General features: G+C 43.6%; 3 protein-coding genes across 4 annotated transcripts in view; 2 read left to right on the forward strand and 1 right to left on the reverse strand.

Annotated features, from left to right (window-relative positions):
* The window catches only part of CIMIP1 (ciliary microtubule inner protein 1), a 17,679-nt gene extending 6,006 nt beyond the window's left edge, over positions 1-11,673 (forward strand). The window contains exons 2-4 of the mRNA XM_066626050.1: positions 2,849-2,930; positions 5,509-5,607; positions 11,518-11,673. Of these exons, the coding sequence (XP_066482147.1) occupies positions 2,849-2,930; positions 5,509-5,607; positions 11,518-11,673 (337 nt within the window). The remainder of the gene's footprint in view (positions 1-2,848; positions 2,931-5,508; positions 5,608-11,517) is intronic.
* A 31,305-nt stretch (positions 11,674-42,978) lies between these two features.
* On the reverse strand, positions 42,979-98,039 carry ANKRD60 (ankyrin repeat domain 60). Of its 2 annotated transcripts, XM_066623717.1 has the most exons (21): positions 98,000-98,039; positions 87,048-87,180; positions 86,443-86,549; positions 84,965-85,107; positions 82,841-82,987; positions 77,121-77,228; positions 76,397-76,462; positions 74,091-74,249; positions 72,942-73,096; positions 70,825-71,270; positions 69,816-70,033; positions 67,861-67,950; positions 65,925-66,110; positions 61,565-61,726; positions 60,453-60,553; positions 59,271-59,391; positions 58,900-59,034; positions 55,255-55,396; positions 46,634-46,764; positions 45,521-45,686; positions 42,979-43,376 (listed from the first exon to the last, which is right to left on the reverse strand). In XM_066623717.1, exons 2-21 carry the CDS (start codon positions 87,143-87,145, stop codon positions 43,120-43,122), a joined length of 3,138 nt encoding a protein of 1,045 aa, XP_066479814.1. In that variant the 5' UTR covers positions 87,146-87,180; positions 98,000-98,039; the 3' UTR covers positions 42,979-43,119. The 2 variants fall into 2 exon arrangements, with proteins under 2 accessions (XP_066479814.1, XP_066479815.1); XM_066623718.1 differs by lacking the exons at positions 42,979-43,376; positions 45,521-45,686; positions 46,634-46,764 and adding an exon at positions 52,476-53,085.
* A 2,266-nt stretch (positions 98,040-100,305) lies between these two features.
* RAB22A (RAB22A, member RAS oncogene family) lies at positions 100,306-121,605 on the forward strand. The gene is made up of 7 exons (XM_066625801.1): positions 100,306-100,554; positions 106,347-106,426; positions 107,711-107,792; positions 113,692-113,763; positions 113,845-113,951; positions 115,208-115,317; positions 116,354-121,605. Exons 1-7 carry the CDS (start codon positions 100,519-100,521, stop codon positions 116,449-116,451), a joined length of 585 nt encoding a protein of 194 aa, XP_066481898.1. The 5' UTR covers positions 100,306-100,518; the 3' UTR covers positions 116,452-121,605.
* The last annotated feature ends 3,804 nt before the right edge of the window (positions 121,606-125,409 follow it).

The raw sequence follows: 125,409 nt of genomic DNA on the forward strand, positions 1-125,409 counted from the left end.
TTTGCTCTTCTTTATATGAGAGGGGCTGTCTAATAGAGAATGCTTAGGACCCTTACAAAATTATAGTTCCCAGGTAGTTAACTTTGATAGTTAAACTGATTTTCTAGTGCAGAGATACATTTGTGATTCAGTGTGTGTGTATGTACGCACTGTGTGATATATAATGTAGATATACTCTGAATTACTGCAAATGTATATTAGATTGGGTTTCATAGAAGCTTAGTTATGTAGAAACTGGGAACTTTATTCACGTGATGGTGCTGGGTGTCACAAACTAGACCTGGAGCATCATCCAGAATTCTGACACAGAAGAGAAGATTCCAACTAGGACAGTAGAACTAGCACCCAGTGCAAAGGTGCTGACCTTGTACTCCAAGTCTGAGCTTGACAGTCAGGAGCAGGACCCTGAAGCCATAGACTTCTGACAGTACCCCCAAAGCCTTAAAGAGTCCCTGAAGAAACTGGGCCCCTCTATGGCTGGAGTCATGCGCTCCTTGGCACCCGCTTGCCAGTGCAAGCCATGTGTCAACCAGAACATGACAGAGAGGTAACAGAATGTTTGACCCTAGTTTTGAGGAACGTCCCTTTAAAGTTCTTTGTGAGATGGCACCTGAGAGGGTTAGTCAGGTTCAGCAAGGGTTGTAAAGGCTCAGGTGGAACCCCAATTCTTTAAGTTCTCCCAGGAACCTGGAAAACCGGTCTCTAACTAGCCTGCTTTTCCAGATGCTTGAGCAGCAAATTTTGCTTGCTAGTGTGTTTTCTGCGCCATTCACCCACGCTCACACCTTGGGGCTCTCAGCCACAGCTGGGTCTCTATTGAAATGATTCTGGCTCCTTCCATTGGCCAGAGATTAACCTCCTCTTTATCAATGCAAATTTCACACCATGAACACTGAGAATTCTGTTAGAGACCCCTAACCCTCATCAGAGATCTAAACTTCCTAGGGGAAAAAGAATTGCCATCATCACAGTCAATGGCTGTACTGTAGATATATCATAAGTGATGATCATCCCAGCTCCATTAAACAAAATGAATGCATGTGATGTGGGTAGTAATAACCCCTTTCTGGGGTCACTATTTGCTCACAATGAAATGCTACTAAAACTGGATCAAGACCTAATAGGTATCCTATGCAGATTTAAAAGGGACTAACTGACCCGCCTATGACTGAAAAACTATTACTAAGAATATATATGTATTACTTTTCAACAAAAACTAGTTCACAAAGCACTTGTAGAGCAAAATAAATGGCTCACTGTTCCCAAAGTACTCACAATCTAAAAAGATGCAAATGAGGTACCCACAAAAGCCACAGGAAAATATGCCCTGCTGGGGTGATGGGTTATGTGCCAGTCAACCAATCCTATGCGTGTCTACACAGAGGTAAGCCTCATTATGTTCAGTGGGACCAGAGGCTCCCAAAGGAGAGCCCCCACAGAAGAAGGAACAGTGGCTTCAAAGCTCCCAACACCTCCTCCTCCGGGAAGAACCCAGAAGTGACTACCTTGCATGTTGCACCCTCCCCAGTGTAGTGCCTGGGGCAGATGCCCCTCAGGCTCCATCCCAGTTGCATCTCTGAATGGGACTTAATTCTAGGAAAGTGCGTTCAGGATTGCACCCCTTACCTTAACTGATATCTTATCCACCTTCCTGGCCTCTGTTTCCCTTTCTGGGTCCACTAAGACTTGCACCAGCTAAATTGCCGGCACAAGTCCAGTTAGATCCACTAGGGCGGTGGTTCTCAAACTTTTTAGCCCAGGATGCACTTTTTAGAATGACAATCTGTCAGGACCCACCAGAAATGATGTCATTAACCTGGCAGTGATGTTATGGCCGGAAGTGACATCATCAAGCAGGAAAATTTTTTAGCAATCCTAGGCTGCAATCCTATCCACTCTTACCCAGGAGTAAGCCCCATTGACTATCATTGTTAAAAGCATATACACTGTAGCCTGTTAAAAGTACAGATCTCGCCAAATGCAATCACATGCCATGTTGGCATCAAGTCTAATATACTAAAAATAAAACATTAAAATAAATTAGGACCTACCTGAAATGGTCTCGTGACCCATCTAGTGGGTCCTGACCCACAGTTTCAGAAACAGTGTGCTAGGGCATCAAGAGCTTACCTCCGGGCAGGGGAAGAAATGTTCCCTTACCCAGAGGAGACCTACAGTGCAATCCTATCTTGGGCTAGAACAGGCAAGACAGGAGGCTTGTGCTGTATCCAGAGCAAGATAGAACTCCAAAGTGGCTCAGCTGAAGGTAAGGGGAAACTCTTTGCCTTGTCCCCGGGTAAACCACTGCAGCCCCATGGGTCTCCTTGGACTTGCACCACCTCCTGAGGTGGCATAAGTCCAAGGAGAGCAGAGCAATTTGAAGCCGGATCCCAGCCCCGCCTCCTCCTCCCCGCCCTCCCCCTGTCGCCTCCCTCCCAGCTCCTCCCCGCTACCCGCTCACTCCCTATGTCAGTGCAGAGGCTGGATTCAGCCTCCGCGGGCCAGCGGCCCAGCCAACTCTCAAGGAGGTGTCTTAACTGATACCTTAACTAAGGGACTTGCACCAGCCCAAGGGCGAGTTTGGATTGCGCCCTTAGAGAATGCAGTCCCACCCCCACAGGATGCCACTTGCACTCCAGGATCATAGCCACATCAGCACATGGGGGGGGGGGTTCCCAGTGGACTGCCTTTCCAGAGGCAGCAATCCTTAAGGCCCTCTGCTTACACAATCCACACTTGGTGTTCAGAACAGAATTGTACCAGTGACTCCCCTTTCTGCAGAAATCTGAAGAGTTGTCTTTTAGACTACCTCCGAACATCTTGCAAGGCAATGCTTTCTTTGTGCCAGGAAAGATCACTTTCAAAAAGAACAAGAAGCTGCAAGGAGATGGCCTAGACGATGGGGATTTCTAACAACGCCACTTGAAGAGGTAAATATGGAGTAACAGATGTACATGGGGGGGGTGTCAATTTTGTTACAGTGCTCACTTTTGCTTCGTGGCCTGTATTGAAAAGCAATCAACCACAGCATAGCATGTATACTCTAGCAGAAATGTGGGTCTGGAGAGTTTTTGCATTGAAAAATATTGAGAAGAGGGGACTTTGCATTTTATCAGTGTCGGAAGAAGTGCTCTTGAAGCACGCAAGCTTCACTGCTTCTCGAGTTGTCATTTTCAGAGCAAGAGGTGAAGCTCTTAAGAGGCAGAAGCAGTTGCCAGGGTGATGCAAGCTTCCCCCCCCCCCGTCACTCCAGTCTTCAGGCTGATGTAAGAAGCCTGCACAATTAGCAAGGCACAATTAGCAAGGCCTACATTACTTGCTGAACTGTGTTGCTTCAGGCTGCCATGCTTCAGGCTGCCAGGGCAGTCAAATGCTTGCACAGGCCTCCAGCTTAAGACGGATCCAACCTTCCCTACTGGAGTTAACACGAGTCGCAAAAAAGTGTGTTTTCACAACTTGAGTAGAGTCTTTAGGAGTCAAATTCCCGTGCCTGGCAGCAAATGAGGGGAACGATAATTGCAGGTGCCACAACGCACCATGTAAGCGGCCCTTCCTGCTCATCTTTGGAGGCATTCTGGCCACTCCCCAGAATGGTTCCAACGGCAAGTGGGAGGGGCCACTTACACTGCACATTGCGGCACTTGCAGTACTTACTGCGCAGCCCTCCCTGTAGCTATTCTACTGCCAGTCCCCAAACTGAATTGCATGCCTGAACACCATGAGAGCTGGGGAAGTGATCGCTCTTCTTCATGTAAATCCAGCATTTGCACTTCCTATTTAAACAGCTGCTCAGTGGCGTAGCTAGGTCATTTGACATCCGGGGTCCATAAATTTTTGTCACCCCAAGGACATAATTAGCTATTTAATTATTAATTAATTAATAATTGAACAATTAATCATGTCATATGGGGTGACAAAAACTTATGAATTATTAATTCATTCATTCACATTTTTATACCACCCTTCCTCTAAGCAGCTCAGGGTGGTGTACATGGTTCCTGCCCTTATTTTATCCTCACAACAACCCTGTGAGGTAGATGAGACTGAGAGATAGAAAGCCTCCTGGATGTGACTGGAAGGTACTTCAGAAACTGCAATGAGTCAAATCTGTGGGTTCCAAAGTTGCAGATAAAAAGGCCCACCGGTATAGCATGATGACCCCCAGAGTTCACTCCAGTAGTGATACCTTCCACAAAACCTTCCAAGCAGCAGTCAGTAGGATGACCTACTTCAGGGGTGTCAAACATAAGGCCCGGGGGCCAGATGCAGCCCACAGAAGCTTTTTATCTGGCCCTCGGGCTCTCAGCTGCTGAGCAATGCTGAGGTGACACTGCTGAAAGGGTGGCCTACCTGATAATTGGGCTCCCCGGATCTTGAAATATGATCCAGATTTGTGTATTTTCTCTCCTGTCATTAGCAGCTAATGAGTTCCTGCATGAAAACAGAGTGTTTATTTCTGGTTTTGACCTGCTTAATGACATCACTTCCTGTGTAATGACATCACCTCCGGCCCTCAGCAGGCATCAGGAATGCTTTTCGGCCCTCTGTATGACATGAGTTTGACACCCCTGACCTACGTGGTTGGGTATTATTTCTGGTCTGGGTCACTTTTGTAGGCCATGGAAGCTGCTATTTAGGAATGGTTTTCATACACGGTGGTTTTCTTCATCAATCCATTTGTTATCAGCCTCAGTCCCACTACAGAGCATGGAAGGGGCTTCCTCCCAGGAGGGCAGCCTCAGTCTTACTGACCACAATGGGCTTGCTTGTGAGTAAGGCAACCAACACTGTTCTAATACTCCACCTCCAGCCTGGAGCCTGACACTGGGCAGGGTTTGTGCCTCCAATGGGCAGCCCAGCCCTGGGTATGTCTCTCAGCCACAGTCCCACTAGAGTCCATGGAAGGGGCAGGAGGTTGCACATACACATCATGGCTTGTAACCCGTAATGGATTTTTCCTCCAGAAACTTGTCCAATCCCCTTTTAAAGGCATCCAGGCCAGACACCATCACCACATCCTGTGGCAAGGAGTTCCACAGACCAACCACATGCTGAGTAAAGAAATATTTTCTTTTGTCTGTCCTAACTCTCCCAACACCTTGACCATTTTAGTTCCTTGTCAGTGTACTGTGAAATGAAAAAGGTCGAAAATCACTGATCTATTTTGTGGAAACATTCTCAAATATTAGTTTCTTGCTAACTGACCCGGTTTCTCAGCCTTTGTTACACTTCCGTAAGCCGAGGACACTTAAATGTCCTTTAAGTAGCCTTAAAATAATATACTTCTTAGCCTTAAAATTCTCTATATGAAAAGGTGAATTACACAAGCATCCAAAGCTGTACAATAAATAGCCTTGTATCGGATGCCAAGCAAAAGGTCACCAAGTACCGCCTATGGTGGGAGCAGTATAAATATCTAGATAGATAAGAGCTATTACAATGTTATCACAATGCACAGCTCAGCCTGAAGTGCCAATTTATTTTATTACATTGTTCTTCTATTTTTAGTTGTTAAAAGATGAAAAGAAAGAACCTCCTAAGCCTAAGATCCCACTTCCAGAACACTTACAAATCCGACCTGTGACACCCGTGGAAACATATATTAAGGTTAGGCAATAGCAATGTACTTTTAAATTGCAGAAGAATAAAAACATACCTTGGGAGGCCACATGAAGATTCCTAATCAGTAGCTTTGCAGTGGTAGGTCTTTAAATAAAGGTCAAAGGAGATGGCACAGGCATCTTGAGAGCTCAAGACAGGAAGTGTCCTTTGGATGTTCTGCTGAGCGCAGGTTTCATTTTGCAATTTTAGGTCTTGCAATAAAGCAGTCCTTCTGTGTAGGACATAAGGTTATATATCCTTGGGATAGTCACCTCATCTCTGCAGGTGCTGGAAGCAGGGAGAAGAATTACTGCACATTTCAGGAGCACAAATGGGTTGATCTTGAAAGAAACCTTTAATTCTTGAATGTCCCCATTTCTGCACTTAGATGTCGCACGAACCACCACCAGGCCTTAAAAGGCACCGCGTACCACTTTCTTATTGATGAGAAGATCCTGTGTGGGTCCTGTCTAGGGCAGTGTTGGGCCCACCCCCATCTCCTCACTGGAGGAGCCCCACAATGAGAGGCTGGGGAAAAGACATCATGCCAGGAGTGCTAAGCATGCACTCAGGCTTATAGAGGTTTGCCAGTTTATAGGCAGCTATGTGCCCACTGGTCCTGCCCAGCCTAGTAGATGCTCAGGAGGAGGCACACATCCTCCTGTGGGTCCTAGTGATGATGTCATTCCTGGGGCCATTTCTCTTGGGCTCCTGCCTGTGGCCATCACAGCTCACCCTTACTCTGCTACACCAAACACCAGGGTGCTACAGGCACAGATACCCAAGTAGAGGGCCTAAGACCTGATGTGGCCCTTGGAGTAATCTTACCTCAAGCCCTATCAAATTATAATCAAGAAGTGATTTTAAAAATCTTGCAGACTTTCACTTGTACAGCACAGAACTTTTTCAGATGTTATGAAAAAGATATTCTACACTTGTTTGTATAGGGGTCCCATGTTCCAGAAGAAATCTAGAAGAAAAAGGGGTATTCGCAAAGCACATATGAACAGCCCTACTGGATCAGGCCATAGGCCCAACTAGTCCAGCTTCCTGTATCTCACAGCGGCCCACCAAATGCCCCAGGGAGCACACCAGATAACAAGAGACCTCATCCTGGTGCCCTCCCTTGCAACTTAGAACATAAGAACAGCCCCACTGGATCAGGCCATAGGCCCATCTAGTCCAGCTTCCTGTACCTCACAGCAGCCCACCAAATGCCCCAGGGAGCATACCAGATAACAAGAGACCTGCATCCTGGTGCCCTCCCTTGCATGGGCATTCTGACATAGCCCATTTCTAAAATCAGGAGGTTGCACATACACATCATGGCTTGTAACCTGGAATGGATTTTTCCTCCAGAAACTTGTCCAATCCCCTTTAAAAGGCATCCAGGTCAAATGCCGTCACCACAACCTGTGGCAAGGAGTTCCACAGACCAACCACACGCTGAGTAAAGAAATATTTTCTTTTGTCTGTCCTAACCCTCCCAACACTCAATTTTAGTGCATGTCCCCTGGTTCTGGTGTTATGTGAGAGTGTAAAGAGCATCTCTCTAGCCACTCTGTCCATCCCCTGCATAATTTTGTATGTCTCAATCATGTCCCCCCTCAGGCGTCTCTTTTCTAGGCTGAAGAGGCCCAAACGCCATAGCCTTTCCTCATAAGGAAGGTGCCCCAGCCCCGTAATCATCTTAGTCACTCTCTTTTGCACCTTTTCCATTTCCACTATGTCCTTTTTGAGATGTGGTGACCAGAACTGGACACAATACTCCAGGTGTGGCCCTACCATCGATTTGTACAACGGCCTTATAGTGTTAACCGTTTTGTTCTCAATACCTTTTTTAATGATCCCAAGCATAGAATTGGCCTTCTTCACTGCCACCTCACATTGGGTTGACACTTTCATTGAACTGTCCACCACCACCCCATGATCTCTCTCCTGATCTGTCACAGACAGCTCAGAACCCATCAGCCTATATCTAAAGTTTTGATTTTTTGCCCCAATCTGCATGACTTTACACGACTGCACACAACCAGAAAAACCTGCATAGCTGAGTAAATAATATAAGCAGCACTGCAGGAAGTTGCAAAGTCTCCCCTTCCTTCCGTGCTCAAGCGTCCTGCTTTGCATTCCATCTGAAGTGTACAGGGCAGATCTGCAAAGTATGGGACACCTGGGTCTAGGCCTGGCCTGCTTGCTGTCCTTCAAAACTCGCTTGCTCATCAATAGTTTGGGAACTCTGTGGAGGGCCATAAGTATGCATTTTAATGTATGCAGTATGAAGTGAGACTGTTTTTCCTCACCTGTGAGAATGAAGGTCATGCATCTGTTCCTCTGGATCAGGGGTGCCCAAACTCTGGCCTGGGGGCCACTTGCGACCCTCGGGGATTCCCATTCAGGCCCTTGGAGAGCCCCCAGTCTCCAATGGGCCTCTGGCACTCCAGAGACTTGCTGGAGCCCATGCTGACCCTATGCAACTGCCCTCAGAAAGAGGATGACTGTTCAACCTCTCACCTGAGCTGTAGGATGAGGGCTTCTTCCACTACTTGCTATTTCACATATATGATGCAGCAGTGGCAGCAAAGGAAAGGCTGGCCTTGCTTTGTGCATGGCCTTTTATAGGCCTTGAGCTACTGCAAGACCTTCATTCATTCATATAAGTTCCATCTCTAATAAATTCATTTATGTAAATTTATTCAAATTTTAAATAGTAAATTAATTCTTTTTTCCCCGGCCCCCAACACAGAGTGAGGCAGATGATGTGGCCCTCCTGCCAAAATCTTTGGACATCCCTGCTCTGGATGGACTAGGCGAGGAATCCTTAACCTGCTTTCCTCTCCCTCTATGTCACGCCACATGGAAGCAGAAGAGCATAATTGTCTTCATTGTTCCACTCTGTGGGTGGTACATACGGTCCTGAAAAAAAAAGCAGAAGAGGCGATCCTTTCAAAGGAAATACACCGCCTAGATATCACAAATATTTTCCAGTCTTGGCCAAGGAATAAAGCAAAAGTGCTCTGGCAAAAGAACAAACCAGAACTGTTGTTTTTTCACTGCGTATTTCTCCACTGAATAAGTCCCCCAGATATTAAAGTGATATGCAGAGAGCACTTTTGGCATGCCTTGTGGAGAGGGCTTTGCCAAAGTAAGCACAGCAGGGAAAGAAGATGCCTCGGCCTTTGGGTTTCCAGCACCCCCCGCTAACTTAGTTACTCATTAACCGGTTTCCTCTAGAGCAGTGGTTCTCAAACTGGTGGGTCGTGACCCACCGGTTCGTGTAACGGTTCCCCTGTCCCTTTAAGGGAAGGGGAAGGGGGAGGCAGCAACGCGATCCCCCGGATCAAGTCGCTAAGGGGGGGGGTGAGGGGGTGCTTTTACTCACACAGGGCTGCAGGAGGTGCAGGGAGCCCAGCTCTGCCCTCCACAGAGCTCCCCGAGGCTTGGAACGTTCAAAAAAAGCAAGCGCAAAGCACCTCCAGTTTCCAGAAGGTGCTTTGCGATCACTTGTTTTGAATGTTCCAAATCTCGGGGAGCCCTGCAGAGGGCTATGCAGGGCTCCCCACACCTCCTGCAATGTTCTGCAGCCCTGTGTGAGTAAAAGCACCCCCCCCCTTACCTCCCCCCTTAACAATGCAATCCTGGGGATTGTGTCACTGCCCTTGCCCCTCTTCCACAAAAACTTACTTAGGGAGTAAATCTCCCTAAAAGTGTGAGAAACACTGCTCTGGAGGAACTCGAGGCTGAAGGGCCTTAATGATTCTTCACACAAAATCCATCTTGGTCAGTAATCTTTCTTGTCTTTGGAAATCTCGTGTTTGTCCTTAAAATTCTTTTCTCCCCCACCCCATAAAAATTACCATGGTTTATCCAAACACTTCGAACATCCATGTTTACCTAACAGTGTAGGCAGTAGCGTAGCGAGAGGGGCTGCAAAACACTAAGTTTTGCAGGTGCTTACCTTCCTTGGGTTTGTTGCTCCGTATATGTGCGTTTCTGGCTTCAACTGGGCTGAAAGAAGTACAAAAATGTCATGGCCTGTTGGTTTCCCTTCCCAGCACCTTCCTCCACCCTAAATGAAGCTATACCCTGAGGCCCCTGTGTGATCACAGGTGTCTCTAGAGCAGGGTTTCTCAAAGGATGCTTCTAGAAACCCAGGGGCTTAATGAACACTTCATAAGTGGCCACCGTCTGCTCAGCGCAGCACTGAACTACTCCATGCACTTGCTGGGGCTCCCAGAGACCCCATTTAGGAGGGTAAAGGGCTCCTGGAGACTGAAAAGTTTGAGAACCACTGCTCTAGAGGAAAGCTTCCATTTTGCAACTGGAATGGGAGAGACGAGGCAATGGTGAAGCAAGAGTTGCTATGTCACTGCTACGTGAATAGCATTGGGCTCTTCTGAGAGCCCTGGGCCTTCAGCAGCTGTCCAGTTATGCTTACTCCTGCTGAGGAGGAGTTGTTGGCCCCAACAAGGCCAATGAAGAGGACTTCATTGTCTCGCCTTTCCCTGTGAGGAAGACATATGCCTGCGGATTGCTAAATCTCGGGCTGCTGTGAAGTTTAACGCTCTTACAAAATAAACTTTTGTTATCTACATTTATGCTCTTAGAAACAGCTGCAGTCCTCAGCGGGATTTACTCCTAGGCAAGCCTGTGGATTGCGGCCAACATTCCAGGCGCAGCTTTCTCACCAGTGGTGATGAGGAGGCCCTTTTGTTTCTCACATGGGGTTTGTTTGAACTTGCGATTATCCCCTAATGCAACAGATAACATATGAAGCAGCCGTTTTTAATTCTAATGATAGTCCCTAGAAATGTTAGCTATTAAATTTAAATCATCTGTATCCGGTCTTGCCTCTTGCAAAAGAAAATGGTGACAAAAAGCACAACAGCATTTATGCATTTAACATGTGCATAATGTAGACATGGGAAATTCAAGTATTGATTTAAGTGTCTCTTGTGAAAATGGTCTTGCTTTAAATGCTCATCCATTTATTCTGTACTTTATAGAATTAAATCCTATCATTGTCAGAACTGTTCAGTATTTTTTTTCTTTATAAGAAACAGTTTATTCTGAATAGACTTTGTTAACGAAGCAAATGGATCTAGAACAGGGGCAGGTAGAAAGTAAATCCTCTGCTTGTAGATCTCTGGGTGATTTGCTGTAGCCCACCTATAGCAAGTACAATCGGATGTACTACTGGGGCTGACCTTGTGCCAATCACTTGCCTTTCCGCCACAGTGTTTCTCAGCTGAAAACAGGAAGATTAATTGGTTGCCTCTTACCAGGTCTTTGTGCTGCTCTGCTGGCCAATTTCAAAGTTTGGTGTTAGAATCTATGTTGCAACTCAGGTGTAGATTTGTATACAGCTCATGGAATGAGTAGTGTATCTAGGGGCAGCATTGCCTGGAGCAATGATATCACGGTGTCGCGCAATGTCATGACATCATGTGACGTAGTAATGTCACTTCCGGGTTCGGAGGAGGAGGAAGAGGAGGCGGCGGCAGCTTCACAATGTGCCTGGTGCCCCTGTTCTTTCTGCACCAGCTTCCCAGCTGACTCATGTCTTTTACCAAGCCATGGCAGACTTTTGAGCAGTACTACTCTCAGAGGTTTGAAGCAACTTAGCAAAAGACAAAAGTCAGCCAGAAGCTGTGACAGTGGTGCCCCCTTTAAGTGGCACCCAGGGCAGATGTCCCCATCTGCCACACACTAGATACACCTCTGCATCGGATGCCATCACTGGTGGTGCATCTCAGGCTTCTGGTAAAAAATGAAGTAGATCCTGCAAGACTGAGTTCGGCCTCATTCTGATCAAGAAAGTAAAAACAGTATGTTGCAAGACATCATTGGGAAAAGAATCAAGAAATGCAGTTTAAAAATTTACCTAAATATCCTGTGTACTCCTCTAAATTTCAGATCAAACCATCTCCTCCAGTTCCTCAAACAACACAAGGGTTCATCGGCTGGAGATCAACGGTTCCAGGGCTAGAACTTGAGCGTTATTATCAGATCAGAAGCTGCAAGGGTGCCTTTCACAAGGACCTGCAATGGCCAAATGAACCCACTGATTGACTTTACCAAAGAATCTCTAGATCTATTGGTCTGTTTTTTCTTGTTAACCTAAGTGCATTTTTAGTGACTCCTATTTGTTAATGCAAGGCTGGTATTCGGAACATGTTTTCATGTAATTTCAGCAGTGCCTTGGGTTAAGGTTAATTATGATGTTTACCATGCTGTTCATTAAAATTTGCATCATACAATCCACGTGTGCTCTTTTACTATTTTTTAACACAAATTGTCTTATTGCTTTGTTAAGATTTGTTAAAAACTCTGTCATATATTTAGTGGTTGGCTTCATAAAAGAAACCAATTCCAGTCTCAGGTTTTTAACTTTGTAGGGTATTGGGGAAGAAATAAGATGGGGAGAGATGAAGGAACAAAAGAGGAAAGAGAGGAAAAAGAAGAAAAATACTGAAGAAAATGGAGTCTGGATTTCAGACAGTTTAATCACAGCAATCTCACATCATGTCTAATTTGAGAATTCTCTGTTGCAAGATTCCTGGACTCTAATACAGAACTATAGCAGCAATTTTCAACTGGAGTGCCATGGCACACTGGTGTGCCGCAAAAAGCCTGCAGGTGTGCCCCAAGAGTTTGGAGCGTTAAAATTGCTGAAAAACCTGTTTGGGTTCTGTGGTTGACTTTCTAGAGCAGGGGTGTCAAACATAAGGCCCACGGGCCAGATGTGGCCAATTAAAGTTCTTTATCCAGCCTCGAGCTCTCCCAGCACCACTATCATCTGCTCTCAGCTGCGAGCTACGCTGGGTATCATTGGGCTGAACTGCCTGTGTGATAAATGGGCTCTCCCTTGAAAATACAATCAAGACTTCTGTATTTTCCCTTCTTTTGTTTGGAGGTAATTAGTTCCTAAGTGAGAAAAAACCTGCTTTTTTATGGTCATGACTTGCTTAATGACATCACTTCTGGCCCTCGGTATGCATCAAGAATGCTATTCAGCATGCTAAAGGAAATGATTTTGATACCCCTGTTCTAAAGCAACTGCCTATCTATAGTAATGAATTGTCCCTTCCTCCGCTGGACCATAGAGATAATGATAGAGGTCAGTGTGGCATGAGAAGAAAAATGTTGAAAATCGCTGACCCAGGCTGAAATCAAGGTTCCCCTGGGGTAGAAGAATGACTATTAAACCTGCTTGCTGTGTCCCCTTTGAGTCTTATGGTCAGCTATTTTCTGAAGTAAAAGACTGACAATCGGTGGGGGGCACATACAAAGTGATGCTGGAAGTTTATCTTTTAATCTTTAAGATGGGAGCCCCCGATCTGCGTATTTCAATGGGCCAGTTATGAGATAGTTCTGAAGCAGCTCACAAAACTTCCATAGCCCCTTTGTAACTTTGCCTGAATAGATCCCCAGCTTGGTGGTGGACCAGTCAGCTGTTCATAGCTTTCCTCATGGCTTTCCCCACCAGTGGCATTGCTAGAGGGGTGATGCTCATAGGGGGGGGGGGTGACATTTTATTTGTTTTTCACATTTTTATACCGCCCTTCCTCCATAGAGCTCAGGGCGTTGTACAGAGCTGCTCCCCTCCTTTTGTCCTCACAGCAACCCATGAGGTAAGTGAGGCTGAGAGAAAGTGACTGACCCAAGGCGGGATTTGAACCTGGATCTTCCAGGTCTAAGTCCACCTCCCTAACCACTACACCACCCTGGCTTTCTACTACTGGCCCAAATTTTTAAAGTCTTAGTTTCGAAACATCAAATATCTCCATTCTGTCAAAAGTTATAGCCCAAAAATCAGCAGGAGCGTGGTGATGGTAGATCACCTTGCCTAACACCTGGGGCATTGCCCCGCCCACTGCATGGGATGAGGACCATCCTGGGGGTGACACGCTGGCCTCCAGCACTGGGTGATGCGAACCCTAGTGGCGCCCCTGTCCCCCACTCCAACTTCTGAAAAGGTGACTCACCACGAGGCATTTCCAGATTTCTCCCTGCAAGCACTTGGTTTGACCACCTTGCCTTGTGTCCCTGGCCTCTGCACTCATTCCACATGACTGAGAAGTGATTCAGAGCCTTCAGAAAGATCCCTCAGAGAATAACACTCACAGAAGACACCCTATTCCTGATTATTTCAAGGAAAAAAACAGAATATGTTTAATAACCAGATTTCCCTCCTATATGTCTTGGCTGCAGCAAGGATTTGTGTGGTGAAACTTTGGAAAGATATTAGAATTCTTGAGGTTAAATCTTGGTTGAAAAAGCTTGGTGATTAGCAGTAATGGAAGGGAGAGGCAATGCAGCTCTTTGGTTAAGTAGTTCAAAGCAAGCATGAAATGCGACTGAAATTGAGATTCTTCGTGATTTTCAGAGTAATGTGCATAATTATAGTTTTTCAGATCTGGGAGTGGAAATGAACAGAAACTCTGCCTTTGCTTTGACTTGCATATTGGAATGATCATTGGGTCAATATTGTGACTTTGAGTGTGTTTGTCTGCATTACTTCTAAAAATGATAAATATTTAGTTTTTTAACAAACAAAAAAAAACAGACTTCAGGCATTATTCCAGTTATGCTAGCTGCTAAGCAACATATATTAGCAACATATAGTAGTGTACCAAGGGCAGGGTAGAGGAGACAGTCTGCCCCTGGAACACATTATAAGGGGGCAGCAGCATGGCTGTCCAGCAATCAATATCAGACAAACCTCTTGAATTGCATTTATGCAGACGCAAAATTGCTATATGAGCGAAGCTTCTATAAATCAATGTGGTCACAACTGAAAGATTTACCTCTACACAGTAAACATGATTTGGCTATTCATGGCTCCTATTTCTAACACATTCATGATGGCAGTAGATTAAGGGCCCAATCCCATGAAGTGCGTGCCCAGTTCACCACCAGCATACCCTGTAAGGCACATTTGCGGTGGTTAGCGCTGGCGCTAGCCCAGCACAAGCCCTTGCGAAGCGCCTGGCAATGGAGAGATAAGTCAGCACATGGGGGAGGCGAGGAGGTGGCGTTCTGGGGTGGGAAGAGGGTGGAGGGAGGCATGGTGGGGGAGGGAGCAGGGGGAGGGGCGGGACTCTGCCAGATCCGGAGCTCCGTGTCGGCCCAAGCAGTTCCACACAGGACTCCTTGATTCTGCGCCAGCTAAAGAGCCTCTGTAGAATTGAGTAGTCCCATTGTGGGTGTACTTCTATGATCCGGGGAAGGGGATGAAAGTTGCAGACAGGACGCCATGGCAGCCATTTTTAGCGCCATGGCAGTTCCACACACCAGGCAGCTCAGGATTGGGCTGCATGGCTAATCCATACTTACCTGGGAGTCTGTTGTTGGCAACCTTCAGTCTTGAAAGACTCTGGTATCACGCTCTGAAAGGTGGTTCTGGAACAGCGTCTAGTGTGGCTGAAAAGGCCGATTCGGGAGTGACAATCCCTTCCACACTGGGAGCAAGTGCAGTCTGTCCCTGGTCTGTCTCCCTGGCTATGGGCCTTCCTTCTTTGCCTCTTAGCCTCAGACTGTTGGCCAAGTGTCTCTTCAAATGAGAAAGGCCATGCTGCACAGCCTGCCTCCAAGCGGGCCGCTCAGAGGCCAGGGTTTCCCACTTGTTGAGGTCCACTCCTAAGGCCTTCAGATCCCTCTTGCAGATGTCCTTGTATCACAGCTGTGGTCTACCTGTAGGGTGCTTTCCTTGCACGAGTTCTCCATAGAGGAGATCCTTTGGGATCCGGCCATCATCCATTCTCACGACATGACGGAGGCTTACCTGGGAGTAAGCCCCATTAACGATAATGGGACTTTCTTCTGAGCAAATATGTATAGGATTGGGCTCTTAGAGAGCCAACAAAAACAGCTTCTGGTTCAAACAGGAGTGACACAAGAATTCTGTTATCTGGTTTAATATTGTCAGTAACTGGAAATGGCATCTAATGAATGGATCTTCTATCCTTGGAAACACACAGCCATACAATTGTTGGTTTTAATTTTGTAAAGCCAATATGATATTTGATATTAACTTGCACTTTGCTGAATGTATACAAGACCGGCAATTAGGGCTGGCAGTCACTCTGATCCATGGACCTAACCCTTTGCGTATGTGAAGATAATGCCCACTGAAAATAATGGGGCAGCCAACATGCTCATGAGTCCCATATGTGCACAGCACAGAAGGCTCCAGCTCTGGACAAATATTTGTCCAGGCAGCAGAAGATTTATTTTTGTAATTTAGTTTCAGTATCCAACTTTAACTTCAATTAACCCTTTAGGAGCATTACATTCGGGTCAAGTTCATGGGCTTGGTGAATCAGTAACTCACCACAGAATTTTAATTGCCTGGGGCTGCAACCCTAAGCACCCTCACTGTGGAGTAAGTCCCTTGGAATGTGGTTGGTCTTTCCTCTGAGTAAACATGCTTAGGACTGTGATGCACATTGTGATGGGATTTTATGATGTTCAATTTCCTGCTTTTTTGCTATTTTCTTTTGAGTGTTTCTACCCCTCTGCTCCTTATGGCAATAGATCTCTTTCAAGTTCACTTCATCACTAACCACAGCTTCTACCATGACCTTCTTGTAGTTGTTTTTTTTAAAATAAAAAAACAACCTTCCAATGCAATTACGAATTAGTCATAAAAAGGGCCGGCCAGTGTACTGCAAACAGGCAGCAACAGGGTATTAAATCACTCCTCACTGTATGAAACCTGGCATTTAATCTATGGAAATTAACCTCCTTATTGGAATCCAACTGGGTACATAAATGTCATCAGTACTTTAAAATGCCACACAGTTGCCAAGGTCACACCAGTGTAAGTAAATCTGAGGTATACCTTAGGGACAAGCACCAGGCAAGTTCCCATGTGATTTTTTTTTTTTTTGAAGGATTTTATTCAGAATTTAGAACAAAAGCCAATCTTAATTTTGTAGGTAGGCATTTGTACAGGTACTGTATTGTATTTTCACTTTATGACGCTACACAGCAAGGTTCTAAGACAGGTTTACAGTAAAATGCAGCACAAAGATGATCATGTTCTTCTGAGTTCCACAACTAGTCAAATTCCTCACATGCATTGAAAGGTTTTTAATGCCCTTGAATAAGAAACATATTTATTGCTGAAACATGGTCATTTTTTCCCAAAATAAATCCCAAGGTTCATGTGCCTTTTTGGAGTTTTGAGGTCCTGACCTGGAACAACTCTGCCAAAAATGTACTTTTCTTGAGAGAGAGAGAGACAAATGAAGATTTTTGTACTTCTGGAAAACTTAGAACGTCACTTATATGTTTCCAAACCTGTGTGTGCCAAGTAAGGCTAATGAAAAACCAAGGTCATTTCTAAGGCAAAGTCAGCAGGAGGGATATCTGAGAAGAGATGGCCATTCCAATCCTATGCATGTCTACTCAGAAGTAAGTCCCATTACAAGTCAATGGCGCTTACTCCCAGGAAAGCCTGGATGGGATTGTAGCCTAAGTTCTGCTGGAAGCTGCACTGCAGCAAGCACGGGACCCCCTCCCCTTCAGAGCTATTCTGGGTAGGGGGAGCAAAACAGAGGTGAATGTCTTCAAAGGGGAGGGGAGGGGGTGCTTGCATGCTGCAGTGGGCTTCCCTCAGAACCTAGTGCTTTGCTCCCCCTCCTGCTATGCCACTGGGCCATTTTGTGTGTGGAACCTGTGCCTTTTGGCCTTTCAAGTTGCCTTGAATTGCACCCAGAAGCTTATCAACAGCCAAAGCAGAAGTACTGGAGCAATATATGGTCACACAACAGGCCGGATCCTGTACAGAGGCCAGCTGTTCTTCACTCGCTGAAGCTTCCAAATACAGTTTTTGGGAAGCTCCAGACATGTCGCATGGCACAAGTCTTTGTCAAGATTACAAAGGCAGGGGATTATGTGATCTGCTAGGTCCAAACAAGGCAGAAATTGTTGAGGTTTCCTTATTTGATGTAATTGGTAAAATAGACTCCTGCCCAGTGAGGCATCCAACGCAGCAGAGGATTGAGCAGCATTCCTAGGCTTCAAACCAGAGTGGCTGAAACCAAGAAATGACAGGACCCACTTCAGCCACACTCATCAGACCTGCCAGCTATCATTACTGCAGGTTTGTCAGGACTCAGCCTCAACAGATTCAGCTGCAGCTATTAGTTCTCATCCGCGACCAGATGTCAGTCAAGGGCTCATAGGTCATGTGCATCCTCCGTGGCATCAGAGGTACAGCATGTTTGACGGGTCTTTCCTTAGATAAACCCATAAAGGCATGATGGTGGAGACAGGGCTGGATTGACATAGTAGCGAAAGTTGCAAATGCTACAGGCCCCACATTTTTGTGTTCCCCCCCACACCCAGTAGCATCACTAGGGGCCCAGAGGAAGTGAGAAGGGGTGTCACAAGAAACAGGGGCTAATTGGATTAGTTTACTCTGCAAGTAAACAATTTACGTTTCAATAGTTGTGTATTAAAAAAAAAATCAGGTCTTCTTTCTAACATATGCTATTGGCCCCGCACTAGGTTATATGGCCCTGGATGGAGAGGAAAAATGCTTGGATCATACAGGTTAAAACCAAAAACGTGGTGTGACATCACACAGGTCACACCTGGTGTGACTTCTTAGACCTCCTAAGCTTTCCAGTTGAAGTAACATGTGGGCAGTGGCATAGCTAGAGGGGGTGCAAAGCACTAAGTTTTGCAGGGAACCTCACCGCAGCGTGCGCCTCTGTTTCATGCTGCGGTGAGGCTCCCTGCAAAACTTAGTGCTTTGTATCCCTCTAGCTATGCTGCTGCACGTGAGAACTTGATCTGCAATAGCTCTTCTACTGAGTAGCAGGAACTATGCCTTCCTTGAACCTTTAGTAAGAATCCTGTTTATTTCAGAGTCCCTCCACGAAAGGTGTAATCCAAACTGGCAGCTGAACCAGCACAGGCTCCCGACTGTGGCAAGCATGAAGAAAGGTTTGCACTGAATCAGAAGTCAACTGGGTTCTGCCCCTCCCCCCCAGTGCTAAATCAGACCCAGCGCTGGCCAGACAGTGTGCATTTCCACCAGGCAGCACAGAGGATGGCAGGAAGATGTTCCAGGGGTGGAAGGGGGGCATTTTGGGTGGGGGAGCAGAATGGCCCAGGAGGGTTGGGATCAGCGTGCTGATCCGCACTCCTGAACCCTACAGCCTTACCTGGGCTGCTCAGATTTCTGCCAGCTAAATAGCTCACACAGATCCAAGTAGCCCCATACGGCAAGCTGGGGTGTTACAAAGGGTAAGGGAAGAATACCCCTTTATCCCAAGGTGACCCCCAGCCACTCCTAATCTGCACTGGATACAGCATAGGCCACTGTGGCCTGGCTTTTCCAGCACAGGTTAGGACTGGGCTGTCTCTTCAGCTCCCAAAGCTCTATTTGATCCTGTTTTGTCTGTTAAGTCCATTGCCTTTTAAGTGAAAAGCTCACCAGAAATCAGGTGTGAAAAAGACAGGACAACAGATACGGAATGCAAGAGGCTGACATCACCACAAATGGATTCTCCATAAAAAAATGTGAACAAATGATGGCAACTCCAAACTAAACAGCTAATGTGGAAGCAACCTATATTTTATTAAACATTTTTCACATTATATTTTACCACTCTCTTAGAAAGTTATTGCAATGCAGTTGGGAATCAATCTAGCTTACAATATAAATATGTAGAGTACTCAGCAAGACAGTTGTCACTGAAAAATGAAGATAACAAATACCAGTCAAGAAAGAAAAAATAATGTCAACTCACAATGAATAAATAAAACATTTTTTGCCATCATGGAAGATTTTGGCTCCTCTTCTAGGGCTCTTATTAGACCTAATAAAGTACAACTAAGATAGTACTAAATCTATATTAAATAATAAACACAGATGCAACAGTAATGCCTCCAGGTTATTTAATCCCCTCTCTAGGTTACCAGAAGCATATAAGTTAAAAGGGATCCATGTTTTAACGGCTTTGTCTTCCAGCACCCAGCCCTCTTGCAAATTTTAGCTGGCAAGATTTCTGTATTCTGACAAGATGCCAGCTTTGAGAGAGGCAGTTCTCCAGTGCAGGAATTGCTTCAAATTTTCAAAATCTCACAATTACCTGCTTGGCTGAGAATAACAGAAATAATGTGCCTATTTTTTTATATATTGCTCTCCCGCTTTTCAGCCACCAGGTCCTCACATTAAAGCAGCTTACAACATTTCGAAATGCAATGTTAACTACTTCTTCTATCCTCTTTTCCAATCCCTTAGCTCTCATTATGGGGAATGGTTCTGCTGTAGCTGATCCAGCTAGGTTCCTGAGCCAGGTTCCCCACCATCTTATAAATGATTAAGGGCCCAATCCTAAACTCACCTAGCAACAGCGCTTGCACACTGCGGTGAGGCTCCCTGCAAAACTTTGTGCTGTGCACCCCCTCTACCTGTGCCATTGCTTGCAACTGAGAGTTTGCCAGTTAGCTGACAGTCCTTTCCGACAGAGTCACTGGTGTGAGTGGAAGGAAGAAGGGGGGAAAGAAGAAGGTGGGAAGAACAGGTGAGTCGGCTTCCTTTTTCAAAAGGCACCACATCTGCTTTTATAAAAGAAAAAAGAATCAAGTGGTGCATATTCGTCATTCCCTACCCCTGCAGTACTAATGAGGAAGGTGTGTTGGTGATGTCACAGGCAGTGTCCAACAGGTGTTTACCACTAACTCTTCTCCAGTTCAAACTGAATTGCACTGGAAACTTCAGAACCCCGTTGTTTAGAGGTCTCTATACTGCAGAAAAAGTACACATCGCTTTGGAGAGCAACAACAGCACTCTCAGACCACCTCCACTACTGAAAAATGATGCCAGTCTTCACCCTGCATTACTTTTCTCCTGGTGTTTTAAATTCCTGACAGTCCCTGCTTTTAGTCTTCCTCGGCGCCTTACTTTATTAAGTTCTGCTCCACTGTAGTTTTGACACTCCATTGTGCTTGGAAACAGCTCTATAGGTGAACAAAAATATCTGCTTTCAGACTCTTTCTTTAGTTCATTCCACCAAGGAACTGCAGTGTAAGTGGTAGAAAATCGCAATGGGAGGACTGTATTATAAATACGGGTAGAAAGCTTTCTGCAGCAACAAAAGAGACTGCAAGAATCCAATTCTGCTTACAGCAGTAAAATAAAACCCTGTGAAAGGAAAAAAAAATTATTTGGGTCATAAGAAAAAGAGCGAGTTTTGACATTTAGGCTCCAGGCTGGTCACACAGGATGAGAGATTTCCTCTGTAGCAGACAGAATAGATTATGGAGGTTTTCACTTGTGTGTTTGGGGTGCAACTGGCTGACAAATATCGTGCAGGAAGAACTTTTCCCCAGGTCAGACAGTCCGGGGAACCCAGTGGGAGCAAGGAGCATTTGTGCATCCCCACAAATAGGTCCCCATTTGCTGGATTGAGCTATCTGGGTTTGCTAATCAAACAGTCACGCAACACAACCGCAGAGCACCTGCATTGGCATGTAGAAGGTCAGAGGGTCTGCCTCCCCCCCAGCACCCTCAGTCACAGTCTCTTGGGTGGAGGACTGAGAAAGATGTCTCTAGCTCAGGTCCTGGGCTGTTCCTGCCTCTTACCTGTCCAGTTAGCCCAGCATTATGCGTTATCTATCTAATTTATATGGCAGTTTCAGAATGTATGGGTGTGTGCTGATAAATGTTAATGTAGAATTATCTACTTAAAGACTTAGACTTAGAGACTTAGAGATGGCAGAAAAATTGAATGAGTTCTTTGCATCTGTCTTCACGGCAGAAGACCTCGGGCAGATACCACTGCCCGAACGGCCCCTCCTGACCAAGGAATTAAGTCAGATAGAGGTTAAAAGAGAAGATGTTTCAGACCTCATTGACAAATTAAGGATCAATAAGTCACCGGGCCCTGATGGCATCCACCCAAGAGTTATTAAGGAATTGAAGAATGAAGTTGCTGATCTCTTGACTAAGATACGCATCTTGTCCCTCAAAAAGGCCACGGTGCCAGAGGATTGGAGGATAGCAAATGTCACGCCTATCTTTAAAAAGGGAAAGAGGGGGGACCCGGGAAACTATAGGCCGGTCAGCCTAACATATATACTGGGTAAGATGGTGGAATGCCTCATCAAAGATAGAATCTCAAAACACATAGACCAACAGGCCTTGCTGAGGGAGAATCAGCATGGCTTCTGTAAGGGTAAGTCTTGCCTCACGAACCTTTTAGAATTCTTTGAAAAGGTCAACAGGCATGTGGATGTGGGAGAACCCGTGGACATTATATATCTGGACTTTCAGAAGGCGTTTTGACACCGTCCCTCACCAAAGGCTACTAAAAAAACTCCACAGTCAGGAAATTAGAGGACAGATGCTCTCATGGATTGAGAACTGATTGAAGACCAGGAAACAGAGAGTGGGTGTCAATGGGCAATTTTCACAATGGAGAGAAGTGAAAAGCGGTGTGCCCCAAGGATCTGTCCTGGGACCGGTGCTCTTCAACCTGTTCATAAATGACCTGGAGACAGGGTTGAGCAGTGAAGTGGCTAAGTTTGCAGATGACACAAAACTTTTTCGAGTGGTGAAGACCAGAAGTGATTGTGAGGAGCTCCAGAAGGATCTCTCCAGACTGGCAGAATGGGCAGCAAAATGGCAGATGCCTTTCAATGTAAGTAAATGTAAAGTCATGCACATTGGGGCAAAAAATCAAAACTTTAGATATAGGCTAATGGGTTCTGAGCTGTCTGTGACAGATCAGGAGAGAGATCTTGGGGTGGTGGTGGACAGGTCGATGAAAGTGTCGACTCAATGTGCGGCGGCAGTGAAGAAGACCAATCCTATGCTTGGGATCATTAGGAAAGGTATTGAGAACAAAACGGCTAATATCATAATGCCATTGTACAAATCGATGGTAAGGCCACACCTGGAGTATTGTGTCCAGTTCTGGTTGCCGCATCTCAAAAAAGACATAGTGGAAATGGAAAAGGTGCAAAAGAGAGTGACTAAGATGATTACTGGGGTGGGGCACCTTCCTTATGAAGAAAGGCTACGGCCTCTTCAGCCTAGAAAAGAGACGCCTGAGGGGGGACATGATTGAGACATACAAAATTATGCATGGGAAGGATAAAGTGGATAGAGAGATGCTCTTTACACTCTCACATAACACCAGAACCAGGGGACATCCACTAAAATTCAGTGTTGGGAGAGTTAGAACAGACTAAAGAAATATTAATAATAATAAATAATAATAAAACTTTATTTTTATCCCGCCCTTCTCCCTAACGGGACCCAGTAAATATTTCTTTACTCATCGTGTGGTTGGTCTGTGGAACTCCTTGCCACAGGATGTGGTGATGGCATCTGGCCTGGATGCCTTTAAAAGGGGATTGGACAAGTTTCTGGAGGAAAAATCCATTACGGGTCACAAGCCATGATGTGTATGTGCAACCTCCTGATTTTAGCAATGAGCTATGTCAGAATGCCAATGCAAGGGAGGGCACCAGGATGCAGGTCTCTTGTTATCTGGTGTGCTCCCTGGGGCATTTGGTGGGCCGCTGTGAGATACAGGAAGCTGGACTAGATGGGCCTGTGGCCTGATCCAGTGGGGCTGTTCTTATGTTCTTAGAATTTGGCATGGCAAAGTGTCCAATCTGCAACATAGTGCTCCCCGGCACCTTGGGGATGCTGGGTGCACCCATGTTTCACGTGCCTCCCCTGACCTCCTCCTGCAGCCACCAAGTTCCTCAGAGTTGCAGTAATGAAGTGGGTGGTATCACATCCCAAACTCTTGGGATCATTTTTTTTTCCTATAAACTGAAGCTAGAGGACTGGAGGATAAAGAAGTGAGCTTCCCACCATTCCCTTCCCTCAGCAAGTCCTTCATGCTTTGCTGTGCTGTGCATGCAAGCAAGCGAATGAGAAAGGAATGAAGCCTCCAGCCACCCTTCTATTCAAGGTTGCCACAAGCAAACTGGCACTCCCTCCCTCCCCAGAGGTCTGAACTGTCCATCTTACATCCTAACACCAGACTTCAATACCAGCTTTTGGGCATAAATTCACCCAGTGTGATACATTTTATTTGCTGCATTCCAATAGCTTAATTTCAGTACAGTATTTCAGAAAATAGGTCTTGCAGAATTTGCCTTGCTCCAATTATTTTTGTTTCCTTCTGTCCGGGACTGGCATGAATAAGAAGGGGACACTGAAAAAGCAGTAGAGGGTTGCCAACTCCTGGTTTCCAGGACCAGATCTCTAAAAGGAGTAGGGTTTCTCCCAAAAAGGATATTGCATGTGCAGAGTATCAGTCCTGGGTGAAGAAAATGCACTTTTAAAAAAATGGACCTTAGGAAATACTGCCTCTGAGCATGTGCAAACCGACCTCCCACTCTTCAGGTACAATAATTTGTTCTCCTAGAAATGCATCTTAAAGAGAGTAGAGCTATAATACAAACATTGAATGAACCATGTTTTTCTCTGCTCATACATCTTCCTGGATTGGCAAAAGCCCTTGAAGATGCTGCCTATCAAGCACTCCGAGGAAGCAAAAGGTTTTGGTTTCTTTGCTTGCTTTTCATTATGGCCTAACTGTATATAGGCTGTTTGCATGTAGTAGGAAAGGGCCTGCCCCTGACCAAAGTGCTCACTCCCAATGTACTTAACACAGAGCAGGGAGGACACATGCAAGGTAAGCTAGGGGTTTGCAAGAACATCTCAGTTTAGAGAAGTGAGGACTGACACCAATGGGAGTTTTTCTTCCAGGGTCAATAGTGGGGGGGGGGGGGTCTAAGCTGACATAGGCAAATAGCTAAAGCCCCACTGATGTTGCCATTGTTCCAGTTCATGGGGGACCAGATCTGACAGTTCTTTTATCAAGAAATAAAAAGTACACCCAGCACAACCATGCACTTTAGTGTCAGATTTTGTAGGTGGTTCTCCTCGAGAGGAGGGCATTCTCCCACAAGAGTGAGAGTGGAATGCGAATAGGTAGGAGGAGGCACAAAACCACCTGAAGAGTTTTTGGGTCAATATTCAACCATTCTGTTGCAGTGGGGCTTGTTTTGTACTCCGCAATGCTTTATACTTAGAATCTCAATCCAGCAAGGGAGATCCATGTGCACACGTACACTTTTGCACTGCAGGCAGTTAGACATATGTAGTCACAACTGCACCATTGTCTCGATGCTCTCATCTGGACCCCGCTGAATACTGGATGCATCCTGAGAATGCACATCCTCAAACACACTTCCAGGGGGCATTAAAGGCCTAATCCTATGGGCCTCTAGTGCCAGCACTGAGCTCCAGTGCCAGCAATGGCTGCTGCAGACATGCCATAAGGCACGTCCGTAACACCCAGAGAGGAGGAGTGGCGGCCCAGCACCAGACGGATGTTGCCCAGAGCAAGAGAAGAGCTTCAGGTGGCAGTAAGAACCTTTGGGGTGGGGGGGGGGAGACGTTCCAGGAAGAGGGGAGAGCAGGGGAGAGGAGAGAGAGGAGAGACGTTCCAGGAAGAGGGGAGAGCAGGGGAGAGGAGAGAGAGGAGAGACGTTCCAGGAAGAGGGGAGAGAGGGGTGGGGTGGGAGGGGGTGAGACCAGTGGAGTCCTGTTCTGCCGTAGCTTATCCTCCATGTTGGGCTGAAAAGCCTGACATGGAGGTTCTCAAGTCTGCACCAGCAAAATAGCCAATGTGGACTTGAGAAACCCCATTGTCAGGCCTGAGGCTTTCTTCATGGGAAGGGGGTGAAAGTCCCCTTTCCCTGAGGAGACTTCTGGTCACCCCTGCAGTGCCACTAGATACAACTGTAGCCATTTTGGGCCGCTGCGACGGTGGGGCCACAGGATTGGACTGTAACACCCTTGTGCAATTAGAGCTGGAGCGGGTCCTTACTTTTGGTTGCACCAACCTCGTACCATCCCGAGCCTTGGGAATAAGAGAGGGACAGAAAGTAAAACAGAAAAAATAAATGTAGGGTGGCAGCATATACTCAACTGACAGGGCTTAATTGCTGCTGGAGTTGAGAAGAGCCATGCCTCCAATATTATGATTTTACCATCTGAACAGGCGTAAGGACCCAGGATTACTCCATTGCAACGAGTATCAAAATAACTGGTTTGACATGGGCCTAAATGCTTAGGGCTATCATTTGTCAGGATTCTGTTCCCTCCCAAGGGTCATTTGAAGTTAAATCTCAGGGTAGGGAGTTCTTGGATCATTTCTCATGTTAACACATCTGAATGCAGGAGAACATAAGAAACGCCCTGCTGGATAACGCCAAAGACCCATTCAGTGGCATAGCTGGAGGGGGGCAAAATGGTAAGTACTGCAAGGCTCCTAAATGCAACCAACTAACCAGTCTCAGAAAAACCGAACCCAGGTCCAAATGGACCTTTCATCTGATTCGACATTACTCTTCTTGTGCTCTTCCAACAATTTTTTTTGCAGTCCAGATCCTTTGGCGATACGAATCCCTTGGAGTAAAGGGCTTTGAAATCTGCCTCCTTCAAAGGACATTGCCGGAGAATGCCATTTTCCTCCGACTCCCCTCCCTGCCTCTGTTGCTGCCTCCTCCCAAGCTCTGCACCCCCTTCCATATTGTCTTCTCCCCTCACCTGCTCTCCCCCCAGGCTGCTGTCTGGCAGCCAAATCCTCTGGCCTGCTGAGAGAGCTGGGCAGCCTCACACCTCAGCTCAACCCGAAGCTGACAATGCTTTCTACTCCTCGGTGTCTGCAAACACCCCTCCTCCCCTTTGCAAAGTGAGAGACGGTGAATGCTTTCAGCTCCTCGCTGGGGAGCACGATGAACTCGGCTGTGCCAGCCGAATCTCCTTCCCTCGCTTGCTGGCACAAGTCAGACACCACCGACGCATTTGCAGCCTTAAAAGCTGGCTCGGGGAGAGAGGAAATAAATAAATAAATATCAGTGCAGTGAAGTGTAATTTCTTCTGCCGGAAGAAATTAAGCAGTTCTCCTATTGCGCTGAAGTAGCACAGCGAGGCCTATTTTGCTCAATGCAGGTCTCATTCAGGGAAAGGCTGGTCAGAAAGGAAATCTTCCTTCCCATCCTGGACCTTCTCCTTTCCTGCTTCCCTGTAACAGATTTCTAGTAACTTGCAATTGTAACGCAGATCCCATGAGTGGGAGGTGCAAGGGGAAAATTGTACCAGGCCCAGGATCAAAAAGGGGACCAAACAAGGGAGACTGAAAATTTCCCAGGATCTTACATTTCCTATCTCACCAGGGTCCATGGGAAGTGCAGGGTATACATCGTACCTAGGCCTGGGATATAAAAAAAAGGGGGGGAAGCAGGAGCCACAGGAGAGGGGTCAGAAATTTCCTGGGACCTCAGAAAATGAAGAAAACACAGGTCATGGTTCAGGATGTGGACTCACCTCCCTGCATTACAATCTCTGCACGTGAACTGGAGGTTGTCCATGACTTTGTGTACCTTGGCTCAACGATCTCTGACACTCTTTCTCTCGATACCGAACTAAACAAACGCATCAGTAAAGCAGCTACCATGTTTTCCAGACTCACAAAGAGAGTCTGGTCCAACAAGAAGCTGACGGAACATACCAAGATCCAGGTCTACAGAGCCTGCGTCCTGAGTACACTTCTGTACTGCAGCGAGTCATGGACTCTTCGCTCACAACAGGAGAGGAAACTGATTGCTTTCCACATGCGCTGCCTCCGACGCATTCTCGGCATCACCTGGCAGGACAAAGTTCCTAACAACACAGTCCTGGAACGTGCTGGAATCCCTAGCATGTATGCACTGCTGAAACAGAGACACCTGCGTTGGCTCAGTCATGTCGTGAGAATGGATGATGGCCGGATCCCAAAGGATCTCCTCTATGGAGAACTCGTGCAAGGAAAGCACCCTACAGGTAGACCACAGCTGCGATACAAGGACATCTGCAAGAGGGATCTGAAGGCCTTAGGAGTGGACCTCAACAAGTGGGAAACCCTGGCCTCTGAGCGACCCGCTTGGAGGCAGGCTGTGCAGCATGGCCTTTCCCAGTTTGAAGAGACACTTGACCAACAGTCTGAGGCTAAGAGGCAAAGAAGGAAGGCCCATAGCCAGGGAGACAGACCAGGGACAGACTGCACTTACTCCTGTTGTGGAAGGGATTGTCACTCCTGAATTGGCCTTTTCAGCCACACTAGACGATGTTCCAAAACCACCTTTCAGAGCGCGATACCATAGTCTCTCGAGACTGAAGGTTGCCAACATCATCAACATCAGATACTGTGTGAAGACTCGCATTCACATTTTATGTAAGCCTACATAGTTTTATATATTGCAATTTGTAGACATTATGATCTGTTGGAGAAGGGAAAGGGACCAAAAGAAACTTACGTTTGTACCCCAAAAGGGGCCCGAATGATATGTACCCCCTGAAAATTTCGTCTCATAGGCCCTGTCTTACCACATGTGGAGTCCCCACAAGACCTGATTGGTAGGCTATCTCGGGTTTTGGGGAGCCCTGGTCAAAATGCCCTCGCACTGCAGGCACCCCCAGTTGTTTGTCCACCACCAAGCAGATGAATGAAGACAAAAGTAAGCAGCAGCTCCAGCCACCACCAAGTGGAAGAGGGCAACAGCTGGCTTCAGCTCAGATGAGTAGGAGGAGTCACAACAAAGAGGACCCAATTCTCTTGGGGGTCCAATTATGATGTAAAGTGTAAAGTCATGCACATTGGGGCAAAAAATCAAAATTTTAGATATAGGCTGATGGGTTCTGAGCTGTCTGTGACAGATCAGGAGAGAGATCTTGGGGTGGTGGTGGACAGGTCGATGAAAGTGTCGACCCAATGTGCGGCGGCAGTGAAGAAGGCCAATTCTATGCTTGGGATCATTAGGAAGGGTATTGAGAACAAAACGGCTAGTATTATAATGCCATTGTACAAATCGATGGTAAGGCCACACCTGGAGTATTGTGTCCAGTTCTGGTCGCCGCATCTCAAAAAAGACATAGTGGAAATGGAAAAGGTGCAAAAGAGAGCGACTAAGATGATTTCGGGGCTGGGGCACCTTCCTTATGAGGAAAGGCTACGGCGTTTGGGCCTCTTCAGCCTAGAAAAGAGACACCTGAGGGGGGACATGATTGAGACATACAAAATTATGCAGGGGATGGACAGAGTGGATAGAGAGATGCTCTTTACACTCTCACATAATACCAGAACCAGGGGACATCCACTAACATTGAGTGTTGGGCGGGTTAGGACAGACAAAAGAAAATATTTCTTTACTCAGCGTGTGGTCGGTCTGTGGAACTCCTTGCCACAGGATGTGGTGCTGGCGTCTAGCCTAGACGCCTTTAAAAGGGGATTGGACAAGTTTCTGGAGGAAAAATCCATTATGGGGTACAAGCCATGATGTGTATGCGCAACCTCCTGATTTTAGAAATGGGTTATGTCAGAATGCCAGATGCAAGGGAGGGCATCAGGATGAGGTCTCTTGTTATCTGGTGTGCTCCCTGGGGCATTTGGTGGGCCGCTGTGAGATACAGGAAGCTGGACTAGATGGGCCTATGGCCTGATCCAGTGGGGCTGTTCTTATGTTCTTATGATGACTGCAAGAGAGAGAGAGAGAAGCAATAGAAGCTGCCACTGGATCATGGCAATCACAGGTCAGCAGAAGGCCCTGCCAGGGTGCTGGGGGCCTCGGCAGCTGCTTGGCGTTGGCCATGTGAACTGGTGTCAGAAATCTGACCATTTCAAAATATCCGCTGGCTCTTATATTTGGAAAGGGAGGACAGCTTTGCTTCTTCATCCAAGGCATCTAGAATGTACGTGATTTGAACACAGCTCTCCAGAATGCTATCACTTCTCTCCGGAAAAGACAACGGAATCAAGTGAACCAGAAGCCATTTTAATGTGCTAATTATTCCCCATCCGCATTTTTTAAAAGTTCTCATCATCAAGCTAAATGTTCTGTGCCAAACTTGAAACTTCCAGTCGTAAGAAAAAGAGAAATTAAGAAAAGCTCCCTAGATCTGAATTGTTCAAATGAGCTCTTCTAAATCAATATCTCAGAACAAGTCATAAATTGGCAACATGTGTGCAGGAAAACTGAGTTTCACATTTCCCACTGGAAAAATGTGTATAATGCTTCACAGCAAACAAGAGACTAAGGGCCCAATTCCATCCAACTTTCCAGCGCCGGTACAGCCGCAATACAGCCTTAAGGTAAGGGAACAAATGTTTCCATACTTTGAGGAGGCCTCAAATAGGTGGGGTGACTGTCCCACCACTACAGGATGCAGTGCACGCCCCATTGCCACAGCTGCACCGGCACTGGAAAATTGGATAGGATTGGGCCCTAAGTCAGTAAATCAAGTACCAGCCAAAACAGTAAAAAAAATTGCAATCTTTATGAGAACTCAGCCAACAGAGATGAAAACCTCTTTACTTTCATAGGCAGGGCATTACTAAACTTGGGGCCACAGCTGTAAAGGCCCTGCTCCCAGCTGTTAACGTTTGAAATCAGGTACTTTGCAGGACATGCTGACTTGACTATTGGTGGCAATAAGCATCCCAAGCCATGTAGGGCATAAAGATGCAGACCAGTATTTTCAAATGCACCCAGAATTCAGCAGTTAGCCAAGGGCACCTCCATACATAGCACATTACAGCAGTCAAGCTTAGAAATTACCACTGCCAAGCAGTGGCAGACCTCCCCAGCCCTGTGCCCCAGGGCAAAGGTCCGTGATGGTGCCCCCGCATGGGATGCCACTGCCCCTCATGTGCAAATTTCTCCCCCCCCTTACCTGTTGTCTTGTGTGCTCCCTGGGGCATTTGGTGGGCCACTGTGAAATGCAGGAAGCTGGACTAGATGGGCCTTTGGCCTGATCCAGTGGGGTTCTTCTTATGTTCTTATGGAGCTCACTGAGCCTTGCACAACTCCATGACACGTCAGGGAAGCCACCTGAAGTTTCTCCAATGCTTTAAACTGTGCTTTCCGCAAACTGGAAGCCCAGTTTCCGACCCCATCAGGAGCCTCAGAGAGGCTTCTTCAGGGTCCTAAAGGTGCATGTGGCTCCTCACCTGGGGCATTTGCCCATCGAGTGAATGGGAGGTCTGCCACTGATGCCTAGATCATGCTTCGGATCCTGGTTGTTCAAGACTGTAAGCAGAACACAGCACTATGCCATATGCTCAGGTATGACCAGGGGAGCTGTCCTGGACAGAAGAGGAAGAGGAGGGGATAGACCAAAAATGGTGAATTGCTGATTATCTACTGCAGAGAAACCAAGAAATGGGAGGAGGGGGTAATAAGAGGCCTAATCAGTAGGAGAATCTAACGTAGGAATTAAGGCACGAAGAGCTGATACCGAAAACAGGGATCAAGCACAGCAACTTAAACCAGAGGGTAGACATGATTACAGCAACAGGGGAAAAGAGAGGGTTTGTGGTAAAGATGCCTTACATTAACAGAAGAGGAACTGCACCCCAAAGTAGATTATCCAAGATTAGTTCCATCCTCATGGGGGGTTCATGCAATTTAACTTAACAAGGAAAATCTCTTCTTTGTACCATCTCTAAGTGTTATTCCTAGCTAATTTGTCCAGGATTTGGATAGGAAAAAAAACAGAAATGACAACTAATCTTTTGAAACAAAACACTGCATTGGAGTCTTAGGATACTGCCAGGGACTGCATCACCCAAAGGGCTTCTGCAAGGATCTCACTTGCAGTGGTGTAGCTAGAGGGGGTGCAAAGCACTAAGTTTTGCAGGGTGCCTCCCTGTGGCTCCTCCCTCTCCCCTTCAGAGCTATTCTGGGCAGGGGGAGCAAAACAGAGGCATACTCTGAGGAGGGGCAGAGGGGAGAGTCTGCTTGCATGCTGCTGTGAGGCTCCCTGCAAAACTTAGTGCTTTGCACCCCGCTCTTACTACGCCATTGCTCACGTGTTCCACGTATCTGGGATTTCTCTGGGCAAGCACACAACATTGTTGCACAATTCGTTGTTTTAAGAGGGTTTCTCGCTGCTGGGGGGGGAAAGCGGGAAAGTGTTTGTGCCATAATAAGTTTTAAGAACGGGAAGAAGAAATTGGTTCAAGTCAGTGCTGAGTAAGAAACCATCTCAAATGTGGGGGATTCAGAGGAATTGGGGACATGTCAGGGATTTGGGTGAGAAAATCAGGGGGACAGCTTAATACAAGTTGGTGGCAGGAACTGATCTTTTTGACTTTTTTTCTTCTTCCCCACACCTCTGTGAGTGGTTGCAGAAGCAGCTACCTCTGGGGCTCCTTTTTGTTTAGAACAGTGTTTCTCAACCAGTGCTGTGGGTACCGCCAGTGGTAGTTGAGGTGGGTGTCTCACCACTTGTGGGAGCCCTGGTTACCTACCGCCCAGCAGCGAAACTAGGAACATGATACAACAAACAGCAGTAGGAGGCTTCAAAGCGTGAGCATCTGCATCTGGCCTCCCAACCCAGAAGTAACTGGCAAACATGTCATCGCCAGTTTTCCTGTGGTACTTCAAATAGGTGGACCATGTGAAGTGGCACTGTGGAGGACAAACTTTGAGAAACTCTGGCTTAGAAGGAATGTCCCAGGAATGATGCTACTTGATTTCAAGGGAACTTCTGAGAGGAAAAATGGACCAATGGTCCATATAGTCCAGTGTCCTGATTCCCATAATGGCTAATCCAATGCCTCTAATACGAGCTATCAGGCATAAGGTCCAGGGGCCAGACATGGTCCATAGAAGCTCTTTATCTGGCCCTTGGCCTCTCCCAGTGCCAGCATCAGCTACTCTCAGCTGCTGAGCTGTGCTGTTGAAAGGGCAGCCACGTGATAATTTGGCTTTCCCATAGCCTGAAAATTTGATCAAGATTTGCATATTTTCTCTTCTGTCATTTGCTGCTAATGAGTTCCAAAATGAGGGGGGAAAGTGCTCATTTCTGGTTGTGACTGGCTTAATGACATCACTTCTGGCCTTCAGCAGGCATCATGAATCCTATATGACCCGCTGTATGAAATGAGTTTGACACCCCTGCTCTAGGAAGTTCACAAGCAGGAGCTGAAGACATACCACTCCCTTGCCCTGGCTTCCCTGCAACTGGTTTTCAGTGGCATTCAGCCCCTAGCTGGGGAAGTTACATCCAAGCCATCATGGTTAATAACCAGTGACAGATCTCTTTTCCATGAATGGGTTTAATCTGCTTGTAGGGACATCTAAACCGGCAGACATCACCACATTTTGAGGTAGTGAATTCCATACATGAATTCTTGCAAATTAATGCGTTCATGCTTAGAGATGGAGAGAGCAGGGGATTGTGGCATGTATCATTTCATTTTCTCAGATCCGCATGTTTTAAAATCCCAGTAGTAGTGTACAGAGGAGTAAGTTACAAACATATTGCAAGTTTTCTTCGCAGAATTCTAATGGCAGAACTAGAATTTCCTTGGCATGGAATTGGGCGGGGAGACAGACGAAGGTGCAGATATGCTATTCCCCCCCCCATCAAACAGTCACCTCAAGTGCAATGTTAGGGGGCAATTTTCACCCAAGTTTGACAAGGTGCCACCTTTCCTCCTGTGCAAAGGGCAACTGCAGTGGTTATCCAAGTTGGGAAAGATACTCAAACATGTCAATGGACATGCAGTCTTGTGCACTACTTGAACATCTCCGGTGAAGTAATGTAAAGCACTGGACTGAGCCACAAATGAGGGTCTCCAGCATCCAGGTCCAGCTGCTTTACTCCCATGTGGCTCTCAGGCAAAAAGATGATGACCAGAGACCATACTGCTGTTCAGCAGCCCAACCTGACTAGATGATCTGGGAAACCAAAAGAGGTTTGGTACACTCTGTCTAGCCATAGCTTCCATCTTGGCTCCTCAGTCTGAGCAACTCAGAACATGGTCTGAGGACAAGGACATGGCCACAATGCTACAATCAAGCAGTTCAAGGTCTGTTCAGTGCTTGGATGGGGGACTGCCTAGGACCCTTTCCATACTACCTTGAATTCCATAAGGGAAGAAAATCAGGGTATAAATGTAATTAAAATAAAGGAACAAATTCATTCCTAGGAGTACTCACACCAAACTTCTCAGCTCATCTAGTTGAAAACCAACCCTCAGCCTAGCCCTGATGATACCCTCTTGCCCTTGGATTCTGATTAGTTTGCTCAGTGTGCTGTTGACCTTGCCTGTTTGAACCACAGACAGCAACCAAGAACAGAACTCTGTTGAGACCCAGCAAGGCAAGCAGGGGTCAATAGTGAGCATGCAATATATGGATGCCACTCTACCCATTGTTCATGATGTTGGTTAATCCATAAACCAACTCCAAAATGCAACCATCCAAAACTATACCAGCTCTTCCTCCTATTTGCCACTGGACTAGAACCCGGTCTTTCATTTCTCTGACCATCTTGCCCTGCATTGGTGAGCTGTAGCCAATACCTTCCTTTCAGTCTGCCAAGAAGTTTGCTGCTCCTAGCTTTCCCTCCCACAGCCACCAGGGCAGGATAGAGAGCTTTATACACAAATTTTGCTGAACAGTTCCTCTAGTGCAGTGGTTTTCAATCTTTTTTGTCTCCTGGCACACTGGCAAGGTCCAAAAATGGTCAAGGCACACCAGCAGTTTTTTGACCATTGAAAAGGCAAACCATGTTATTGGTGGGGTGCTCACATCTCTCAATGGCTCTACTAAGAAATGACCCTCCCCCAAACTCCCATGGCACACCCACAGACCATTTGTGACACACCAGTGTACCATGGAACAGTGGTTGAAAATGGCTGCTCTAGTGTTCCTTCAGCATGGACTCAACCAGCTGTTTTAGATTTAACACAAGGTTGGTTCTAAATAGATGAATTAAGGAGCAAGGACTTTGCAAAGTAGTGTTTACTGGGAAGGGCAAAAGGAATCTATACTGTACTTGTCAAGTGACAGGGCAACGTCTTCTGCCCCACTGACTGAGCTTGGAATATCTACAAATCTCTGAAGGCACATTTTGATTTCAGCGGATTTTTTTCCCCCAAACATGAGTCAGATAGGAAGTGCTACATCTTCATGACAAATATTAGATGCCGGTCCCTTCGATTAACATAATTTGTTTTGTTTGAACGTCCAGTTCAGTCCCATTCCTTCTTTAAAAAAAAAAAAAAAGTGGAGGAATCAGGAGGGGAGGGGACGGGCCAAATCTGTTTTGACGTGAAACACTAATGCGTCCTTTGCTATGACCTTCTGTCTAGAGCTGTGCATTCTCACCTCGCACTTTGCTCTTCAGAAAATAAAATCTGTTCCAACAGCAGCCATTGGTCAAGATGATTTCCTGCTGGCTTCATGCCAAACCTTCAGGGTTTCTGGAGCAAATAAAAGGTCTTTCCTTATGACACACGTTTAAATTTAGCACTAAGCAAAGTGGAGGGTGGGGGGTGTGGGAGATGGAAGAAAATATGTAAAATGTCAGCATCTGACAAGCAGAAAATTAGAATTCACTCCCCTGGGATTTAAATGGACTTTTCTGCTTCTAGTCACTAACTATGACAAGGTTAACATTTTTCAGCTTAATGACTAAGGACATTAAGTGTGCATGTGAATAAGGAATAAAATGACTAGAGGGCACTTGCTTAAGAGTGTAACACCAGAGATGACAACAGAACTAAGGATATGTTAATTCCAACAAGCCAGGACTGTCCCCATGGAGGATCCATGATTACAGTGAGAATTCCTGGTACCCCGATGACATACTCATCACAACCTCTGGATGCTCACGCAACCACAGAGGTAGGCATACACATCTGATCCATGTAACTTCAAGAGCCAGACTGTGCATTGCATCCATCACCTGAAAAGCAGTCTGGTGATGCCTGTTCAGAACTCTGAGGGTCTTCAGATGGCCTCCTGTCAATCAGCAAGGACAGTGGGAGAAGTGTCTGCTTGCTGGGAAAAGGGGAGGGGTTTATTAGCCCATTACATTCCTGTTCCTACCCCTCTCAACTTCTAGGGAAAGCTGTCAGAGAGGGAGACACACTTCGTTATGAAGGAACATCGGTCATTCTTGACTTTTCCCCAAAACTCAACGAGATGACAGCCTGCAAGGTTGAAGCTGGGGTGCGTGGGTGTGCGAGAAACAAAAAACAGCTTCTTCTCTGTTGGGTAGAGGCAGTCAAGTAGGCCTGTTCTTGTGAGGCTCTCTGCTCTGGTCTAGATTCTGAGAGAAGGAAGTGTGCACCCTTCCATAGATTTTTCCAAACAGGTTATAGGTGGTTTGCAACCAATGCGGTAACTGCAGTGAGCACATATGGTGATAGTCACAGCTGAACTAGTTTTGCCGAAGTCTGCTGAAGTCATAAGATGAAAAGTGAATATAGGTGTACATACTTTTAGCAGTAAGCCCCACTGTGAATGTATACAGGTACCTATGACATTTTGGGCACATACACACTGCCGGTCTTCTGTGGACTGAGCTTCCTGGAAACCTGTTTTCCAGATGTTCACAGTACTGATTGGCAGGACTTTTGCATTATGAAGCCATACCATCCCCATCATGCGCATAGCAGTGATTGGCTAGCCACCATTTCCTTCTCAGAGTGCAGTTGCATACAGGACTCTTTAGCCAATCCTTGCACAAAGCACTCAACGAAATGACTGAGCAGAGAAGAATCAGATGTGTTTGAAAAGAAAAAACAAAGCAGATGGCCCACCAGAAGCATAAAAGGCTGGACGACATTCAGTTCAGGATCTGTATCCTTTCAAGAAGGGGAAAGAAAAATCAGCTGTTGCTCCTTCGCAGGCTATCAGCCTAAGATCACGTCTGACTATCCATTTGAAAGGGCAACTCCAGATGTGTACTAATTGTGTCAAGACATAACCCAGCCCATATAAAATATTCCCTGCATGTAGAAAACTAGAGTGTTAACTTCTCCCTTTTGTGCAAGTTTACTGCTTTCAAGATGTTTTCATACAAATGGAGGCCTCACCTGCAACAGATGCACAAGAATCCCATAAAGCTGAGCCACACGATTCTACTAAGAATGCAGCTCAACTCTGAGGCAGCTGGCTCAACTGAGTTACTTTCGTTAGCTTTGTACAGTAAGTTATTCTTGCCTACTATGGTCTGATCTATATTCTGCTTCCTTCTCCCTCAGACTGCAGCTTCGTATTGCTTTTGGTCCCTAGCCTCATTATCTCATTCTTTTTCTCTGCTACGAGCTGCATAAGCCACTTATCAGACCCTAATCCCAGTGTAGCCAAATCATTTTCAATATGTTTGCTCTGTTCCGCAGCCCCACTCCAACCCAATGCGTGCAGTTCTGTTTTGTAACCTCAGCACATTTAAGTCACTTTTGAAATTACATCTCGCTCAAGGTCATTGTGCTGAATTCAAATGCTCTCCAGCCCCGCACATCATCCCTGCACCTACATTAACTCACATCTGATTTATTTAGCCTGTTTATTATCGCTTACAAAATTCAATCAATAGAAACTGGAATTCAAACAGTCCCAGACTCACTCTCATGCATGAAATGCTAATCAGGAAATTTGTATAGCCCAACATATAAGGCATCAGAATCAGAAGAAGGGTTTCTAACACCCTCACTTCCACAAGCCCGCACATCAGTTTGGTTATGTGAATTAAGCCTGGGTCTTTATCAGCAGCTGGGCCAGTGCTGTTTGGCTATCCCACAACAGAATGGTTGTTTAAAAAGCAGTAAGACAAGACACCGGGCAAACCCAATGAAGATGACACTCCTTGAAAGAACACAGGCACTAAGAAAGCAAATGTACTCCCTGCAATGTATGCGTTGGTTGCATATCTGGGACCCAACCACAGCATCATGCAGATGGAGTCTGCTGTGCAAAGTCCATTGATGTTGAACATCCAGAGAGCAACAGGAACATAAATAAGTTTTTGGGCAATCAATGCTTAAAATAACCTACCAATGGAACTCCTACATCCAAGACCAGCATATTTTGTTCCCACTGCTATCAGAAAAGAAAGCTACTTCAATGTAACCCAATAAGCTACTTTTTATTCCAGCACTCATGTAGGCAGACAATGGCATGATTGCCAAGTTAGCTGACTGCACTGATGCTTTCCATATATTTGGGGGCTATGGCTTGCCAGCTGAAACAGGAAAGGGTCAGCAGTTGATGGCCAGATCCCTCATCTGTTCAATCTAATCTCATGCTGATTAAAAAACCAGGATGCCTAAGAGCTTACAAGCCATGCTCAAGAACATGCACACACACACAGTGGGCTGGTTTGGACTATACCACCCAACCCACCCACCCAAACTCATAATGAGGTGCATGTGTGCATATCACACACATCCTGTGCAGCCATCCTATCACTACACAGCTGGAGGTGAGGGAACATTCCTACTGCACAGTTTCTATACTTCTTAAATCAAGTGGTGAGAGACAGTTCAGAGGTTCTTCCCATATAATGGTGGCGGGACAGAGTGGAGACATGCACCCATAAAAAATCTCTCTACAGATTTCAGTTGGTGGTATCATCCAAACAACTGCCTATTTCCTTTTGATTTCCACATGAAAACTAAGGCCAGCTACATGGATGGCGGTTCAGCATTTTGTTCTAATGCTATCAATATGGCGGAATGCAGAACCAAAAACAGGATAGTCTGTTTTCTGAAAGCAGGTTTTAGTGGCCACCCAGTGTCAAATACTACCAGTTAACAAGTAAGAGAAGCATGTATTATTAAAACTAGGATCAACTGTTTGCTCAAACATCCTGAGCATTAAATTTATGTTGTATGTACTGATCCACATGGTTTCACATAAATGCTAGTTACAAGCACGGGTTTTAAGGTAGCCCCTAATCTGTAAAATAGTTGTATGCCATCTTGAACAGTTTCAGAGAGAAAGGCAATAAAGAAAATGAAGGCATAGATAAGTAAATGTAAGTCACTTTACAGCCTAACTCTATGATTGTCTACTCAGAAGTCAGTTCCACTGAAGTCAAGATTAGTTTCTTATAGGATTGCAGCCTTATCTGCTTACATCGGTCTCCTGTATCTCCCTTGTTTCCCCCTCTCCCCCCATGTGTTGGGTTTTAAACTGCTGGGGATGGGAGCTGATCTTTTGGGTCTCAAGCAGTCATAACCCTAAATCACAGTCTAGTGTTAAAAACATGAGCTGAGCCAAAGAGAGCTGAGTTCCAGGCTTGTGTGCTCCCTCATCCCATCTCCTTTTCCATGCATATGGAGAACTGAAAAAGCTTAATCTTTCTGATTAGAATAAACCACAGTTTCCTGTAATGCCTGAATTTAGGGAAACTGTGGATTTTCCTAACAATGGTTAATTTGCAGATCCGTGTCTGAAACCAGGATCAAACTATGGTTTCAAAGTGATGTGAGTTTGTGAACTGCCCACCCTGCAAAACAACCTACATTTTCATCCTGTTTTTAGATCCTGGTTTATGCTTAGAGAAGAAATTACAGCTGCCTGAATTCAGATGTAATAGGAAAGTGTGGTTTATCCTTAACCTAATGTGGAAGCTTCGACTCCCATCCCGTCACTTGTCTCAGGAACAACAGAGGCCCAACTTCAGCCTTGGTCGTGTCTGGAATGCTAAACCATAGAGTTACGTCTGCATGAAACTTTTGACTTATGCTGCCCAGCTGTGCCGTCCATGTTTACAAGTGGTGCCGTATATATGATCACTACAACTCTAGTCACTGAAAGCATTGTGTCCTTTGGACAATGTTTTCGTCTTGCTGTCAGTTGCCTGGGTTTTTTTTTTCTTTCCTGACACGACAGGTAAATGTGACTGCCAGGAGATAGCCAGACATGCCATGTCTGGAGGGAGTCACAAATCCTCCACCTGCTGCCAGCCTCCCTCCCAAAACAGCTTAAATAACAGTCTAGACAACTGAAAGAAGAAGGCGGCACTTGCCGAAATGCCTCTTGTGAATTTCTCCTTGATGTGCAAAGGTTTGGGAAGCAGCAATAGCAGCATCTTTCAATAACAGCTCTGGCAGGAGACAGGAACACATTGTGCACGACCCTAGTTACACTGCAGTATTTTGGATGTCTAAAAGCAGTAAACAGCAGCGTGTGCACATCAGAGCAGCACCTGGGTACAGGATATACAAGGTCTGCAATGTGACAAAAAGATTTATCCGGTGTTTTGATGTGGGGAAAGAGGAAGATCATTACGTGCAAGGAAGGAAGAGGCTCAGCTTGCAAGCACAGTACAAGTTGTGCGACATCCCATCAGAAGTTTCCCCCCTTTGGGCATGACGAACCCGTGCTGCCAGCCGAACACAGAAGTGACTGCGCATTTGGCTGGCTGTGTGGGAACGTCAGGTCTGCAGCCAAGCCTCGGTTTCATACCTTGGTCTTTGGGGTATTCCTGGTTCCTGTGGAGGAAGACAGAACACCCAGCCAGCTGCAGTTTAGTTTGAAGTCTGATCTTTGAGTGCCCTCTACTGGACATGAAGATACATTTCAGTTGTTGGAAATTTCTCCCCCCAAAAAGTGTTTAAAACTTGGATTAAGATTTAACACCACCTCTACCAAAAAACCACAATGTATTACACATGAAATATACACAGGCTGCATTAATTGCACTGAAATCCACAGATATTTTATCCTCCACTTTTGCAGGATTAAATTCATAGTTGTTCCCAGGCTATTAGGCCTTCACCTTTTGATAAAATTAGCGTCCAAATACAACATGCACTTGTTTGCGCTTGATAGCCCGATTATAACACTTGACCCACATAATCCCTTATTGATGGGAGTTGGAATGTTAGCCCCAAATAGAAGGTGGGGTCAAAATTCCCCAAGGGGATAAAAAGGCAGAAAAGGGAAAGCCCACAGCAAGGAGCTCTTAGTCATTATCAATGGCAATACCTATCTTGGAGGTATCCCATCCAGTGGCATAGCTAATGAATGTGTAGCCCAGTGCAGAGCTCAGAATAATGCCCCGGAAGTGATGTCACAACCAGAAGTGACATCACACCTGGGCTTTTTAAAAAATGCAAAATGGGGGGAAACCAACCTCCTCCATATTAACACCTTATTGGTTCTATGCTTTATCATGATAACATCTCATTGGCTCTCAGAACAATCAGTCTCATAGGTCAGTTTTGAGTTAAAGAAATCTACTTTTTGTTCCTTAAGGCAGTTGTGTTTTTGTTTTCTGGTTAATTGGCCATAACTTTCGATATAATACAGATATTCTGATGTGGTTTGTTTCATTGAATTCTGCATTAAATTACCTTTCCAATGATATATAACATGATGCTATCATTTGTACATACCAAGATTTTCACAATTTTGGCCTCTAATGTCAAGCTCAGCTTGTTGCCCCCCTAAAGCTTGTTGTCCAGTGCGATTATTACCCCCTGCACCCCTTAGTTGCACCACTGATCCCATCTCTGCAGATTTCCTGAAGAGATCTAGAACCAGGGGCAGCAGATTTTTGACAAAATTTATATTTATAAATATAAATAAATATATTTTGACAAAATATAAATTTTGTCAAATTATATATATATATACACACACACACACACACACACACACACACACACAAACAAAATATAAATTTAGGCACGCCTTTATATTGCGTGCCAAGTTTTTAAGCTGAAATTAGACTTTAGGAGCAGGCTGAAGGTGGACAGCTGGTGATTTGCAATAGATCAGCTAAGGTTTGACAGCCAATAGCTTAACAATAGTAAGTACAAAAGAAAATAACTACTACAGCTGATCTTGCACTAATTGTCCTCTTAGTGTTTTTTGCCCTGTAAAATTTGCATTTGTTGGCTTCCTTTGATGGAATCTTTGTGCAGCTGGGAGGGGAAGGCTGTTTTAGAACTGGGTATTAGAATCTTTAAGCCATCAGAACTCAGATATGGATTTGAACTTGTAAATTAAGATCATCCCCCTACACGGATTGTAGGTTGAGGTAAAGGGAAGAAGGGTAGCTCTCCTGATGAGCATCTCCTTTGCATGCAGAAGGGCATGGGTTTAAGCTCTAAGCAGGTCAGAAAAAAAAATTCACTCTGAAACCCTTGGAGAGCCATTGCCAGTCAGTTTTGACACTTCCAAGCTAGATGGACATCAGGAGAAGGCAGCTCTCCGTGTTCCTAGATGCTTGACTCCACCCCCTGAAACAACATATTGCATTTGTCTCTGTCCCACCACTATTTTGCACTCATCTGCGTATGGTGGGCCTTGGGGCATCAGTAAATGAAACTAAGTAGTTTCTGCAAGACTGAAATCTGCCCAACTCTGCATAATTGGAACAGCCTTAAAGGATTACTCAAAAAGCTGCAATCTAGACACTTCCATTGAGGGTGGAGGGGTCTAGATCAGTGTTCTTCAACCTTGGGGTGAGGACCCCAATGAGCTCAGCCTCAGTTGTGGAATCACAGCAGCTTACAGGAATGAAAAAGGTTAAAGACCACTGGACTAGAGTACCAGCAGGCCGGGCCTAGAAGAGGGGGATAAAGGGGGTAATTTGTTCCCAGGCCCAGAGTCAGAAAGGGGGCCCAAGAGCCACAGGAGGAGGCCCAGAAATATCCTTGGATCATCCATTTTCCAATCTCACCCAAACTGCCCATGTGGGGTGCTGACTACACCAGGCAGGGAGGTAGACCTGAGCTATGCATTGAAAGATTGGTAGACCTTGGCTTCAAAGACTATTCTGGTTTTTGCCACTTTCCCCGTTTTGCCCCCATCCTGCCCACCCCATTGCTGCCACCCCCACTCTGTTTCACCCCCTCCCTCTTTGGGAAGGGACCCAAAAGAAACTTTGTACCCCTTGATAACATTCCTGTCAGAAGCCTGCCAGTAGGGAGGTATCTGGGGTGCCCCTTCAGGTACCAGGAAATTGTGTGCCAGCCCTGCTTAGGTTCTTAGCAATTGTGCTAAAAGAGCTTTCACTAGTGCCAGGCTTCCTGGTAACTTTTTCTGCTCTCTCTAATAAGAAGATTTGGTTACAGCAAACAATGCTGGGAGGGCATAACAGGGCATCAGGGGCAGGCAGGATCGACAAGGGGATCCCCAGTCTCATACTTCATGTATTTATTTATATAAGGGGGTCATGGCACCAACGGTATTGGCTTCTGCCTTTCCATTGGACCATTTCAGTGACGTGGAGAGGGGGGATTTGCTGCATGGGTAACAGTCTATCCTCCATACCTACTTTACCCAGGCTTCGCACACTGGAGAGGACACTCTGTTCCAGAACACTATTCAGAGTGCGATACCATAGTCTTCCAAGACTGAAGGATGCCAACAAGAAGGCACAAAAAAAGGCTGAAGATCACGAAATCACACACCTTTCATTGTTCAGCCTGGTATCCGTGCAGGGAGTGACAGGCTCATTTAACACCACCACTGCCTTTGACAAGGACGGTGCCAACTTACTGAATATCACCCAAAACCAACGCTTCATTCTTCAGCATGTTTAAACAACTAACAACAACAGGTCCCCCATTTCAGTAATTCAAAGTCAGAAACATGGGCTGATGCTCAAGCAAGGTGCTTCTTGGCAGCTCTGCGATGGAAGCCTGGAACAAAGATTCCACTTCCCCTTCAGGGCCCAGACCTGGAGGAGGGGCGGAGAGAACTTGCACCAGCTCGCATCTGCCACTGGAAACGATAGAGCCTGCGTTCACTTTCCTTCTGGCCCCAGAGGCGGGCGAGAGTCACAGGCGTATACCCTTCATTGTCCTCCTCGTTGAACTTGGCTCCATATTTCAGAAGAAGTTCTATACAATCCAGCTTGCCGGTGGCAGCAGCAACATGGAGGGCTGTTCTACCCAGAGGGGATTTATATTTCACATCTGCACCTGAAAAGAAAGCAAGGCACACTTGGAATCAAACGGGTCTTGGAGAAGGGTTTTGGTTTGCTTTTAAAAATAAATTTACACCAAAAACTTTTAAATTCACAACCATTTTTCAAAATCAGCAACTATGCCTACAGATCATTCTGTTTCCAGAGCAGTATTTCTCAACCAGTAATACTCTTACCACCGGTGGTACTGGAGGCGGCGCCTGGTGGTACTTCTGGGAAAGTACCCCCAAGTGGTGGAGGTGGTGTCTGGTGGTACTTGTGGGACCCCCTCCACCTGGCAATGAGTCCAGCAGCACAACATGACAAGCAGCAGTAGGAGGCTTGGCTTAGACGGCAGAGCTCCAGTATGTGCTTTTTGCACACTTGAAAAAGCCTTCCCATCTGCCCTGAGCTCTTACTGGTGTTTGTCATGTTTTGTCTGGCCTCCCAATGTGGAAGTAAGTGCTGAAGACATCATCACCAGTTACTTCCGGTGGCACTTCCAATAGGAGGACCAAGCAAAGCGGTACAGCAGGGGACAAACTTTGAGAAGCTGATCTAGAGCAGTGTTTATCAACCAATGGTACGGGTACCACCAGTAGTACTTGAGGTAATGTCTTGCAGTACTTGTGGGAGCCCTGGTCACCTGCCGGCCAACAGCAAGACCAAGAAAGTGACACAATGATCAGTGGTAAGAGGCTCAGCCTGGCAGGCAGAGCTCCAGCAGTACTTCAAACAGGTGGACCGTGTGAAGTGGTACAGCAGAGGACAAACACCGAGAAAGTGTCCCAGAGCTTTATCTAGACATGCAGCAGAGTGAGGCAAGAAGTCTACCAAGGTGGTAAAATGAACTGTACCACTCGACTGCAGGTGGAGAAGTCACCTTTTTAAAACACTTCTATTAAAAAAGCTGCTAGCAAGCAGAAAACTAGAACAAGAAATGAGCTGGACTAGAGCCTCGCTTCCGGATGTGTTGCTTTGGGTCTCTTTTCACCTAGAAGAAATTGCTTTGTTCTTATGTGTGGCAGCACATGGTACCCTCTTCCTGAAACAGTACAGTCCATTCTTACTGCCTTAAGGGTCCATCTTCCACTCAAGGTGACATGTGCTTCTCTTCTACACCATCACATCAGTCCTGTTAGAATTTGGCTGAGAGAGAGTCACTGGTGCACGGTCACTGTACCAGTTTCACGGCGGAGGCTACAATCCTGTCCACGCTAACCTGAAAGTAAGCCCCATTGGATTCAGTAGGGCTTACTTCTGAGTAGACATGCCTAGGACTGTGCTGTGAGTGGGAATTTGTCCAGCTTTGTTCTGCTGCAGGTATAGACCAGATTTGCCAAGGCCCACTGAGATATTTTATTATTAAATACTATTTTCCCAACCTTTTTAGAGTTCACCTCCTCTTTCTTTGGTGTTGGTCTAGGTGTTGCTCTCTTTTTCCCCACACAGAGCTGGGCTAGGGCCACATCTCCTGGTGCTACTTCTCTTAGCTTCAAGGGAAGTTTTGCCATGTGGCATAGGGAGGGGGCCTGCTGTTTGAAGAACAAATACTGGGCACATGGAAACAGTCCTGCGGTGTTTTTTTGGATCATCTCAGTATACATCTCTTGTGATTTACTTAATATTTATGCCCTGCCTTCCAATCTAAAGATCCATAGGAAAGATTACATGTGTCCCTCAATATATGTGGGGGGTTCCATGTGGGGACTCCCCATCCCCACCCCACAGGCTCACCCCAGAATGCATTGCTGCTGGCTGCTTATTAATTTCAGGTTTCATGATACAGATACATTTATATTTTTATTATACGATTATGCTATGTATTTACATTGTTATTTTACTGAACTGCTTTATGTTGCCTCTCTCAAGAAAAACAGCATGAACATCTTTAAAAAAAACAAGCAAGATATACTTAAAATCCTGAACTTGGAAGCAGAATAATTTATGCAAAGAGGTGTCTACAGTGGTGATTGGTTTTCATGCTTTCTTGGTGAATTTGGTGGTGGGAATAGCACATGCCCGACGCATACAGAGCAGAATAGTTATAGGTAGGGATAACTACTTTAGACCAAGGCCAGTTATGACTCCTTCAGTCTCCAGGAGACCTGCAAATTGGAAAATGTCAGCCAAGTGGCCCTTCTGAACTCAGAATATTACCATTATCAAGTAGATATTTCACAGCATTCCCATTGTTCCTGCACACAGTCACAAATAAAGCCACAAATGCTCGGTGTGCTAACCATTCATTCTCCTCTTCTGGTCCCAGCCGTGATGCATGTGCTGTTCTAAATAAGGAGGCCTTTGTTGCTCCTAAAGAACGGAGCTGGCAAGAAAAGATGCAAAATATTACACAATTGTTGACTTTTTTTTTTTTAAACAGACTCACAGGAAAGCTATTGCATGTTGTATGAAGCCCAAGGTGTCGGCAGCACTGAGAAGGATGGCCAGTGATGTTCCTGAGTATATTACAAGGAGGGTTGAATTGCATGCTAGCTGGCTTTCAGACTCCTCTGACAGATCTATGATGACTTGAGGGTCAAGTGACTTGGGGAAGGGCAATGAATAAAATAAGTCAGATTGGTTGAAATATGGTTGCTCCCATGCGCGTGTCAGATAAACCAAGCCTGACTGCCATTTTAGTTGGCTACTGAAATGGTTATTGCCATTCCAGAGAGGGAATGATATTACTAAATCAGTGTTTCCCAAACTGTGGGTTGCAACCCACTGGTGGGTGGGTCGTGAAACTGAAACCGACAAGCTGATAGTCAAGGAAAATTTATTGCGCCCTATAAAAATGAGCCTGACGTGTGTGCCTGTTTGCAAATAGGTGAATGTGCCTCAGTCCACATCGAAGGGCAGGCTGAGAGGAACACAAACACCACCAGAATGGTCCTAATCCAATGAACGTGGCCCCAAAAAGCATGCAAGAAGGAAGCCTCCCCCAAGCTGATAAGGAAAATGTATTGAGCCCTATGGAAAGTGAAACTAGATCGTATGTGTGTGTTTCTCATGAGTACTGGCTCCTATCGAAGGCCAGATGAAGGAGAACACAAGGCCACCAGAATGGGCCCATCAGATTGGGACATGTCAGAAGGCCAGATGCAAGGGAGGCCCCCTTTTTTTCCTACAATAGCAAGCTGCTCCTCCTTAAGGTTCTCTCCCCAACTGCCCTTCTCCCATTGCTGTAATGTTCACTTCTTCAACCCAAGGCACTCTTCCCACAATGTCAGCCATAGGAATCCATGTGGTTACAAAAGGAATCAAGCCAACCTTTTTGGTGTTTCCTTTTGCTGCCGCAATCACCAACCGTGCCCATGCGTCTTCGTGCCAAATCTGCATGGTGATCGTTCCCCCAGGGATAATATCATTATTCTTAAAGGTTGAATTGTCATCCATATCCACTACAAAACAAGAAGAAAAACAAAACATTGGAAGAGGAAAATTACTGTTGAGATGTGGAGATGAAGAAGCTTCAAGAGTTGTGGTCGTGGCTACTTAGGAGTCTGTGGAACTCCTTGCCACAGGAAGTAGTGATGGCATCCTCCCTAGATGCCTTTACGAGGGGCTTGGTCAAATTTCTGGGGGAAAAGTCCATCACGGGTTACAAGTCATGGTAGGTATGTGCAAGTTCCTGGTTTTTGAGGTAGGCTTCTTCAGATTGCCAGATGCAGTGGTGGGCACCAGGATGCAGGTTGTGTCTTGTTGTCTAGTGTGTTCCCTGAAGTATTTGGTGGGCCACTGTGAGGTGCAGGAAGCTGGACTAGATGGGCCTTGGGCCTGATTCAGTGGGGCTCTTCTTATGTTCTTATAAAGGGAGTGAACACAAGTCCATTTGAAGGTCTCAAAGCTACTTCATAGCCACACCTTGGTTTAACAGCAGTATAGCAGGGATGAGCATGTGTGGCCTCCAGCCCTTACCCACAGGTACATGTCCAAACATTTCCAAACAGGTCTGTAACATTTCCCCAAATGCAGTCACATACCATGGTAGCATCAAGTCTAATATATTAAAAGTAAAATACACATTGAAATGAATGGGGACCCACCTGAAATTGGCTTACAACCCACCTAGTGGGTCCCAACCCGGTTTGAGAAACACTGATTTATAGATTCAGCTGTATAAAAACTATTAAAATTTAGCTTTTCTAGGTGTAGTTTGGAATGCAGATCTTAAATTTCTTTTAAGCAGTTTACACTAACCCAGCTATAGCTCTTTCTGTGACTTACACAGTTGAACTCGGGACAGGAAGATCCAGGTTCAAGGCCCTGCTTAGCCATGAGGCTTATTGAGCGACCTTGAGCACTTTCTCTTAGTTTAACCTACCTCAAAACTGACATTTTCCCTTTCATTTATGTTCACACTACCCTGAGCTCCTTGGAAGAAGTTCTAATGCGAAAAATAAAAATATATGTGCCTCATACTATAACCATAAATATCATGGTTCCAAAAACTGACCACGAATGAATAATGATCATTGCATGATCTTCTGGTTTGGAGGGCAAAAATGGGTGACTTCATGAAGGAGCCTCAAGAGTTAGTTGAGTCACTAAGGAGAACTATTTTCCTGTGACATTTTTATAGGTTGGATGCAGCTGTAGTACACAAAGGGAACTTACTTTCATCCAAATATTGAAGGCGCTGGAAATTCACTGGAATCCCAGTCAAGATCTCCAGTCGGCTCTTCAAACTTTTCATGGTTAAATCTTGATAACAGTCAGACACCATAAGCACTTCCTCAAGTGGAGACACAAATAACTTAATACTGAAAAGCCGAAGATTTGCTGCTACACCAAGATCTGTACGTATCGACCATGGATATGCAAAGGCAACAGTACGAGATATTCCCAACTTTGCCTGGGTAAATAGGCTTTGTCTTCGCTTTTTCTTGTTTGCCATCCTTTTGAATAGGACCACTAGATTGTTGCCACCTGATCTTCTACACATCAAAGTAATTATGTCACGACACAAGAACAATGCAAGGCTGCAAAGTGTCAGAGCACAGCCAGTGTGATGTCATGTTGCAGCTAGGACACTCTGAAGTCATGTAAGGGAACAGCACTCCCTGCAGCTTTCATTATGATAAAGTGAATAAGGTCTCCACTAAATTGACAGAGAAACGCCATAGCCTAGCAGCAGAGCACAAGCTTTAAATCCTAAAGGTGTCAAGTTCAATCCCCAGCATCTCCAGTTAAAAAGATCAGGTAGCAGGAATACTCTTACTTATAAGCTTGGAGAGCTTTTGCCACTAGACAACATTGGGCTAATGGGCCACGGTCTCAGCATAGCTTCCTACATTCTTTATAATTTACACTCTAGTAAGTCAATACCAAATAGAATAAAACCTGAGATCAGTAGCCACTCAATCTCCTCTCCATCCAGTATGTTCCTGGCCTACATCAAACATTATGTAGCACTGCTGGCATGCAGTTTAGTATGTTAAAAGAATTTGCTTTAATTTGAACTTGGTGGAGACACCAAGTGTCTTGGTGGAGACATTATTGCGCAAGTAAGTAAACCAAGAAAACAATTTTTGATAAAACAGTCATGAGATTTATTGAGATAAATATGAATAAAAAGTTACATAGATTCTATGTTCTGACAATATCAGTGGCACTTCCAGAGTGTCTCCACCTATTGGGCCCTAAACACCACCCTTTACAGATGTACAACTGCCACTTGGACAGGAATCCAAGAGGCAGCATGTTTACAACAACAAACAGCAGATAACCAGGTTTGATTTCTAGGTAAAATTACTAACGTGCTTTGGATCACAAGTGCCCAATATTTCAGTATTGCACCACTAGTGTTATTCTCCACACCCTTTTCCCAAAAAAAGAGATTTAAAGCAAAATACTTGCAGTTTTTGTGAGACAAGTGTGACTACTTTTGCGTGTGGTGACATTTCAGAATACAATGTTTATAGGATTTAAACAGAGTACACAAATCTGCAACATTAGTCTCCATTGCATATTTTTGTTCCCTAGAGAGTGAGCTATAAGGTGCTATCATCTAGTCATGCATCATTTATACTGGGGAGCAATTCTAGGGAGTCATTTCTAGGGCACTCACGTATAAGCTATAAACAAGTCCCACTGAAATGAATGGAAGTTGCACAGATATGGTTTTTTGTGGTTTATCCCCATCACCAATAATAAATGGAAAAACACAAAAGTGGCAAGGTGGGGAAAAAAACAAGGGATAGGGGAAGTGAGCGAGTTGAACGGCCTAGAATTCTCTCTCTTAGTGCATGCAATTATAGATTTTGAATTACCTTAATTTAAAAAATTAAACCCTCCCCAACCTACATTTTTAAAATGGACAACACTTTTGGATTTTAACAAAGGTGCTAATTTTTAAATGAAAAATTTGATTTGTCATTTTGGTAAACTTAAATTCAGCAATTTATTCATGCACAAGTGAAACTAACTAAACAATACCTTCACGGAAACTATTCCAACTTTCTAAACACATATAGAAGTTAATGGTATTTATTAGGCTAGGGTAGCAAAAAGGTATCTATAAATCTAAACAACAACATGGCAGCCAAAATGAGCTATTTTAATGTCTAAACAGACTATTTACAGTTCTTTTCAAACGTTTCTATGTACACTTAAAAAAACAAATAAATGATCAGTGCTGAGAAATTTAACGACCTGTTATGGTCAACAAAAACAAAAACCTGCTTAGAACAATTTTAGAAAAATCTGAACTGTTAAAAAAATACTTGTATAATGTTAGCATTAGAAAAAGATATTAAAACTACAAAAAAAATTGACTTTTCTTGCTGAGAAACAGCAGTCATAAAAAATTCTTTTGCATTGAAGAGGCATTTTGTTTTAAACTTATTAAAAGTTTTAAGTGTAGAACCACCTTGCAGAATTCAGAGTTTAGATACTTGATACTGAAATAGCAAGGACACATTACTAGTTTGATTCTAAATGCATTTTAGTATCTGGCAAAGCAAATAACCTTATTGCAAATGCTAAACACTGTATTGCAAAAATGGAGCATAATCTTTCAGAAGATTATGTCCAGAATTTGATAGATGATTGTGGAAAATTACTCCACTTCTTAAAATAATCAAGCTGAGAAAATTTGTCAGGAACTGTTGACAATCCAGAGACAGTACAACCACTTAATGGAACAAAAATGTTTAAAAGTGAATATTGTTGTGGTCTATTTAGATGCCAGACACATGCTGAACAAAATATATTTACTTGCCATTAAATAAGAGAATTGCTTCTCTACAATCCATTTAGGTAACTCATTACTTTAGATCCAAGTATGCTCAGTCAGAGATTATGGCAGCCACTGTCCGGTTTTCCCCTTTAAATGTCTAAGAGCTGAATATTCAAGAAAAGAAAACCTGAAGAGAATCCAGTTTCATATCTAAGAAGATTCTTCTACAGCATTATTCTAATTACAGTCAAATCACATTATATTTAATCACCAGATCACCAGCGGTGATCGCTCCCCTAAGCAACATCTCTTATCATACACATAATTCACTTCTGTATAACCCTGAGATCTGGGTTACTGGAGTTTCTAGAAAAGTTGCATGTTGTTTTCACAGGTATCCAGAGATTAGACTATCTTGCAGGTGTATAGTCTTCGAACTGAAAATGTAACATATGAAGCAAAGAAGTACATTTTGCCATTATTCCCAGGCTCTCACATGTAATGTAGTAACTTAACAGTACAATATTACATTGATCTTCCTCCATCTTTTTCCCCCAGTTACATTTAGTCCAATTAATATCCAGTTCAAGGCAATGAGAAAAGTCACATTATGTTAATTTAATCATAGGTGGCATGTATGCCCAAGGCTTATCTGGATCCTCACCATTCAGGTTTATTGTAATAAATCAAATGCAGCCAGGGACATTTATTAGTTTCCCCTTCTGTCAGCAGTCCCTCCCACCAAATAGAATGTCCTTCCAGAAGCAGGGTTGTTGTTTTTTTTGGGGGGGGGGGGAGCTAATACCATAGGAAAGGGGTGGATGAAACGCCCCCGTGAAGGCACAAGTAGCTTTTGGAGCTGGCCAATGACGTTAAGAGGTTGAAAACTATAATCTGTTTCGAAATTCCCACTGATCTTCAGAAAAAGAAACTCATCACCCAAGTACAAAAACTCAGATTCCCATAGTTCTGACTTTCACCATATATAAGATGAGATACATATAAAGAATTCACATCCTACTTTCACTTTATGTCTCTCAAGTGGAATTTCTCAGACCACAGCAAACATGAAAACCTTAAAACAAATTTCAACATATTCCACTGTTCAAGGGCTAACAATCTCTATCTGCAAGACTCAAACCACTTACTATGGAATAGGCCTAACAAATGCACAAGGAATACTTCAGAGTTAGCTGTTTGAGAATTGCAGCTTACATTAATTAATATATCACAACACTAGCAGAAAGGGATTGCGAGCTAACAGCAGGAATTAAGGAAAACTACTACTTCTCTCACTTACAATTCACAAAGTGAAGCCTTCTGTCATTTTAAAGACATCTTGGAGGGGGAAAAAGTGAATTTAAACTTTGGACAACTGTGCTACATTTTTTAAAAATGATTTACTTGTGTTACAGACAGGGATTCAAGTTTTCTGAATTCTTTGCCAAGTTTCAGGAGCGCACTTTGATAGAATATAATAAAACGTGATGCCATAAATCATATGAGTTGTAACAAAAGAGGGCAAAAGTATCCATTGCCTGTGCAATGCTCTCAACTGGTAGACAAGCAATTAACTGCCTTCCCTCATCTCTGAGTTAGCAATCCTCATCTGCCCGGAGCTGCCGGACCCGGCGACTCCACGGAGGGCTATTTGTCCCCTTCCCCTGAGTAAGGGAAGCAGCCCCGCAACGGAGCTACTCACTTTAGTGGCAACTGTTTGGTTGCCACTAAAGTGAAGGTGCTCGTGTAGGGCGAGCAGCCCTGCCCGAGCACCCTGGATCCTGTGGAGCTTGGCTCCACGGAGCCGCCTCTCCCCGCCCCTGACATGCCTCCCCCACGCCCCTGGCCATGCCTCCCCCTCCCCGGAACGCCTCCCCCCACGCCCCCGGACACACCCCATCTCCCGTTCCGCCGAGACCGCCGAGCCGTGGAACTCAGGTGCTCACCGCATGCTGGCTCAGCGCTGGCCAGAGCTGAGCCAGCTCTGGTGGGAGCCCGGCGGTAAGCCCCGCAAACGTGCCTTACATATGGAACCACAGGACTGGGCTCTTAGAAAGACATAATATCCCTGAATGATGCTGAAGCTGAGAATGTATGCAGCTGCACATGACATACAGACGGTACAGGATGTTTTGTAACAAGGACTGTTGCTACCAACATTCATGAAAGGAAAACCCAGGTGGGGAGAAAAAGTCTGAATAGTGAATATTCCATAACAATACTGCCAGTTTCTAGGGAAAAGGTCAATATATTCTTCATGTAAATGACCATACTAAGCCCTTTTCTCTTGGGTTGCATTGGTTGTTTGTTGAAGTCCTCCATCAGGTTAGCTACCAAAGCAGAAACCTGTTAGTTGAATCATCATTTTTGTAGTCCACAGAGACAAAATTCAGTTTTGTTTTTCAAGTGAAGTTATGCACGTTATTGTGTTTTGGTTTGATGGTGGCAAAAAAGGAAACATCTTGATCCCTGTCCGCCTGCAGAACTAGAATAGTCTCTTCAACAGCTTCGAGGTGAGGGTTGCCCACATTTCTAAAATAAGCTAGAATTTGGGAGTGAAGAAGAATATTTTAGTCACATCAAATTACTCTCTAGCTATGAACATTAACCATGCAAGTCCACAAAGAGAGCAAAGAAAGTTGTAACTACAGTGACTGCCCCTTCCTCAGAGACTCAACATAAAGCTGAAGACCACCTCCCTGTCTGCTACTAGAAAAAAAGAGAGTGTGTGCTGCAGGACAAGGTAACCAAAACCATCAAGGAATAAGAACACTGTTCCCTACAAGGAAAAGCTAAAGTGTCTGGGGAGTTTAAGCCTTGGGGGGGGGGGGGGGTTACCAGGTTAAAAAAAAAAAGATCTGGAAAGATATTTTATTCATAAATAATAACCAGAAAGACAGACCCAGAAATATTTATCTCACTATATTTACATATGCTTGCAAAGTGCAGGAGCTCAGCTCCTTGCAGAGCAGTTAGTAGCTAGCATCAGTTAGCTTCAGGGCTTGAGGCAATTAGGTATCTGATCTTTCCATCACCCTTTGGCAACCCACCAAAAATCAGATCATGACCAACCAGTGGGTCCTGACCCATTGTTTGGGAACCACTGGTCTAAGGTTATGCATACTGGTTTGGATGGTTTTATAAAGAGATAAGACCAAATTTATGCAAAATAAAATTTAAGTTTATCTTGCATATGGGAGGGAAAGATAAAGTGGGATAAAGCTGGTTTAAATAAATATGCATATCTGGCTGTTAGCCATGATGGCTGAGTGGCACTCTAGCTGCAGAGTCACATCTTGTTTGGACTACAGTAATGCACTCTACTTGGGGCTGTCCTTGAAGGCTGTTTGGAAAAATGCAACTGATGCAGAATGCAGCAGCTACCTGCATTGGATGCCTGTCAGGTTGAGCAGATTTCATTAGCACTCTATGAATTTCACTAGCTACCGGTGTGTTTCTGGGAACAATTCACTAATTATCTAAAATGTCCTACACAGCTAGGAACCATGTCATATGAAGGATCCCCTTCTCCCAAATTAACCCACTTGCAGTTTGCATTCTCTACCTAGAAGCCCTATTACATGTCTTAACCACCACCTGAGCTATGACTGGTGGGGATGTGGAACAGGTCCTTCGCACTGGTAGCTCCCCCCCTCTATGGATTCCCTCTCCCCAGACAAGTCCAAGACAGCCCATTTTCCAATGGGCACAGAAGCCTTTGTTTTGTGTAGCCTCACCCTGCCTTTTTTTTTTTTTTAGTTCTGTTGCTCTTTGGTTTTGGTTCTGTATTTGCTCTCTGATACGATTTCACTTTTTAATTGCTGTTAAGTTTTAAAATGTGTTGTACTATGGTTTGTTATATTGTTGTAAACCACCCTTAGATGGAACAGATAAGTGACCTGAACTTTGTTCAAATAAATAAATAAATACTGTAGAGGAAGTATGCCACTGAATACCCGTTTCTGGGAAGAGGAAGCAACAGTTGGGAAAGGCCTTTGCCGTCATAACCCTGCCTGTGAACTTTCCAGAGGCATCCGATTGGAAACAGGATGCTGGACTAGATGGTTCCTTGTTTCTGATCCAGTAAGGTTGATCTTATCTCTTATTTTATAAGAAGAATATAAGAATAACCCCTTTGGATCAGGCCAGAAGTCCAGCTTCTTGCATCTCACAGTGGCCCACCAGATGCCTCAGGGAGCACACAAGACAAGAGCAGACCTGCATCCTGGTGCCACTCTCTTGCATCTGGCATTCTGAGGTAGCCTTACTTCTGAAACCAGGAGGTTGCACATAACCATCATGGCTTGTAACCTGTGATGGACTTTTCCTCCAGAAATCTGTCCGATTCCCTTTTAAAGGCATCTAAGCCAGATGTCATCACTGCACCTTGTGGCAAGGAGTTCCACAGACATGCTGGGTAAAGAAATTTTCTTTTCTCTTTCATGCTCAACTTTCAGGAAAGTCAGGCATAGCAAGAAAACTGACCCCGACTTATTCAAGTATTAAATCTGTTCACAATAGAAGATAGTAGTAGTAGTAGTAGTAGTAGTAGTAGTAGTTATATGTGCAATAAGTACAGTTCCATAAAGGAATTTAAAAGGAATGCATAATTATGTTCTGAGTTGAAAGAAAGCAATCTCAGAATTAAAAACTGTACAGGATGGTGCTACTGTGCAACTGCAATGCTCACTAGGAAAGAGTAGACATGTACCTTTTTCCAACAGCGTTTGTCTCAAAGCTTTGGCAAGCAAAACCCGTACGTTTGGTACAGGATCCGATGCCAGACTCAGAAGGCTGGGTAGCAGGTGCTCCACAAAATGGCCAGCAGGCATGCACTCCTCTTCAGCCACTGCCTGCGGGGACGAAAAAGAAAAGCTACTACATCATGGGTAATATTCAGTGGAAATAATCAAGAGCCAGTGTGTTCCAGTGGGAAAAGATGTTGAAGGGAGACCCACTAGCACAGGGTGAACATCTGTGCCCAGTGCAGGCTCAATGGGGAATTACAGGCAAGTCACTTTCAACAAGAGTTCCTAGTCGAAGCAGCAAGGGTAGGATTCCCTTTTCTTAGCACTTCTTTTTCTAGGCAAGCTGCTTTGGAAACTTTTTGCTGTTGTTCTTGAAAGGCCAGTAAAGAGAGATGATAGGGGAAAAAGATGAACAAATGGATCTTGCCTAGAATATTGTACTTTGGGTGAGAAAATCCAGCAGAACATTTTTCAAAATGGCATTACAACTACAGAGCGGATGTAGTGTCATGGCTAAGAAACTGAGCTATAACTCAGAGTCCCTGATTAAGATCTAATTTATGCCACAAGCTCATGATATGGCACCAGTGGCACCAATAGGATTTGTGTCACCTGGTGCCAGAGGCCTGCATGTCACCCCATGCAGTGGGCGGGGCAATGCCCCAGGTGCTGGGCGTGGTATAAGAACATAAGAACAGCCCCACTGGATCAGGCCATAGGCCCATCTAGTCCAGCTTCCTGTATCTCACAGCAGCCCACCAAATGCCCCAGGGAGCACATCAGATAACAAGAGACCTCATTCTGGTGCCCTCCCCTGCATCTGGCTTTCTGACATAGCCCATTTCTAAAATCAGGAGGTTGCACATACACATCACGGCTTGTAACCCGTAATGGATTTTTCCTCCAGAAACTTGTCCAATCCCTTTTAAAGACGTCCAGGCCAGATGCCATCACCACATCCTGTGGCAAGGAGTTCCACAGACCAAGCACACGCTGAGTAAAGAAATACCATCACCCTGCCCCCACTGGTTTTTTGGCTGTACCTTTTCATAGAACAGGTATTTCAATGTGGTTTGTTACATTGCATTCTGCATGAAATTACGCACTGATTGATATTATTCCTCCAAACTCTGATTTTAGTGATTTTGAAAACTTGTAGAGTCTCACACACACCCACATCAACTTACTAACACCTTATTGCAGCAGTTCTCAAACTTTTAGCACTGGGACCCACATTTTAGAATGGGAATCTGTCCAGGACCCATTGGAAGTGATGTCATGGCCAGAAGTGACATCATCAAGCAAATTAAAATAAATAATTATAAATAATTAAATTAAAAGAAAAGAAAATTAAATAATGGGGAGCCAGTCCTGTTCCACCAAGTGAGTCTACTCTAAAGTAAGTCCTATTGTGGTCAATGGGGCTTTCAGGAAAGTGTGCGTAGGATTGCAGCTTGTGAGCCCAATCCTATGCATGTCTACTCAGAAGTAAGTCCCATAGTGCCCATAGGGGCAGGAGGTCTGGTCTAGAGGGTAGAGCCTCCATTTGCCTGAAGATTAACATCCACAAGGTCGCCAGTTCGAGGCCACCGGCACCGTGCGACCTTGAAGCAGCTGGCAAGCTGCAGCTGAGCTGTTCCATCTGCTCGGAGCGTGGGAGGATGGAGGCCAGAATGTGAAGCCAGATCGGAATGAAACACCTTGAATGTAGTCGTTCTTGAAAGAAAGAACCTTCTTTCAATTTGTAAAAATCCCTGCGTGGATTTAATAAGCCTGCCTGTGTAAACCGCCTTGAATAAAGTCTTTTATAAAGATCAAGAAAGGCGGTATATAAATACTGTATATTATTATATTATTATATTAGTGGTCAATGGAGCTTACTTTGTAGCCTGCCTGCAATAACCCCCCCCCCCAAAAAAAAGAATCAGTGAGACTTCCAGCCCTCCCCAGTGCCCAGTTTAAAGTTCTTCTGTTTCAAGCACATCAAGATAAGGACCCACCTGGCTTTGCAAGTGCAGAATAGAAAACTTTCCCCTTACCAGCTGAAGCCTCTGTTCTTTGTCCTTCTTAGTGGGGGGGGGGGGAGCTGCCTTCTGGAGCATTTGTTGCGCTCCAGTTCCATCAGATCAGGACCCTTCTGGTGGCCTCACATTCCCCTTTGCCTAGCCTGACCAAAAGGCGAGGCATGTCTACTTACTCGTGAATAAACACGACCACATAGCTGAGTTTGCTTTCCATAGAGCTCAACAGACTGCAGGAGAGAGGCAGGGACTTCCTTCTCAGGTGTTTTGAGGGCTGCATTCATTGGATCAGGACCATTTTGACATCCTTGGAGTCCTCGCTGCCTGCCCTTTCCTATGGACTAAGGCAACTTCGCCTACTCGCGAGCAAATGGCTTCGTTTCTGGCTCAATAGACACAGCTGGGAGGAATGCAGGGACCTCATTGGGTGTTTTTTGGGGGCTGCACTCATTGGATTGGGACCATTCTGGCCTGCCGTTTCTGAGAGACTATGGCAAGTATGCCTACTCGCACGTAAACGCGCGATACGGCTCACTTTCACTTTCCATAGGAATTCATGCATATTTTTCCTTCCAATTCTTTTGGCCATAACTTTTGCTATTATATATCTGGAGCTATTTCAATTCTGTTTTTTGCAGTGCATTCCACTGGACATTCCGCATCCAACGGTATATGACATGATGGGGTAGCCCCCAAAGCCGCGATTTTAGTGCGTCACCCCCCCGGCGCGTCACCCGGTGTGGCCCGCACCCCCACACCCCCCTAGTGATGCCAGTGCATGGCTCACCAGGCTTCCTTGCAATACAGCAGTAATGCAAGCCAACTGTGACATCAGAGCAATTCAACAAATGGTATCAAAATAGATGAAACAAGCAGAGCAGATAGAGAGGGGGAAAAATCATGAGTGAAGAGGGTGGATGGGATAGCAACAACACACACAGCCTCTAATAGGGGTGTCTTTTGCAGGGTATAACAATACTGATATTTGACTTATAAGCTATGAAGATATGCTGGAAATGAGTTACTAAAAAAATCTCTAGATCACAATAGCCAGTAGTATCTCAATATTAACAAAGTACCTGTAGATTTAAAAGTGAAAGTATTCCCTACCCTGTCTTCACACAATGCTTCCTCTTCATGGTACAGTTTTAAATAGAGCTATAGTCCAATTGTGACATCTGAAAATCTTAGCAAAAAAGATTGGACAAACAGATCACTATTCCCTTCACATATCACTGTGAAGCCTGCTGGTGGTCTTGCCAGTGGTATGTGACTGACCAGTGGAAGAAGCAGAATGTTGCACTATATGGACTTCTGGGCCAGCAAGGCAATTGTTATGTTCTTACTCCCGCTACACTAAAACATTAAAAATGCCTCTCCTGTAAGCTTTTACATCATAGATTTGTTACATCTACATTCTCCTCCGCCTGCACAGACCCTAGAGCAGCTCATACATAGTTGAAGACAGTCTCTCATCCTGGTAACTTAACAACCCTGCTGAGCACAAGCTGAAGTATCCTCTTGGTCTCTTCTGATTTCCTATCCCAGGTAAGTAAGCAAGCAAGCAAGCAGAACAGGAAATCCCACCTTGCAGATGAAGGCAAATGCTTGTCTTCCAACCCACTTGGAACAGTGCCGGAACCTCATGATCAGTTCATTAATGAAATTTAATCCCAGGGAGTTTGCATTGTGTGTGTAAAATTTTTGTAATATTGCCACGACCTACAAAAATATCAGAGGCAACAGTCAAAGGTAACATCTTGGCTTAACAAATACTAAATGCTTTACATATTTGTCCTTTGGTATCTATAGTTTTAGCAAAAACAAAGAAGGTAGCTCAAATACAAACAACTAATAGAAAAATAATGAAAATTAAGTAATTTGCTTCAAATATACTAAAATAGACATAAACATTTAAACATCCATGATGAACATAGCCAGAAAGTACAGTAGCCTACCAGCTTGAAGGAAATCCACCTGACTTCAGAGACTTTATCTGAGCAGAGTGTTAGTGCAATGTGCCTCAAGTAGTCATATACATCATTGGGATTGTAGAGCTCCAGTATCAAAATTAGTTGTCTAGAACAAAAGAGAAATGGTTTAAAACATGGCTGTCATGGTTATTATACCTTGGTGCTAAAGATGGGAGGGTAGCTTTGGTGTGGCGAATAACACCAGTGAGAGCAGGATTAAAGTGCTGCATGTTTTCTGTGCCAGTGTGTGTATGTGAACAGCCAATGTATAGGGCTGACCTGGCTCCCTGCAGGGAGACAGCACCATCCTAGTTCTATGTACCTGCTGAATACCAGATCCCTTGAAAATCCTAAGCCTCTTCCTTAGCAATTCACAAAACACAAGAACAAAAATGAAAATTCTGGCACCTGAAACAAACATCATAAAGGCAAATGCTGCCACCCAAAGATGATATTGGGAAAATTTGGACCAGGTTTCTTCATTTTACATAATTCAGGTTGATATTATCTACATATGCTAAATTGGTGGCCAAGAGAATAACAGCTTGTGTATCCACGGCTGAGTCAAGATTTTAGCTGGTTCTTCTCAACTGACACTTAGCTAGATGCCAATGCAGATACAACACCAGAAGCAAAAGGAATGGGGTATCTTAATAGTGTATTGCTTTGCTTTAGAAATATTGCATTACTCAATAAAGATAAGAACGGTCATCTGATAAGTCATGGCATTTAGAAAGCAAAGTATGGAGCTAGTCCAAGAACTGTCTTACCAGCCACACTGTGCTTCAGAGCACATATTGGGCACATTTCAGCTGCAATAAGAAACCAATGAATGTGTTGATGCTGGTCACAGATGAGAAATTGTTTGAAGTTACAATGTTTTCCCACTAGATGTCAGAATTATTATATCAGAGTCATACGCAGTATAATATTCTCCTGCAACAGAATGTGTATACGGAATTTGCCTAAACTTAACAGATGTATCCCACACACAAGTCTAAATTCTGACTGTCTTTACAACAATGAATAAGGTTTCTTTTGTTTTATGTTACAAATTAGGTCTGCAGAAAATGTAGAGAGAACAAGCAGAGCTTATTGTAGTTTAAGGATAATTACGTACTATTAATCAAATCACAAACACGGACAAAAAACAGAACTTTTACTTACTCTGCAAGTTCATAACGAAACCTCCAATTTCTGCTGTTATCTGTAACTACAAATTCTTGAAGCTGATAAAGGTACTCGCGTCTTTTGTCAACATGAAGCAACTACAAAATGAAAAGGTGGCCCATTATCAAAACAATCTACCAGCAACTGAATGTGAAGACTAGCTGATAGGCTTTGGTCATGTAGTTTACATTTATGAAACACTAAAGCACCTTTCTAAACAGAACACCTCAGTCAGACCAATAGCCCATCTTCTGTAATATCTTCTGTTAAACATAGAAAACAGAGCAAAACTCAAGTATTCCATTGCAACAACATCAAGGTTACAGTAGTCGAATGTTTAGAGGCAACTTGATTAGGAAGTATATCTCAATACTCTTGGCCAGTAATTGTTATTTTGGCAAGATTTTAACTTTACTGTGGAAATATATTAATGCCTAGGGGTCTTCTTAAACACTATGGCCCCCACACAGAGACTGCTGAAACCTCTCTCCCATGTTAGCACATCTGGGCTGTAATATTAGAAGTGTGGCCCCCACATGTGCACAGTCTACAAAACAACAAATCCAACACCAGGGAGATATATGCCACGAGCATGCAGATGCTGAGTGCATCTGGTCTAGCACATAAGCCAAAAGACTTTTAAACATTATGCCCACTAGGAACAAATTAATTTTATGTGGGAATCATAATGTTTAAACTAGCCCTTTTCATTAAAAGAAAATTAAAATCAAGAGAACTCTATTCAGTTATTTTAACCCTTGAAATCACTGTTTCTTAAGTGCTTGAAACAATACACAATACTGTAGCAATAAATATAGACCCCCAAGCCCACACTTTAGTGTTATTCAGACAGTACCAACAGCATACATGGCATTTTACAAAATAACCTTAAAGAAAAGAAAGGCTCAAGTGTGGCTCTTCACAGTCATACCAGAAGATGCTTTTGAAATTTAAGGCAGGCAGGCACAGGTCCAAAAGCAGCTTATGATTTAAAAAAAACCTCACAGCATGAACCAATCTTTCCACATGCTTCTAAAGTTGGGGGCAACACCTTGAAGAAAAAGCAGCTAAAATTAAAAAAATAAGTAACCAACCCAAATTCCTTCTACCTTAAGAAAGTCATACAGATGTTTAAGGACTCCAATGCGCACTTCATCCAGATCCTTTAAGAAGCCATTGAAAATAGGCACTAGGTCTGCCGCTGTTAGCTGATCACCCAGAATAACAGCCAGCTCATGAATAGAGAATGCAAGTGTCCGACGTACCTTCCACTGTAAGCAATAGGATAAAAGAGAAAGCAAGACTAATGTTTCAAATATCCCTGAGCAAATATTGGTTATTCTGCATTTGAAAGCCCTTTTAAAACACAGAACTCTGGTTTAAATAAGCAAATAGAGTACCTTCCCTATCCTACTCTCTAGACTGCCCTATCTGATCAATTCAGATCCTAACTAACTGAATTCTTGCTCCTTGACCTAAGTAGGATCCAGGAGGAGGATGTATATGATGAGCCAGACTGTGGTGCATAAAGGACATTTGCACGTGCAAGAACAAAATTTTCTTTTCTCCTTTAATCTCCAAGGGGCACTCTACTCTTGTGTGTACAGGGACTCCACACAAGGGTAACAGAAGGTAGTGCCGGGGGGGGGGGGGGATGGCGCGACAAAGTCTTATTCCAAGGTATCAGATCCTACTCTTGTAGAACCCTCTGAAAATCCTTCTCCCTGAAAGGGAGGCCACCTAAGGCTCTGACTTCCACCAGCAAGGGGTCGCATAATGAATCTCCCATGAAGGTCACTGCTTGAGTCCACTGCAATGACCTGCACATGCTTACATAAGAACATAAGAACAGTCCCACTGGTTCAGGCCATAGGCCCATCTAGTCCAGCTTCCTGTATCTCACAGCGGCCCACCAAATGCCCCAGGGAGCACACCTGATAACAAGAGACCTCATCCTGGTGCCCTCCCCTGCATCTGGCATTCTGACATAACCCATTTCTAAAATCAGGAAGTTGCGCATACACATCATGGCTTGTACCCCATAATGGATTTTTCCTCCAGAAACTTGTCCAATCCCTTTTAAAGGTGTCTAGGCTAGATGCCAGCACCACATCCTGTGGCAAGGAGTTCCACAGACTGACCACGCGCTGTGTAAAGAAATATTTTTTTTGTCTGTCCTAACCCGCCCAACACTCAATTTTAGTGGATGTTCCCTGGTTCTGGTATTATGTGAGAGTGTAAAGAGCATCTCCCTATCCACTCTGTCCATCCCCTGCATAATTGCGTATGTCTCAATCATGTCCCCCCTCAGGCGTCTCTTTTCTAGGCTGAAGAGGCCCAAACGCCGTAGCCTTCCCTCATAAGGAAGGTGCCCCAGCCCCGTAATCATCTTAGTCGCTCTCTTTTGCACCTTTTCCATTTCCACTATGTCTTTTTTGAGATGCGGCGACCAGAACTGGACACAATACTCCAGGTGTGGCCTTACCATAGATTTATACAACGGCATTATAATATTAGCCGTTTTGTTCTCAATACCCTTCCTAATGATCCCAAGCATAGAATTGGCCTTCTTCACTGCCGCCGCACATTGGGTCGACACTTTCATCGACCTGTCCACACCCACCCCAAGATCTCTCTCCTGATCTGTCACAGACAGCTCAGAACCCATCAGCCTAAATCTAAAGTTTTGATTTTTTGCCCCAATGTGCATGACTTTACACTTACTGACATTGAAGCGCCTCTGCCATTTTGCTGCCCATTCTGCCAGTCTGGAGAGATCCTTCTGGAGCTCCTCACAATCACTTCTGGTCTTCACTACTCGGAAAAGTTTGGTGTTGTCTGCAAACTTAGCCACTTCACTGCTCAACCCTGTCTCCAGATCATTTATGAAGAGGTTGAAAAGCACCAGTCCCAGGACAGATCCTTGGGGGACACCACTTTTCACCTCTCTCCATTCTGAAAAATTGCCCATTGACACCCACTCTCTGCTTCCTGGCCTCCAACCAGTTCTCAATCCATGAGAGGACCTGTCCTCTAATTCCCTGACTGTGGAGTTTTTTCAGTAGCCTTTGGTGAGGGACCGTGTCAAACGCCTTCTGAAAGTCCAGATATATAATGTCCACAGGTTCTCCCAAATCCACATGCCTATTGACCTTTTCAAAGAATTCTATAAGGTTCGTGAGGCAAGACTTACCCTTACAGAAGCCATGCTGACTCTCCCTCAGCAAGGCCTGTTCGTCTATGTGTTTTGAGATCCTATCTTTGATGAGGCATTCCACCATCTTACCCGGTATGGATGTTAGGCTGACCGGCCTATAGTTTCCCAGGTCCCCCCTCTTTCCCTTTTTAAAAATAGGTGTGACATTTGCTATCCTCCAATCTTCTGGCACCGTGGCCGTTTTGAGGGACAAGTTGCATACCTTAGTCAAGAGGTCTGCAACTTCATTCTTCAATTCCTTAATAACCCTTGGGTGGATGCCATCAGGGCCCGGTGACTTATTGATCTTTAATTTATCAATGAGGTCTGAAACATCTTCTCTTTTAACCTCTATCTGACTTAACTCCTCGGTCAGGAGGGGCCGTTCGGGCAGCGGTATCTGCCCGAGGTCTTCTGCCATGAAGACAGATGCAAAGAACTCATTTAATTTCTCTGCCATCTCTAAGTCTCCTTTTATCTCCCCTTTCCCTCCCTCACCATCCAGAGGGCCAACCGCTTCTCTGGCGGGTTTCCTGCTTCTAACATATTTGAAGAAGCTTTTATTATTCCCCTTAATGTTGCTGGCCATGCGTTCCTCATAGTCTCGCTTGGCCTCCCATATCACCTTCTTACATTTCTTTTGCCACAGTTTATGTTCCTTTTTATTCTCCTCATTAGGGCAAGACTTCCATTTACGGAAGGAAGCTTCCTTGCCCTTCACAGCCTCTCTAACTTGGCTGGTTAGCCATGCGGGCACTCTCCTGGATTTAGTGGAACCCTTCTTTCTTTGCAGTATACACCTCTGCTGGGCCTCTATTACTGTTGTTTTAAGCAGCCTCCATGCACTCTGGAGAGATTGGACTCTATTTACCCTCCCTTTCAACCTCCTTCTAACCAGCCTCCTCATTTGAGGGAAGTCTGCCTGTCGGAAGTCAAGGGTTTTTGTTAGAGATTTGCCTGGTATTCTTCCCCCAACGTGCATGTCAAAACGGATCGCAGCATGATCACTGTTCCCCAATGGCTCAGTAACGTTTACATCTCTAACCAGGTCCTGCGTACCGCACAATATTAAATTCAGAGTCACCTGTCCTCTGGTGGGCTCCGTGACTAACTGCTCTAAGCCACAGTCATTTAGCACGTCAAGAAATCCGGTTTCCTTATCGTGACCAGAACACAAATTGACCCAGTCAATATGAGGATAATTGAAGTCCCCCATGATTACAACCCTGTCCCTCCTTGTCACCTCCCTGATCTGTTTCCTCATTTCAAGGTCCCCATCCGATTTCTGGTCTGGAGGACGATAGCACGCCCCCAGTATTACATCGCTGCACAAGCCTGGTAATTTAACCCACAGAGATTCTGCTTCCACCTTGTGGGAGAGGTACGCTGGCCCAGAGATCATGAAATATACTGAAAGTTATGGAAGAGGATTCTCATTCTTGCTGGAGTTTCATGCATCTCACAGCAAAGCCAAATGAAAAAAGGCTCAAACTCTGGTATGCTCTAGTTCATTTTCCTATTTTGTTTCTAAAGTGCTTTCTTCTTTAAACCAAATGTTTCAACAAACCACAAGCACTATTTGAAGCTGCTACATAGTCAGGGGATGACAGGCAACAAACGTCTTTAGAGTCTGACTTTCAGGAGAGATCTATACCTGTGCAAATTGCTCTACTGCCTCCAAGAGGAACATTTGGGCTGGGAAGGGAGGGGGGAAGAACAAGATGAATTGTATATAATTTCTGTCCTGCAGACACTACACACCAACTCCATTATTCTAAAAGCACATAAAACTTAGAAAATGAATGGAATATTTTTTGTAAGCATAGAGTGCATAATTTAGGAAGAAATTAATTTGGCAAACAGTTTAGACTTGAGCACAAATACTAGGCTTGGTTTGGTTGCTGTATTGTATATACTGTATATGCAGTGCTCGATATTGGTTAGGCAAGACAGACTCTTCATCGCACCCTCATGACTAACCGAAGCTTAAATTGTTAAAGTAATTTAAGCTCAGACTATGCGAATATTGACAAAACAAGCACTCTGTGAAATTGTAAGATCACTGCCTTAAGTTTTCAGAACCCTCCCACCTCTTTAATCCTAGTTAGGAGGACTCAAGAGAGACACTTTTCGCCCTTGGGAATCAGGTAGATGAACCAGTGCAGGTGCATGCATGGGTGCTAAATTTCATACTCAGAAATATTCCTTGTGTATCTTATATGCACATCTATAAAATATGATGTAAAGCAGTCCCTTGCCACTATGTACTTTACCTGTACATCAGATGCCAAAGTTTCATATGTGTCTTTCAAACAATGCCAGTTCTGCCTTCCCAGTGTTAAGGCCACACCAGGAAGACTGTAAGCACAGTGCTTTGCTATTTCAGTATCAACAGTCTGTGCACGTGCAGGGTCTGTCATAGATAAATACTGGTCCAATAAAGGCTGAGGTATGATATCCTGAAGACCAAAACAAAAAGGGAAAATTATTGATAAAGAAGAAAATAATTGATCAGCAAAGAAAGCTAACATAGCATACTATCTCCCACCCTACATGGCTACATATTCCCCTGGGGGCTGGGGATAAGAATAGGCCCTCAGTTTGGCTGTACTTGTCGTAAGAGGCGACTAAACAGCCATCGGGTAGATTGGACTCGTCAGCCTGGGAAGGCAGCTCAGCTGAGAGAAGGAAAACTCTGATCCCAAACCTCCACTGCCTTGTGGCTACATCCAGTTATGGAAAAGGCTTCAGGAGTCAACCTCGAGGCAAAATCCGGAGCCAGAGTCCCTGAGGCAGTTCATGGCTGAACACAGTCACATTCTGGCAACTCCTGCGACGCTGCTGGAACCAACCGTATTGGCCTCTGCCTTTCCACTGGACCATTTCAGCGACGTGGAGAGGGGGGATTTGCTGCATGGGTAACAGCCTATCCTCCATACCTACTTTACCCAGGCTTCGCGCACTGGAGAGGACACTGTTCCAGAACCACCATTCAGAGCATGACACCATAGTCTTCTGAGACTGAAGGATGCCAACAACATGGCTACAGTATGATGGAAGAGTCAGTACATAACAGCAGCAGCTATACCACAAATGGCAGGCCAACCCACCCTATCATATGGAATAGCTCATTTCTTCAGAGTCTCAGCCCTGCAGCTTACTATCATAGTACATGACTAAACCCAGAGAACTAGACACAAAAAAATGATCTGCTGATACACAAAAATTTTAATACAGGTGGGTCCGGGTATTCGCTGATCTAATATCTGCCATTAATTGCCCAGGGAACCAAAGGACACTGGGGATGCCCTTTAGAAAGATAAGGAAGATGAAAGAGAATGCTAACAATAGCTGTTCCTACCATAGCGCAGCAAAACGACTGTGTTTTCAGGGCTGCAGGTTGACTTCTAAGCTGCCTGCAACCTCTTCCTGGTTGCTCCAAGGCTGCTCACTTCTCCCAATGTTGTCCCAGAATACATTGTGATGCATTCTCTTCTTGGTCACAATGCATTCTGGGGCGACTCTGGGGAAGGGAGGAGCCTTGAAGCAACCAGGAAGGGGCTGCAGACAACTTGGAAAACTGCCTGCCAAAAAAACAATGCAATTTAGAACTTAGTCAGACATTACTTTCTGAAATTGGAATGAGTCACACACTCCACCTCCCAGGTGGAAAGAGCCAGGATGGTACAGTACTAAAGACTATTGTAATTGGATCAGGAAGGGGCCAAGGTTCAAAACCCTACTTGCTACGCAGATTCAAATACCCGTGTCAGACTCTCAGGCATGGAAGGGGGGGTAGGAGCCAGTGGCCGCCTCTACTGCTGTCTCTGTCATCCTTCTGAAACTGAAACACCCCATGTACAGAAACGCACCTCCCCATCCACCTCTTGCCAAGAAATGCCTTCCTGCCACTCGGTAGGACACTTAATATAGGGCACTTGTGCTGCTCCTACTGCCAGTGCAGAGTCCCAGCACCAAGTGGCATGAACCTCCCTGGCAGCATCTCTTCCTTCTCGGCTGGCGCAACGTGCCTTATGACACGTTTGCAAGAACTGTTACCTGGACAGTGCACAAGTAAGTGGCACTGTCCAGTCAGAGGATCGGGCAGCGCATTACTTACTCTAGCTTCTGAACAATGGGTTTAAATAAAATATTTCAGTTATACCAAGTGAACCCCACTATACCATATTAAGAAACATTTGAAACAACCTGTAATTTTGATTTATCTTCTTCAAGAGGTGGATCATCCTCTTCTTTTTCTAAAACTTTTTTGGTCCCATCATGTTGCTCTTCTGGGTCCTGTCAAAAAAGTATGTAGGTAAAAAGTAAGAAGACCCAAGTTTGCAGATGAAATGGTTCAGGGTGACAGAAAAACAGACTGTGAAGAGCTCCAAAAAGACCTCTTCAAATTGGGTGAATGGGAAAAAAATGATTTAAAGTCAGTAAGTGTAAAGTGATGCATGTTACAGCAACAGAATACAAGGCGGACCCCTCTATCTGTGGATCCGGTATCTGCAGTTTCGCTTATCTGTGGGCACACCTGTTACAAGAACCTTTGTTTACTGTAGTAGCGCTTGCAGCGCGGGTACTTCTTGCTTAACATTTTTTCTTAACTGAAGAACTGAACGTGCAGGCAACCAGCCTGCATGCTGGAAGGTGACAAACAGGAAGGACAACAATTCCTGCTTCCTGTTAGTCTCTCTGCAGCATGTAGGTTTGTTGTCTGCATGTTTGGTTCTTCAGTTAAGAATGTTAAGCAAGAAGCATCTGTGCTGGAAGCGCTACTAGAGTAAACAAAGGAACTTGTAATATGCGCATAAGGGACTGTGTGGCGCCGATATCTATATATTCTATCTATCTATCCCTCTGTATCTGCAGTGCTCCTACTCGCAGAGAGGCAGAACAAAACCCCTGAGGATATGGGGGTCCACCTGTACAATAATGGGGTCTGAGCTGTTGGCAACAAACTAGGAAAGAAATCTTGGGATTGTGCTGGATATCTCAATGGAAATGTTGACTTAGTATGTAGCAGCAGTAAATAAGGCAAAATCCATGGTAGGGGTCATTTAGAAAGAGATCATGAATAAGATTCTCAGTATTATATTACTGCTATAGAAGTCAACGGTATGGTTATGTTTGGAATACTGTGTACTGTTGTGGTCATCACAATGGGCAAACTACAAGCAGCAAGAAAGCAGTAATGGCTGGTACCCTGAATGACTAAACAGTTAGTTCAGGATGCTGAACTACTTTATCACTCCTAGGTGATCATGAGTGAAAATCCAAAAATCATGACTGAGAATGTGTTTTTTAAATCATGCAACCTACTTATGAGAGAATTTACAATTTGAGTAAGGAAGGGTGTGGTGAAAATCTCAGCTTTTTCTCTATTTTTTACCTTTATCACTCTAGGTGATAAAGAAGGTAAAAAATAGAGAAAAAGCAGAGATTTTCACCATATCCTTACTTATTCAAATTGTAAATTCTCTCATAAGTAGGTTGCATGATTTAAAAATACATTCTCACTCATGATTTTCCACCAATATGTTACTTATTAATTCAGCTTTAATCTCAAGTGTTCCAATAGTACTTTAGTTGTCATATTTCTCACCTTTAGTATAATTACTCTAACTTCCAGTTTAACATTGACAGAGTACTCCAATATTTGCTTCAGGAAAAATCAATTCATGATTATATGCTTTATTTACTCTGGAATATGTAGCAAAAAATTCCAAGTTTCATTTATTCTTCTACCCCATCCACCATAATAATATTAAAATTTTTCTAGGCCCCAGTGAAGGTGCCATTCTCAGCGGTCAATCTGTAACTCTCAACTCATTTCTCCTGGGAATTTGCCAGTCCAAGCATCTACTGGAAGCACTACAAAACTTCAGAATTTGGCTGGCTTTCAGGAGTGTGGGTTAAGCCAGTACCAAGTCATGTTTAGATAAAGATGTAAGTATAAATTACAGAAACCTGTTTGTTGCATTTGGCTTCTATTTTACGTTTAGACTCAGTACCCTAAATTTTTAGGGTGGAAGCTACAAGTAAAAACAGACAAAAGCCTGTAGAGATACAAAGTGACTGACAACCAGAGGTCAGTATAAACTTGCCTTGAAAAACACATATTTTTCCTATCAGAATGGATGGGTGTGGATACATACCATATTTTCCATTATAGTTATACTGGATGGGGTAATTGCCTTGCCCTGTCTTCGCAAGGAAGGCAAGGTGCTTTCGCTCATTGTGCTGGGATCAGGATCCAAACTGGATGCCTCTTCCTTGTGGCTACCATTAGCTTCTTCATTCTGCTTTACTTCATAGTCACTGACGGAATCAAGATGAGCAGCTCTGAGCGCAGCAGACAGTACTTGAACCTGAGCTGATTAGATGAAAAAAAAAAGTCTCACTAGGTTTGCACCTCCTAAGAACAAAGTCATGGAAACTGCATGATGAAATACTTTGTGTAGTACAAAACATTTAGCATTCATATTTCACTGGTTTAGATGGCTTTATAATGGGATAAGATATGTTCATGGAACACAGCCAATGACAGAACTACGAGGGTTACTCAGAAAGTAACCTCCATTTGGCTTTTAAAAAAACAAGAATAAAAGGACAACTTTTTAATAATGCTCAAATGTTACATACCACGGCAGCACTACTTCTCCATGTAATCTCCACCTGAACTGAAGCAATTGCTATATCCTGGGACAAGCATTTGTCTTCCCTCCTCAAGACCAGAACGGTTGCTGCCAGGCAGCTCAGCCAGCTTTCAATTGTGTAAACAAAAGGCATGATTCTTCTTCATGACAATGCACGTGCTCACACAGCGGCAACATTCTTGAGGAGGGGAGATGGAAGCTTGCCCCAGGATACAACAATTCTAACTGCACAATCCTAGGTATGCCTGTTCAGAAGTAAGCACCTCTACTCATGGGGTGTTTCTGTTACTGATTTATCGTATTTAACTAGGCTTTTGTATTTTTGAGAAAGCAGCAGGATAAAAACCTTTCCAAATTAATGAATTGTTTGTCAAATTAATTAATTGGCTGTCAAAGAAAACTACATGCAATCCTAAGCAGTCCTGAGAAACACAGTGACTTGGCCGAACTGTCCAAACAAGGGTCAAAAACACAAGCGTAGTGGAACATGAAAAAAGCAGGATCTTACCTTGAACATCTGGATCATCCATGTGCTCCTGCAAACTTTGTAACACTTTTTTTATTTCACTGCTGGCAACACAATTGTTACAAAGAGCCTCAGACACCGAACAGCTCTCTCCATGCATCTCAGTACACTGAAGTAGCTCCAAATCCTGACTTATGTCAGGAAGAGGACGACGCCAATATAAGAAAGTATTAAATACATCCTCTGCAGAGTGGACACTTGAGTTCATTCCCTGGTACCTGTTGACTTGACTATCTTTAATATCCTTCACCACACAAGGACCAAAATCATTGCTCTGTTTCCACTCCGTCTGTTCTACTCCAGAGTTAGCATGTATGGTTGAACTTCCTCCTCGTGCATCTGAATTTGAGTTCTCGGAACAAGGCACACAGCTAGTAGGAGGTTCCTCAGTCAAGGAGTCCGATTTATTTTCCACTGGCTGCTCTGAACTGATAACAAAAGTACTGTTAGCCAAAAAGGAAAAAAAACAGGAGTTTGCCTTACCTGGGTAAGTCCTGTTCCTGGTGGAGGCAGGGAGCATTCCTCACCAATGGGATTGTCCCTTGCAGCTGCTGGAGGCAGGACCAACAAAAAGGCGTGCGGAACTCCACAAGCACAGGGATCCAGTTCCTGGACACTACTTGCCGAGCTGTGACAGGATCCTCATACACACTACTGTGACTGGCTATAAACTTGCATCACAATTGTACTCTGTTTGGAAAACTCCTTTGCTCATAAATAGGTTTAATACCCCAGAAACAGAAGGGTTTGAACAAGAGAAATAGGTCATAGGAAACCCTAAATACCACCATGCATCTATGTTTATGCAGCAGAGGAAGTGATCCCCTGAAGTGTGGTGGGCGGAATGCAGGGGTCTATCCAGGGGTCTGCCACTGACTCCCAAACCTGCCGCCACCTCAGAGAGGCGCAGACCAGGCGCTGCCAGCCCAAGCAGCAGCTTCCCTCACAGCGGGAGAAATGGTGAAAAAAGCGGCAGTTAATGTTTCCGCAGTGAAGAGAGCTGGGCCTCAGCCATCAGGCAAAAACGCTCCTTTCTCTCCGGAACTCAACGGACAACCCTGCTGAGGAAGGGAGCTGAGATAGGCTGAAGAGAACCATTTTCCCTGCGCTTTGAAATCGCTGAGGAGCTCCAAAAGAGATGACCAAACTCCAGCGAGGAAGGGACAGTCAGGGGACTGGATCCCTGTGATTGTGTGGAGCTCTGTCTGCCTTTTCGCTGGCCCTGCCTCTAGCAGCAGCGAGGGATGATCTCATTGGTGAGGAATGCCCCCATCTCCACCAGGGAAAGAACCATCCACAGCAGCTCTTTTCAGTTAAACCTTGTACCTGACATTGTGTCAGATGAGATTTTGCAATAGTTATATCTTTCAAAAATAATTCTGCTTTCAAGTACAGTAATGCACTATAAAAACAGCCAAAGATAGTTTTGGAACACCTAGGTACCCTTATTCTATTCAGGGGTAGGGCATAGGGATTGAGGAGCATTTGTTTGCAGGCCTACTTTATACATAAGGCCACGCCCAAACTCAGGTGCACAGGGTTTGCACCTAGTATCACCTGCCACTTAGATACATGGAGCACATCAGAATTAAACATCAACAGGCTACATCAGGTACAGTGCCTGTAACATTTCTCCTGTGCACAAGACCTGAGGGATTTCTAAGGTTTCAGACCTCAACAACTGTCTTTCATTTTAAGGGTTTTGATGGCTATAGTTTCAAAACATTTTCCATGTTTAAACTTTTACACTGAAGTAAAAGTTTCACGGGTAGGGCATAGGGATTGAGGAGCCAGACGTGTGTTGCTGTCTGCTATGTTGCTGTAAATATCTCCTGTAAATATACCTTGGTGGTGGAACCCAGCCTTCTGTTTGGAGTGGTTATTTGCAACTATCGTACCTCCTGTGGGACAGTCTTGATCATCAGCTTCAAGTTTCTGCTGCGCAGCCGTTTATATTGCTCTGCTGGAAACTCCTACACTCCACAACAACAGTGGAAAAGGGCCTCTTGGCAATTTCTTTGCAGGTTTTTGTTTTGGACCAAAGAATAGAAGTGAAAGTTTAAAATTACCCGGTTATACTTGTGGTCAAATTACTGTACCTGGCTAGAACACTGCTGGCATTGTTGCCCATCAGACAAGGGCTGGATGGCCGGATACTGAGAGTCCCATCCTCCCGGATGTAAAGGCCAGCACTGGAAGGGTTTGCAAAAGTAGATATAAATGGCCCCAGGGATTGAAAAGCAGCCTGACGAACCTAGAATATTAGAAAAGAAAGCACATTGAATTTAGTAACCACTTTTCTCCCAGTTATGCATTCACAAGTTATTCTGATATCTGAAACATTAGACAAACAATCAACAGTGACCAGTGGCATTTAGTACATATGATTTGGCACAAATCAGGGAATTAAAAAGTACTAAGGCAAAGGTATTTACCTCTGAAATAGCAGCAGAACGAATTCCATGCATAATAATAATATTGCACTGACTGCAATAAGGAGCTTGATTTAAGGCGTATTGCAACATCATGAAAATGTAAATACCTATTATTTTTACTATACAAGCCTCACAATTATTGGAAACTGTTTTCTACATATACATGTCTGCAACACAAACAATGACCGATTCTTCTGACCCCGTGGATTGTTCAAACTGATAGCCTAATAGAGTTTATAGCCTTGAGGTCATGGCCCCAATCCAAAAGCCCCATGGGCTAGATGCCAGGATCCAGCAATGGGAAGCACTTATGTGGCATTCTTCTGCATATGCATGACCTAATCCATAAGATGATCTAACTTGTCCTGCACAGCAGCAACACAGACTCTCTCGTCTCACCCAGTCTGGTACCGGATCATCAGTCCATCCTCAACCATACCTTCTGCATCTGGCCCATCTGATTAATCTGGCACCTGACCATCAGCCTGACCTTGGCCACCCCTTTAACCTCTGCCCTTTTTGAGGTTGGCCAAGGACTGACAGATTATCAATTACAACCATCATTTGGAATGAGTGCTTAAATGTGTCCGTTATGTTTTACCTTTAGGAAATTTTAATAACAAGACCTAATTAACACCATTAAATAATTAGCCAAGGAAAAAGTACCTAACATAACCTATCTTACCATTTGAGATTATTTAAACTGGTCGGAGTCCTTTGAGTATGTTTTCCTTTTATTAAAAGACAGAAAATTACTTTCAAAGTATAGCTGCAATGTACACGAAGTCATGAACTAATCTACTCTCTACATACCCATCTGCAGGGGTCACTGATGAGGCTGATAAAAAGGGGAGAGAGCTTGCTTCTCCGAACTTCAGGTGAAATGGTGTAGGAAACAGCCATAAAGCATTCAGCACAAGCTTTCCGCATACCCCAAACGCTATCGGAGCATAGCTCAAAAAATTTTGGAATCTGCCAAAATAAAATGAAGTCTTTTCACAGTTATTGATAACATAATTCTAATAGAGTCTGTTATTGTTTGCACTTCAGCTCTCAACACACGTACATGGAAGAGATTTGCCTCCAAATATTTCTTTGAGGATTGGGGTGAAGACTATCTTTTTTTAAAAGATCTATCTGGCTTGCAGTTTGTAGCAAAGAGCAGCAATGAAACCAAGCAACTTAGTAGCAGAGAAATTAAAACATGCATGTTTATCCAAGGAAAATTTCAGCTACAGATATGATATGCACTTTGCACTCATGTTATAGCAGAGATTTAAAGTTGTCCAAGTCTGTCAATCTGATTTATTGCAATCTATTATAAGAAACTGACAGCAGGATCATATAACTTTAAAAATATTCATGCCTTTTCAGCAGGGCTTAGAGAAGGAATGCTAATGCTGAAGGATTACCCTTGCAAAATGAAGTTATCAATAGTAGCTACTGCTACAGCCAGTGTAAGATCAAGAACATCCACATTTGTAACTTGAGGAAGAAATTCAATAGGACGAATTTATAGGATTTTAAATACGTCTCTGGCAAAGAGGAGGTAAAAACAGATAAATTTGCTAGTATGGGGGCAGAAGAGTCTTCATGTTATAGTGCTCTTAGAAATTATGAAATTTATTTACTGCCATCAGCATATATAGCTCTTTACATAGATCCCAGCCCCAAGAAGCTTAATCTAAATACTGACAAACAAGAGACAACAAAGGAAACAGGTGCTTGTTCTGGCAACACATGCTTGTTCTGCAAGCTGTTTTCGAAGATGGCACATTGTGTGTGCTAACAGCGCATGATGGGAGGTTGTTTCAAGAACCCTTTCCATAGGACCATGACAATTCTCCCTACTTCTTTTAGAGCCTAATCCTAGCCGTGTCTACTCAGAAGTTCCATTATAGTCAATGGGGATTACTCCCAGGAAAGTGTGGACAGGATTGCAGCCTTAGAGACTTAACTTAGTTCTATGCTGCCATACTCTTCTAGCCAAAATATGCACAATACAGGCACTGGGTGTCACGTAGAGGGAACCCAACTTTGTCCCTTTGAGAAATTGCTTAAGTCACAGGTTACGAAGGGGATTCAGTAAACCAGCAGGAGGTTGCTTCCATAGTGGCCAACTGCTTTGTAGGCAAGGGACCCATCCCAGATTGTGCTACAAAAAACTAACAAAGCACATACCAATATAAAATAATTTATGAACCTTTACTTGAAAGCATAACACAATAGAGAAAACCTCAATAGCTGCTTGCTGAATATGCATATTTAAAAATATTCTGAGCCTCCACTCCAGGCTTCCCAAGTCTCCTTCTATCCATTTTCTATGTTTTCTTTCCACTGCCTTCCCCTAGTTATCCAGGTCAGTCTATAACCCAGATAAAGTATCTTTATCTTTCCTTAGCTTCCTTTGCCAGCAGATAACTCTAAATTAATCAAGCAAAGATTTTATCTTTGGTAATTACTAAAACAATTGTTATTTGACTTTATTTTTAAGGAATGGGAAGAGGAAGCTATATTAGTTTCTGAGATCTTCCATTTCCTTTTCTGCTATTGACTCAAACTGAGGCGATACATATTATTAAGAATATTAATATGCATATATGTTATGCTTCATACGCTATGAAAAATTGCTGCCCTAGGAAAACGTTGCCCTATGTTCTCAACAACTACAGTACTGAGCTATAATTCTGTTTGCCTGCCAAAGGGGTTTCATTCTGTACCAACAAAGCTAAGACCCAAGAAAGAAACAATTGTCACCTCTTTTAGCAATTGGTAGATTTTATTACTTAATGAAAGTAGTGGAGAAAATAAGCATTATTAAGATACAACAAGCCAGTTCTGATGGAAAGCTGACACGAATAAACACACACTCTACAGTCACATGCCTTGATCCTTGACACCTTGAAAAGTAATTTCTTTGCAGGGTCAGGATGTTTCAATAGATATGCATATCTCTCTTACCTAAAGGCCCCTCCATTTTTTAGGAGAAAACCACTTTGAAAAATATTTACTGTAGTGCTTCTCTAATAACTCTGTTTTTTGCTTGGTGGGAAATGCCATAAGGCTCAATTCTTTGGAAGAACGTAACTTTAAAACTTGGGAATTTATCATAAACATACCAAATTCTTTTCTGTCGCTTCTTGTCCAACAGCATTGCAGATATCACCAAAGTTTGCTGCACAAACCTGAAGCAAAAAAAGCAAGATATTGTTTGCTTTTATACATCAATTCCCACTTCCTACTCTGCCCGTTTCTCTGTAACACACTAGTTAGAACTTTGTCATCTGCATAAACTAACAGAAAAACATATTTGTATGTGTTCTTCCAATACACAGCCTTTATGAATTGTAACAATATCCTATAGCATCTAAGATCTGTCATTAGAATATTTTAATGATTAGTAACCTCTGCTCAACACAGTTCATGAAGAATGTGCTACAAACAAAATAGGACTGAAAGGAAACAGATTCATCAGGACTTATGGACCTTTCAGCAAAGCACTCAAATATACATATGACCAACTTTTAAGTATGTGTCCAAGAGCTTCATTAAACCTCAGGCTTACTTTTGTGCCACTTGCCATTTAATGCTTCAGGACAGCCACCTTATGAACCCAAGGAGTCAACTCAAGACATAAAGCAAGACATGTTTGTTTTCTCCACTTCACACACACATCGCGTCAACACCCGCCGCGGGCCTTCGCGATGCTTTGTTTTAATTAAACAGTCGGATTCCCCTGGTCCACTTGATATACACAAGATTTCTTTTTAAAAGGATTCAGGATTAAGATAATTTAACAAGCGTGCTTCGGCAGAAAAGCACAAATCAATGTAGAACACTAACCTTCCGAACTTGAAAGAGTTTCCCATCACTGCAGAGCTCACAGAATCGGGGAAGAAGCAAGAGTTCAACAGTCGATCTGTTCACCATAGAAGCCATTTTGCAGATTATCTATTAGGGAGAAAAAAAATCTCTTCTTTATTTCCATTTAAAACCCTTTCCCCTGGACACAGCATTTGTGCCAAAAATTATGTAAAAGGACAGAAACTGCTCAAAACTAGGTGCCACCAGATATGCAGGAGACTTGCATTACTCATGCCATTTTACTAGCAGCAATAAAACTTGGGTAAATTTTTATACAATCAAGCAGGTGTACTGAAGTACAACTTTATAAAGATTTTAATTTTCAAACTATCATACGCAGGTGAAGCATATTATGAGTAATGTATTTAGGTCCTTTTCTGTATAACTTGGAGCCCCATGTTGTAGCCAAAAGGCAAACCAGAAATCTTAATTTTAACTTTGACATCTTCTAATTTCAGTAAACTTCCATAGTTCTTAGATAATCCTTTACTTTTATAGACTCCTTTTATGATCTTCTCAAAAGGTACTAATTCCCAAGTCTCATTATTTCCACTCCAATCAAGCTTGAAGCTAGGCAAGGAGCAGCACGCAAAAACAAGTGATGAGTGTTTTGTTCCTGACTCCATGCAGCATTGGTTGTTCTATAAAGGTAGGCCAAACAGATCATCATCAATAGCTCTATTTGCTCCAAGGAAACTGGGAGCCAAATTTCACTTTAGCAAATGATTGACACTACAGCTGTAAATGGACAACACAAACCTAATGAGAATGTACTATGTCTTCCCATCTCCCCTTCCTGCCTCCTTTGCAGCTGAGGGAAGGAAAATGAAAGTTTCCTTTCATGGTTTGAAAATACACACAAGTTAAATCCACAGTTCACAAATCTGAATTTATTTTAAGTTTGTGGTTCTCAAACTTTTTAGCATCTGGACCCATCTAAAAAAAGTTTCACTTTACTAGTCACTCAAGTCTCTGTGGCTGTAATGGTGATTGGGCAGCAGTGCTCCGCCCAAGCAGCAGGTTGTTTAAACCTGGATGCACATAGCCTAATCTACCCTGTCAGTTTCGCAAACCACCCAAAAATTGGGTTGTGACCCACAGGTGGGACACCGACCTATGGTTTGGGAACCACTATTCTAAGTTGTAAACAAAACACAGTTCCTTATATAATGACATGAGAAACTGCAATTTGTTTAAAATTGTATTTGAATGCTTTAGCTTCCCTCCCTACCAGCACAAAGGATGACAAAAGTCCCTGGATCACGCTGGGCCATTCTTGTTTCAGCAACGGATGCCTGAATGTGGACATTAACTTATTATCTGCCTGGAGTTATTCAGTCTTATACCAGAAACCGCATAAATGGAATCAACTATCACAATATTTTCAACAGTCATGTATCATTACCAACATATCAATGGAAGCCTGTTTCTGCGTTATGAGCCCACATAAGAAGTTCACCTATGGCTTCTTCTGCCCCCATCTCTAGATGCGTACCTCAAATGCCACAGGCAGGAAAAGCGTGCCACACACACCACCTATGTTAAATCTTTGCATTGATCTTAATTGTAGATTGGATTGGGAGCTTATACATAAATAGGCATAAATATAATTTATCAATCAACAAACACTGTTAGCCCTAAACATCTCTGGATATTCCTCAAACACTCTCAACCCCCATCTTTTGAGGTTCTTAACACTTTCACACAGAGTAGCATGAGCTTCTTGCTCATGCCCTAAGAACTGGTAAGCTTTCAAAAAATGGATCATTTGGGCCAGGGACAAAAACAAATCCAGTATCCCAAGAGTCTCTAAAATTATCAAACTGCCAATATCACAAAAGCCTACTCAGTTTTGTAACAATAAGGCTCCAAAAATTGTTTTTCTTCTTTAAAGGATAAATATTTGTGCAGAAGAAATTTTTAAGAAGATAGCCATTAAAAACAACACGTTTCAAACAGCTCCATCTTGGCAACAGAATTTCAGGCAAGAATTTGGAGAACACTATACAATTTCACTTTTAATGGAATTGTCACTCCCTGAAAAAGACATCTGGCATTCAGATGTTACTTTGGAAGCTGGTCCAAGCAACTCCTGAACAAGAAACTGTAGTGTAGCTGGTAAAGTCATTTTATGGGTGAAGTGTCAGACATCCACGATGAAACAGAATGAAACACATTCACGTTCTGAGGAGACACAACTGAACATTTGCAAATGTACTCAAAGACCTAAAGACAGGTGGGAATTAAAGGATTTCATAATTTATGTTTCACAATAAAAAGTTAACAAGAAGCAATGAGGCATTTCAGTAAATTTCTAGAGCTCACTGTAGAATACAAATAGCTTTAGGAAAGTGCCATTAAAGAAAAGTTTCCAAATATTTCAATATCCCACTGAAATCAAATGGGACTGTGTGCACTTATTTCGAGAGATCCGAGTTAATTCTTATTTTCTTTCCATAGTTTAATTCTTTTCACAGCTGAAAAATAAAAATTCTTTCTATATTTTGATCTTTCTCTGAGCAGTTACATTAACTGGACTATTGTTCACTTAACTGAACTGGAATACAACATTGCTTGATATCCAACAGTGTGACGCTAAAAGAGGTAATCTAATATGAAAATGCACATCAACAGCAACGTATAGACAGCCGTTGTAAAATTGCTAAAAGAGATAATCTAATATGAAAATGCACATCAACAGCAACGTATAGACAGCAGTTGTAAAATTCCTGTAGTCCAATATCAGCTTGAAAAACTAAACTCCAGGAAGATCTACAGGTGAACTATTCTGTGGTTTCCAATTTCCACTGGTTCCATTCTGGAGGCTGGAAATAATCTTAAATTGCAACTGTGCTTTGCCTGGCCTTCAATAAGAGCTAAGGCATGGTTGCCTACTCATGAGTAAACCCACATGTGGCTCAGTTTTGCTTTCCACAGAGCTCAATATATTTTCCTTGTCAGCTATCAGCTTGTCAGGTTTACGACCCACTGGTGGGTCCCAACCACCGCTAGCATATCTCTTTTTATTACATGAACCAACCTGTCAGACAGTATTTGGCCTACTGATGACAGTTGCTCACTGCATTAAGAAATGTTCAGGATCTCTCAGTGGCTTCTAACACCACTGATAATGGCATCCTTCTGGATAAGTTGTTTGGGTTGAGGAAGGGGGGAAGCACTGTGCTGCAGCAGTGGTGGACTCATGCCTGGACAGCTGGTTCCAGAAGGTGGTGCTAAAAGACTATGCTGGAAGACTACTACTCAACTCTGTGCCATTTGTACTATGGGGTTTGCAGGCTTGTATTGTATTTGGTCTCCCATGCTTTCCAGTACCTTTGTGAAATCAATGAGTGAGGTCACCCTTGAAATTTAGTGTGAGGTGTCACCTTATGAAACCCAACTCTATTTTCCCATCAAATTCAATAGAAGCAGTGAATTGCCTGGAACCAACACATCAGATATGGAACAATAAAATTAAGCTCAATTCAGATAAAATGGAGGTTCTCTTGGTGGGTGCTTCATGTGACCAGGGGGGACAACGTTCAACTGAATTTGGATGGCATAAAGCATGAGTCGGCAACCTTTTTGGGAAAGGATGAGAGACGTTCAGCAATTACATCATCATGTCATCCAGGTATCGAGCATCTGGAAGGAGCTGCGCTGAGCTTGGCTAAGGAGGAGAGGCCTCCTGCCCAGTTTGTCAGGCGCCAGACAGGAAATGGTGGAGAATCAGCCACCCAGAACCATGGAGTTCCTGTCCCTCTGTGAGCCTCAGCAGACAGCTTCGCCATTCTCCATCCAGCACATGGAAATTGGGGTGGGATCACCTCTCAAGCCAAGCTCTGCACAGACCAGATGGGTGGCAGGCCAGATCCAGCTCACAGGCTGTAGATTGCCAACCCCTGGCGTAAAGCTTCCTCTGGACCATGTTTGTAACTTAGGGGTACGGCTAGATTCAGTATTGTCATTGGAGATCCGAGAGTTCTCTGCAGCACACAGTGCAGTCCATCAGCCTTAGCATCAGCTATGATCCCTCCCAACAGATAGCTTAACTATTGTTATCCATGCACTGGGAACCTCTAGGTTACAGTATTATAATATATTGTACATAAGACTATTTTTGAAGACTTCTTGGAAGCGTCAGTTAATACAACATGCATGTTAACACAAAACAGTAGGCTACTAACTAGAATCACTTACACGCAACATAGCTCTCCAGTTTTAAAATAGTGACAGTGTCTCCTGATCCACAACCAGGCACATTTCAAAGTTCTGGTACTTATCTATAAAGCTCTGAATTGCTTGCAGCTGTTTACCTAAAGGATGTGTCACAACATAAACTTACTCAGACACTGCAATTTTCAGGAATGATTCTCCTCAAAGTCTGCCTACCATCAGAAATTAGGCAGCTGGTGACCATGAAAAGAGCCTTCTTGGTCATGACACTCTGACTGCGGAGTGTCCTCCTCAGGGAGGCTTGCTTGACATTTACCTTGATTTCATTTTGACACCATGCAAAGATGTTTTTATTTGCCCAGGCATTCCAAGACATCCATTTCCATGGAGGAAAATCACTGCTATTTTACAGCTGCTTCATCTTATGATGTGAGTTTTGTTCAACTGCAGTTTTCTATATTGCGTTTTATTGTTTATTTTTATTGCATTGATATAGTTTTATTGAAGGGTAGCCTAGAAATTTCTTTAACACACAAACTATAAATGATATTCGGATCTCTTGGCATTTTATGAAAATATACAAGTCAGCAAGTTTACACAAGAGATCATTCAAGCAAGTTACTATATATAAATGAGAACTCTTTAGCATAGATATGTAAACTATCAAGGTGACAGCTCTGCAAACTAGACAAAAAAGGCCAATAGTTATGAAATGCATATTGGCAGGGATTTCCCAATACTGTTTTAGTAGATTACTTAAGACTGATCAAGGGCAGAAGGAGAACTGCATTTCCCACTCCAGTCATTATCACTTCCTAAGTTACAGTCACAAAGAAGCTTCTCACATGTCCGGCTGGACACTTAGGCATTAAAACTGGAAACCTGAGAAGACATCCCTCATGTTTCCAAGGACAGAAGTTCTTATATGAGCACTACTCTTTCACTTGCATGAGCTGGACTATCCATATTCAACCTGTTATTTTTGTAGTGCAGACAGTCAGGAGGCCACACAGACTGGGGTCTGAATATGTATGTGGCTTCTGCTAACTGGATATATACCTGACCCTTGAAAATTGCTCAGAATATATATCCATTATGCACATTCTGAATCTTTCTCTTAACTGTTTCTGAACTTTGATCTTGCTTTTATAAGACTACTAGGAAAAGAAGCATCTAACAGAGAATGAATGTTTTAATTAAAATGGTTGGATAACAAGCCAGTAAAAAGAACAGAGTTAACCCATTCCTGTCCAGCCCACAAGTGTACACATTTGATCCTTTTTGCGTATATGCAACATTGGGCAGAAATGGCTTAAAACTAGTGAAGCTTTCATTCATTTAACTTTCTAAACTAAGTTAAGATGCTAGAAATGTATCTAAGTTCCAATCCTACGTGCGCTTTTCTGAGAGTAAGCCCCATTGAGCGCAATGCAACTTACTTCTGACTGGCCACACTAGGAATGTATTGTTAGCTTCCTACTCTCAATCTGAAAATAGCCCATAAAAAGTTAGTTGCTACTTACATTTACAGCCTCCACCTTGTACTCATCATCACTATCTGGAGTAGAGAGATCCAAAAGGATTGGACATACTTTATTTTCAATATCACTCTGAGCAATAAGACCTTGTTCCAGCAGTATTAGAAGCGATTCCTGGCTGGCTTTTCTAACCTGACGGTGTGCAAAAAGAATATCACTGAGACCTTTTTGCAATACATAGAAAGCATAAGAGAGGAGATTATGAAAAACCACAACATTGAATTCATGTCCTTTCACTGAATTACGAATAAAAGGCATTTCACTATCTTAAAATTCTATACAGGTGGGGCCTCAGTATCCAAAAGGAATCCGTTCTCAGACCCCTCACTGATACAGAAAATCAAGAATGATCATGGATGATCAAATCCACAATTTTCCACCCCTTTCTCCCACTGAAGGGGACCTGAGCTGTGCTCCAGTCCCCTCCAGAGGGCTTTCTGAAGCCTACAGAGGCAGCACACATCTGCCCACTGCCTCTATGGGCTTCAGAATGGCCCAGAGTTTTTCCCAAGGAAAACCAGAAGTGATGTTTTTCACCATATAAGGCATTCTGAGGCCCAGGAAAGCCCCTGGAACCAATGCATGTTATATATCTCTTACATGTGTGCTTTCTTTGGATGTATAAAACTGTCATTCCTCAAGACTTTCTCAGTTAAAACCAAGAAGACTTCCTAATTCACTTCTGTCCCAGTTTTACATTAGTAAATCAGATGGTGGAAAATATGTGAGACCATATATTAATTATGAACTTTTGATATGCCATTTTAAAATAATGTAAACAGCAGCATTACCATCATCTAGAGTGTGCAATGTTCAGAGTCTGTTGCAAGTACAGGTGTGCATCCCTTAGTGACGTTCTGGACAACGCAGGATCAAATATGAAATGACCATTGATGGTCACACAGCCATCGCAGGGCTCATGCCCCAAGTCTCCAAAGTCACCTCTGAAGCTTCGTCTGAGCTTCCCAGAGCATTTGCTTGCTACCTATGTGAGGCTCAGACTGCTCCAATGGCTCAAAATACATGATTTCCAGTTTCCTCCGTGAAACCAGAAGTCATGTCTCTCGTTCTGGCAGTCTGAGCTTCACAGAGGCAGCAAGCTGGTGTGCGCTGCCTCTGGGAAGCTCAGACAAGCCTCAGGAGGTGAGGGGAGCGGGGGGGGGGCAGTCCTATCCCTGTCATTAAGCAACACATGACTGTACGTGATAACCTGAAAGTGATTCAAATATATTTGCTACTAATATATTACTAAAGCTGAGATTTCCTTGCTCACTCATACATGGCATAATAATTCACAACAAGCCTGAATCAACCCTATTGACATAAGCCAGGTCTGTAATCGTCATCAGCAAAAGCAGTTGCTGAGAATAAATTTAGTATTCTAATACATTTAATATAGTCTTATTACAATAAAATATCAATTATTTTAAGAGATTAAGGGAGCAATCCCAACTGGCCCTTGAGCCAGTGTTAGTTCCTTGAGCCAACAGGACAGGAGGAAACCTTGAGCACACAGGAGTCAGGCTAACGCAGGAGCTTGGGAAGGACAGAACAGGGACATTCCTAAGCAGGTAGTAGGCGGACCCATGGGCAGGCCAGGTCCAGGCAGGGTGGGGGTGGAGCCAAGATCTTACTCTTTTGCCAGATCCTAACCTTACGCTCAGGCAACTTGGCACAGCACCAGGCTGCTGGAATCAGCGCCACCTTTTCAGGTGGCACAGATCCAACTAGATCCTTTGGGGCTGCTGCTATGTTACCCAGGGTAAGAAGAATGACTTCCCCTTGCCCCAGGCCAAGCCACAGGCAGCCCCAACCTCTCGCTGTATACAGGACAGGTCAGCTGGCCTGCCTGCTCCAGTGTGGGTTAGGATTGGGCTGCAAAGCTGCAATCCTAAGTGAGCTTATCAGGAAGTATACCCAACTATGAGGAAGTTATCACGAAGTTTACCCAACTCATAAACAGATTGGACCTTACTTCTGTGTAAGGCATAGGACTGTGCTTCACAACTACTTAATTCTACAAACTACAGAGAATGGCTCTTCCCCACAGCACAAAGGAAAAGTTCATGACTGTAGACTGAACTAGAAAATCAGTCCAGAAATCTCTACCTGATTATTCGGATCTGTGAGGTATCTCACCACAATGGGCATAAGATATTCAGAAAAAGCTGTGGGGAAGTTTGGTCTACTTCCTTGCAGAAAAATGGCAATGGGTGGTATCTGTTCCATTAGTTCCGTGCGTACAGTAGGCTCTGGAGATATAAAGAATTAAATGACAATTTTAGTCAATTTAAGGCAGAAAACACATGCGTTCAACAAACATCTCAAGTTGCAAAAATCAATTTAAAAAGCAACTTCTTTCCCAAATTGTGTAGAATGATACCCCACTGAAAAACACCCCAGAGCAAGTAGTAAGGAAAACTTATTTTTACACAGAACAAATATGTAAAGGAGCAACACAATTTGCAAGTAAGTCATGTATATGACTAAATTATATTGCTTGTCCAGCTTATACGGCCTGTCCAGCTTGGATAATGATATGAATGTGTGCTCCTAAATCATTGTGTATAATGGAGTTACCTGATTCACACATTTCAGTAGTAAGCATGCATACGCATTCCAACACTAACATAATGTGAGCACCTGCCCCTGACAATACCATGTTCATAATATGGCTGCACTATATTCTATGCTTATTTTTTTGTTGTTAATTGAGGAGTCAAGGAAATAAGTGGAACAAAGAAAGAACATAGTGCATGTGTGCAGGAATGCAATGTAGTAAATGCAAGGGGTGAGAATAAGCAAGAGGAAAATTAATAAACTGGAGGTTTTATGGCAGAGTGCCATGTACTCCATATTGTGCCAACCACTTTGACTGAAAGGTTTACAAATAAAAGGCATAGCAGTGCCTTCTTGCAAAAATAAGCTGGAGAAAAGATTTTATTAATGCATTAGAAATATGGCTGAAAATATATGCCTACGGACAAGCAAATACAATAGAGTGATGAACAGCAGAAGATCCAAATTGACATTGGCTGGCTGAGTTCTGATAATCTAATTTGGAGCTAAAAGGAGCTTTGCAAAGAAAACCTCTGGAAATGCCTGGCCCATCAAATCCTACAGGAAGTCTATTACTAACAATATTGCATTTCTGAACTTAGAATTACTTTGCATTGCAATATACAATTCAAATCTTTACAACAGAGTTCTTACTCATTTCATGAGGAAGCAAAACTTTATTGTTTTTAGCACTCCAAAAAGACTTTCACAACAGAAAGCAAACGTATTACTTTCTATACCAATATGGAGGAAAAGTGCTACTGCTTAAGGAACAAGTACAGGTCTGCACCACTTGACGGGTATATATTCTCTTATCCCCGTTGTTAAGCGGTTAGGTTGATAAGGGAACATTCCACCCAATCTCGTGCCTTTGTTTTGTAAACAGACACTCTGCTGCAGGCCATGGGAGACCCAACTGCCTCATTCAGAGCCTCTTTGTTGTACTTTGACCACCGTCATAAATGCGATCTGTTGTTATGCAACCTGTTAAGCAGCGGACGCCTGTATATACAAATCAGAACTCTCACCTGTATCTTCAGAAAGCCGGACTACTATTGCCATTACTGTCAAATAATCTTCTTCGTTATGACTGAAGTCTCGAAAGACATCAAGTAGACCTCTGGCAATGATTTGCCTGGCAAGGCAACAAATCATTAAACTTAATTTTTTTTTAAAAGAAAAAATATGCAACTCAAACTGGGAACAAGATGAAGCACAGAGCAATTTGATTCAGCTAGCATGAGAAGTTTAATTAAACAAGATAGTCACTGAACATGTATCACCTTAAAGTAGAGTAACTTGAGGGTGCAGATATCAGAGATTCTGTTAGATAAATGTTTCATCGGGATATTGTTATTAATTATCTTCTGCGATCTCTATTGATTCAATATTTATTGTTTTACTTATTTTTTGTTTTAAATCAAACACGTCTATTGTGTTTTTAATTTTGTAATTGAACTCTGTAAGCCACCTTGAAATGATTTAATATAAAGGTAGAATATAATAACTAGTAATAAGAAATACCACAGAAAGATATGAAGGCATTTAATGTGACTATATGGTTAAACCTTTTATGCTTAAAACATAATAAAAATTTAAAACATAACATTAACATAGTTAACTGCATTGTTACCTGTTAAATATATTATCACTAAAAGCATATTTTTCCAGACGCGCAAGTGGAGCCAAGTTATCCTGCCCTGGAATGTCCAAGAATGCAGTTATCCTCATGCTATCACAATCTGGTCCATAGTCTTCAAACCCAACTTAAAGGGAAGAAAAAAAGCACATCAGAAAGAAAGAGGAAAAAGAATCATTGGAATACAATATTAGGGAGATTAATAATACTGAACATTTTTACAGTGCTTTCTGAGCATGCAAAGCACATAATTAGCTTGATGGAATCTTCACAACTCTATGATAAATACAGGGCATCTCAAGAAAATGTACACGCACTTTTATCGTGTCAAATTTATTATTCTATAATTCACACACATACTGCACATGATGTACACAGTATCAGCTGCTTGGCCCAGTTAATTAATTAGTAAGTTAAATAGACCAAACAGTCAAAACGTCCTCTACTGGCATCTTTACACCACTATCGTTGACTAAGGGATCTGAAGATATCCACCAGTATGTGAGCTGTGATGGTTCCATACATCTCTTCAGTTGCTTCCTTTAGATGTTGGAGTGTTGCAGGTTTTCTACAATGAAGTATGTATGAATTAGAGTTCATTAAAATGTGCATACATTTTTTTAATATACCCTGTATTTTTAGCCCCACATTGCAACTAGGGAGCCAAGGTTGAGAGGAAGCTAAGGTTGCCTAACTTAGGGCCATTGACAGCTGAATCCTGAGCTGCCCAGTGCACAGGGCTGCAGCAATGCCGAAAACAGTTGCCGGTGCATCCAGCACACCCCAGGCAGCTGCCACCATCTTCTCAGGAGAAGGGGACTCCCTGGATAAAGCAAGTAGCCCTGCAAAGGGACTATTCAGTTCTACAACGACCCGAGTCGGCATAGAATTCAGAGCCTCCGTGTCAGGCAGATGGCCCAACACAGAATCCAGTGGAGCAAAGCTCCACCGGTCCTGCATTCCTCTAGCCCCCTAGCACCTCCCCGCCCTCTCTCCGCCTCCCTCCACCCCAGCATGCCTACTCCCCATCGCCGCCCCCCAAGCCCCCACCTACCTCTTTGCTGCCTGGCAGTCTATGCCCACCAAGCAGCAGAACTCTGATGCTCCAATGGCACTAGTCCAGCCCCTGCCAGCACTGGGCTAGCACCAGTGCTAGGGTCTGCAAATGTGCCTTATGGCACATTTGCAACAGTGAGCACTGGTGGTGAATTGGCGCACACTGGTTAGGATTGGGCCATGAATTGGCCAAGGTTGGTAATTTTCACACACTTTGAGAAAATTCATGTCACTAACCCTCATCGCTGCAGAAGATTGCTTGTAAAACTGAAATGTATTTAGAAACAAGGAAGCCAATAACAAAGCCTTCAATTTGCTTCATTTTAAAAGTGTCGGAAGCGAGGGTTCAACTGCTGCTTATTGGTGCTGGGGTTTTTCAGAAAGTCAAGCGGTTGCAAAAAGATCTGTGACTAGCAGACATACTTAAATGTCTTAAGTATACTTAAGTTCAGGTTTATTAATTTCTCTGATTAGAGAAAGGCAACCTGTTCCATACACCATATACCGGTTACAGAAGAAGGAATCCACTGACAATTTGGCAAAGAGGACAAAATTGCCTACCAGTTGCCAACATCTCCATGGCTAACGTGTGTGAGAGAAAGGCTGAGCAAATCGTTCTTATGTAAGATACTGCAACATGACATCTCCAAAACATTAGGTGTGCATATTAAGAATGCCATTCTACAGGTCAGATCCCAGCTTGACAAGAAAAATTACATGTATTTTCCAAGATGAGGGAGGACAGATTCAAAACAGACTGCAATACAACTTCTGAGCCAAAACTTTTTCAACGCAATTATTTATAAGCATTACATAAGAGCTGCAAAACTAATATGAACATATGAAGCTGCTTTATACCAAGCCAGACTTTTGGTCCACCAAGCTCAGTATGCTAAATGGCAGCAGCTTTCTACAGTTTCAGACAGGGCTCTTTCTCCAGACCTACACGGGATAACCAAGGATTGAACCTGGACCTCCTAAATGCAAAGCATATGCTCTGCCACTAAGCTTTGGTTCCTCCTTCAATGTGCAGCTTATAGATGAAAATCTATATCTGTACGTATGTATTGGTGGTAGTGCAGGAAATCCAGCTATCAGTATTTTATTACTGAAAATATTCTGTAATTTTCAAAAAAGTGAAATTCACATTTCACTATGGAAACAACTCAATTCAATAAATGTTTCCACCACAACAGACAACATAAACGTGAGCACCACAAAGGCATTACAGGTTGTTTACTACAGTTACCATTAATATGGCATGTTTTATTTTTATTTATTTATTTATTTATTTAAAGAATTTATATCCTGCCTTTCTCTCACACATTCCAGGCATTCAAGGCAATAAACCACTGTCATTTAAAATATTTTTAGGAAGGTTCATTTTCTAATATATTGATGCATGGGAAGGATTCTATACTTTGTTATTTCATTCATTTCCCATCTTTATTTAAGCCAAACACATTCAGTGCTTATTTACACATGCTGGTTGTCCAGTCAGAATTACATAAAGGTTATGTAATTCAATAATGGTGCTTATATTGCATGCTTTGACTGTTCAGACTACTTCATGCACATTATCTCAGTAATCCTTACAAAGGACCTGCAATTTACAGCAGTATGTTCACCCTATATTGCAGTAGGGGGCTGAGAGATAATGGTTTGAATAAAGTCACCTGAATGAGTTAAGGGTTGAGGTGAAATCTCAATTCATATTCATAACCGCCACATCAATACCCATTCCTCCATCAACCCCTATAACATGTGCTCCTCCACCCAACCTAAATGTTCCTGTATGAGAACTCTCCCCAAGCAAATGCCTGATTGAAGTATTATGATTTTAAAGCAAGACTAAAGCACACACTGTGAGGAAGACCATACTTTTGTTAATCACCACTACCAGGCTGACTTGGAGAAGACTTCCTTTCCTTGTTTCCTGGAAAATTCCATGAGCAGCCACACCCTGCTTACACAGAACCTGTGAACAAAAGCTACATTCTGGGAATTTCCTGACTTGGAGTGTACAAAGTTGTTAGCAACACAAAAGATGAATCCCCAACCACAGTTGTCTCTCCAACATTTTGACTAGCCAGATTCAATCAAGGAGTTCATGTTAACAAGTAACTGGCCTCCAGAGATTGTCATAAGTTTTGTCACATTCTTGGTAAAATGCAGAACAATAGCAGCAACCATTTAAAGCCAGGCAATCAAGCGCCATCAAATTACAAAACTAGTTCCTTGATTATGTCAACCCCTACAAGGTTCCAGACACTTCCATGGGAAGAAAAAATACAAGAGGTTGGGTTGTATGACCCCATGTGTCTTTGTTCTCTATTCCATGTATTCTCTATTCCACATTTCACAGCCTTGCTGTTGGTTTTGTTGCTCATGCACCCAGCAGTAGTGCATGAAGCACCCCCATTGCAGCTGATATCCAAGATGTACTGCACCAAGATGATATCTAAGACCAACCACTCCTTTTTCTCTCCCATCTTCTTTCCTGCTTCCTCTCCCCAAGTAAAACAAACAGCCACTAGGCCAACATAGACCAGATAGCTGTAAGCACCTTCCATCTGCCTTTGGAACAGGAAGATCACTTGGTCTCAACAGTCTAGCCTTGTGACTCCTGCAACACAGCACATACCAAATAGCAGAAAAAACTGGTAAACTTGATCCTTAGGGCAGCCTTGCCATCAACCCACAAAACCTCCCCTTTGTCTTTCTGGTCTCCTGTGCAGTTAAAACTGACCACATGGTTAGTATCTCTTCCTGTGTGAAAATGCTGCATGTAGATTTATTTTTAGTCTATTTTAAACTGTTTCAGGAGACTCACAACCAGGAGGAGCCTCTACTGCTTGATAGATTCTCCAACTATAAGAGAACTCGCATCTCCCCATGGACCCCCACTAGACCCTTGGGACACTGGTTAAGAGAAAACACATAATAGGGGATTATGCCTGTAATCAGGCATGCATTTGGTCACCTCTGGTGAGTAGAAACAAGATCCAAGTACATTTGCAGCAGCCCCAGTCCTACATTTCCCCAACAAGAGACACATAGCAGCAGACTAAGTTTACTGCATCTGTGCATGTTCTTGCTATCCTGACAGATAGTCAAGAGTGCTCAGAGCCAATGAAAAGGTTGCAGGTATTAAAAGGAAATACGTATATCACCTGAAAAACAGTTTAAAAATGCTGGAATTGGGCAACCGACTTAAAAAGCTTTTGCAGATTAGTTCATACAACATAGCCTTCAAAACATAAACTTGGCACAGGTATGTGAAATAGTTGACAGCTTAATTGACTACACAATAAATGTCTTGCAGCTAACCTAGGAAGCTGGCAACCCATTTTACAAACCGTTTCTTATCTTTATTAAGAGGCAAAAGGGTGGGCAAGCCAGAAGATGAAGAAATCCGAGAACCAGAAACATGTGCTGGATGGGAAGCAAGCCAACAGGATCACAGTGAAGAGTTATAATATCCCCTCTACAACATGATAAGAAATGACAAGATTGTGAGTCACTCTTTTGGCAGCAGGCATGAAGTGGAAAGGCTCCTTACTGGCAAAGTTGTGGAACAAAAGCAGGGGATTTGTCAAAATGCTTAATGGCAAAGGAAAAAAATGCAGAAGTTTAGAGCCTATGCCGTAGTGGTTGGCAAGAGTGCTGACAAAGGCACTCTATGTTGCTTCTCCTTAAATAAGAGAGTAGAAAAAGCAAGGGGGAGAACACCAGCAGTGACATCTGATGCATGTATCTTGCAGACCTGCCTAGCTTTATCATCCAGCCCTTTCCTTCACAAATCCAAGCTGGTCAAAATTGCCTTCCTACAACTAGAGGTACTGCAACGGCAGGCAAAGAACAGGGGAAAGCAACTGCAGCTAGCAGCAGAGTGCTGAAGTTGCGCCTGCATTCTTGGTTTTTTCTTTTACTCGCGCTCTCATCAGGCAGAGAGACAACAGAGTAGTGGGTAATTTGCCGCTGCCTTTCTCAAGTCACAAAAAATGAGACAGACAGCACCGAGATTGCAGCCGTTCAACCCATGCTCAGGATGAATTTTCATGGGCAGGCATCTTAGCACCGCATTGTGCTGTACTTCCCCTGCTGCCTATAGTGCCACCCTCCTATATTTTAGTTCTAGGTCTAAAGAAGAAAGAACAACAGAAAAGACTGAGAGAACACATATAACATAAGGACATAAAAAGAGCCCTGCTGGATCAGGCCAAAGGCCCATCTCGTCCAGCTTCCTGTATCTCACAGTAGTCCACCAAATGCTTTAGGGAGTACAAAAGACAGCAAGACGCAACCTGCATCCTGGTGCCCTCCTCTGCATCTGGTATTCCAAGGTAAAGCAGGTGCAAAACTGCACCCTGAATCATTATTTGCAAGGCAGCATAACTTGCTCCTCAGACTGTTTTTTCACATCTTAAGGGGCACACCAGAAGAGCAAGCCAAAAAAAAAAAAAAAAAAGATTTTACTACTTCCACTGACAAGTAAAACAATAATGTTGATGAGACAAGATGAACCTTGATACAAATTAACCCTGACACATACAGCCCCTCAGTCACACATTTCCATGACCTTTCCTTTTCTCCATACAAGTCAGTGGAATGGATGCACTGGAGTTCTTTCACATGTTAAGGAGAAAGGGGAAGAAACTGCAACCAGTGTGGCAGAACTGCAGCTCCCATCAATGTCATATGGCTGCCTTGGGGCCAGACATAAAGAGCAGCTGCTGAGTTACAAAAACAAACCACAAAAATCATGAGTGTAGCATGTAACTAACAGCGCAATCCTAGCAAAGCTCTGAGTCACAGTCGGAAGCAATTTTGGAAGAAGGCAGAGGTTTTGTGTACGGACTCCACAGCCATGTGATCCTTTCTTCCACCAACCTAGGCAATGCAGTAGTGCCAACAGAGCACATCCTATGGTATGGGGGTCCACCAGACAGCCCAGGAGAGGAAAGTAAACATTTTTACCTACCTTCCTGTAAGATGCCTGGCAGCCAATGGCTATTTAAGCTGGTATGTCCAAGGAGCTGCAAGAAGTGTGACAGGCTGGGAAAAGGGGGATAAGATACCAGCATGCATGACTGTCGCTGACATCCACTCCCTCCCACTCTAGAGCTATCTCCAACCCACCCTGATCCCTGCCTCAATTCTTCCCCCCCAGACCATCCCCACCTCGCTCAGTTGGCCTGGGTGAGCCATTGGTATGTGCCCAGGGCCTCCAGCAGTTCGCAATTCCACAGCACACAACAGTGGCACAGCTTTCTCAGCACTGCACCAGAACTTACAGCTGTAGATCTCAAAATCCACTGCTATAAGCCCCAATAGGATTGGGGACTTAAAAGCAAATATAAGTAAACATTTAGTGCTTCAACTCTGAAGCACGTTGGAGTCATGTTTTTTATTATAACTAGAAGATATAAGTACTTCTAAAATAAATGGGAGCCAAGATGCATATTATTTTTACTCTCTAAGTTACAAGACTCATATTAAAATAGAGTGGGCAGTTTGTGTTTTGTGAAATGTGTCATAGAAACAGGAAGAATCACAAAATTATTTTATAATCAAGTTCTCCTTCCAAATAAGTAAGAACTCCTCAGGACAGGACATAAGGACAGCACATTAAACAATGAAACAGAGAAGTTAAAGAGAACATGACCCAGTTTAGGCATATAAGAAATCATGGTTTTCTATGTGACCTGTAGGCTTGCACATTCCCCCTCTCCTTCTCTGTTATGCACAAAAGAAGGAGAGGGAAACTTCACACTTTGAATTCTAACTAATCCACAATTTTACATTATGTACACACTCATGAAACTGGTTTACTTCAAACCATTGAGGGAAACAAACCAAAATCAGACTATAGTTCAGACCCTGGTTTCTTTCCCAACTACAGTTTGAGCTAAATCAGCTGCCTCAGTTCATATTTGCTTCAATTAAAAGTAAAAGTACTTGTAAAAAAATTTTTTTCCCCTTTCCTCCTTGCACATGTAAAAAAAAAGGAGGAAGGACACATAGGGACTTGTTCTTCAAACAGGAACTGTGGTTTCCCAACACAGCTGAAAAAGGACAAGGCTAAAATGTGTACCGCTAGATGCACTCAACAGCTGGAAACATCCCTACCAGATCTGAAAACAAAATTTCATCTAAGGTGATAGAAGGCTAAAACATCCAAAAAATTCTAGTCAAGTAAAGAGCAGTGAAATTTTTTGAGGAGATTCACACGTCTGATCTCCGTTACTAGAGATGGTTCACATTTCCCTTAAATATGCTAAATTACATTCTATATTTTGAAAATACTAGTTCCAAGCTAAGCATTTAAAATTAACCTGCATTTAAGGGCAGTACGTATAGTTCCCAAACTCAAAGTAAGATTTCTATATACACAAACAGTATGTATCCTTGTCAAACAAAGCATCACTGCAAGGAACTCCAAGGCAGCCACAACACTTTTCTCAAAGTACCTGTACATGGCAGAAGGAAATCAAATGGAACTGTGGCTAAATTAAGGCTATTACACGCGAAATCCCTACAGAAATGAAGTCATGATACTGAAGATGCTGTGAGGTGGAATAAGGTGCATAATAAAGGTCCCTGCAACCAAATGCATAAAGACTGAACTAAACCCACTTGCATGGAGCAAAAATGCTGTTTTTTGAAAGCATCAGAATACATAAGTATTAAAAAGAAACTTATAAAGAAAAATAAGATATTTACAGAGAGCAGCCATTACACAAAGCTTGATTTCAAAACTATAATTTTACTGCATATCACACCTGTATTCATTAATCTGCTGTATTTGAATCCTTCTCTTTTTCTAAGGAGCTCAGGGTATACAATTTTCAATGACAAACATGCAAGGTGGGTTAGGAGAGAGATTATGACTAACCTTACACTGAACTTCCAGACTGAGCTTGTATATGAAGCCATGTTTTGCTGATCATGTGCAAGTACTGCTCATTAGATGGCTTAACCCATATATGAAGAGTTTCCACACCACAGCTGCACATCTTTGGCAGCAACCGATGTAGAGACTATCCATGTTATGAAAGCAATCTGTGTGGTGACCAGTTCTCTAAGGTTGTTCCATGAAACTGTCATGCAAGAATCAGCACTAAAGATGCACTCCCAGCAAGGTTCTAGAATGCTTTATGTAGCACTGAAAATTATCCTATTCCTGCAGAGTTCACAGATGAGTACTTGATATGGTAAAGTAGAATTAACCAGTGTTGAGCTTTCATTTCTGCAAGGTTTAAACATCAAGAAGACAGTGTGGGTGGTCTCACAAAGGGTGAATTAGTTCTGTCAGGGAAGCCTTTCATTTCCACTGGTCTTGGTTTTTGTGCAGCATATGGGAAAGCTTTCTAACATCCGAGCTCATATGGCTGCTTTATTATTATTATTCATTGAGGCCTAATTATTTCAGAAAGAAATTGATGTGGAAATAGAAACAAAGTGAATTTGTTTGAAGATGCAGCACCATAATATCCAGGGCTATGCATAAAAATATCCTTGAATATACTAGATAGAACACCAGTAGTAACAGTCTTTGCAAAACTCAAGAATACCTACTGGGCATACAAATAAAAAACAAAACTTTCTACAACAAATACAAACCTAGCACAACTTTGTTTCATCAAATGATAGCAGCATCAAATGACAGTTGCAGCCACATGCATGCTTTTAATACATTTGCTGCTGCATAAATCACATTTGACAAGCTCTTTACAAAGCTAACAGAACTGTGTACATATCTGGGTATGTATGTGTGTTTGGACATAATGATGTCACCCTATAATGGTCTTGAAAGAACTTTTCCCTCTTTTCATTCTTGTCTATCCCAAAACTCTGTATCTGTCTACCATAATACACAAGCCAAATACCAGAAAATCTTAACAGCATGTGTTTAAAAGGCTAAAAAATTTTCTACACTTTTGTTTCAGTGAAGCTACAAAAAATAAAAACTGCACAGCAACTACAGGTTGTTTACTACAGGTTGTTTACCCCTTATCTGGAATTCTGAAAACCAGTATGCTCCAAAATCCGGAACTCTTTTGATCACCAACATGACATAACATCCGCCAGCCAGCATGCTTTCATAACTGAACAAAAAATCATTGTTTAAATGTACACAGACTGTTTCATGCATAAAATTATTTAAAAATATTTTATAGAATAACCATCAGGCTATCTACATAAGCTGTATATGAAACATAAATAAATTTCACGTTTAGACTTGGGTCTCATCCCCATGAGATCTCATTATGTTCATGCAACTATTCTAAAATTCAGAAGAGAAAAAAAACCAGAATTCAGAACACTTCGAGTCTCAAGCATTCTGGATAAGGGATACGCAAACTGTAGTCAGCAACCTATTAAATACATAAGAAGTCTGCTTCTTCTCCCACTAACTGTCTCCAAGGATATCACTGTGCCTTATAGAGTTTCTTTTTTAATCCTTAAAATTAGAACAAAAAACTGCACCCGTAGCAAATGCTTAAAAAAACCAAAAGAGGACATTAGCAAAGAAGCCCCCCAACAGCACAAACCTGTCAAGATAGCTGTGTTGTCTACTCATTGCAAGGAAATGTCAATCATGACTGTTTTTACTTCCAAGTAGTGACATGAGGACCAAGGTGCCCAAGCTACAGCAAGCCAGTGGTGGCATTCAAAGCCTCCACTTCTAATATGCAGATTCTTCTCCCACCCAAGCTAAAAATAGCAAACTCTCTGAAAAGTGCAGAGGGAGTAGTATAGGAAGCATCATCTTCACCATCAACCCACTTCCTTCCACTCATAGCCTTGCAGAGTGGGGAAAATATGAAGGGGGAGAAGGGTGTCTCTGGGCCCAATCCTATCCAACTTTCCAAAGCCGATGCAGCTGTGCCAACAGGAGGGATAGGTGGGGGGGTCAGCGGGGTGTGTGTGTGTATACTGCATGGTGGGGGGACAGGGGAGTGTGTTTGCACATGCTGCATGGTGGGGGGTGGGAGGACAGTAGGGGGTGTGTGTGTGTGTACTGCATGGTGGGGCGACAGTGGGGGGCTGCATGGTGGGGGGTGGGGTGACATTGGGGTGTGTGAACTCAGTGGGGAGCTCTGCATGGTGGGGGGACAGTGGAGTGTGTGTGCTGCATGGTGGGGGGACAGTAGGGTGTGCGTTGTGTTGCATGGTGATGGGGTAGGAGGACAGTGGGGCATGTGTGGTGGGGGAAAGTGGGGATGTGTGCACCACATAGTGGGGGTGGGGGACAGTGGGGTGTGTGTGCACACCACATGGTGAAGGGGGGGACAGTGGGGGGTGCGCTGCATGGTGGGGGTGGGGAGACAGTGGGGGTGTACGTGCACTGCCCTGTGGGAGGTGGGGAGACAGTGGGATGTGTGTGTGCACTGCAAGGTGGGAGGAAAGTGGGTGTGTATGCTGCATGGTAGGGGAGTGAAGGGACAATGGGGTGCATGTGTGCGCTGCATAGTAGGGGACAGTGGGGTGTGCGTTGTGTTGCATGGTGAAGGGGTGGGGGACAGCAGGACGTGTGTGCGCTGCATGGTAGGGGAGAGGAGGGACAATGGGGTGCGTGTGTGCGCTGCATGATGGGGGGCAGTGGGGTGCGCGTTGTGTTGCATGGTGAAGGGGTGGGGGACAGTGGGGCATGCATTGTGTTGCATGGTGGGGGGTCAGCAACAGAGGCCCCCTCAAGGCAAGGGAACTTTTGTTTCCTTACCTTGGAGCTGCATTGTGGCTTGCATGGGCGCTGGAATACTGGCAAGGGTTGGGTCCTCTGCCTGTCTGAAGAAAGCAAGATTAAATGTGCATGGAGGGGGGAGGACCGCTGCACTGTTTTGCTTTTGCTTTGAAAAAGGAAAGAATAAACAGTTACTCACAATCATCTAAGTCATCCTGCAAATCCACAAAATACAAAGGGATCCCTACGAACAAAAACAGAGAGGAAGAGGAGGGGGGAGAGAGAGAGAGAGAGAGAGACACAGGGGTTGGTTTCTTTTCCTTGCCACCAGGCTCTGGGCTTCCTGGGAAACACTGAAGGCCGCCCGCCCGCCCGCAGACACAGCACCCCAGGGGAGGCAGCGGCCAGGGCGGCCTCCCTCCGCGCACGAGCAGGGACAAGGGGCTTGCGCAGGCAGGCAGGCGGCCAGAGACGCGCACGCAGCGTCCGTGCACAGGGAAGCAGGAACCGAGCCACTTACCAGCCATCTTGAGATGGGCACTAGGGTGGGCGGGAGGAGGAGGGCCGGCCGGGTGGAGCCTCCCCCTGCGCCCGCCTCCCCAGCAGCACCCCGCCCGCCCCGGGGAGGCAGGTCCCCTTCGGAGGCAGCGCAGCCCCAGCCACACTTTCCTGCGAGTAAGGCCTGCTGAGCACAGCAGGACTTTCTTCTGAGTAGACAGGCAGAGGATTCTGCCATGTGTCCTACACTCTGTGTGTGTGTGTATACATACACACACTCACATATGTGCAGTATATGCGTGTATGTACGCACACACATACAAAGCATGTATCTATATACATACAGTTTACACACACACGTATATTCAGTACATGTGTGTGCGTATATACACACATACATACACAGTATGTGTGTGTGTGTTATACATGTATATATGTGTATATGCCCACACACAATATATTCATGTACACGTATATACACAGTATGCATAGAGAGAGAGAGAGAACTATCAATTCACAGTCCAATCCTATCCACACTTTCCTGGAAGTAAGCCCCAATGACTCTAATGGGACTTATTTCTGAGTAGACATGCACAGGACTGGGCTCTCAGTCGTGTCTGACCCTTGGAAAATCCATGAGCCAGCTCACACACACACACACACATTGTGTATATGTGTGTGTGTGTATTTTTGCATATGTATGTATATGTGTGTGTGTATGGATGGATGTATATATGTACATATGTATGTATATGTGTCTGTATGGATGTCAATGTGTGCGTGTGTGTATTTTTGCATATATATGTATATATTCGAGTGTGTATGGATGGATGTATATATGTACATATGTATGTATGTGTGTGTATATGTATGTATGTGTATATATACATATATGTATATGTATGTATGTATGTACATACATATACATATGTATACATACATGTATGTATGTATATGTATGTATATATACGTATGTATGTGCTGGACCAGACTCACAAAGAGATTCTGGTCCAACAAGAAGCTGACGGAATATACCAAGATCCAGGTCTACAGAGCTTGCATCCTGAGTACACTTCTGTACTGCAGCGAGTCATGGACTCTTCGCTCACAACAGGAGAGGAAACTGAACGCTTTCCACATGCGCTGCCTCCAATGCATTCTCGGCATCACCTGGCAGGACAAAGTTCCAAACAACACAGTCCTGGAACGAGCTGGAATCCCTAGCATCCCTATATGTATCCCATATGCATCCCTATATGTATGCACTGCTGAAACAGAGACGCCTGCATTGGCTCGGTCATGTTGTCAGAATGGATGATGGCCAATGGATCCCAAAGGATCTCCTCTATGGAGAACTCATGCAAGGAAAGCGCCCTACAGGTGGACCACAGCTGCGATACAAGGACATCTGCAAGAGGGATCTGAAGGCCTTAGGAGTGGACCTCAACAGGTGGGAAACCCTGGCCTCTGAGCGGCCTGCTTGGAGGCAGGCTGTGCAGCATGGCCTTTCCCAATTTGAAGAGACACTTGGCCAACAGTCTGAGGCTAAGAGGCAAAGAAGGAAGGCCCATAGCCAGGGAGACAGACCAGGGACAGACTGCACTTGCTCCCGGTGTGGAAGGGATTGTCACTCCCGAATCGGCCTTTTCAGCCACACTAGACGCTGTTCCAGAACCACCTTTCAGAGCGCGATACCATAGTCTTTCAAGACTGAAGGTTGCCAACAGATGTATATGTGTGGATGGATGTGTATATGTATGTATATGTGTGCGTGTGTGTATGTATGGATGGGTGCGTGTGTGTATGTATGGATGGGTGTGTGTGTATATACATCTCACACACACATATATATACATACAAACACACACAAATCCATACATGCGTACACAGCTACTATACATACACATACAGGTGCCTGCCTTTCCCCACTGGAGGCGCGTGATGGCGGAGGCGGCGCTGCGCTGCGGGCTCTCGCCGCCCTCCACGGCGTCAGGCGGGGCGGGGCGTGCAAGATGGCGCCCGGCTGGTGTCCGGAGCAGGAAGCGGAGGCTGCGCTTGTGCCTGCCCGCGGGCGCTGACGCGGAGGGGAAGGTGCGGAGCGGAGAGGCGCGGCGCGGGCACTGCTTGGGGAGCTGCGGAGCCGAGTGAGCCTCCCTCCGGGGAGGGGATGCTGCGCCGGGGCTGTGCCCGCGGGTCTTAGGCGCGGCCCCCGCCCGCACCATGGCTCTGAGGGAGCTCAAGGTCTGCCTGCTCGGGGTAAGTGCTGGCGGGGGGCGGCTCTCCACAGGCACTGAAGGAGTGGGGGAGGAAGAGCAAGGGGGAGGGCTCTCCCCCCCACTTACCCCAGTCCTGCCTGCCTCAGCCGAGGAAGACGCTTCCAGGCAGGCATGCAGGGCTGCATCAGCACAGCCTTCGTCTTTACAGGGACATGCAGTGGGTGGAGAGGCAGCCTCCCCCACTGCCTCCCCACCCAAGGCCTTCAGAAAGTGCCACCCCCATGTGAGGCGCCCAAGCACCCACAACCCATGTACAGAGTGCAGAGCGAGTGGGTTACGAGTGCTTGGGCGCCTCACACAGCAGCAGCACTTTTGAAGGACTCTAGGGGAGAGACTCTGCCTCACCTGCCTCTCCAGAACACGTGGGTTGTGGGTGCTTGGGCACCTCACACAACAGTGATGCTTTTCAAAATACTCCAGTGGGGAGGCTCTGACTCACCTTCCTCCCCACAGCACATGAGTAGTTGTGGGTGCTCACATGGCAGCAGCATTTCTCAAATGACTCTAGTGGGGAGGCCCTGCCTCTTCAGAGCATATGAGTTGTGGGTACTTGGGCACCTCACACAGTGGCGCCACTTTGCAGAGGACTTGGGTGGGGAGGCTCTGCCTCACCTGCCTCCCCAGATTGCATGGGTTGTCAGTGCTTGGGTGCATCACACAGTGGGAGCACTATTCAAAGGAATCTGATGTGGAGACTGCCTCAGCTGCCTCCCCAGAGCACGTGGGTTGAGAGTGCTTGGGCACCTCACACAAGGACTTCGGAGGGGAGGCACAGTGTGGGATGTGAGCGCTTCAGTGCCTCACACAGCAGCTGTGCTTTTCGAAGGGTTCCAATGGGGAGGCACTGCCTCACCTGCCTCCCCACCCACTGCATGTCCCTGCATCTTACCCCCTTCCCTTGTGCAAGATAATCAGTGTGTAGGTACTTTTCATGCACAAAATTATCTGGAGTGACTATTGCTGGAGGGATTTTTCCTTCCTTATGTCCTCAACCTTATGTTGTAGTCTGTCGATAGTGTAACCTTATGCTGTAGTCTGTATGTTGAGTCTGTAGTAAATCTCACTTTTTGTTCTATAAGGCTTATTGCCAGCTAAGTGTGCCTAGGATTACAATCTAAATTTTTATCTGCAAATTGTAACTCCAGAGTCATTGTATGGCCCCTTAACTCTCATGAATTGCTAAGATTCAAGTAATCAATTTTTAATAACTTAAGCTTGATAATTTGAAGGCATTGAGTGGCAGATATTTTTGGAAGTAGCCAGTCGTATCCAGAAATAACTGATATGGGGAAGAAGGATTTCACACAATCATTGTCTTTAAAGTTGAGAGTGTGGTTTAAAGCACTCAGCTGTCAATATAGGAAGGAATGGAAACCAGCCCAAACTCCACCTTGACAAAATTTTTATATATACTGTAGTTTTTTTCTAGCACTTTGCAAACAAAACTTGATGAACATCCTTCCTTGAGGTATGTGAAAAGCAGTGTTATCTGTAGTATAAGAGTTCCTTCTATATATGAAGGACAAGAGAAGGTTGGTGAGGTAACTTGTTTGCTCATTTTTTCCCTTAAAGCCAGTATGTGGGATTGTTAGAAAAAAACTTTATAGATCAGTACTGTTCAACACGTGGCACCAAAATATGGTAGGAGGTAGCTAGTCATGTACCCCTGCTGTGGAGGCCACATGTAGTACTCTGCTTGACCCAATCCCACTGGAAACAGAGATGGCTAGACCAGCAATGTGCCAGCTGGTAAAGTGTGGTTGGGTGATGATCTGACACTTGCCTTTCAAAAGTGCGGTTTGTGCATGGAACACAAGCTAAGACACAGCCGCAAATGGAGAAGCCTCCTCCTTGCTCTAGGAAAAACTGTGTAGTGAGATGCCCACTCACACACAGGAACCATCCCTGGAGGAAGTGGTCCTTGCAAAGAAAATGGAAAAGAGGGGACCATGTCTTAGCTACTTTAGACTGGGAAATTTGGCTTGTGCTAGGACAGAGGTTCTTAACCTTTCTACAATAAGACCCCCAATGGATTGCCCAATATGTCCCCTTTGGCAGACTGCGGAAATATCAGTCCCTTTGGCAAACTGAATCACTAGTCCTTTTAGGTATCAGTATGACTTCAGAAGATGTCCATAGCTTGGTTTTGCTGTACATATGGATAGCTAGAATGAGAATATCTAATAATTTTTTAATTGTTCAGAGATTGAGTCCTATACCCTAATCATTTGATTCCCATTCCCCAAAGGGATATGGACACCCTCAGCTAAGGACACCTGTACTAGGACCATAACAGCTCCAAAATTTTAAGTAGTTGCAGGACCTGTCAAACTGATGTCAAAATTATATAAGGACTATGTGTTAATATAGTACTATGATTACTTAGCCCCAGAATTTCCAGCTACTTTGAACTTGGACCTGCTTCTAAAATTACAAAGGTTACTGCATAGTACTATGTATGTTTACTCAGGAATATGCCCCACTGCGTTCAGTGGAGCTTGCTCCTATTAACTGTTCAGGATTGCAGCCTTAGTTGGGTTTCATAAGATGCACACTTACCACAGTGTTCAAACCATTTCCTCCGAAGGAGTTCCACTGGCTTCAGTAAAGCCATATATAGCATGAACATTTATTTATTTATTTATTATTTTTAAAAATATGTATCCTGTGTTTTCCCTTCCCACTAGTGGCAAAAATGGGTGGGGTCTGAAGCATGACTTTTTGACTAGTTACGCACATCTTATTTAAAAAGTAGGACTGGGGAAATGCTCAGTCAATTTGGGCTTTCTCATCTTCCTCTCTCAGAGCTACTTAATACTTCTGTAACTTCTTCCAGGTACATTACAGGAAGCATGTAAGACCTTTCATTAAACAGGGTGGGGCCGAATGAGTAAGAAACATACCAGACATCCTTTAACTAGTTTGGCACCTTTCAGTTTCCAGTTGTTTGTTACCAACACCTTTAGGGCTGGTCCCCACTGAGCGACTGGCAATGAGAGTTTCAGGTAAGGCGTACCTGCCCATGCAGATACTGCCTCTGTAATATGTATTATATGAAAACATGACATCACTGCATTACTTAAAACTGATACATTTTCCAACATTGTACCTTAGTAAGGTAATACATATTACTGTGTATTGTAACCACATGTAGACAATACGTTGGGGAGTCCCAGAAAATCAAGCACTACCACTTGCTGGAATAGGTAATAAACACTATGACCTGGCTACACATTTGCAGCCCAATACTAGGTTTATTTACTCAGAAGTATGTTCCACTGACCTCATAGTTACTGGGAATAGAATTGCACTTGTACCATACCACTACCTCATGATGATTGTACTTTTGAATTAAAATAAGATACATAATGGACATTAGAATCTGTATCTAAAGTTATATGAAAACAAGCTTTCAAATGAAGTATGACATTATTATGCCATTGTACAAATCAATGGTAAGTCCGCATTAGGAGTATTGTGTACAATTCTGGTCGACACATCTCAAAAAGGATGCAGGTTGGTCCTCAACATCTGCAGGGGTTCCATTCCCAGAGCTCCCACAGATGTGGAAAACTGTGGTTAATGAAGTCCAACAGTCTGACCTGTCTTCTGAGGTGTGGTGTGGTCTCGCAAGGCCTCCCTGCATCTCAGAATGCCTGTTGGAGCCTTTTAGCAGCCAGTTTTTGCAAAAACTGGACATTCTGAATTGCAGGAAGGGCACATGCACCCTCTGGTCATGTCCAGAAGGTCCTCTATAAGTTCTCCAGGCACAGCTTTGAAACCATTGGTGAGTCAAATCTGTCGGTTCCAAATCTGCAGATAAAGAGGACACATTGTATAGTGGAACTGGAAAAGTATAGAAGAGCTACTAAATTAAATAGTGGACTGGGGCACTTCCCTTATGAGGAAAGACTACAGCATTTGGGGCTCTTCAGTGTAGGAGAAAAAAGATGTGTGGGAGAGGGGACATGACTGAGACATAAAATTATGCATGGAATGGATAGAGGGATTTTTTTTACATCTCACACAGCACCAGAGCTAGGGGACATTTACTAGAATTGAGTGCTAGAAAAGTTAGAACAGACAAAAGGACATACAGATCTGCTATTCCAGGTGGGCAACCAAGGCTTCAAGAGAGCAGACTTATTCCCTGAATCCCTGGAGCTCTTTGCACCAAGGACACACCCATGACTTATGCCCCAGAGGCATACAGTCATAATGTGACACTTGACACAAAACACTGGATAGCCCCCACCCTGCTCCTGGCACATACATACAAAATTATGCAGGAGATGGACAGAGTGGATAGAGAGATGTTCTTTATCCTCTCACACAACACCAGAACCAGGGGACATCCACTAAAATTTAGTGTTGAGATAGTTAGGACAGACAAGAGAAAATATTTCTTTACTCAGCGTGTAGTTGGTCTGTGGAACTCTTTGCCACAGCATGTGGTGATGGCATCTTGCCTGGATGCCTTTAAGAGGGGATTGGACAAGTTTCTGGAGGAAAAATCCATTACGGGTTACAAGCCATGATGTGTATGTGCAACCTCATGATTTTAGAAATGGGCTACTGCAGAATGCCAGATGCAGAGGAAGGCACCAGGATGCAGGTCTCTTTTTGTCTTGTGTGCTCCCTGGGGCATTTGGTGGGCTACTGGATACAGGAAGCTGGATTAGATGGGCCTATGGCCTGATCCAGTGGGGCTGTTCTTATGTTCTTCTGCCTCTTCCATTTTTTCTACTTTGCCCCCTAGGTGGTGTTTTGTTCCCACATTTTTCTTCCTTGTTTCTCTCCTTGAGGTGCTTCCTATCTGCCTCTTCATAAATGCAATGCATATTTGCTATATAGATTTTTTTAAAGGGGTAGAGAAAGAGGGATACCCCTGTTTTGGGAATGAGTAAAGTTTAAGTGCTTGAATTACGTAGTATTTTACATTTCAATTTTTAGTAGTTATTTTGTCTGTATTGTTAGTTGACTATATATTTAAAATTTCAATGTTTCTATTAGAATTAATGAGCTCAAATATTGTTAATTTGTATTTTGGGGTATAGCTTAATTTAAGTACTTAGTTTTAATTCTGATTTTATACACAAAATAAATAAATAATAATAATACAAGTATTTATATACCGCCTTTCTTGGTCATCAGATTTCTCCTCAGACTTTAATTCAAGGCGGTTTACATAGGCAGGCAATACTAAATCCCAATAGGGATTTTTACAGTTGAAGAAGGTTCTGTCTTTCAAGAACCACAGCATTGGATCTTTTATGATCTGGTATCACATTCTGGCCTCCATTTTCCTCCCATACAGGCTGACAGCAGCCAAAGAGCAGGTGGAATAACTCAGCATAACTGGGCTAGGCTTGTCAGCTGCTTCAAGGTCACTGTGCCGGTGGCCTCAAACTGGTGACCTTCGGATGTTATCTTCAGGCAAAGGAGGCTCTACCCTCTAGACCAGACCTCCTGCTGGTTTCTCATAGGTCCATAATAGGGGGCCCTGCACACTTCTAGAGATTACGCTGCCTATTGATTATCTTCTCAACATTTCTCAGTTATTACGTTTTGATCTGAAACTGATCTTCTCTCTGCTTGTTCTAATAAGGTTCTTCACCCTTATTGGAATTCAGGATTTTGTTGTAATTTTGTGTTCTTTGCCGCTGCCCCCCCCACGTCTAATCAGTACCTAAATTTAATTATATCAGTAAATTCTAAATTTAATTCGATCAGTACCTGAATTAGCTCAAAATTGTCTGTGCTTTTTTTTAGGACACTGGTGTAGGCAAATCAAGCATTGTATGGCGCTTTGTAGAAGACAGCTTTGATCCCAACATCAATCCAACAATTGGGTGAGAAAACTGAAAGAAACTAACATGCTTAGGAAAATCTTTTTGTTAACCCTTTTGTTAATATTGACCAGGTTATCTGTTTAACCAGGATTTGAAACTTAAACATGTCTTAATGTGCTTTCATAACTTGGTAGCATTAATTGCAGTTAAGGTCAGGATCAGTGTTTCCCATGGCTGTGGTTAAGCCAGAAGTCAGCAAGTGTATGTGTCCCAAAGACCAGAAGTGCATCTCAGAAGCTACGTGTGACCCCCACTCACCTCAGAACACCTCCTGGATGCAACCAGAGGGCATTTCCATTCACAGGAGGTTCAGTGATGCCCTCCAGCCACAGGTTCAGAACCCACGGATGAGAACAACACACTATATTCTAAAATTCATACGTATACTGTAGTTAACATATATACAGTTGGACCTTGGTATCAATGGGGGGGTCTGTTTCTGGACACCCCCCCCCCATAGATACTGAAACCCATTGATAATTGAATCTGCTGGTGGGGTCCATCTCCAGGGTACAAGAGGCTTTCTGAGGGCTGTGGAGGCCTTCTGCCAGTCATATCTGGGAGATCAGGTAAGGCCCTCGAGTGCAGGTTCGGAACCCTTGCTGAGTCAAATACTTGGATTCTGTAGAAAGAGGGCCCATCTGTAATGGATATGGTGTACATAGAAGCAGTTGCTTGACCTGGAGATCAATCCTAATCCCTTATGTCAGTGTTCTCCAGCAGTGACATAAGGGCAATGCAGCTCTGAGGTAAGGGAACAAACATTCCCTTACTTTGAGGAGGCCTCCGTGAGTGCCACCCAACTGCAGGATGCAGCACGTGTCCCATTGGCACTGCTATGCCAGTGCTGGAAAGCAGTGACATAAGGGTTAGGGTTGCGCCCCCAGTTAGTTAATTTAGGCTGTAATCCTAACTGCACTTTCCTGAGAGTAAGCCCCATTGAACAAAATAGGACTTACTTCTATGTAGACCTGGTTAGGATTGTGCCCATAATTAATTAGACCAAGTGCTCAAAATGTTCCTCATTGGCATCTACACACTGCTGGCATTGTTGACTAAAGGATCTGCAAACATCACCAGTGTGTGTGTTGGAATGATTCCACATATCTCTTCAATTGCTTCTCTTAGATGTTCAAGTGTTGCAGATTTTCTACAATGATGTATGAATTGGAGCTCATTAAAATGCGTGTATGTTTTTCTGAGACACACTTTATATGATTGGGAAGAATTCTAAGTTTTCTGTTCAGTGTGTTCTGATGCAGTCTTGGATTAAATGCTTTTCAGGGCATCTTTTATGACCAAGACTGTGCAGTATCAGAATGAGTTGCATAAATTCCTAATATGGGATACAGCTGGACAAGAACGAGTAAGTAAATTTATAAAGAGATTTAACCAAACCTTTGCATTAATATACAGTATATGTGACAATGCCCGTCTCTCTAGTTAAAATATTGTCACATTTTTCTAAGACCATTCTTAATATTCTGTAGCTACTTTGTGATAACACTTTTCAATTGGTGGCAAGAAATTTCAAGATGGAAGATATCCTCATTCAGACTATTTAATACTGTAATCAAAGAACTAGGTTAATGGATATTCGCACTTGAAAGTATACTGTTACTTTGTTGAATCAGTTTACTTTTCATTACATTCTAAAGAATGAATATATTGTTACTATAGATTTAAATATTCCACTAATACTGTGGACCAGGGGTGTCCAAACCTTTTGGCAGGAGGGCCATATCATCTCTCTGACACTGTATCGGGGGCTGGGAAAAAAGAATTAATTTACATTTAACATTTGAATAAATTTACATAAATGAATATATTAGAAGTGGAACTTATATTAATGAATGAAGGTCTTGCAATAGCTCAAGGCCTATAAAAGACCTTTTACAAATCAAGGTTTGCCTTTCCTTTGCTGCCATTGCTGCTTCACAGATGTGAAACAGCAAGCAGTAGAGGGAGCCTTCATCCCGCAGCTCATGCAAGAGGTTGAACAGTCACCGTCAAACTGAGAGCAGTCATGTCCAATGTGGGCTCCAGCAAGTCTCTGGAGGGCCAGAGGCTCATTGGAGACTGGGGGCTCCCCACTGACCAGATTGAGGGTTCCCAAGGGCCGCAAATGGCCCCCAGGCCAGTGTTTGGGCACCCCTGCTGTAGACCACAACACAGGTAGTTCACCAGATCAAAAAAACAGACATGATAAATCTGAAGGCAATCTGATATGCATAATATAATGTTTGGCTTTGTATTCTGGAGCTTTGAACCTTCAAGCCACAGTAAAAATATGTAGATTTTAGATTTTTTATTTTGATGGTAAGACAGCTTGAATACAATACAATGTTTATTTGTGCACTGAGGGCTTGAATATTCTGAACTGAATGTTTTTTACGAGGGGGTTGGACAAATTTCTAGAGGAAAAGTTCATCACAGGTTACAAGTCATATTAGGTATGTGCAAGCGTCTGATTTTAGAAGTGGGCTACCTTAGAATGCCAGATGCAAGGGAGGGCACCAGGATGCAGGTCTCTTGTTGTCTTGTGTGCTCCCTGAAGCACTTAGTGGGCCACTGTGAGATACAGGAAGTTGGACTAGATGGGCCTATAGCCTGATCCAGCGGGGCTGTTTTTATGATAAATATTTTTGGTAAAGAATTCACTTGGAATTATTATGAATAGTCTAAATTTAACAACAGAATAAGTGGAATGGTGGGTGAAATCAGCTGCACTACTTACACTGGTTTTCTCTGTCTTTTTTGGGGGGGGGGCAAGTGCTTGTACTTGAATTCACACAAGTCAATCACATGTAATATGTGGGCTGATTGTGTATATCTCCATCAATATGTATCAGATAACTAACCTGACACATATTGTTGGAGATATACACAATCAGCCAACTAGTGTTCTCAAATTGTGCAGTACTTTCAGGCAGGGAAAACAGGATCTTCTTTTCTATTTTTACTCCTCGAGTAGAACTTCCAGGTTTTGCAGTGGAAATAGCATGATACTTTGTCAGCACTCTGACTCAGCCCTGTGGTAGCCTGTCTTTATACGCCGAGAGATTGCTGTGATGCATGAGGTCTAGATGCATGGTACTACCAAGAAAGGAAGGCAACATGGTGCAGCAGTGTGGAGGGAGGCAGGATTCACTGCCTCTACCTGCCTTGCTAGCAGGGGATAAAAGCCCTACTCAATGGATCCAGCTCCTGGAGAAGGCAGAGAACCCGTAGAGCAGGGATCAGTAACCTACAGCCCGCAGGCCTGATCCAGCCTGCCAGCTGAATTCATCTGGCCCAAGCACAAAAAACTTGGCTTGGAAGGTGAAGCTTCTCATCCACTCCCTGTGCCATGTGTCCAGCTTCCTGCACTGCACAGGGACTCTGTGATCCCAAGCTGGCAGATCCATTATTCCCCATGCAACAAACTGAGTGGGAGGCTTCACCTCTGAAGCCAAGGTCTGCATAGCCACTTCCAGACACTCGGTGACCTGGAAGTTCAGCATTGCCATGATGACATTGTCACTGAACATCTAGCCCTTTTAAACAAAAAGGTTAATGACCTCTGCAGTAGACAGTCACCCCATAGTTACCTACAACATTTTTTCAACTCTGTTTCCCTAAAGCTTCTTTTGGAATAGGCCTCATGCCTAAAATCCAACCAGCGTAAGATGTGACTGTAATGTATTACTTGAGTTATTTTATTGAGGCTTTTGCATTAGTTCTTCTATCCACCCCTCTTTTGTCTTTCTGCATTTCTCCTTTGGGTTAGACCTCTCCTTGCAATTAACCATTCTTTGTCTCACCTGCCTTGAAAATTGGAGGTGTTTGTGGTGAGTAAGAGAGGTTTACAGCCTAAGCCTTACTGAACACATTGGGCTGACTTCTGAGTAAAATAACACTGTTTTCAAATACCTCTAAAGATTATAGGCCTCTAAAGATTAAAGGCCTGCCAAGATTTTGGACTGATGATCAGCCTTAAGAAAATACAGGTCATGGTTCAGGATGTGGACTCACCTCCCTGCATTACAGTCTCTGTGCATGAACTGGAGGTTGTCCATGACTTTGTGTACCTTGGCTCAATGATCTCCGACACTCTTTCTCTCAATACTGAGCTAAACAGATGCAAGGGTAAAGCAGCTACCATGTTTTCCAGACTCACAAAGAGAGTCTGATCCAACAAGAAGCTGACAGAACATACCAAGATCCAGGTCTACAGAGCTTGTGTCCTGAGTACACTTCTGTACTGCAGCGAGTCATGGACTCTTCGCTCACAACAGGAGAGGAAACTGAACGCTTTCCACATGCGCTGCCTCTGACGCATCCTCGGCATCACCTGGCAGGACAAAGTTCCAAACAACACAGTCCTGGAATGAGCTGGAATCCCTAGCATGTATGCACTGCTGAAACAGAGATGCCTGCGTTGGCTCGGTCATGTCGTGAGAATGGATGATGGCCGGATCCCAAAGGATCTCCTCTATGGAGAACTCGTGCAAGGAAATCGTCCTACAGGTAGACCACAGCTGCTATACAAGGACATCTGCAAGAGGGATCTGAAGGCCTTAGGAATGGACCTCAACAGGTGGGAAACCCTGGCCTGTGAGCAGCCCACTTGGAGGCAGGCTGTGCAGCATGGCCTTTCCCAGTTTGAAGAGACACTTGGCCAACAGACTGAGGCAAGAGGCAAAGAAGGAAGGCCCATAGCCAGGGAAACAGACCAGGGACAGACTGCACTTGCTCCCAGTGTGGAAGGGATTGTCACTCCCGAATTGGCCTGTTCAGCCACAGTAGACGCTGTTCCAGAACCACCATTCAGAGTGCGATATCATAGTCTTTCGAGACTGAAGGTTGCCAACTAAAGATTATGTTCAGTCCATAGCCATATTCTTCTTAACTACCCACCATGGTCCCTTCCAAACAAGAGTATTTGTTTTCTCTCATTAGATATGTCAAAATAGTTTGTTCTCTTCTGTAAAGAGAACAATTACTATTATGTCAAAATAATATGTTCTCTTAGTAAAACACAGTTTGTGCAGTATGCAATGAGTCTTCCCTCAGGCTGTTTTAGTTACTGTGAAACTCAAAGTACTGCATAGGAGCAATTGTCACAGTAGTCCTCAACTCGTTCCAGATCCTAGCAAATCAAATTTAAAAGCTGTAATAGACTGGTTTCTTATCCATCTGAATTGTCTTACTGTATTTTTGTTGGGTCAGACTGTTCCCAGAATTGAGAACGTTTTGATCAGTGCATGGTATTTAGATGAAAGGTTAGGTATCTAGACATGTTGGGTACTGCAAGGTGCCAGCTTCTCAAACAAGGCTTCTTTCTTGAATTGTGTTAATCAGTATTGAGATGAAGCTCTCAGATGGGCTGCTATGTGACTGACGAAAGTAGTTGCTTTCAGGCTGAAGCTAGCTTTTTTGACACATTATTTACATTGTTTTTTTTTTCCATTTAGTCCAAAAAAAAAACAACATGTAGTTTTTTTTTCTCCTTCCTGTCAGTGCAGCAACAATTTAACTACTTCCATATTCCACTTCATATGACATGCCATTTCCTTCATTCTAGTTATTTTGTGTGTGGGTTCTCCCCCCTCCCCCCCCCAAAAAAAATAAAATTTGGACAAGTTTTTTCTGATTATGTAATAACAAATTGTTGTGATGAAGAGAATGTGTATTTAATGAGAGTTTATGTTGAGAATAGAGAGTGGGTTTGTACCTACTGTTTGGTTATGGTTCAAACCTTAGAGGGCCTTAAAACTTCTTGTTTTCCCCCCAAAACCTGGAAGTGATATTTTAAAGCTCTCAGAACACCCTCCAGATGCAGCTGGAGCACAGTTTCTATCATGTTCGGAGGTTGCGCGTCAGGGCTGGTCAGGGGACCCGTATTGAGTCAAATCTGTGGGTGATGAGATCTGATCTGTACTGAGGTCCAACAATTAGCAAGAATGATCTTGCTTACAAAAGTCTGTCCTGTTATGAACTAGACTTTAGGGTGCCAAAATAAGTCTTCAGAGTTTACAGGTAGCAGAGAAAATGTTGGTGTACATGTGATCCTGTGACTGGGGAGAGAGTTGCCGGTGGTGGGGAGAAGCAACTATTCATATAGCTATGGTAAAGGCACACAGTTCCTGGTAGCGACTTTACTTTGAGCGCAATTCCATAAAATGCTTAGTTTTGTAAATGTACTCCATCACCTGGGTTTGGGGTGGGCAAGAAAGTTGAAATGCTATAACAGGAGGGTGCAAGAAGACTGTATCTGGGAGCAGAGAGTGCATGCAAGTTTCACAAGGCCTGCTCTTGAATATATTCAAGGTTTAAAACATGCTGCTTTTTTGCTGTTAAAGAGTGTATATACAGTGGACCCATAGTATCCACGAGGGATCCATTCTAGGACACACAGACCTCCTGCAGATACTGAATTCCATGGATTATGACATTTGTAGGGGTGCCCACACAGTGCTGCAGTTAATTACCTGGGGGCTGTGCCTGGCCCTCCAGAGGCCACATGTGGCCTCCCAGCCTCCTCGGAAGCCTCCTAGATTCGACCGAAAGGCTTTGCACTTTGCACTGGCAACCCTTCCAGTTGCACCTGGGAGGCTGCATGTGGCCTCCCAGCATCTCAGAAAACCTCCTGGAACCTCCCCTCAGAAACCTCCTCATCAGAAAACCTCCCTGAAACAGGTATAACTCTTAAATGGCATCCCTTGATCCACCAGCCTTTGCTTCTGGGCATTTTACTTGAAGGCCAATAGTCTGTTTTGTTGTCTTTCCATATGCACACATTGTTTAGGTGTACTTTTCTAGACAGTATATGAACTGTATACCTGAGTAAATTCATAAGAAGCTGCCTTCTACTGAATCAAACCATTAGTCATCTAGGTCGGTATTGTCAGCATAGACTAGCAGTGGCTCTTCAGAGATTCAAACAGGAATTTGTCCTTACCTGGAGACTGAACTTAGGACTTCTGCCTGCAAAACATGTGATCTGCCATTTAGCCACAGTCTTTCTCCTGCATTGTATATTGTACTTGAGGTAGCTCTTCTTGCTTGTAGACTCTCTGTGTGCCTTTTGTACATATGAAGGTTAACTGATGTACCTATTATATGTGGGTCCAATAATATGATTCATAATAAGGTACTTATATTCTTTATATGAGACCTACAGTGATGATGATTACTATTAAATAATACTTCCCTGTCTCCCACCATGTACAATTCTTGAATATTGTACTGAAGCCACTTTTACACGGTCTTTCTCTTTACAGTTCCGTGCTCTAGCACCAATGTACTACCGGGGGTCTGCTGCAGCGATTATAGTTTATGACATCACAAAAGAGGTAAAGGAGATCAGCTGCAAACATTCTATATTGGCAGCAGTTTTGTATTTGTACTAATTCTGTTACCCTTGTCCATGGTAGGAAACATTTTCAACATTAAAGAACTGGGTGAAAGAACTTCGACAGCATGGACCTCCTAATATTGTTGTAGCTATCGCTGGAAATAAATGCGATCTTAATGATGTCAGGTAAATGAAACAGTATCCCATCTGGCTAGAGGCATATTTTTGGATAACTTGGCTCGAGTACAATCATTTTTTGTATTTTAGAAGTATCCCGAAAGATTTTGAGAGATTTAGGTTTTATGAACTGTAGACTAGAGGTTGTCAACCCCTACAACCCATTGGCCTGATCGAGCCTGGCACCTAAAGTCATCTGTCCTGCAAGAAGCTTGGCTTGAGGGTCAAAGCCTCCCACCCAGTTCACCATGCGCTGGACAGCAAAATGGCAGAGCCGCTCACAGAGTCCCTGTGTTGCTGTGCTGCGGGACTGTCCATGAAATTCTAAACAGCCATATTTTCTTAAGGCTCCTGCAGGTGGCTCTGCCATTTGCTGTCTGGAGTGCAGTGAACTGGGCAGGAGGCCTCGGCTCCAAAGCCGAGCTCTGCCCAACCAGTTCCAGGAGCTTGGCAACCCAGAAGTTTGGTGATGATGTCATCACCGAATGTCTGGCCCCTTTTCCAAAAAGGTTGCCAACCCCTGCTGTATACTGTTCAATCGAAGTGTTTTCTTGTGATTTTTAAGGCCCAAATGGTTTCAAAACAGGAGGTTTATTATTGTTATCTGTGACTGGGAGGCTTCAGGGCTACAGGGAGGTGCTATAATGGGATGAATGAGCATTAGTGGCTGTGGGGCTGTATCTGATTAAAGTCTACTAGGAGGATAAGGCTGTGCAACAAGGTGTCTGAGACAGTAGCTCTATATGAATTAGCAGAATTGGAGGCAGACACAGGGAAGACAGTCTTTGGCTGCCTCCATGTTAACTATAGGAGCAAGTTGTTTATGTAAGAGAGCATGGCTGTGGTACTTTTATTGTTCTGCCAATCCCCTAAATGAGCTTCTGTAGCACTTCAGCATTGTTTACTAAAGACTAAGCTGTACACAGGTATGATATTGAGAGGAAAGTGTTAAGACTTGAACACTTAATGCTTATGTCTAAATGTTGGTGGTTATATTGGAACAAAGGAATTTCTCTTTCCTGTGACGCCACCTTTTCTGGGAGAACCACCAATGCTCACATGTATATAGGACTACAGTACCACTGCTTTTGTCATTCAAAACAATGATGCTTAGTGTTATGTGTATGTTTTCCGAGCTATGGCAACACAGGCAAAGCTTCGATTAGTTGTTTAAAATGCTACATTTAGTCATGTATACTTTTCAAAAATTGGAATAATTTATCTTGTTTTATTCAAAATATATTTTCTCTCTCTCCTTCCCCTAGAGAAGTCATGGAAAAAGATGCTAAAGACTATGCAGATTCCATTCATGCAATATTTGTAGAGACCAGTGCAAAAAATGCAATAAACATAAATGAACTCTTTATAGAAATTAGTAAGTATCAATAAGTATGGTGGAGTCTCTCTCTGTTTCTGCCAGTTGTATTCTGGCTTCGTATTCGCCAACCTTATGTTGGAGTTTTGAGTTATAAAAACTCAAAACTCCAACATAATGTCATTCAAATCATGTTAGAACTTCTACATAGTTGTACAGGTGGGGCCTCTGTATCCCCAGACATACTTTGAGCTAGACTTGGCCCAACCTGAACCCTCCAGAGGTGATTGGATGTATTCTCCTGTCACCTCCGGGGGACTTTCTGATGCCTGTAGAGGCCATGTGCGTCCGCTCGCAGCCTCTGCAGGCTTCCAGATGGCCATTATGGCAAAAATCACTACTTCTGGTTTCCTGAGGGAAACCAGAAGTTAGGTTTCTATACCTTTTAAAGCATCCTGAAGCCCTGGAAACATTCTGAGCATTAAAGCATCCTGAGGGCTTTCCCAGGCCTCAGAATGCCTTAAAACGGGTGCCCAAATCCCGGCCCTAGGGCCACTTGCAGCCCTTGAGCACTCCCAATCTGGCCCTTAGGGAGCCCCCAGTCTCCAATGATTCTCTGGCCCTCTGAAGACGTGCTAGAGCCCATGCTGGCCTGGTGCAACTGCTCTCAGCGTAAGAGCCAACTGTTTGATCTCTCACGTGAGCTGTGGGATGAGGGCTCCCTCCACTGCTTGCTGTTTAACATCTGTGATGCAGCAGCAGCAGCAAAGGAAAGGCTGGCCTTGCTTTGTTCAAGGCCTTTTATAGGCCTTGAGCTATTGCAAGACCTTCATTCATTAATAAGTTCCATCGCTAATATATTCATTTTTGTAAATTTATTCAAATTTGAAATGTAAATTATTTCCCCCCCCCCCGGCCCGTGAGCATTTTTGAGAAACATAATTGAAAGCAATTAGCACCCAGTTTCTTTCAAGGGGTATATATCTGTCAGATAGTTCTTCAAATAGTGATGAGCTGTGCTTACTCATGCTAGACTATGGGGAATATGGAAGGGTGGTTTTACTTATAACTAATGCTGCTGTGTTTGCTGTCCTAGGTCGTAGAATTCCATCAACAGATACCAACCCCCCATCCAGTGGTAAGGGCTTCAAACTTAGAAGACAACCTTCAGTGACAAAACGCAGCTGTTGTTGACTGACTATATCAGACTAACTTTTATAAAGTGTTTGGCTTTATAGATAAGGGTTTATTTGGGGTATATTTTACTGGTATTTGATTCCTATCTGCCTGATGTTCATACTCTCCAAAAATGGGACAGCCCTGGCATGCATATATGTACTGAGGAGACTACAGTGATCATACTGTCGAACTGTTTCCTTGAATATAATGTATGGACCATCTCTCGTGCTCAAAAGGGAATTCATCTTCAATTTCTGCTTTGGCCTTGTGAGAAGGAAATTCTAATATACAGATTGTAAGACTGATAAGTCATAATTTTTGTAAACAAAAAATTGCCATGTTTTTGTAAAGGGGGGAGAGGGGAAACTAGCACTTTCATGGATTCGATGGGAGTCAGCAAGCCCTACGAATAGTAATTTTAGCTCTGATCTTAATGCATTTCTGTATTCCTTGTTGCCATTGCTACAAGCCTTACTGTTTTAATTCTTGCATCTCCAAAATACAAAATGAACAACTGGGAAACAGATGGCTGCAAAAATGAAATAGTTAAAAATGACCAAATCAACCCATCCAGTTCCCAAATCTTAATTGCACTTTTATTATTTACTGATGATATTGTAGAAATACAAACAAGATGTCTTATTAAAAAGGGGGGAAAATGTAGACAATCTTTTCATGCTTATTATTTTAGAGGTAACATTGCTTTTTATAGGCTTCTCATTAAGATGATAGTGTAAATCTGTGAAATTGACAAAAATGAACATGATCTTGACTGATGGACATCAGTTATCAGTTTGAAAACAAGCATGTTGGATGGAGGACACTTCTAATTGTTTAGCATGTGCAAGTTTTTATACTCTTTTATTTATGAGACTAGTACCTAAAGTATTATAAATTATGTAAGTGCCATAAGTGAAAATCTGTTCTTTAATCCCTCCATCCCTTGCTCATGGGGGACAGCCTAAGGTCATATCTGTAGTAAACCCAACCTGAGAACATGAGACCTTGCATCACCTGGCTTCCTCTAACACTGTGCTGGAAGATACTTCTTTCTCTGTCCAGTAGAGGTTGCTGCTAGTGTAGTTTGAGGCTTGCTTACAGAATAAATCACCTCTGCAATGATAAAACACAAAGAACCAAAGCCAAGTTGTGTGGGGTAGCGTAGATCGTTGCCTCCTTGCTCATGGGCCTATCTTCAAGCTTACCTCTTTTTAAGCCTTATTTTTAAGTAGATTAGCTTTCAGCTTTGTATTACTTTTTCATTTCATTAAACTATAAATTAATCTTGCCCTATTATTCTATTTCTCATTATTTATTTTTGTTACAGTCTGCAAGTGCAAAAGTGTATGTATTTTCTCCCCTTAAGAATATATATGCACTTAATGAACTCACAATGTGCACAATAAGACTTAGGGCTGTGATATTTCATGTTCACAGAGACATGTCTGGAGTGGCTTGCTCCCAAGCAGTCACTTGGCATTTTACCATCTTAAGTAAGTGTTTTCAGCTGAAAAGGAAATTTCAAAGGATACATAGGAAATGAAACAGCTTGTGCTTCAAAACACTGAACCACGTTATTCAGAGCAATTCTTAACACAAGTGAGCAACTATAGTTAATCTATGTGATTTAAACTATTCCCATCAAAACAAGTAGGTGTTACTTAAAACTGTTGAAACTTCTCTGAAGAGTTCAAAGTTCTAAGATTACCTTGCAGTATGTAAACAACTTTGTACACAGTGCTAGGAGATGCAGTTTGTGCTTGAAATATCAAAGTACTCCTTTCTAAAATATTTTGTTACAGCAAAGCTTTGAGCATGGCATTCGCTGTGATTGAACTATGAATGTAGATGTTAAATTTACAGTACAGTGTATACCTCATGTAGTTTGTAGCATCTGTCTGCTGACTTTTGGTTTTAAATAGGCTAAAATGCCCATATAATCCAGTCCAAAGAACCAATGCGCTGTCAAACAAGTAATCAGGTTTCAGTGCAACATGCCAGTGTTGTGTTGTGACATATGTTACCATTGCAAGCGAAACCAGGATGTCTTCCTGGCATAGCAGCCTGGATTATCCAGTGCTCTGGCAATGCCACTGTTCACCTCGTAGCATGGTATGCAAGTGTGTTGCATAGCATATAAACTGCACTGAAATGAAGCATGGCAGGGATGTAGTACTGGTAGATTACCCCTTATCCAGACATATGAAATCTGGACTATTCCAAAATCCAGGCATTTTTGTCCAAGACTATTTTTAACTTCTGAGAAGGTCTTGTGCTTATTCCAACATACAGGGCTGGTACAGACGGTAAGATCTCTTCTCTGCTCTGTGGGGTGTATGTGTCAAAGTAGGCAGCAGACACCTGTATAGATATCAGTGAAAAGAGCAAGATGAAGCATTTCCCATCATATTTATGCAATTATTCCAAAACGTTGACACCTTCCCATCCCAAACAGTCCGGATAAGGGATACTCAGCCTGTAGCACTTGCAGGGCATTTTTTAGGCATTTTATTTATCGCAGCACAAGCTAAGTCAACATAACCATCTTGCCCCATTTTAAACATCTCGTTTGGCTTCAGTGTCCTCTCATTACCAAATGACAAGTCACCCTCTTAACTGCTTGAGAGGTGTTCTTCACAGCATTGCAAATGGCTACTGCTGGGAGAGGAATAATCTGTGGTAAACATATGCAGGCCCCTGTGAGTACCTGAAGAAGTTCTTTGGATCCTAGCTTATGTGCCTAATTCTTCCATAACAATCCTCTATCATTGCAGTTGACTGGTAAGATGATTCTTTCACTGCATTAGGGCAAACCATTCCTTGCCAGTGCATCTGAGTATAATTACAGGGTTGGTGTGCTAGTGCCTAGTTGAAAATGCTTGTCCAATCTGGTGGTGGTTAAATGTTTTAACTTGTTCTTATGGCCTTTTTCCAATCCATCCCCTCTTTAGCAACTTTTTAAAAAATAAAGCAGTCCTGCTTGTGCTTAACTACTTAGTCAAACCAACTTTCAAGAATATTTGATATCAACAAAAAGAAAAGTTAACCAGTTGAGCTCCTTCTGGGTAACATCACGTTCTTTCATAGCAACCTATCTTATCTTTCCACAGAGGCAGCATCAGACCACTATCCTGCAGTATGGCTTGCACAGTCCACTGGTGTCATTGTGACACCAGTTAGCTATCTTCTTTCAATTATGTATAATTAGACTTTTTTGTTTCACTTCTCTGCAAAGAGAATATCTTCACTTACTTCAGTAGCATCTTTTGAAGCTGTTACTATATCCTTGTCTTCTGTTACATGGTTATGCCGAGTAACATTTCAACCTACAAGCTGTTGGTTTTGGCAGCATTTCAAAGGCCTCTGTCCCTGTTCAAGGTAGCAGGTACATTGCCAGTGTGTTAACTTGCCTTAGAGTTCATTGGACTTTTATAATAAAATATTTGCATTAATATTTTTTCTGAATCCTAGTTGATTTTTCGGGCTCGTCTACAATGCACCATTGTTGTATCTTTATCTTAAATTCATAGACATTTGAGCTTCAGCCTCTGTATAAACATCTAGGAACCTTTGTGGTCTCCCAGTTGTGCTTAAAATAGACTTAGATTGGAGACGGTGCAAAATTATGCCACTTCAATTAGTAGAAAAGCAAAATATATTCCAACAACAATCTTGTGTTAGCTGTGTCTGCACTTTTTGTGGTTGTTTTGTACTTTGTGGTTCTGTGTGTTCCTCTTGTGTGGTTTATGGCCTCTTCATTGCATATTGTGATGGTTCAATATTGTGCAATGACATAAGTCTTGCAAGAGCATCTAGCAGAGTGGCATTCTTGTTCTTCCCACCTATCCCATAGGATAGCACACTTAGAACAGCATAACTCACATAATCAAAAGGGAAAATAGGGTGCATATTAGATATTCTCATTCTTACACAAGAATGTGTAGTCAGTGTGAAACCACACAATTACAGGTACAGCTGAATATCTTGTAATACATACCTGTTGTATGTCAAGAATCTGTTATACAAGATGATGATGTCAGTTTTAGAGAGAGATTCCTGTGGAGTGGAGACAACTTCAAGGGTGTCCTGACCCTTTGTGTATGTTCAGAAAACAGAAGGGGAGTGGCTGGGAGAAAACAAGTCCAAAAAGGGGCGCAGGTGATGTGTTTGCTTGACACTGTGAATGTGATGGGTGAGGGTTTGAATAAGCAGCTGTTGAAAATATTAAAAGACCATTCTTAAGCATTCCTGTAGCTGAACTCAAAATTACACAGGGTGATTTCAAAAACTAGTGCAAAATTCATGTTTAAAAATTGCCAATGTACTTGGACAAAATTACAGGTGTTTACAGTTCTTTTAATTATGGAATTATAAAGTAAACATTCTGGCAATATTCTGCCTATTTGCTTAGTAAAGGTAAGGCCTTTTCCACTGTTCTGGCCAGTGCCACTACAAAGACACGGGGGATAAATCACCCCTCGTTTTTCCTACTATATACCTAATGACCTGAGTGTCAACGCATTGCTACAGGTCTTATATGTGCTTGTTGTATTTCCTCCACTTGCAAGCATTCTAGGCTCACTTTAACCCCAATGGTAGCAAGTATAAATACCTTTGGATTTGCTCATGTGACTACCTTCAGGAAGCAGAGGTTGCTGTCTAAACAAATTATGTTTTTGGCCAACCACTTTGAGAAATAAAGTGAGAGGGCATCTGGAGGTTTTAATACAGGAGGCCTTGAGTTTTTAAACTCTGTTCACTTCTGATCTTTATATTTTGAAATATTATTTACAAAGTAATAAAGTATTTCAAAATATAAAGATCAGAAGTTAAGTTCTACAGTTGCTATGCCCCTTGTTCTCATCCTCGAATCCATTTGGATTAGTGGTGAGCAACATGACTGGCACAATCTCAGTGTGACTTGAAGGTTCTATATTGGGGACATACTCCGTTCTCCTGATAATTTGCAACCATTTTATTTTGAATGCACAATGTGAGTCATTCTTCTGCTGCAATACCTTTTTTGAGGTGTTGCTGCATTCCATTTGTCTTAAAGTGCTGAAATAATTCAAATCTGGGGTCCACAAATATATGGGTTCCACCCACATAAGTGCTTTATCTTTGTGCTTATTTGCAAGTATAAGGGCCCAATCCTATCCAACTTTCCAGCACTGATACAGCTCTGCCAGCAGGGCATATGCTGCATCCTACGGGGGGGGGGGGGGGGAGAGAGAGAGAGAGAGAAAACACAGTCATGGAGGCCTCAGCATAAAGGAACATCTTTTCCATTACTGTGGGGCTGCATTGTGGTTACATTAGTGCTGGAAAGTTGGATAGGATTGTGTCCTGACTAGCAAGCAACATCTTGTAAAATGATCAGTTATACCCTCTTGTAAAGATGTTGCGCTTCTTAAAGAGTGCAGTATGCAACTTCCTATACTATTTCTTCTCTTGCATCTGAGAAATATAAGGAGCTGCAGTGCAGGGCCTCTGAGATGAATTTTATAAGGGGGTACAAAGCTTCTTTTGGGCCCCTTTGAAAGGGGGTGTAAAACAGAGTGGGGGAGGGTGGTGATGGGCAAGCAGAATGATGGCAGGGAGGGGCAAAACAGGATGGGGGGAGGGTGAAGACCGCTGGAAAAATCACTGAAGCCCAGGTCTACCAATCCATGTGGAAAATGTAAGATCCCAGGAAAATTTTGGGGCCCCTTTCTGACCCTGGGCCTGGGTATAAATTACCCCCTTTACCCCACTCTCCTATGCCCTGCTGTAGTGTCTGATATGTGTGTTATTCTCAGTGCTGCCTATTGGCACCTCAAGGCCTCTAACAGAATCCTTTCCCAGCCCTGGTTCCTAAGATCCTTTTGGCTTTCTTTATGTGTTCTACTTTTAAACTGTGGTCTTCCTGACTTTTTTTTCCTAAAGTATAGTTTCCAGCTGTCACCAAGAAGGACATAAAATGTATAAAATAAGAGCAGTCTGGAGTGTAATGTGACAGTCGCCTCTTTTCCTCCCCCCCCCCCCCCCCGTTTCTATCTGCTTAAATAATGCCACTGAGGAAAAAGTGCTGGAATGACACTTTGGTGGTGGTAGAAATTTAATTAGATAGACTAAATATTCTTTATTTGTGAGCCAGTTCTCAGCAGGAATTTGTTATCTTTAGATACTGAAGCATCTTCCTAGTAAATTGCAAGTCGAATGTTCCACATGATTCAAAAGCTGCTCCCTGAAGGGTTTTGATGATGATTGATAACTTTTTTGTGTTGTATTATTGGTGTTCTGGGTTGTGCCAGTTCCACCTCCACAAAGGGGAGTGGCTAAAGGCTCAGAATTTCTTCCTTATCCATCTTACCCCTCTCCCATCTCCAGATGAGTAAGGACAATGCATGGGAAACATCTAGATGGCTGTTTATCAGTGTTCCCTTGAGATGTAGTAGGGATAATGCCCTCCAGCAGTACAGCTCTCACGGGATTTTTGACTCTGTCTAGAGCAGTGATTTTCAACCAGTGTGCTGCGAATTGTCTGCAGGTGTGCTGCCGGAGTTTGGGGGAGGGTCTTATATTAGTAGGGCCATTGGGGGATATGAGCCCCCAGCTGGCAATGTGGTGTGCCTTGTCAATTGTCAAAAAACTGATGGTGTGCCTTGACAATTTTAGCACCTTCTTAGTGTTCCATGAGATGAAAAGTTTGAAAACCACTGGTCTAGAGACAGTGACAGGCTTTGATATAAAAGGACCCTGCGCATTCCTTTTGTCTGGCACCTCCCCCTTTCTCAAGGCTTTCTCTAGGTCTTGTTCTATTGGCCTTTGCTGTTCAGCTGATTCTAGCTTATGTAAAGAATTAGGAAGCAGTACACTGAAGGTGATTTCTTATGCCTTTCACTGTTGGTGTGATGGGCAAAGCTACTTGCTGCAGTGGTTATGCAGTGATCAATTGGGGCAGGGAAGTCTCTTGACTTTTTAGGTTCAGAACATACCATGCCCTGCCATGACAGGGGAAAAAAGTATTGATGGCAAGGAAGAGAACTGATGATGTCAATGAATGTCTTTGGATGGTGTCCCTGTGTTGTGCTTATTGAGAAGAGAGGTCTTATTTTTAGCATCATAGATCAGCAGATCTTTCTCTGGATGATCTTAAGGGAATTGCTGGTTTATAGCAGACATACTGCCATCTGAACTGCATAACCTGTCACTTCTTGTCTGCACTTTTACTTTATAAATAGTAGCAAGCAGAACTACACAAAATTAGGAAATAACACTGTGAATAATATCTCAAGTAGCCAGCTTCTGTGCATTCACTTCATAGGCACTGATCTTAAGCAAGATGTTCTTTTGTAATTTCCAGGCTCTTTCTGCTTTTTCTTAGAAATGTCCAAACATTGATCAGACTTGTTTTCTTACTTGGATATCACACAGTCAAACACTAAATAAATGCCTCCAATTGATTTCTACTCATCTGAAATCACCAATAGGATATTCTCATGTTGTTTCTTCCTGAATCCATATATAACTACATTCAATTTCTTGTGCTATGAAACCCATGCATCCGGAGCCAAGCTACTTAATAGCTCAGCATTTTTTAAAAAAGTAAAAATATTGATGATCGCATCTCATTCCCAGCTGCTTGTTTTCTGACTACTCAGCAAACGCCATTGTATGCTGAAATATAGATGGGGAGAAGACAAAAGTGAAATTGGTTTCAGGTCCACTCTCCAGGTTACAAAGCTCCTACACGAAAGGACTTTCATGTATGAAAACCACACATAAATGACCAAGCATAGCAATTGTACATGTGTGAGTTTCAACAAATGTATAAAACACCAAGTTGAGCCAGTGATCCATCTAGCCCATAGTTGTCTGCTCTGTGTAGCAGTGGCCATTTTCAGACTCTGCAGAGGTCTTTACCAAGTCCAGAGATCTTTCTAAAAGATTTAGCAGCTATTACTAGGCATGCCTGGTCCTGAACTTGGGACATATATACAAAGCATGTACTCTGCCACTGAGCTATGGGTCTTTCCAATTTTGCTTAATGGCCACGTGCTAGGAAGCCAGGATCAATCATGGCTTCCTAACACATGCAGCCAAAAAGCCCACATGTAAGTTTATCTGCCTATCTGTGTGCTGCTTGCATGCTAATTCCTACACAGAAATGCTAATGTGAAGGAATTGTGCAATGTGTGAAGAGGCCCTAGTTTGCAAAACAGTGACTTGCACATAAGAAATCTTGCATGCTGTTCATTTTTGTTGAAGGAACATGAAAGTAGAGCCTTTCAGGCAAAAGACTAATTGCCATGTTTTTGGTTTCCTTTTAAATATCCTATGCCAAACCTTATAAGCTAATTGTCTCAGACGTTAAAGACCCAGAAACACAGCCTCTGGTGCCCAGTGTTGAAAACTGGTAAATAAAACCCCTTTAAGATACTGTAGAATAAATTGGTTCAGATTACTTTCTATTTGGAGGCAGAGGTTAAAAGGTAAATGCGCTGTTCTAGCCCTCTCCCAGGATAGGAAGCTATTAATAGACCAAGAATGTTTCCAAATATAAGGTATCACAAATGTCAGGTATGCTGAATCTCTCATCCGAGTGGCAATTCAAGGATTAGTGGAAGTCTGTTAAGGGTAGCGCTGTACAAATGGGGAACTGGGCAGAGGGGGAAGAATTGTCCAGCTGTACGTATTGTTTTTCTGGCAGTGCAGTTTCAGTTTAGCACTCAAGTGCACAATCATCAGTGTGGGAAGCTGCATGTAGACACAGTCTTAGAAATGTGATCTTCCTCCTAAACTAATTGATGAAGTAGTGGCAAGGCTGCCTTTCTCTTCTTGAAGCCCTTGATCTGACAGGCACATGTTTATATATTAGATAGTAGTAGCAATAGTTCAGTCTTAGGTAACCTAGCTGCTGCTTTCTGCAATGCATTTATTCTGAGTAGAAATCTACTAAGCTGCATTAACGAAACTTCAGTTATCAGATCC

The sequence above is a fragment of the Tiliqua scincoides genome, chromosome 4, assembly GCF_035046505.1.
Source record: "Tiliqua scincoides isolate rTilSci1 chromosome 4, rTilSci1.hap2, whole genome shotgun sequence".
Classification (NCBI taxonomy): Eukaryota; Metazoa; Chordata; class Lepidosauria; order Squamata; family Scincidae; genus Tiliqua; species Tiliqua scincoides.

What these genes read in the sequence shown, in the direction of transcription:
- RAB22A (XM_066625801.1), top strand. Translation starts at nt 100,519, where the DNA reads ATGGCTCTGAGGGAGCTCAAGGTCTGCCTGCTCGGG. An exon ending in ATACAGCTGGACAAGAACGA is followed by an intron (nt 107,793 to 113,691) that starts GTAAGTAAATTT and finishes TTCTCTTTACAG; the next exon opens with TTCCGTGCTCTAGCACCAAT. An exon ending in TGCGATCTTAATGATGTCAG is followed by an intron (nt 113,952 to 115,207) that starts GTAAATGAAACA and finishes TCCTTCCCCTAG; the next exon opens with AGAAGTCATGGAAAAAGATG.
- ANKRD60 (XM_066623717.1), bottom strand. Translation starts at nt 87,145, where the DNA reads ATGAGGATAACTGCATTCTTGGACATTCCAGGGCAGGATAACTTGGCT. An exon ending in TCACAGATCCGAATAATCAG is followed by an intron (nt 82,988 to 84,964) that starts GTAGAGATTTCT and finishes GCACACCGTCAG; the next exon opens with GTTAGAAAAGCCAGCCAGGA. An exon ending in ATCTGTATGACTTTCTTAAG is followed by an intron (nt 60,554 to 61,564) that starts GTAGAAGGAATT and finishes TTCATTTTGTAG; the next exon opens with TTGCTTCATGTTGACAAAAG.